The 144179-nt window shown below is 44.9% G+C and overlaps 1 protein-coding gene across 1 annotated transcript; it reads left to right on the top strand.

Moving 5' to 3' along the window:
- Positions 1 to 24321: 24321 nt before the first annotated feature.
- LOC147702453 (galectin-3-binding protein-like) lies at positions 24322 to 75058 on the top strand. Its single transcript, XM_086931075.1, has 4 exons — positions 24322 to 24455; positions 46565 to 46673; positions 66520 to 66787; positions 72978 to 75058. The coding sequence occupies exons 2-4, from the start codon at positions 46613 to 46615 to the stop codon at positions 73981 to 73983; spliced, it is 1335 nt and encodes a 444-aa protein (XP_086787201.1). The 5' UTR covers positions 24322 to 24455; positions 46565 to 46612; the 3' UTR covers positions 73984 to 75058.
- Positions 75059 to 144179: the final 69121 nt, after the last annotated feature.

A 144179-nucleotide genomic window follows, 5' to 3' on the forward strand; every position in this document is an offset into this window, starting at 1 on the left:
ACCACCTGCAAAAGCACAACCCGAATCTCCGACACCTTCTGTTCCGGCAAACGCGCTTGCCATGCCACCGAATCAAGTTCAATACCCAAAAAGGTCAGACAACAACTGGGCCCCGCCGTCTTTTCGGGTGCCAAAGGAACTCCAAAAACCTGAGCTGCTGCAATGTAACTCCACACTCCCCAGTCTGCCCTCTCCCTACAAACAGAAAATCATCCAAATAGTGTGACACCAGCCGGTGCCCACTCCTTTCCACAAAGGCCCACTGCAAAAAAGAACTAAAAGTCTTAAAAAGCGTGCAGGAAATCGCACAACCCATCGGCAAGACCTTGTCCACAAAAATGGCCCCCCAAACTGCATTCCTAGCAAAGAGAAATCTGCCAGGTGAATGGGAAGGAGGTGAAAGGCCGACTTGATGTAACACTTAGCCAATTCCGCCCCCTGACCACAAACCCGCACCAGACCAATGGCATCATCAACCGACACATACAACACCCTGGAGTAATCAGCCACGATGAAATCGTTCACTGAGCTCCCCTCTAGCCATGACAGAAGATGAATCAGCCTGAACTCCCCCTACTCTTTCTTAGGGACCACTCCCAAAGGTGAAATAATGAGGTCCGGCATCGGCCACGCGTCAAACGGGCCCACGATCCTGCCTTCCAACACTTCTTTCTGCAATTTAGCCGTCACCACACCCGGTAGTTCCTTTGCAGACAGCAAATTCTCTGCCCACCTTCTCTCCCGAGGACCCTGGTACCGTACCTGAAACCCCTCTGTGAACCCCCAATGCAGCTTCAAAGCTGCCTCTCTATCAGGGTAACGAGAGAGCCATGGACCCATGGCCGCCACATCAACCGGTGTAGGGGCCCTTTAGCCCACTCTGGCCGCGGCCTTTTGTAACTCCCCACTGTTCAGAAGGTGTGGCCAGTGTAAAGCATTGTGTAACCAGGTGTCGTCCCCCACATTTGGAACACTCATGCTTGAATTTACAAGGGTGTCGCGTGCAGAAGCCTTTATTAAAGTTCCAGCATGCCCCAATGGTGGTTTCCCCTGTAGGAAGGTGGTGGTGATGGACGGAGCATCTGAACCAATCAAACACTCACACCCAGTCAACAGATCTGGGTTTAATCCATCACCGTTCTTTAGCCCACTCGGCCACCCCAGTTCAGACATGGCCATATGCAAATCAGTCTGACCCTGTGTCTCAAGGGAAGAGTCCAGCCTGAACTGCCAAGCCATGCCTTCCCTGGTCCGGAAACAAGCTTCCTAGGACCGGTTTCTGGCTTTTCAGCCGTCTTAAGCCAGGCTTGCTTGAATCCAGTGGCAAAGTGAGCAAGGGACTCATGTCTGAGCATACCCTGCCAACTTATGGAGAACAAAGTGGTACAAAAGGGGGTGGTGATGGATGGAGCATCTGAACCAATCAAACACTCAAACCCAGTCAACAGATCTGGGTTTAATCCATCACCGTTCTTTAGCCCACTCTGCCACCCCAGTTCAGACATGGCTATATTCAAATCAGTCTGACCCTGTGCCTCATGGGAACAGTCCAGCCCGAACTGCCAAGCCATGCTTCCCTGGACCGGAAACAAGCTTCCTAGGACCAGTTTGTGGCATTTCAGCCGTCTTCAGCCAAGCTTGCTTGAATCCAGTGGCAAAGTGAGCAAGGGACTCACGTCTGAGCATACCCTGCCAATTTATGGCAAACAAAGCGCTACAAAAGGGGGTGGTGATGGACGGACCATCTGAACCAATCAAACACTCAAACCCAGTCAACAGATCTGGGTTTAATCCATCACCGTTCTTTAGCCCACTCTGCCACCCCAGTTCAGACATGGCTATATTCAAATCAGTCTGACCCTGTGCCTCATGGGAACAGTCCAGCCCGAACTGCCAAGCCATGCTTCCCTGGACCGGAAACAAGCTTCCTAGGACCAGTTTGTGGCATTTCAGCCGTCTTCAGCCAAGCTTGCTTGAATCCAGTGGCAAAGTGAGCAAGGGACTCACGTCTGAGCATGTCTGAGCTTGTCTGAGTCACAACCAAGGCAAGCGGAGACGCCTCAGTAAACCCGAACAACTCTTAACAGTACCTAACTTAGAGCAAATTATCATAGAAAGGAAACACGCCATACAAAAAGCGGTGGCGCTACACTTGGAGCAACAGAACTTAGACCTGGACAACGATGGGGAAAAATCCACCAGTGAAGACGATCCCACCATAGGACGCTCTTCGGAATCTGGCACACTGACACCCCCACAGGTAACGCTGTAAACAGCTGACCACATATTCTCAATAAGAGGTGTACAACTCTTGGTGAGGACCCCCAGGGCTTCATCTGCGCAGAATGTCTAATGTTACAGTGCCTACGAATCTGGACTTGTAATATGGGCCCCCATCTTAGCCCTCTCCTCCGTCTGTGACCAACATTAAGGCATGAGGTGCGCACATGGGGAAAGTCAGCACCAGGCATACATAATAGGGGAACCAAACTTCATGGTCACATGGGAACACTCTGGTAGAAAATAACCTACGAATATCAAATGGGCAAAGGGATATAGCGCTTTTCTCCCCCGACTTTCGCCTGTCATGCAAATTCACTCCAACACGAATGGGGCAATAAGTTCAGTATAACAAGTTGGTATACTAGTTTGGGCGGATCACTGTTGCACATCTGCCCCATCACAGTTAAAAAAGTTACACCTAATGAGTTATTATGTTAGTTATTTAGTTACTGAGCATAATTACCACACATGCTGCATTTCCCCCTTTACACGCAATCATGGCTGAAGGATCAGCACCTCGGTCGGGTTGGTGGGAATCAAGCACCACCACGGCGACAATGTCACATGCAAATATCATAATATGGAATGTGAAGGGTATGCACACACTAGCGTGCTGCTACGCAGTTTATTCCTACCACAAACGCAGAGCTACAAAAATCGCTTTCCTGCAGGAGTCTCACCTGGCCCGCCTGGAGGTGGAGTGCCTAAACCGCCGATGGCGCAGTCAGGTCTTTGCCACTGATTGCTCCTCATGTGCAAGGAGGAAGCTAATATGGGTGAGGCCGGGGACAACTTTCATGTTGGAAGAAATAAAAATAGACCCCCACTGGAGGTATGTTTTTATAAAAGCTCTTCTCAATGGCATCCAACTAGCGTGGGTGTGATATAAGCCCCTAATATAGACCAGGCACAGTTTACACGTCTCTCTTGACGGTCCTGGTGGGGTGGAGTGGCCTTCATGGCTTTTTGGGGGTGACTATAATGTAGTGCTTGACGCATCGCTGGACCGTTCTTTCTCTCCATTACCAGGTACACAGTTCCAGAGTAACGCATGGGCCTTGTGGGAATGGCTGCAACACTGGTCACTGGCAGACTTATGGTGAACTTGTCACCCTAGCGCAAGAATATACTCTTATTACTCAGCGCCACATGGCCTACATATCCGCATTGATAGGATAGTGGGCTCTCTGGCATTCCACCCCATGCTAGTGCATTCATAATACCTAGGCCGCACACACTCCCGCTGTTGATTCACCTGAAATGGGAAGCAACTCACCCAGCTATACCTATATGGCGCCTCCAACCATCAGCCCTGGAAGACGCACAATTTCAGGAAGCGATAGGTCGAGCCACCGATGAATACTTCGAACTTAACGGGGGTTCTGTCAGTAATGCATTAGCGGAATGGGAGGCATTTAAGATGACTATTAGAGGCAGCTGCCTTGGTGTCAATTGGAGCATTCGTAAACAACTGGAAAAAGAGGTGGGGTGGACAGAGAAAGAGCTGATACACCTAGAAACGGACTGGGCAGCCGGGTCAGGAAATATGGCAGCACTCAAGGCAAAAAGGGTAAGTTAGCAGAATTTTTGGAGCACTTGCATAATGTGAATTATGAGGCGCACTCAGCCAGAATGCATGCGCACTTGGATTAAGAGGGTCGCTTACTTGCGTGGCTTATACAAGAAGACCAAATTTCGCAGCCTATAACTGCCCTCCGTGATGCACAGGGTTGGCTGCTTTATACACAAGCTGAAATACATGTGGAACTGGCCCACTACTATACAACCCTTTATACAACTAGAAATACATTCAGTAGTACACAGTTTGACTCCATACTTTCCCAGCTGACCAACAGTGGATCATGCACAAATGCTAGAGTTGGAGGAGCCTAGTACCACCTTGGAGATTGGAGCACCAATACGGGCATTGGCCACGGGCAGGGCTCCAGGCACAGATGGTCTTCCCTCTAACTTTGTAAGGCTTACGCATCAGTAGTGACCCCGCACTTATAACAATTGTATAACACCGCATTGGATGTGGGACTCCTACCCCCCTTATGCGAGAAGCATTGCGTGTGTCTCTTTTCAAGCCTGATAAAGATCCTACTGAGCCAGGATCATATCGCCCGCTAGCTCTATTAAACACATATTACAAAATATTAGCTACGGTGCTTGTCGTTTGTCTGGCCCTGCTGGTGCCACTATTAGTAGGTGCAGATCAGAAAGGTTTCATCCCGGCCAGCAATGCATCACTTAATCTTCGCCTCTTCTTCATGGGTGCTGCCAACTCCTCCCAGGGCTGGCAACATTCAGGTTGCCTGGTGTGGGATCTGGAGGAGGCATTCACCTTGCTGGAGTGGAACTATCTCTTTGCAGTTCTTTAAAAGCTGGGCATGGCGGGTCGATTCCTCCATTTAGTCCAGCTACTATATGTGCCGCCGACGGCACAAGTAAAGACAGGCAATTAACTGCACTTCTCATAAAACAGGGCACGGAGTAGGGTATTTCCCTGGGAGATGGCACAAAAGTAGGTTCCTTATACGCTGATGATATCCTGAGATGTGTGTAATCTCCCACCTACGCTTAAACGCACACAGGCGACTTTTGCTGAACTTTTAGGGTTAAAAGTTAACTGGGGCAAATCATGCCTATATTCTTTCCGTCAGGAACACGCAGACCCTGCGCACCGGTATAACAATGTGTGTATACCCTGGCAGCCAGACATGTTCCGGTACTTAGGGGTCCGTATATATCATAAATGGGAGGATCTCCTAGAGGGCAACTTGGGGAGGACAATCACAGCATTGCAGTCACAGATGGCCTATTAGCGCACACTCCGGCTGTCAGTAGCTGGCCGCATTACACTGTTGAAAATGGTGGTACTGCTTAGGACCATTTTACCAATCTCCCGGTTTACGTGGAACCAGCTTGTTTCGGAACTTTGAAATTGCTTTGAGGGAATTTATCTGGAATAGCACCCACTGCCGCATAGCCCTCACAAACCTTTACCTCCCAATAGACGGGGTGGTCTAGCGGCCCACAACATGGAGCAATACTATCTGGCATCACAGCTCCAGTGGCTGGCGGGGTTACAGCTATCTGACACTGCCACAATAGATCCCCCCTGGTCGGTGGATGATATACTCAGCACATTTCATCCATATGCAAGATGCAGAGCACCGTAGCAAATTTTGCTTCAAGTTGCACATAAAGTGTATCGTAAAAGCCTATATATAATGCGCTCAACAGTCCCATATGCCCCAGCCTTGCCACTACAGGGTACACCTCACAGGGGCGGCTCAATATCTGCTACAAAATTGGTGTCCTGGTTGTCTGAGGGGATACAAATATTGGGAGATTTTTATCAAGACGGGTCACTCCTTCTATTTGCCGAATAGGCGGAGGTGCACAAGTTGCCTTCTGGCCGGTATCTACAATATTAATTAATTCTAGCCACACTCAGGGGCTACTGGGGCGACCTGATTGTGGAGCGACCCATACACCTTACTGTGCAATGCACACATGTCATGGGTGGGTGTAGGCATCATACCAGATGGTTTGCGGGATCACTTCGGCTCCACACAGCAACGCAAATGACCCCAGTTAGGCAGAAATGGGAGGTGGACAGAGGACGACATTCAGAGATAAGGAATGGTCAGAAGCGCTGCCAAGCCCTACACACATTCAGTGAGTAAGTAAGTAAGTATATATTTATTGTACAAGGTAATAAAAACCTTTTAAAAAAGGAGATTTGCTCAAGTCAAAACAAATTCATAAAAATAGTGCACTAAAAAGTTCATCATTTTTGCAAACAATAAAGATAAAAAAGAGCTATGGGAGGAATTGGCCTGGGACCGTTTTTCTTTTAAGTTTGGATGAGCCTTCCTCCGACAGAATGTCTTTATTAACAGATGTGCTTTAGTCAATTCTTAGTCCAAAAGTTGTGATATAAAAACATAGATTAAAAGAATTTAAGAATTGCATTTATATTTAAAAGTCACAGAATTAATAGTTGCATTTATCAGGGCTGTTTCAATTTTTATGATGTAGATGCTACTGGTCCTTCTTGACCTTGGTGTAGGAGAGTAGGATCTGCTACCTATGGTTACCCCCACTTTTCATCTCCTTCCCAGGAGTCTAACCATTCTGGTACATCTATAGGGTCCTCTGCTTCTTCCCATAGGAGGAAGACCTCCCTGGAGTAGAAGGAGCATGCTTCTAGGATGAAAGAAGCCCAGCTGAGAATGAGGAGACAAGAAGGAGCCTTAGAGAAGGAGACCCTAGCTCTTGGAAGAGTGAGAAAAAAGAGGGGGCTAGAGCCCCATGGTGGAAGCAATATCCCTAGTGGTAGGGATAGGTCTTATGACCATAGAAACTTAAACAAGATTGTCCCTCCCTATCAGAATGGGGATGCCATCCACAAATGGATTACTGCACTGGAGAGGGCCTGCAAAGTACAGACAGTACCCCAGGAGCAGTGGGCAGCAATCTTGTGGCTCTCTTTTGCAGACAAAGGGAGGGATAAGCTCCTCACTGTAAGAGAAGAGGATGCGGATGATTACAAGGTCCTGAAGAGTGCTCTAATAGATGGGTTTGGCTTAACCACTGAACAGTACAGGATACAGTTCAGAGACACCCAGAAGGCACAGACTCAGGACTATGTTGGCTTTGTAGATTGTGCTACTAAGGCTCTGAAGGGCTGGTTACTGGGCAGTAAAGTGTGTGACTATACAGGATTGTATAATCTGATCATGAGGGAACAAATTCTTAATAACTGTCAGACCCAGCTGTTGCATCAGCACCTGGTGGTCTCTGATCTGACCTCTCCCCAAGAATTGGGAAAGAAGGCAGACAAATGGGTCAGAACCAGGGTGAAGCAGAGGGTACAGAACCAAGGTAGTGACCAAAAGAAGCAAGATCAAAAGGGTGGGGAGAAAGGTAAAGACCAGAATTCTTCAAAAGGTCCCCAAAAAGCTTCTAATGGTGGGGGTCCACAATCTTCCAAAAAGAAAGAAGGCCCAAAGAAACCATGGTGCAAAGTTTGTAAAAAATAATAGTCACTGGACTAGTGATTGCACCAAAAAGGAGACAGCTCCAGCCACGATTGCCCTAAGGCAACTGTTCCCCCTAGTTCAGCTACAAGTGGTGATTCCCAGCAGAAGGGTGTAGTAGGGTTAACCCTGGGATCTGAGATGGACTCTGACCTAGTCAGAGTTCCAACGCAGGCCATATTGATCTGTGATGGAGGCATGGATATGACCTCCTCTGTGAGTCCCAGTAACTTGGGCAAGTACAAACAAAAGCCTTTGTTTAATGAGAAAAAGGCTGAGGCCTACAGGGACACAGTGGCAAGAGTCACAATTGTGACACCAGACTTTGTGAAACCTGGACAAGTCATACTTGGTGAGACTTACCAAGTGATCAACGCTAGCAATGTCAGGACTACTCATGCCATGGCAGTTGTTGATTTCTCCTGGGGAGGAGTAACTGGCCTTAAAAGGTTGTGATTAGTGCAGACCTCCCTGTAGAATGCTTGCTTGGCAATGACTTGGAGACTTCAGCCTGGTCTGAAGTGGAGTTGAGGACCCATGCAGCAATGCTTGAAATTCCTGCACATGTGTTTGCTGCTACTAGGTCACAGGTCAGAAAGTCTAACACTCGATAGGCACTGGATTCTGGAATAATGGACCAGTTGCCTACTAAGAAAAGGAGCAGTGGGGTTAAGGCAGTGCCTTCCCCCCTTGAGCTTGAACCTGATCAGGTTGAGTTCTTAGGGACAGGGGGCCCTTCCAGGGCAGACCTGAGTCAGGCGCAGTTGAACTGCCCTTCTCTAGAACCCCTCAGACAGCAAGCTGCTGCTGAGGCTGCTGGGAATGCTAGTGGCACCCATAAAATCTATTGGGATGATGGACTCCTGTATTCAGAGAGTAGAGACCCCAAGCCTGGTGCAGCCAGGAGGTTGGTCATACCTTTGGCTTTCAGGGGCTTCCTATTGACACTAGCCCATGATATTCCCTAAGCAGGACACCTGGGCCAGAACAAGACTTGGGACAGAATTGTCCCTCACTTTCACTGGCCCCACATGTCTGAAGACACCAAGTGGTTTTGTCGCTCCTGTGTAACCTGTCAAGCCAGTGGCATAGCAGGTGGCACTATAAAGGCCCCCCTTATACCACTACTGTGGTGGGGGTTCCCTTTGAAAGAGTGGGCATTGACATTGTTGGACCAATGGATCCTCAGACTGCATCTGGGCACAGGTTTATCCTAGTGGTAGTGGATCATGCCACTAGGTACCCAAAGGCAATTCCCCTTAGGATCACTACAGCACCTGTTGTGGCAAGAGCCCTCTTGGGAGTTTTCTCAAGAGTAGGTTTCAATAAGGAGATAATATCTGACAGAGGTGCAACTTTATGTCTAGCTACTTGACTGCAATGTGGAAGGAGTGTGGAGTGAACTATAAATTCTTTTTTAGAAAGGGAAAGTGCACACCGGGTTTCGTGTATTGTTAATCTGAGAGTAATTTAGACATGTGTTTTACAATAAATCATTCTTCACCCATGTAATTATGGTTGATGTTATTTATTTTTTTTGGTTTTAGAATATTATAAGTTTCTGTTTTTTTACCTTTTTTTTAACTTATTGTACTTTTGCTCATATATATACTTTTTTTGTTTACCAAAGACATTGTCATATACAAAACATTCAGAAATTATCACATAAATAGTTGCTTATTTTAAAATAACCACATAATCATTGTAAGAAACTTAATGTAAACGCAGAATTAATTCCTTCAACGCGTTTCGGCTGTCGCCTTCCTCAGGAAATCTGCCTTGTTCTGTACTATAGTTAGCCTGGCTAAAAAATGATGAAAAAATAATGCTTTAGTATCTCTCTTATATACAGATATATATTACACATGTCTAAATGCTTACTTCATTCTGTTTTGACTTTACACATTGTTGTGTTTTTATCTATTTCAGTTACGCAAACTCCCAAGTTCGCTGTGGGCCATCTAAAGCTAGATGCTGTCATATATACACTTATCTACATACTTATATTTACAAATTCTGTACAATGGTTTCCATCATATCCTATACAATATGTACATTGTATCTCTAATTCACATTTTCTAATTCATGAGATCTTTCACAGTATGGTATATTGCTTGCAGATGGTAGCTACTGTACTGAACTTCAAAATTCACATGGCTTCTAGGACCAAAGGATAGGACTGGCAAATAGTTGGACTTTAAGGATTGAGTGAAATGATATCCCATAGAGACTTTAGTTGTGACTTGCTTTAGGTGCATGTTATTACCTTAATAGTGGGAGCAAACGGCTTCTAATAGATATGTTTTGTATACTTCTGTGCGAAGGCCGAGGGTCCTGATCCGTGTGTCTAGACGGAACGGAGATTGTCTTTTAATTTACCATTCTAAGTGATAAGTTATAATTGTTTTTTTGCGATTAATAGATTACCTTGTGTAGTGCTTTTTTTATGATGAGTATCTCCGTCTATGAGTCTTGTTCGCATCGCAGCGGGGTTAATTCCTTTGTATTTGCTGGGTTTAGCGGGGGTGGTTAAAACGCCTACTGTGTAAGACACAAAGATATGGTTTTCATTTTAAGTCTTGCTCGTAGCCTCGTACTGTGTGTCTCACGAGCAAGATGTATGTAATTTACCTTCAGAGTGTCCGAGGACTCCACCATAAATGCTAACTGTTAGGGTGCTCTGGCTCTAACAGTTAATTATCTAAGCAGACCACGCGGCAGCGCACAGAAGAATTCCTAGACCAGCACTAGGTAAGCGCTACGCTGAATCATGAAGTAGCCTATTATCCCACCAACGATAGAAATAGATACTACTAGTGTCCCCTTGTCTCCCAATATAGGTCCAAAATTACCCATAGCCGGAACGCAAATCCTTGAAATAGAATGAGGCAGCATTTATGGTGGAGTCCTCGGACACTCTGAAGGTAAATTACATACATCTTGCTCGTGAGACACACAGTACGAGGCTACGAGCAAGACTTAAAATGAAAACCATATCTTTGTGTCTTACACAGTAGGCGTTTTTAACCACCCCCGCTAAACCCAGCAAATACAAAGGAATTAACCCCGCTGCGCTGCGAACAAGACTCATAGACGAGATACTCATCATAAAAAAAGCACTACACAAGGTAATCTATTAATCGCAAAAAAACAATTATAACTTATCACTTAGAATGGTAAATTAAAAGACAATCTCCGTTCCGTCTAGACACACGGATCAGGACCCTCTGCCTTCGCACAGAAGTATACAAAACATATCTATTAGAAGCCGTTTGCTCCCACTATTAAGGTAATAACATGCACCTAAAGCAAGTCACAACTAAAGTCTCTATGGGATATCATTTCACTCAATCCTTAAAGTCCAACTATTTGCCAGTCCTATCCTTTGGTCCTAGAAGCCATGTGAATTTTGAAGTTCAGTACAGTAGCTACCATCTGCAAGCAATATACCATACTGTGAAAGATCTCATGAATTAGAAAATGTGAATTAGAGATACAATGTACATATTGTATAGGATATGATGGAAACCATTGTACAGAATTTGTAAATATAAGTATGTAGATAAGTGTATATATGACAGCATCTAGCTTTAGATGGCCCACAGCGAACTTGGGAGTTTGCGTAACTGAAATAGATAAAAACACAACAATGTGTAAAGTCAAAACAGAATGAAGTAAGCATTTAGACATGTGTAATATATATCTGTATATAAGAGAGATACTAAAGCATTATTTTTTCATCATTTTTTAGCCAGGCTAACTATAGTACAGAACAAGGCAGATTTCCTGAGGAAGGCGACAGCCGAAACGCGTTGAAGGAATTAATTCTGCGTTTACATTAAGTTTCTTACAATGATTATGTGGTTATTTTAAAATAAGCAACTATTTATGTGATAATTTCTGAATGTTTTGTATATGACAATGTCTTTGGTAAACAAAAAAGTATATATATGAGCAAAAGTACAATAAGTTAAAAAAAGGTAAAAAAACAGAAACTTATAATATTCTAAAACCAAAAAAAATAAATAACTTCAACCATAATTACATGGGTGAAGAATGATTTATTGTAAAACACATGTCTAAATTACTCTCAGATTAACAATACACGAAACCCGGTGTGCACTTTCCCTTTCTAAAAAACAATTTTACCTTGCCAGGGTTTATCCTAATAGGCAGGGGCCCCATTTTTTCCAAAAAAAAAAAAAAAAAGTGAACTATAAATTCACCACACCCTATCATCCACAGTGCAATGGTCTAAGTTAGACCTGGCTTCATTGGCGTGAGTCTCCCTTCCATTTTTGATGGATTGCCTCCTCTGTTTTTATATGTTTTTGCTGGTGTTATGCTTTGGGCACTGTGCCACTGCTGACCAGTGCCACAGTGCAAGTGCTCCCTATGTTAAATTAATGTACTAATTGGTTATTCCATGATTGGGTTATTTGATTTATCTGTCAGCCCCTAGTACAGTGCACCATGTGTGCCCAGGGCTTGTAAATAAAATGCTGCCGGGGGGTTTGCAGCACTGGTTGTGCCACCCACAGAAGCAGCTTGTAAAGTGTGTCTCAGGCCTGCCATTGCAAGGCCTGTGTGCAGTCTAGCATTGCCATGTCGACTTGGCCAAGTGCACCCACTTGCCAGTCCCTAAACCTTCCCTTTGCTTCATATTAGACACCCCTATGGTAGGCCCAAGGGCAGGGCGCATTGTAAGTATAAGGTAGGACATCCTCTGATGTGTGTAGCATGTTCTAATTAGGGCTGGGCGTAGTGCCACTACACACACTACGCAGAATTTTGGAGAAAAAAAAGTGGAAAACGGGGGCACGTCCTGAGGGTCCGTGTGCCCGGGACAGGGGTCCCTCGTGCCTGGGCAGACCCCCTGATCTCCCCGGGCCAGTTGGAGCCCAGGAGCCCTGCAGCCCCGGAGCCCTGCAGCCCCGGAGCCTTGGAGCCCTACAGTCCCTGAGCCCTGGAGCCCCTGAGCCCTGCAGCCCCCAGAGCCCTGGAGCCCTGCAGCCCTGGAGCCCTGCAGTCCCCGAGCCCTGGAGCTCCCAGAGCCCTGCAGCCCCGGAGCCCTGCAGCCCCGGAGCCCCGGATCCCTGCAGCCCCGGAGCCCTGCAGCCCCGGAGCCCTGCAGTCCCCGAGCCCCGGAGCACTGCAGCCCGAAGCCCTGCAAGGGCAGGCGGGATCCCTCCCGCGGAGGCTCAGGGCAAGCAGATTGGCGTCATTTCGGTCCCCGCCATCTGGTCGCCCCTCTCGCCTCGGCCATCTGGTCGCGCCCAATGCTTTTCTATGGGGCGACCAGATGGCCGGGCTTCCCTGGAAGTCCAGATGAGGTGTCATTCACCTCCCGGATCCCAGGCAGGGCTCCAGGAGGTCGGGCACGTTGGCGCCCTGGGTCCCCTCTGTCACCTTGAGTGCACGGATTACAAGAAAGGGGGGTAATTTTCCTCCGGATTACTAGGGGCAAGGTTATGCCCGGACACCCTCCCGGGCGTGCCGTTCCCTGCCGGGGACCAGATGGGCTATGTTCCCAGGCAACACCTCCCAGGCATCCGGGGCTCCCTCCTCCGGCCTGCGGCATGGCAAAGTACCTCAGCATATAGGGTGGATAGTGATTGGAGGAAGTTGAGCCCAACATTAGTAGAGCCTCACTTCATTACTCCATCCCAGCACCAGCCTTTTACTTTGCCAAAACACACCACAGGTAGAGATTCCCTATGGTGGAGACCCTCAGATACCCTTAGGGTGAGGGATTGCTTAGTGGACCATGAGATAGGGGGAACCCATGCCAGCACATATGTCAGTAAGCTACCGCGTATGTATTTTGAACCACGCATGTGTCCATATTGAACAGCGTCCACTATTGTAAATACTTTCTTTACATTAATCAATCCTTAACCTTTACTTTAGGTTTCTAGGAGTGGCATATACAGGGCTGGTCCCTGTATGGTCCTGAAGAAACGCCAGGGGTAGCGTGAAACATGTTGACCATATACTGAACCTACCTTCATAGTTGGTCGGATCACAGTATAAACCCCATTTTTAATATACCAACCTAGGAGCAGAATAAATTATTGAGGCCCACTAGCACAGTATTTTTAAATTCAACTTTTTACCCACTCCACCTCACTACACTTTTTGCACCACACATAGTCCTTCACAACTAAGTGCTCCTACGTAGTTCGCAAGTCGTAGCACGCCCCTTTTCGTAGAGAACTGGGATGGCCCCAATGATGAAGCATGTCACCGTGAGGGAACTCCGGTGAGTGAGGGGACTCAAGAAAGATATTTTTTCTTTCTGATTTCGGCTACACTTAATATTTTTTTTGTGTTTAGCCAAAACACAAGACAGGTCCCTGAACCCAGATTTTGGGCTCACTTTTTTCATATCCTCTTGTCACCATCATGGTCACTGGCTAGTGAACCAGACTCTGTCCCCTCTGCTTTCAGGGATTTCAGATCTCCGATACACCTTTGGATCCATCTGGACACTTTTGCACTAGCATTTCTTTGCAGCTCTCCATTGGAAACGACGTCGAAACCAAACACGAAAAGACACCTATGCACCCGGCTTCCCTGGGTGAGGTAACACAAGTCCTTCTGTGCTCCTGTGGGTCTTGACTCTTGAAGCGCCCAGTACTGAAGGGGTTCCACCGTAGTCCACTCCGAAGTGTCCTTAATCTTTAACTTTGTAACAAACTTTCTCCATAGAAGTAAATGGTGATTTGCTGCTGTGTTTAGACACTGCATGCATTCCCCGTGGGTCTCCTGCGCCCCTACCTTGGGTGGTTCCTGGCTGCCCCAGCGGTTCTACAGGTTCTAGGCCTTGTCTCTGTGTTGATAGCAGTACATATACCACTTTCTTAGTAAATGGTTTGTGAGACCCCTAGGGCAAAACGTATACTGTGCTAATTTTCTGTGTGCTATTTAAGTTCTTGCATTGTACTTTTGCATCTAGCCTCATAAAGAAACTAGAGGGGTGGTGTTTATAATAAATACATATATTTTATATATATACCTGGTGTGGTGCTCTTTCATTTGATCATTCAAGAGATTATAGACTGGTAAAACAAGCTGCTTTACATTCCTTCAAGACTTAGCCTGAAGGCTGCTGTCCACAGCTACCACTAGGATAGCTTTCTATGAAGGTTGTCTTAAACCTACCATCAACAACGGTTGTTTGGACTGATGCAAGGTGCCCACTAGAATAGTAGACATCATACGCCAGGCCAACTTCTCACACTTGGCCTTTCCAAAGCCCCATAGTTTTCAAGGTGATGAAGGAAAGCTTTATTGTGTCAGGCGTTTCCCCAGTGTAAAAAGAAGAGGCCAATCTCGGGACCAGGCAAGGTAAGGCCCTACTTTAGAGCTGTTTTATGGTGTGCCAGATCTCTTCATTTTATCCTCTGCCGCCACCATAAATTGTACAAACCGGCATGCCAGCTGTATGTCTCCTCCATTTAAGCAAGCCTTCACTGCTTACCAGCAGGTTCTTATCCTCTTGGTGTTAAAGATAGATTTCAGAAACAAGCGTCGTTCTAGGTCCAGACCGTGGCAAATGCATAGTAGATGCATGATGCTCTCTTCTGCTTCCCCGCAGAGGCGGCACTGAGTTGTTTCTGAGGTTCTCTTCCATGGTGGTAAATGCGGGAGAACAGGAAGAATTCCCAATCGAAACCAGAGGTATTTCTCTTTTTGCCTCCTGCTGAAGCCCGCACGCAGGTATTCTAGAGGGCCCGGTGTTGTATAACTCTGCAGCACGCACCAACCGTGGGACCTTCTCCTGAGCGTTTCTTTGTCTTCAAGTACTGATAGCTTTCTTACTGTCTTATTTACCAAAGACTTAAAGCTGTTCTGTGTTCCCATAGTTGCCCAGAGTTCCTTCAGGCCTAGGCGGTTTATGGATGCGGTCAGGTAATCCTTTGGGGTGCAAGCTCTGCTTGAGTTTATCTCTTTCCACAGGTGGAAATTCAGAGAGCACTTATTGGAGCTTCTAATCCTAACCCAGCATTTCACATAAGCAGCGTTGCAAGCTATTTTTTGTGACTGTAGGCCAAGCTCCTGCCTGATTTGCCCGGAAGAGACATAATTTGGTAGGCTAAAGATTATTCTTGATGCTCTTAGCACAGGATGTTCCAAAGTCTCTTCATCTTTTTCCCTGAGGCATTTGCTTCCGTATGTAATAGTGGGAATTAACTTTGCTTGTAGTACTTGTAGTAAGGGGTAAAAGCTTGGCCTGGCAGTTTTATGTTTCAGAGATTTTAGAGCTTCCGCTATGGAATTCCGTCTCCGTTTCATGGCTTCTTTTTGTGGCTTGAAAGTACCTTTCTCATCAAGTATCACCCCTAGGTACTTTTATTCTGACCAGTGAAACCCTGTTGTGTTCTTTTTCGGGTTGAACCGCATGATTTTTGACTTATCTAGGTTGATGGTTAAACCATTAGATGCAGCATGATTGGCAGTTGTATTAAGCAAAAGTTGAAGCCCAATTGGAGTTCAGCTTATTAGGACGACGTCGTCAGCATACAGTAAGTTAGAGAGTGACAGCCCGCCTAGCCTCGGTGCATGAGAGGTGCAGTTGTTTAGTTCTGTAGAAAGTTCTGCCATGAACAGGTTAATAAGTGTGGGGGCCAGCACGCACCTCTGCTTCAATCCGCTAGATGTTGGTATTCTCCCTGACATATATTCTCCGGTTCTTAGTGTCATGGGTGGGGGTAGGCATCATATCAGATGGTTTGCGGGATCACTTTGGCTCCACACAGCAATGCAAATTACGCCAGTTAGACAGAAATGGGAGGTGGATGGAGGACGACATTCACAGATAAGGAATGGTCAGAAGCGCTGCTCAGCCCTACACACATTCAGTGCAGCTCACGCTTTAGATTAATACAACATAACCTACCCTAGAGGGCCTACCTCACACCGGAAAAAATTCATAAGTACTATGGCAGGGAGGATGGAGTGTGTCCTAGGTGCAACCACACAGGTGTCGACCCGATACATATACTGTGGGCCTGTCCTTCTTTGCATACGTACTGGAATCAAGTCTGTGAAACCCTAGCTGCAGCCACGGGTCGGCAGCTCGAACACACTTGGGAAGAATGCATACTGCCCCTTCATCCTAGAAGCAAGAGGCCAAAAGCCACCTCCCGTTTCTCAGATCTAGGCCTGTTAACTGCAAAACACCTGATAACCAAAAAGTGGAAGAAATCGGATCCCCCGTAAAAACAGCATGGAGTCACTCACTCTTAGTATGGGCCAGAGCATAGGGCAGAGCACTCCACCTAGAAGACATTTGTGGCCTTCGGAAAGTATCTATTGCTGCACCGTGGGAGACCATATTGCAGGAATTTCACAGGTCATTGGAGGGAGGGTGGGGAACTTCAGACACTGCCCCCCTAATGGGTTCCATCCCCGCTGATGGGCAGCAGCCCATGTCTTGCTTTTGTGGCACGGCAAACCTACATTGCTGCCTCATCCGTCCCTCCTTGGGCACTTTGTATTTTTGCGTCCTCCGGGGCTATGGGGCGTTGCGGCATGTGGGGGGAGGGCACAACTAGGATGAGCCTAGCGGGAAAAACGTATGCCATCATGCATACTGAAAACAAACACAAAACAAACATTTATCAGCAATACGTTCACCATACACCATAGCTGAGTTGAATCTCAGCCATCTCGATATTAACTCGCCTGTATGGGGAACATCAGTGGGGAGCTGCAGGGCAGTGTCGCACATAGTAGCACCATGGCAACAGGCCCCCCCACCCCACAACACAAGCATGCATCCCGCAAATAACACACTAGACACCAGTGTTAGTTTGGGAAAAGCTGCTGCAGGTTTATTTACATACAACGTTATGTAATCATAGTGGGTTAGCTTACGGGCGATCCAAGGGCAGGCCGCATTCTCACCACCTGCCCGCCTGATGAGCCAGGCAGAACTGTGGCGAACCACCTATGTGCTGCCCCTTATGGTAATGATTATACACGCGGCCCTTGCGGGGCGGAGCGGAGCTAGGCAAGCCCCCGGATGCACAGGCCCACAACCGCCCGAAGGACTACTGGGGCGCCGACACAGGTTCCAGGAACCTTCCCTGAGGCCCCTGGTATTAGGCTCTGGCACCCCTAAGTGCCCGCTGAGGTACCGTGCTGCACCTCTCTGCTTCCGGATCGCCCTGTAACTCCGCCTGCAACGAAAATTAACACATAAAAAAGTTCAAACTGTCCCCACCCAAACCAGACACACGGGTGAGCGGTCGGGAGGGAAAATGTGTGTCCCCAACAGTCCGAGGCCACCATGACGGGTCCGGTGCAGCAAAGAGGCAGGGAAAATGGCAAGGGGGACTTAAGTACCCCTCGCCCTGCCTGCTTCACCGGACGTGACATCACTGCCAGCCCCCTCCGAAGCTCCCTTCGGGACTCCTCCTGCCCGAGGGAGGAGTGGGTGAGCAAGAGGGAGGGCGGCGGGGGGGGAAGCCCTCTGTTACTAGGGCAGCCGTATAGTATGCACCCGGGTACTGGTGCGCTGTGTGGGCCTGAGGGGGAACAGCAGGCCATGGACAGCTTACCCCACGCAGTGTAGAGTACCACACTAGCATGCTCGGAAGTTTAGTTCTGTTTTTTTCATGTTTAAATCTGTTGCATAAATGTCTAATTGATGAAATACACAAATATCCGAACTATTTGCATTCACACATACTCCTTAGACAACCCTGATGCAATGTTTTAAAAAAAAAAATCAACCCTTGTGGTGAAATTACAGAAATCGCAAACAAACATTGTAATTGCACCCAAGACTCAGAAATTAAAAGAATCAAAGAGAGTTTATCGCAAGATGGTGCAACATATATTAAAACTTTCAATATCTAAGGAGCGCAATCTGATACTACAAGACTTAAAGAGAGAATTTAAGAACAGTTGTTGGACCCGGCCTCGTGGCGTGGTCCTCGCTGATCTCCGCAGCCCCGGATCTACGGGTGGAACTGGTTCCCGTCCACTCATAACTGTACATAATCCTCCTACACTGGACCTGAGACAACCCCCAGACCGCGTGCCTGCACCCGTGCACGTGACCATCGGACTCCATGTTTGGCCACCCCGGCCGGCCGCCTTCTTTCCTTTCGGCAGCCCTGGCCGCTCCTGACGGCCGCTGAACCTGCGCGTCCGGCGCGCCCAGATCCACCCGGGGGGTGAACGACTCATCAAGTACCCGAAACCAAGACTTCCATCACACCTCCGGCCCCCTTCCGAGGAACTGGTTTCCCTCACACCTCTGAACTATCCCTGGGGGCTGGTTTCGATTGCACCTTGGGCCTCCTAGTGAGCTGGCTCCAGGTCCTGATGGGCGTCTGGGATTCCATGGGCGCATGGTCCAAAGCATCAAAGAACTACCCGCCCAGACGATCGGGCGCCTGGCCCTCGGACCTCCGGCCTCCTGCCTATGAGGGTCCAGACATCAAAGAGCTGGACGACTATAAGACGGCCTGCCTTCCACCTAGTCGGCAGTTGTATCTTGGACAAGAAACCCCTGCTGATCTGATCGCGGCTGACTTCGAGGAGAACCGACTCTGACCCACCGAGCCCTGCTGACGACGTCGCGGCTCATCCTAGAACCTACGGAACTGAACCATCGGGGCCCTGCTGACACTGTTGCGGCTCCCTCTTGAAGTACAAAACCTGAACATCGGAGCCCTGCTGGCGCTGTCGCGGCTCCCTCTTGAAGCGCAAGACCTGAACATCGGAGCCCTGCTGACGCTGTCGCAGCCCCATCTACTTCCGAGTACGACGGAGTACTCCTGCCCAAGCCCTGCTGACGTCGTCGCGGCTTGACGAACTCTCTGGTCCGGCTGGACCATCGACGCTACCTTCACGAACAGCTTGAACCCGAAGTGAGTAGGACAGCAAGTCCCGTCGCCAGCCCCGTACCCCCCAGTTCGAGGATTGAGAACTGTGCGCCGGGTACGTGGCGTGCCAGCTGGCCCTCTCAGACTGTCCCGCTTCCCCGTTCCCCTGTTACGAGACTTTCGCGATCCCTCGATCGCTGTGTATTGCTCTTTAATTAATCTTGATAAAGTCTTTCTTGATAAAGAATCATGGTGTGGTGTCTGCTCATAAGTGTGGTGTGTCGACAGTGTGTACGATCAGCCCTCCCCGGTGGGGACTCCCCCCTCGATAAGACTCGGCAGTAATTGTGGGAGAGGAGGTCCCGGGTGGTTAGGAGAATCATCTTGACCCCTGGGGTCACCGCCTTCCAACAACAGTAATTTACAAATAAAGCGGGATGTTGATAACAATGCCTAAAGAAAACTATATCATGCTATATTAACCAGGAATGAGCGAGCATACTGGTGTCTGGTGGGTCATGGTACAATTTCATATAGGCAGCCAGACAATCTGTTTTTCCCCTGGTAATAAGTGAGAAACTCACATTAAAATTCTGTATAAGTCAACTATTAAATCGACAAAAGTTGATGGAAAGTTTCCAGCTAGAACAGAGGAAGAAATAGTAAAACTAATCAAAAAGTACATGCTCATCTAAGGCAACAGGACCAAATGGTATCCCTATAGATCTATAGATGTCTCTATTTCCTGTTGAATATGTGCAAGTCTTAAAACAATCACTCCAGTGAATGTATTTGTTGTTTGGTTAGCATGCCATGGCATGTGACATTTGGTTTACAAACTCAAATTAAAAACTTTTCTTTATGTGTTTTTATTGTTTTATAAAGTCACAGAGTGATTTTAGGACTGCAAGTCAAGAACTGGTTTGTTGTACTTTTTTTCTTATTTTTAGTCAGGTTATTTTTTGTTCAGTGCAACACTGCACATCAACAGAAATCATTTAAAATCACTGTCATTGTTATATTACATTAGTAGGTGCGTTTTTAACCATAATTGTAAGCTTATTCAGAAAAACTGATCGAACATCTCCCTTCTTCTCGTTTTTCTCCATCACGCACTATGTTGGGTATCTCGGACACTGGATTCACGCAATGTGCTTCAAAGCTGCAAAAACCGGGTTTGCCATAGGGCTTCATATTATCGCTTCACCGGTTCCTTGTGGACATACAGATGACAGAACACCAAATGGGAATTTGCTTCCGTCACACACAGTGCTGTTCTTGTCTGTGAGCCCTCTAAATATTGCCCAGCAGTTCCCAGGTTCCCCTTTCCATTATTGGGTTTAGTGAGCGCAAGCATTTGCCAAGCAGGTCGTACCACCTCCTCTGTGGAGGTAGTTTATACATTTATTACTCCTGCATCTAAATGTGGCAGTGGTTGGATTAAGAATAGTCTTGTACCCAGTGCCCTGTGTTCTTTATCACCTTGGCTGCTAGAGGTTTTCCCCTCCTGTGCTGCATATGCATGATACCCATTGTTCATGACGAGCTCAGCTCGTCATAAGCACACGATCAGTGTACTGCATTATGGCATGTTGGCACAAGGCCTGTGGGCTTCACCAGTGGCATTGGTTACTTTGCCTTGCTGTTTTTTTAATTGCGCATTCAAAGTATTCTGGGTCTTAGTGTTGCTGACTATCACCATTCAGGCCCCTGATGCAATTTTCCGTGGTGGCCAGCTGCAATTAACACAGGTGGGGCGACAGGCACACAAACGGGCACTAATAAAACCCAGCAGTGCCCGTAGGCCCAAAACCAAAGTTCTGAATCGTGGTCCGTATTAAACTGTGTTTATAATGGGCCACGATTTAGAGCTCTGGAGTTGAAACTGAAGGCACTGCGAGTTTCTGTGCCAGTGAATTAATGCAACTTATTAAAAATAAAAATGTACTTACCTGTTGCCTCATGCTGGGTGTTCCTCTTCATCTCAGCAGCATAGGATCCCAGACCTTCTTCCCTCTACCAATCCAGATGCTTCTCTCAGCAGCCAGAGAGAAGCACCAGGATTGGCTGGAGAGCACTGGCACAGTGCTCCTTAAAGCACTAGCGTTCTGTGCTTGCTCTCCACACAGCTGTCTGAGACAGCTTGGGTTCAAGTGTTTAAAGTGCACATATCAGGCTGGCAAGACAGCCAGCCAAAGTGACATGCGCACGTTAAACCTGAAGGGCACATTTTTCCTCACTGCTGCTGACCCGCCCTCAGACTCAGCTGCTGCCAGGATGAAAAATAAAATGCTGATAAATGTGTTTTATTACATTTTATTTTTCATATTTCCTACTCACAGGCGGAGTGGCGACGCTTCTCTGTTCTCACGAAGGCACTGCCGCTGGCAGTTTTGTATCAGACTATACTCTCACGTTCTTATTCCACATCATGTGGAAAAATAGAAAAATTGATGTACATAAGCAGCGTTCATTTCCCTTTTCCCACTCCTCTCCCTGTAAGCACCATGAATACCGTAAAATATTGACCGCATCACTCCGCCAGTAAAAGCCCGTACCCATATGTACATGACGGCCATTCTAGGCACCCTGGCCTTTTGCCCGCTCATTAGAATCACCGGCTTCCCTTCTGCGCGTATCTGAACCCCCCCCTCTCTCACATGCATAGACTATGAAACCCTCTTCCCTCTGCGCGACCCTGCCCTGAAAGGCAACCCTCCTGCTTGACTCACGCAAACCCCCCCATTCCCTCTTGAAGAGGCATCCTTCGCCTCGGCTGACATAGCCCTCCCCAGCTGCACCTGACTGCCCCCGCTCTCTCATGCATGAGTCATAAGACCTCTCTCTCTGTGCGACTCTGTCCCTGTGCACACCCTGGCTCCCCCTTCCCCTTCTCCCTCACACGGGCAAGTCATAAACCTTCTTCTTCTGCAAGACCCTGTCCTTGGGAGTCACGGCCGCGCCTGACCAGCACCTCCTTTCCTTTCATGAATAACCCCTCTGTTAGTAAACCCTCCCTCCGCGATTGACTGTCCACACATGTCTGAGGTCATCGCCTAAGCCAGGAGATACTGTTTACTGCTTATTGTATGGAATCTCTCCTCTTCAAAGGACCCACTATTGATCCTGGCCATCCCACCCCCTGGGCTATGATCAGGCGCACACATCCTAAAGATTGGCGGAACACTCAGCTGCGTGATTACCCTCCCCTCTTATCAGCAGGTCAAGGGACCCTAGTGTGAACATATGTGGGGTAGGATTGACACGAGGATTATGGGGATGTCTTTTCCGTGTTTCACAATGTCGTAATTGTAATGCTAAGTGTTTTGTAAGGTATAAAAGACGATGCTTCAGCTCACTTGTTAGAGCACCTCCCGATGACACCTTGTTTCGTGTCGGAAATGACAGGCTCTCCTCATGAGTAATAAATCCTGTTCTTGTGATTCCTGCTCCCAGCGCCCGTCTCTTTATTTGGTAACTATTCAGAATGGGAACTAAGAGGCGCACAGCGCCAGCAGCCTGGGCATCGATGGTAATATGGGCTCCTGTTCCACAATCATTAAATACGCCGCTGTACAGGTTAGTACGTGGTATATTGCACTACATGTTTTAAAACCCAGTTGTTCTAAGTACAGAAACATATATCTTTAAAAGATGCATCTGTCCATTCATCCTTCCATCCACTGCTGATACCTATAATTTCACCCCTTAAATTCTGTCACTCACTCATTCATTCTTTCATCTATCGTTCAGTCTTTCACCATTCCATCCATCCACCCATCCATATCTAAACCTAGGCATCCATCTCCATCCATCCATCTAGCCATTCCTTCCTTTCACTCATCCATCTCTCCATCCACCCTTTCCCTCATTCATCCATCCTTTCAGCCATTCATCTGTCCATCCACCCTTTCACTCCATCGATTGTTGCACTCCATACATCCATCCTCCCTTTTACTTATCCATCCATTCTTTCACTCAGACATCCATCCAGTTTTCCACTCATCCATTCATCCACCCACCCACTCATCCATCCGTCCACTCATTCATCCATGCTGTTACTCATCTGTCCATCCATCCACCCTCCCTTTCACTCCTCCATACAATATAGCGTGCACCACACAATTCCACTACAAACAACATACATCCACTCCACTACAGACAAAAAACATAAGTAAAACGCAATGACATTTACAAAGCCAATAACTTTCACAAATGCATGACCGATTGCATTTCAAATGCTTGTTTAATTAGCATGGACACAAAAATATAGGCCAGACTGGCAAAATGCCAACAAGGTTGTCTGAATCTAACCTAAGATGCACCGTTATTCAGCTCACTATGCAAGTTATGTTTGTCAATAACACCTTGTAACATATTCATAATACAAAAACCAAAACACTTTATTTCCCCGTTTTAGTATCTTCTTTTTCTCATTGCCTGTTTTTTTACCTTCATCCTTTAATCTTTCACCCGTTTTGATATTGGTTTTCCTCTTAGTTTAGCCGCTGCAGTTGTTTCTATTCAATTTCATTCTCTTCCCCTTCTGTGTATTTCCTTATGATTCCATATGCCCCATCAAATATTTTCCTTGCTTTCACTATATACATTAACTTAATTGCCCTTCACATCATGTTACATTGTTTGTATTTATCGCGCATTCTGTCTGTCTCTTTTTGTGCAGCGATGACCCACTGCAATATTAGACAAGTTCCAGGTGATTTATAGCCGGAGCTGAGTTTGGCATCCAGTTGCCGAGAATCCCCCTACCTCAACAAAATCAGTGATTGGTTGCTTCTGTATGTACCTGCCCTGACAGAGTTTCGTTTCCGAGAAGTGCCGTAGAGCAGGGGATACACAATACGATGTGGATACCATAACATTACAGAACACCGGCGCGCCTGTGATGACTATTTTCATGTTCAAAGGTGGCGTGCATCACAGCCCAGGATCCTGTCGCTCTTGGCAGTGCAGATTAGTGAGCTCCGCACATGCTGGCATGGAAACAGGGCGTAGTGCCCCAGAGGCCTCTCTAACTGACGCACAAATCGCAGAAACGAAACCTATTCGAACAAAAAGAATGCAGGCGCCGGGCGTCCCTTCTTTGAATTCTGGTAGTACCTACAGTTTTTGTTCGCCCTGTTTGTCCAGCTTTGGTGGAAGCCAGAGTATAAATAGCCAGAAGACTAGCGTGAGGTAAAGGACGGTGGGGAGAAGTTAGCCATTGGGAAGTGCTGAGCCATCTGAAAACGAAAGGTAGAATACAAGAGAACAAGCGGTGAGTAATCGGCAAGTGCAATTTGTCATTGGAGACAGGGAAGTATTTATTTGGACCACTGACAGAATATTGTGCAAAAAAATATCGGAATACAACAATATTGTGTCAAAAAAATTGTTCTTAAAAATATCCACCAAAAACGGACAAAAATAACTTTTTATCGATTTTTAGGTAGTATATTTTTTAAAAAAGAGCTCTATGAAAACCTAACATAAATTTTCAGGATTAAAAGTATATATTTTTAAATTTTATATATAATGTAAGCACACACACACACACACATATATATATATATTTATATGTATATAGATATAATTATATATATATATATATATATATATATATATATATATATATATATATATACACACACATTAAGTACAACTCGCCCCTTTTCCATGCACTACCTATACCAGCGGATATTATCTAATTTATATATAATTTATAGCATGTGAAATTATTGCAGTAAATAAATCACTAATGACATCAGACATGATAATATTAGCCAGAACTGGTGCATGGTACAGTGGCTAGTTATAGTTAATGTAGGGTGGCGAGTGAGGTGAGTAGACTGTATACGGATGTGCATCAGTGATAATAATTGAAAGGTGGTGCGTAAATATGAGTTGTAAGTATGATTTATAGCAATATGAAAGTGCTGCATAAATGATCATTTCAAAAGGTGACTATAAGTTGTGCATTTCTTATGCTTGTGTACTTTGAGGTGTGTTTGGCACAAATAAGATAGTAATGAGTGCATAACTGGTCGATAAATCATACAATTAATTGATTTGTACGAAAAAGCAGCAGCGGACCTTAAAAAATGCCGCACATAACCTCCAGTGCCAATGAGTCTAAGATCAAGTCAGTTTGATATTGTGCTGCCAACCCCGACACCAGCTGCTGTTTGGCGTCGCTGTGCTCTCCAGATCAGTTAAATAGTTTTTAGGTATTCATGGGGGCGCACCAAAATGAGAGTCCAAAAAGAATAAGTAGAGAAATGTTCTTTATTTATCTTTGTTCAGCAGAAAAAGGCACATTAATAAAATATATAGTGAGATCAGCCAACGCGTTTCACTCCCTACCAAGGAGTTTCTTCAGGGCGCTATGAATATTTTCGGTAAGTTGTCCTTTGTAGGATCCCTCTGTGATCACACTGATATTTTCTCGGTCGTTATTCCAGCCTATTTCTTTAAAAGACTTTTTGGAATTTCTATCTTCCCTTCTCTTTTCTTGTTGTAATGGACTTTGTAGGTCTTGTCCAAAAAGGTAGTTCTGGTACTTCAAAAAAGGAACCCGTCCCTGGTTATGTTTGTTCTAGGTGGGTGAAGTGCTGTAATGACCGTCGTCAGTTTCGGTGTCTCGGCATGGCTGGTTCCAGGCTGTAGAATTCTTTATGTTTGTAGAGTGTAATTTGAGTTTGTATACCAAACGTAAATAAGGTTTTCCTAATTACAACCTTTTGTTTTTTGTTTGAATTTCAATGGTTTTTACACTGTTTGCAACAATCTTTTAATATTCATCCAATTTAGAAGAGTGAACTGTTATTAAGTGAATGTGGTACAATATAGTGGTAGATAGTGTTGTAAAATGTACTGTGGGACAGTATATTGTGGTATAGTGAAGTAAAGTATGAGGTATAGTAGAGTAATGTATAGTGGAAAGCTATTCAGAGGAGTGGCATAGAGTGGAGCCGCATAGAGTGGAGTGACGTACAGCCAATTAGGATACAATAGAGTGGCATTTATTGGCGTGGCATAGAGTGTAATTGTGTACAGTGCTGTGGTATACAGTAGGATAGCAAACAGTGGAGCACGGTGAAGTGGATTGGTGTCCTGTAAATATTGTAGAGTGTATTTACATACACTAGTGGCATAGAGTGTAATGTATCATGTACTGAAATAGTGTACAGTGGAGTGTCATACAGTGAAGTGTGGTACAGTGGAGTGGCGTAAACATAAATAGTGTATACTGGAGTGGGGTATACTAGTGGAGTGCTAAAGAGTGAAGTGGCATTAACTTGAGTGCTGTACAGTAGGCTTACGTAAAGTGGAGTGTGGTACAGTGTAGGGTTGTAAAGTTAAATTGCATAAAATGGAGTGCTGTACAATGCAGTGGTGTCGAGTGAAATACTGTAGACCACATTGAGGTACAGTGTAATACAATACAGTGCTATAGCGTATAGTGGAGTAGCATAAACTATAGTGCTAGAGAGTGAAGTAGTGTTTAGTGTAATAAAGTTGAGTTGAGTGGCTGTTTCTTTGTAGTATGGAGTGCTATATAGTGGAGTAACAAACAGTACAGTTGCGTCCAACTCAATCTGGTTAATTATAGAAGCGTAGAGTGAAGTCATGTAGAGTGGCGCAGAATGTATTCTTGTAAAGCGAAATAAATACAGGCGTTTGTATTACAGTGCAGTGGCGTATAGTGCATTTCAGTACATTGCAGTGGCATAGAGTGTAGTAACGGAGACTGGAATAGGGTACACTCCAGTAGTGTACCATCAAGTGGGCCACAGTGGAATAGTATGTAGTGGAATGGAGTCAATTGGAGTAGGGTACAGTGGAATAGCGTCAAGTTGGGAGCAGTATAGCTTAGGGGCGTCCAGTAACTGGCATACACAAAAGTGTAATAGAATACAGTGGTGAACAGTATAATAGCGTAGAGTATAGTGGTGTATATTGCAATGGTCTTCAGTCCAGTTGGGTCAAATAGAGTGGAGTAACATACAGTGGATTAGCGTAGAATGTAGTGGCGTATAGTGTAGGGTCTTAAAGTGGAGTAGCATACTGTACATTTTGTACAGTAGACTGGCGTAAACTACACAGTTAGACAGTGGAGTGGCGTAAGGTGGAGGGTGTAAATGAAAAGAAATGTAGCGTTAAAGTGAGTCCAAAGATGGAAATGTTTTTTCACCAAAATATATGTTATAATATGTAAATGTCGTGGGGTTCCCAACAGGTGGTTACATTCAATGCGTATTGCTTAATTTATGCAAAATGTGTGTATTGAGAAATCCATCATTCGGATTTGCAGAAAACTTGGCTCGATTAGATATTATGTTGCACAGATGCTTATTTTGGGTAGTGCAGGTAGTAAGTAGTCTAACTGTTATAGAACTTTTAATTTATTTCAATTTTGGGAGATCAGTTTAATCAGTATGTTTCCAAAATATATGTGTATTTTGCTGTACTACCATAGTACATAGTGATGCCAAATCATTAGCTGTTGGCTATTGACTGCCTTTACAAAGGTTCAAGGCAGGCAGGTTGTTTTCAGGTACACTTTTCCCATGTTCTGCTTTACACCTTCGGATATGGATAAGTAATTGGTTTGATATTTTTGCCTTACCTATTAACAGTTTAATAAAATGGTAATAGGTTTTGCAAAATATTTATAATTTTCTTTATATTTTTTTGTATGAACAGGGTGTTGCACGATACGATCGTGGTAACACAAAATTATTTTGTAAGGGTACTATTTTTATTTCAAAATGTCTCTATATTTTTGTAGCACACAAACATTTTATTTTAAGTAGTGTAGTAATTTTTAGTAGTTAACGCGCTACTCTGTACCCTTTGTTCAGCATATTGAGATATGCTATAATTGGAAAATACACTTTAGCATACTATATTCATAAAATATAGAACCACATGTACGAAGCATTTTTTGTGGTGGAAAAAGCCGATTGGATTGTTTCTGACTGCAAAATGCTTTTACATATGGGCAAAAGACAAATTGTGATTCAGTAACACATTATCGTTCCGCAATTTGTGTTTGCAATTCGGTATTCGAAAGGGGCGTGTTTAGGGCGTTCCTTCCAAATACCGAGTCTGAATGTTGTGTATGAATGTTTTGTGACCGAATCACGGTCTCAAAAAACATTAATATTTTACCAACTCCTTGAAGGAGTTGCTAACCCATCCGCAAATGGGAAGGGGTCCCCAAGGGATCCCGGCCCTTTGAGAATCGAAAACAAATATTTTTTAAGAGCAGGCAATAGTCCCACGGACCACTGACTATTCTTAAAAAATTAAACTGCAAAGTTTCATTTTTTCTTTTTAAAAACATCCCATTTTCTTTTAAGGTAAATAGGCTGCAGTAAAGAAAAAATAGATTGCTTTATTAAAAAGCAATCACAGACATGGTGGTATGCATGAGGTAGGTCTATTTGCGACCCACGAGGAATCGCTAATGAATCTCAAAAGAGTTTCATACATTACAAATACCGATTGCCTACTTGCTATACTCTTTTAAAAAATTATATTTAAACTGATAAATAGTTCCCCTACCTATTACCACTGATTATATATATATATACTGACACTACGAGTACCAGAGGGCCAGAGGGCTGGCCACGCCCACTTGGGCAGGTACTTATGAACAATTAGTGCACAACTTGGAAACCGATGTCCAGCATGCAGTAAGTCACGCCACTGAGGAAGGGAACTCATGTTCCTGAAACGCGTCTGGTTTGGACTTTTAAAAGTGACGGAGATTCATTTCCTGTTTTTCTGCAAGCTGCTTTGAATAAAAGAATCACGGATTTCACGTACCTGTGGCTTTCTTCAAAAGGGCTTCTTTTTTTTTTTTTGTGTGAATATGAAGCGGCCGTTGTCCGGTCGCGAGGAGAGCCCACCGCGCTTTCAGCGGGCCCGAGATGGTGTTACAGAACGTCATCGTATGCACGGGAGGTGGTGTTGTGGACAATGCAGCTACGAGGCGCAGAGAACAGAGCAATGTGCCTCCTTCCACCCACGAGGGTAACACTATTGCAAATAGATGCACGTCGGACCAACTCACTGGAGTAAAATCTCTACTGACACTACGAGTACCAGAGGGCCAGAGGGCTGGCCACGCCCACTTGGGCAGGTACTTATGAACAATTAGTGCACAACTTGGAAACCGATGTCCAGCATGCAGTAAGTCACGCCACTGAGGAAGGGAACTCATGTTCCTGAAACGCGTCTGGTTTGGACTTTTAAAAGTGACGGAGATTCATTTCCTGTTTTTCTGCAAGCTGCTTTGAATAAAAGAATCACGGATTTCACGTACCTGTGGCTTTCTTCAAAAGGGCTTCTTTTTTTTTTGTGTGAATATATATATATATATATATATATATATATATATATATAGTATAATATATATAAAAAAGAAACCAAGATCTTCTTAATGAATAAATTCTTACCGTAAACATTACAGAGCATCCATACATGGCTCTCCAAAATACTCTCGCTCAAAGACACAAGAGGTTTAGAGCTAATGTTGTTTGTCTTTTACAGGGCTTCTGCCTCCCTTGGGGACATGGTCCCTCTAGTTTGACAGCATGCGAACAGTTATCAAAAGAAATAGAGATGTAAACTTTGAACTGGACTGGAATATATTACTGCTATACAGAACTCTGTACCGGAAAAGTTACCATGTCCTGAACTGTGAAGCGCTCTGATACCCTACGGGGTCAAGTTCGTGCTTTATAAAACACTGATTAATAATAATATATACTGTGTAGATATATAATATATATAAATATATTCACTAAAAAAACAAAAGTTAAAGTAACAATATATACTGTGCGCATATATATATATATATATATATATATATATATATATATATATATATTATACTAGCAGCCCGCCCCGACGTTGTCCGGGGGCAATGAGGCTTCAGGGCCAACCGCCCGCCTAGGCCCCCGCCTGCCCCGGCTGCCGCCCGCCCCGACATTGTCCGTGTCCCGGAGCCACCTCCCGCCCCGGTCCCCTCCCGCCCCGACATTTTACGTGTCCCTTTGCCTTACCTGAGCCGCCGCTCCTCCCCGTGCTCCTGATTTCACCGCCGCTCCTAACCGCTCTTCACCGCTCCTCCCCGCCTGTCCGCCGCTCCTCGCCGCCTGTCCGCCGCTCCTCCCCGCGCTCATGTCCGCCGCTCCTCCTCGTCATCACGCGCGGCGAGTGCTACGTCACAGCCAGCGCTACGTCGCGGCCGGCGCTACTTCCAGGGGACTACTTTTTCTTTTTAAGTTAAATTTTTAAATTTACGTTTAATTTTTATTTTATATAGCCTATATCCATCTGCACACCCTGACATTTTCAATGATGTATCGGGTGTGTGGATTGGCGCTGTGGTTCCCGAGTTTACCTGGCTCAAAGGTTTGTGTTCTCTCTTTATAATAGTAGTATAAATATAGATATAGATATAGATAGATGGCTGGTAGTGTCAGAGGTTCCAAATAGAAAAATGTGACCTGTTTAATAAATGTATTTATTTTTTGAAGGCTCTTGAAGTGTGTTTCCTCGTTTTAATAATGTGTCTGTTTATTTTTTTCAATTTTCTGGCCAATCCATTGCACTGTTAAATTGATTAATTTGAGGCGCTTCAAGGGTTTTTCCTTGTTGTATGTTTTGTATGCCTTCAAGAAATTGTCTGTTTCGTTTTGTTAATTGTCTCTGCAAGCCCTTGCACTGTTGAATTGATTTTGTTCTGGCTCTGTAAGGCTGTTTCGTTGGTCTTCGTTTTAATAAACTGTCTGTGTTTTTTTTGTGAATTGTGTGCAAGCCCTTTGTGTTGTCTAAACTTTCCTAATCCTTTTTTTTTATTCTGTGTGTGAGAAGTTGGCCCGATATGCAACGTTCGCTATTCTAGCGACCGCTATGTATCGTTCCAACGACCCTTATGGTGTTTGGTTGTAAGTCAACCTATAGACCAGCTATCCTAGTAGCGTGGATACGAGCAGTCTAAGGCTAAAGACTCGAGAGGGCGTGTTAAGCCAGCTGTTTACCACACATGTACCCCTTGAACACCCAGTGAAAGGACACCACACAAGTGTTATGAAAATAAACAGTATATTTATTAAGAATCACAACAGCCCTGTACTCTTTATGAGGACAGGGTACTAAGCACAAACCAAATCTCTTAGGAAAATACTTCAAGTGCACAATTAAAACAAGTGTCCGAGGACACGGAAAGTTTAAGGTCTCGGGCGGACCCGATAAGGCAAGTCGGAAGCGAGAGACTCGGGACCCTAGAGTAAAGAGGCTATGCAGGCACCGAAATGCCGAGTTACCTAGCCACGAGGGCTGCGGCTGCACAAGTCTTACAGGCGTCGGGGTCTTCGCTGACGAGCCAGGAGCCGGAAGAAAAAGGAGTTGTTGGCCGGCGACCAGTGATGAATAGTTCGTAGGGATCCAAGCCTGGATCAGAGATCGTTGATACCTGAAAGCAGAGGGGACCAAGTTCGTACTACTAGCCAGTAGTCAGAGGGTACCAGGAGGGCACCGGTTGGCCGTCACCTCGACTAGGTGAGTGGGCGACGCTAGGCTCTGCAGTCTCACGGACCAGGAGGCGTTGTCGGCGACCACGGTGGAGGTGCGAGCTGTCCCACGAAGGATGATGCTGTCGGCGTCGCTGGGCCCAGGATGGGGCAACAAGCCTTGGCAAATCTCAGGGCCACGTGGTGGGCCTAAGATGGCGTCTTGAGTGGACCAGGAGGGTCCGGGGTGCTTCTCGCAAGGATGGAAGCAAGGGCCAGTCTGGAGCAACCAGACCCGCAGTGTTGGTTGTCGGATGTCGTCACAGAAGGACACAAGCCAGCGGCGAGTGACCAGACAACGTGCTGAGCAGCGAGCAGAAGGGCCCAACGCAGATCGTGGAGATGCTGGGAGACTGCACTTCGGTGCTAAAGCGGCTCAGGGTCGGGGCTTCTCGGACCCCAGAGCACTCACCAGGGAATCGCTTCGATGGTCGTGCTGGTTTAAGAGCGTGCAGGTTCTGATGATGGCCGGTCCCTCGAGGTCTCGTCGCACCCACAGATCACAGCTGAGCTGATGACGTGGGTAGAGGTCAGAGGTGCCAGGGAAGCCGGTTCTCGTCGAGCTGGGCCGTCGGATCCTTGAGGAAGGACTTGCAGCAAACCGCAGAGTTCTTAGATGGTGCCCGCTGATGCAGGGTGACTACTCCTTAGTCACAAGGGAGAAATCTTGAGAAGAGTCTTGAGTGTCCTTTCGTAGAAAGTAGTTCTTGATTCAAAGATGATCTGATTTGGAAGGGTCCCCGCTCCGGCCTTTATTCTAAAGAAAGGGGTGGGTACATGACTAGGTCCGGCCCTAAGGGTGGGACCAGGAAGGGGGGTAGTTACACCCCTCTCCCCTGCCGGACTTTCCCCAGGCCAGGGCTGGCGCCCCTGGAACTGGTTCTGACCGGCAGATGCGTAGTGAGCACCGGGGTGCCACTCCGCAGTCACCTTCTCGCAAAAGCCCTACCTACCCAGAATACACAAACCCTGTCTGGGACGGTGCGAACACCGCCTTCGACAGGAAACCCTTTGTCCATGCTCCCCTCACTGGAAGGACTCCCAGCAGCAGGAGGTCAGACTCGTGTCTGTGGTGGCAGCATCCATTTTGTGGAGCTGAGGCTTTAGTTAACTTTAACCGGGGTTCACAGTTACGTACATGTCGTGTCCCTCTAGGAGGGCGGAATGCTAACCTCGTCGCCAGAATTGGTGAGGGGGCAGCATCCCGATTCGTATGACACCTTACTCGACATGCCTTGATAACGCGACACCGGAGTTACCGATATGGTACGCGTTATCATGGAACAGCCATTGGGTCTTGGTTCCGCAAGCTGCAACCGGGCTCGGCTCGGGCCAGAACACAGTTCACACGAGCCCATGCACTCTGCCTTCAGGATTGTCAAGGCCTGCCATAGGAGTGACTGATAGGAACTCGGGTGTCCATTGTATGGTTAGATATAGGGCTACTACATCTATAGCAAAGTGTGATTACACGACTTTGCCCCAGCTGTCATGCAGCCAGTTGTGTCAAATTTAGGAGGCTAGCCAGGGGTGGCATAATACATGCTGCAGCCCCTGGCGGCCCTGGGTACACCTATGCCCTGCGTTACGGGGTCTGATAAGGGGGCCCAGTACCAATTGGTAAATGCACCTAGGGTACATATCGTAATTTAGAAAGAGAACAGCCAGGCTGTGGGTCTGATTGGCAGGCCCACAGCCAGAGAAAGTCGTAAAACCAGTGAAACAAAAGCGAAAAATCTGGGTGATCATAGGATTGCAGACCCTACTCTCCTACATGACCCCCCCCCAAACGTCGGAACAATAAGCTAACCTTGACCAGGTGAGTCTTCTTGTTCTAAGTGGAAATATCTGGAGAGCCCATCGGCATTGCCATGATCAGTACCAGGTCTATGTTCCACTGTAAAGTCCATCCCCTGTAGGGAAATGGACCACCTAAGCAGTTTGGGGTTTTCACCCTTCATCTGATTGAGCCACAAGAGGGGCTTATGGTCGGTCTGAATCTTGAAGTGAGTGCCAAACAAGTATGGCCTCAGCTTCTTCAGGGCCCAAACCACAGCAAAGGCCTCCCTCTCAATAGCTGACCAATTCTTCTCTCTAGGGGTCAGCCTTCTGCTTATAAAAGCAATGGGCTGGTCCTGACCATCGAAATTCAGTTGAGAAAGAACAGCTCCCACACCCAACTCAGAAGCATCTGTTTGGACAATGAATGGCTTGGAGTAGTCCGGACTCTTGAGGATAGGCGCCGTGCACATGGCCTGCTTTAGGTCATCGAATGCTTTTTGACAGCTCGCTGTCCACTGAACCTTTTTTGGCATTTTCTTGCTTGTCAGCTCGTTTAATGGTGTCACGATGGAACCATAGTTCCTGACAAACTTCCGGTAGTATCCAGTCAGGCCCAAGAAAGCTCGAACCTGAGTCTGGGTGGTTGGAGGAGCCCAGTCCCTGATTGACTGTATTTTGCTCTCCAGTGGCTGAACCTGGCCTCCACCTACAAGGTGGCCCAGGTATACAACCTGTGTCTGCCCTATCTGGCACTTGGTGGCCTTGATAGTGAGGCCTGCGGCTTGCAGAGCCTCTAACGCTTTCCGCAGGTGGACCAGGTGATCCTCCCAGGTGGAGCTAAAGACAGCGATATCGTCAAGATACGCCACACAGAAGTCATCCAGCCCAGTAAGGACTTGATTCACCAACCTTTGGAAGGTGGCAGGTGCATTTTTCAGACCAAAGGGCATTACCACGAACTGATAATGCCCACCAGGGGTTGAAAATGCGGTTTTAGGCTTGGCGTCCTCAGCTAACCTGATTTGCCAATACCCAGCTGTCAGGTCAAACGTACTTAAGTAGTTGGCCGAAGCCAATCTATCGATAAGCTCGTCTGCCCTTGGTATTGGGTGGGCGTCAGTCTTAGTGACTGCATTGAGACCCCTGTAGTCTACGCAAAACCTCATCTCTCTCTTACCACCCGGGGTGTGAGGTTTCGGCACTAGAACTACGGGACTAGCCCAAGGGCTATCCGAGGGTTCAATGACTCCCAGCTCCAACATTTTCTGCACTTCACTCTTGATGCAGTCTCTAACGTGATCAGGCTGCCGGTAGATTTTACTCTTAACGGGCAAGCTGACACCAGTGTCAACCTCATGGGTGCACCACTCGGTCTGGCTGGGTGTTAGAGAAAACATATGTCTGAAAGACTGAAGAACCTGTTTACAGTCTCTCTGTTGATGTTCGGAGAGGCTGCCACAAAAGACAACACCATCTACCGATCCATCGTCCGGATTCTGAGTGAGCAGGTCGGGGAGAGGGTCACTCTCTTCTTCCTGTCCCTCATCTAGGGCCATGAGCAAACTCATGTCCTTCCTGTCGACATATGCTTTTAGCCTGTTAACATGAAGCACCCTGTGGGGGCTCCGGGGAGTTCCCAGGTCGACCAGGTAGGTGACCTCTCCCTTTTTCTCCAGGATGGTGTAGGGCCCGGACCATTTGTCCTTGAGTGCTGCTGGGGCCACTGGCTCCAACACCCACACCTTCTGTCCGGGCTGGTAAACAGTCAAGACAGCCTTTTGGGCATGCCAAGCTTTCTGGAGTTCTTGGCTGGCCTTAAGGTTTTCAGATGCCTTCTCCATGTATTCAGCCATCCGCGAGCGGAGGCCAAGCACATAGTCCACTATGTTGGCTGCAGGCTTTTTGAGAGGTCTCTCCCATCCTTCCTTCACCAAACACAGGGGTCCTCTTACAGGATGCCCGTACAAAAGTTCAAAAGGGCTGTAGCCAACCCCCTTCTGTGGGACTTCTCTGTAGGCGAACAAGAGGCAGGGGATCAGGACGTCCCATCTACGCCGAAGCTTTTCAGGTAGTCCATGAATCATCCCTTTAAGGGTCCTGTTGAATCTCTCAACAAGCCCATTGCATTGTGGATGATAGGGTGTAGTGAACTTGTAGTTGACACCACATTCCTTCCACATAGCAGTTAAGTAGCTCGACATAAAGTTTGCACCTCTGTCGGAGACGACCTCCTTAGGGAAGCCCACTCTGGAGAATACTCCAACTAGGGCTCTTGCCACAACAGGTGCTGTAGTGGTCCTAAGGGGAATAGCTTCAGGATACCTGGTGGCATGATCCACTACCACCAGTATAAACTTGTGCCCTGAGGCTGTTGGTGGTTCCATGGGACCGACGATGTCGATCCCCACCCGTTCAAAGGGCACCCCCACCACAGGCATTGGTATAAGGGGGGCCTTTGTCGTGCCACCTGACTTACCACTGGCTTGGCAAGTGACACAGGAGCGGCAAAACTCCTTGGTATCTTCGTTCATATGAGGCCAGTGAAAGTGTGAGATAAGCCTGTCCCACGTTTTCGTCTGGCCTAAGTGACCTGCTAAGGGAATCTCGTGGGCCAAGGTAAGTAGGAAACCACGCTGAGACAAGGGTACAACCAGCCTCCTGGTCATGCCAGGCTTGGGGTCTCTTGACTCAGTGTACAGGAGTCCATCTTCCCAGTATACCTTGTGGGTACCTGTGGCGTTCCCAGCAGCCTCAGCAGCAGCCTGCTGTCTGAGGGGTTCAAGAGAAGGGCAGTCTAACTGGTCCTTCCCCAGGTCCTCCCTTGAGGGTCCCCCTGAACCCAAGAATTCAACTTGATCAAGTTCGAACTCCCTAGGCTCAGTTTCCCTCAATTCTTGTAGGTCAGCCTCCTCTGAGACTTGATCCACGACCTGGGGTAAGGGGGAAGGCGCAGCCTTAACCCTACTGCTCTTTTTCTTGGGAGGTGTCTGGTCCATTGTTCCAGGATCCAGCACCTGTTCAGTGGGGCATTTCCTGACCTGTGACCTAGTCACAGCGAACACATGTGCTGGCAAACCTAACATTTCCATGTGAGTCCGGTGCTCCACTTCTGACCATTGTGATGACTCCAAATCATTGCCCAACAAACAATCCACTGGGAGGTCTGGACTAACTACAACCTTCTTTTGGCCAGTTACCCCTCCCCAGGAGAAAGCTACAATTGCCATACTGTGATTGGTAGTGACATTGCTTGCATTGGTCACCAGGAATTCTGTACCTGGCATGATCTGTCCAGGGTCCACAAAGTTAGGCGTCACCATGGTGACGCTGGCACAAGTGTCCCTATAGGCCTGAGCCATCTTTCCATTGATGAAAGGCGTCTGTCTGTATTTGCCCAGGGTATTGGGACTTACGTCAGGGGACACGTCCGCGTCCCCTGTACTGACAAGGACAGCCTGAGTGAGTGTGCCAACTAAGTTGTCACGCCCCTCAGAACCCAGGGTTAACCCTACTAAACCCTTGGGAGGCGCACTACCACTGCTGACTGTACTAGGGGGCACAGGTGCCTTAGGGGCTGCAGTGGCAGGAGTCTGCCCTACTCCTTTCTTGGTGCACTCACTAAACCAGTGAGATTTACTTTTACAGTACTGGCACCATCTTTTGGATTGGCCTTCTTTCTTCTTTTGGGGAGCCTGACCCCCACCCTCTTTGGGTTGTTGGGGACCTGTCGAAGACTTCTGGTCATTTTGTTCCCCCTTAGAATCTTTACCCTTCTGGTCTGCTTTCTTCTGACCACCTTGATTCTGGCCCTGGTTCTGTTTAACTCTCGTACGAACCCATCTGTCTGCCTTCTTTCCCAATTCTTGGGGAGAGGTCAGATCCGAGTCGACAAGATGCTGATGCAACAACTGGTTCTGACAATTGTTTAAAATTTGTTCTCTCATCATCAAATTATACAATCCTTTGTAATCAGTAACCTTACTGCCCAGCAACCAGCCCTCAAAAGCCTTAGTGGCACAATCGACAAAGTCAGACCAGTCTTGAGACTGCGTTTTCTGGGTATCCCTGAACAGCACCCTGTACTGCTCAGTGGTTAGGCCGAACCCTTCAACGAGTGTATTCTTCAAGACTTGGTAATCGTTCGCATCCTCCACCCTTGTGGTGAGGAGCTTGTCTCTTCCTTTACCTTCAAAGGAGAGCCACAAGATAGCTGCCCACTGACTCTGGGGAACACCTTGCACAGTGCAGGCCCTCTCCAAAGCAGTAATCCATTTGTGGATGTCGTCCCCTTGTTTAAAGGGGGGGACTATCTTACCAAGGTGTTTCGTATCGAAACTCTTTTCCCTATTGCTAGGTACATTGCTGCCACCAGTGGGGACTACCCCACTTAACTGTTGCTCTCTCGCAAAGGCAAGCCTTTCTTTGGCCAGGGCAAGTTCTTCCCTTTCGATCCTCAGATTAGCTGCCCTTTCCTTAGCTTCGTACACTCTCCGCTGAGGGGACGTCATCCCTCTCTGAGAAGAGTTGCGAGAGCCATTGGTTTGAAGGGATCTGCCAGAGTCTCTTGACAGAGATCGGGCTCGTCCATTCCCAATGTTAAGCTGACCTGATAGTGGCCCCAGGGGTCCCCCAGTACCGCTATCATGTTTGCTTAAGTTGGACCTGCTTAGTCTGACGACTTCTACCTGTCCCTTATCTGCCTCATCCCCAGAGGGATCCTCATCCTCATCCTCCTCCTCATTCTCATTCTCGGTTGAGAGGAGGATTAGGTCAGGGTCACCTCTGGTTCCCTCGAGGGGAGGCATGTCTCCTTCTGGATTAGAATGGCTAAGAAGCTTCTCAGCCTTTCTGGCATCATAAGTCTCGAGGAGACCAATCAGAAAGGAGGTGGTGGGGTTAGCCCCTTGCTTAATCTTCCTAGAGGTACATACTTGTCGTAACTCATGGAAGTTAAGCGCAGTATATCTTGAAGGGATGACCTGTGGAGGGTCAACTGACACAAGGGGAGACTCAGAGTTTCCTCCTTTGTCCGACATACTGCTTCTAGTGTGGTGTAAGTGATGCACCTACCTACACTATGTGTTTACCTACTGTTCCCTTGCTAAGAGTTGCAGCCAAGGTGTGCTAGGCCTTGAGGAGCTGCAACAGCTGGTTCAGTAGAACTCAGAGTATTCTAAGCTTTAGTTATATGTACTAACAGTACTTATGCGATCTTTCAACAAGATATTCTTAGGATACGTGTGGTAAAACAACAGCAAGCTCAAATCCCAACCGCTGCTCACCAATGTGAGAAGTTGGCCCGATATGCAACGTTCGCTATTCTAGCGACCGCTATGTATCGTTCCAACGACCCTTATGGTGTTTGGTTGTAAGTCAACCTATAGACCAGCTATCCTAGTAGCGTGGATACGAGCAGTCTAAGGCTAAAGACTCGAGAGGGCGTGTTAAGCCAGCTGTTTACCACACATGTACCCCTTGAACACCCAGTGAAAGGACACCACACAAGTGTTATGAAAATAAACAGTATATTTATTAAGAATCACAACAGCCCTGTACTCTTTATGAGGACAGGGTACTAAGCACAAACCAAATCTCTTAGGAAAATACTTCAAGTGCACAATTAAAACAAGTGTCCGAGGACACGGAAAGTTTAAGGTCTCGGGCGGACCCGATAAGGCAAGTCGGAAGCGAGAGACTCGGGACCCTAGAGTAAAGAGGCTATGCAGGCACCGAAATGCCGAGTTACCTAGCCACGAGGGCTGCGGCTGCACAAGTCTTACAGGCGTCGGGGTCTTCGCTGACGAGCCAGGAGCCGGAAGAAAAAGGAGTTGTTGGCCGGCGACCAGTGATGAATAGTTCGTAGAGATCCAAGCCTGGATCAGAGATCGTTGATACCTGAAAGCAGAGGGGACCAAGTTCGTACTACTAGCCAGTAGTCAGAGGGTACCAGGAGGGCACCGGTTGGCCGTCACCTCGACTAGGTGAGTGGGCGACGCTAGGCTCTGCAGTCTCACGGACCAGGAGGCGTTGTCGGCGACCACGGTGGAGGTGCGAGCTGTCCCACGAAGGATGATGCTGTCGGCGTCGCTGGGCCCAGGATGGGGCAACAAGCCTTGGCAAATCTCAGGGCCACGTGGTGGGCCTAAGATGGCGTCTTGAGTGGACCAGGAGGGTCTGGGGTGCTTCTCGCAAGGATGGAAGCAAGGGCCAGTCTGGAGCAACCAGACCCGCAGTGTTGATTGTCGGATGTCGTCACAGAAGGACACAAGCCAGCGGCGAGTGACCAGACAACGTGCTGAGCAGCGAGCAGAAGGGCCCCACGCAGATCGTGGAGATGCTGGGAGACTGCACTTCGGTGCTAAAGCGGCTCAGGGTCGGGGCTTCTCGGACCCCAGAGCACTCACCAGGGAATCGCTTCGATGGTCGTGCTGGTTTAAGAGCGTGCAGGTTCTGATGATGGCCGGTCCCTCGAGGTCTCGTCGCACCCACAGATCACAGCTGAGCTGATGACGTGGGTAGAGGTCAGAGGTGCCAGGGAAGCCGGTTCTCGTCGAGCTGGGCCGTCGGATCCTTGAGGAAGGACTTGCAGCAAACCGCAGAGTTCTTAGATGGTGCCCGCTGATGCAGGGTGACTACTCCTTAGTCACAAGGGAGAAATCTTGAGAAGAGTCTTGAGTGTCCTTTCGTAGAAAGTAGTTCTTGATTCAAAGATGATCTGATTTGGAAGGGTCCCCGCTCCGGCCTTTATTCTAAAGAAAGGGGTGGGTACATGACTAGGTCCGGCCCTAAGGGTGGGACCAGGAAGGGGGGTAGTTACACCCCTCTCCCCTGCAGGACTTTCCCCAGGCCAGGGCTGGCGCCCCTGGAACTGGTTCTGACCGGCAGATGCGTAGTGAGCACCGGGGTGCCACTCCGCAGTCACCTTCTCGCAAAAGCCCTACCTACCCAGAATACACAAACCCTGTCTGGGACGGTGCGAACACCGCCTTCGACAGGAAACCCTTTGTCCATGCTCCCCTCACTGGAAGGACTCCCAGCAGCAGGAGGTCAGACTCGTGTCTGTGGTGGCAGCATCCATTTTGTGGAGCTGAGGCTTTAGTTAACTTTAACCGGGGTTCACAGTTACGTACATGTCATGTCCCTCTAGGAGGGCGGAATGCTAACCTCGTCGCCAGAATTGGTGAGGGGGCAGCATCCCGATTCGTATGACACCTTACTCGACATGCCTTGATAACGCGACACCGGAGTTACCGATATGGTACGCGTTATCATGGAACAGCCATTGGGTCTTGGTTCCGCAAGCTGCAACCGGGCTCGGCTCGGGCCAGAACACAGTCTCACGAGCCCATGCACTCTGCCTTCAGGATTGTCAAGGCCTGCCATAGGAGTGACTGATAGGAACTCGGGTGTCCATTGTATGGTTAGATATAGGGCTACTACATCTATAGCAAAGTGTGATTACACGACTTTGCCCCAGCTGTCATGCAGCCAGTTGTGTCAAATTTAGGAGGCCAGCCAGGGGTGGCATAATACATGCTGCAGCCCCTGGCGGCCCTGGGTACACCTATGCCCTGCGTTACGGGGTCTGATAAGGGGGCCCAGTACCAATTGGTAAATGCACCTAGGGTACATATCGTAATTTAGAAAGAGAACAGCCAGGCTGTGGGTCTGATTGGCAGGCCCACAGCCAGAGAAAGTCGTAAAACCAGTGAAACAAAAGCGAAAAATCTGGGTGATCATAGGATTGCAGACCCTACTCTCCTACACTGTGCAAGTCTTGGCCCTGCTCGTGTGAATATGCCTAGTTGTGTTTTTATTTTAATTGCTAAGTATTCTTTTCAGCGTGGTGGTTCGTCAGGTTATTTTTCACCCAATCGCGTTTCACTTTCCGAATCGTTTCCTCCCTTCTGTGTGCAAGTCCTGGCCCTGCTCGTGTGAATTTTCCCAGTTGTTTGTTTATATTTATTTCGTAAGTATTATTTTCTTCGTTGAGGATAGTCTGCAGATTTCGCCCCAAATAAAATGCGCCTTCGTTTGTTCCTGTTTACCCCCCTGTGACGTCGTTGTCCAATGGTTGAAGACTTGTGATGTGTTTTTGCAGAAGTCGTGTGTTTATTTCTTAATTAGCGTTGCCATTGGTGTTCTGTCCGTTTAACCCTGCCCCATGTGTGACGTCTTTTGCGTGTCAATGGAAGACAGTCATCGTAGATGCAAGTCACGCCCGCTGTTGAATGTTGTCTGGGTAACTCCCTGCAATTTGTGTATATTTCTTATTCTTATAGCGCGCACGTAGGGAGTTTTCGCGCACCTCGTGAGTTTTAAGGCCATTTCCGCTGTATGTTTTTTGTTTAGAAATGTGCGTCCTAAATTCTATTTCCGCTTTTTTTTTTTTTTTAAATGTGCGTCCTAAATTACGTTTCCGCTCTATGTCTGCATATTAAGGGCCTTTCCGCTATATCTGGGCATATGTATCTGTGTTGTTCTTTACCTTGGACGCTGTTTGATATTAGCATTTCGATTTACAAAAGGGGGTGGTGATGAACAGAGTGTCTGAATTGAGCAGACCACTCTTACCCAGTCCAAAGATCAGGGCTTGATCCATCACCGTTATTTATCTCACTGCCCCATCCCAGCTCAGAACCTGGCTATATGCAAATCAGTCTGTCCCTGGCCCAGTGCATCATGGGAACAGGGCAGACTAAACTACCAAGCCAATTCTTTACCAGAAAGGAGACAAGCTACCGGGGACCGGTTTCTGGCATTTCAGCCGTCTTCGGCCCGGCTTGCTTGAATCCTGATGGAGCTGTGAGAAAGGGACTCATGTCTGAGTATACCCTGCCACACCTATAGTGGCCAAAATCGATTTACAAAAGGGGGTGGTGATGAACAGAGTGTCTGAATTGAGCAGACCACTCTTACCCAGTCCAAAGATCAGGGCTTGATCCATCACCGTTATTTATCTCACTGCCCCATCCCAGCTCAGAACCTGGCTATATGCAAATCAGTCTGTCCCTGGCCCAATGCATCATGGGAACAGGGCAGACTAAACTACCAAGCCAATTCTTTACCAGAAAGGAGACAAGCTACCGGGGACCGGTTTCTGGCATTTCAGCCGTCTTCGGCCCGGCTTGCTTGAATCCTGATGGAGCAGTGAGAAAGGGACTCATGTCTGAGTATACCCTGCCACACCTATAGTGGCCAAAATCGATTTACAAAAGGGGGTGGTGATGAACAGAGTGTCTGAATTGAGCAGACCACTCTTACCCAGTCCAAAGATCAGGGCTTGATCCATCACCGTTATTTATCTCACTGCCCCATCCCAGCTCAGAACCTGGCTATATGCAAATCAGTCTGTCCCTGGCCCAGTGCATCATGGGAACAGGGCAGACTAAACTACCAAGCCAATTCTTTACCAGAAAGGAGACAAGCTACCGGGGACCGGTTTCTGGCATTTCAGCCGTCTTCGGCCCGGCTTGCTTGAATCCTGATGGAGCAGTGAGAAAGGGACTCATGTCTGAGTATACCCTGCCACACCTATAGTGGCCAAAATCGATTTACAAAAGGGGGTGGTGATGAACAGAGTGTCTGAATTGAGCAGACCACTCTTACCCAGTCCAAAGATCAGGGCTTGATCCATCACCGTTATTTATCTCACTGCCCCATCCCAGCTCAGAACCTGGCTATATGCAAATCAGTCTGTACCTGGCCCAGTGCATCATGGGAACAGGGCAGACTAAACTACCAAGCCAATTCTTTACCAGAAAGGAGACAAGCTACCGGGGACCGGTTTCTGGCATTTCAGCCGTCTTCGGCCCGGCTTGCTTGAATCCTGATGGAGCAGTGAGAAAGGGACTCATGTCTGAGTATACCCTGCCACACCTATAGTGGCCAAAATCGATTTACAAAAGGGGGTGGTCGTTTGTTCCTGTTTACCCCCCTGTGACGTCGTTGTCCAATGGTTGAAGACTTGTGATGTGTTTTTGCAGAAGTCGTGTGTTTATTTCTTAATTAGCGTTGCCATTGGTGTTCTGTCCGTTTAACCCTGCCCCATGTGTGACGTCTTTTGCGTGTCAATGGAAGACAGTCATCGTAGATGCAAGTCACGCCCGCTGTTGAATGTTGTCTGGGTAACTCCCTGCAATTTGTGTATATTTCTTATTCTTATAGCGCGCACGTAGGGAGTTTTCGCGCACCTCGTGAGTTTTAAGGCCATTTCCGCTGTATGTTTTTTGTTTAGAAATGTGCGTCCTAAATTCTATTTCCGCTTTTTTTTTTTTTTTAAATGTGCGTCCTAAATTACGTTTCCGCTCTATGTCTGCATATTAAGGGCCTTTCCGCTATATCTGGGCATATGTATCTGTGTTGTTCTTTACCTTGGACGCTGTTTGATATTAGCATTTGGCATTTCTTTGTAAACGGCCACATTTGTTCTTTGACACGCCCACGGCCACGTTCTCACACTTGACCACGCCCCCAGCGGGCTACTTTTCCACTTTTAGCGTTTTTGCTTTTTTAAATGTATATTGTTTTTCATCTATAGCCTATGTCCTTCTGCTACATCTCCCCTTTCAAATGGTGTATTGTGTGTAGTGATTGGTGCATTACTTTTGTAGTTTACCTGGCTCAAAGGTTTGTGTTCTCTCTTTATAATAGTAGTATAGATATTTACATATGTATATTTATATATATATATATATATTTATATATTCACAGAAAAAAACAATGGTTAAAGTAACATTATAGTTAGGTGAAATTTTCAGTAACAACGTAAGGTTTTAAACTCTAAAAACCACTGACATTCACCAGTTGTAGCCACAGTTATCTCAAGTAACTATAAATCATGCTCTAAGGGAACTATAACTCGCGCCCTGTCATGCACAGTTTTCTCATCAATAATTTCATTGCAAATGTTGAAGTGATAATTATCAATGATGTCATAGAAGATATCATGAGTGATGTAATATGTGGGTTAAATAGCAGTGCATGGTGAGGGTGCGAGTTATAGTTACCTTGAGATAACTGTAACTACAACTGGTGAATTACAGTAGTTTTTAAAGTTTAAAACGATATGTTGTTAGTGAACCTTTCACCTAACTATGACGTTAAAAATAAAACCAGAAGGCCCCTGTATACCAAATCGGGGGAGCGTAACCAGAGGGACAGTAAACTTACCAACACAAAACTAAATTCCGCTTACCCTACAAGGCTTTTTCAATTACTCATAGGTCTCTAATTAAATATATCTAAATGCATTCATGTCGAGCCAAAAATGTAGTATACAATCTTGTTTATGATATATACCTGTTTTTTATTGCTTGTCGCAAAAATATTTTATGTCTTTTTTATCTTTCAAATAACTATTTACTTTGAGACAATATTTTTATATTATACTAAATATCTTTTGAAACATTCTCCCATTGAACATAAACCCCCTCCTTCACCTACTTACTCACAAACCATTAAGACTACACCGCTGCACTCTCCGCCCCTGCACTCTCTGCCGATCCACTCCATGCTACTGCACTCTATGCCACTCTACTCTTCACCACTACACTCTACACTAATCCACTCTACACTCTGTAACCTCTGTACTTCACTCTATGCCACTCCAATCTACAACACTCTACTACACAACACTCTACTCCACTCTTTAACGCTTTATTTCACTCTATGCCAGGCTACGCCATACCACTTTAAGACAGTCCACTCCACTCTAAACAACGTCCACTGTGCCGCTTTACCCCATTCTACGCCACCCCACTCCCCTCTACACCACTTTACTCAACGTCACTCTGTGCCACTCCACACTTTGCTACTGTATGCCTCCACATTTTACAACACAGAACGAAACTCCACTCCACGAGACTCTGCTCCACTCTTCGCCATTCCACTCTATGACACTCCCCTCCATTCCACCTTCCTCTATACCACTGACTTTTAGCCATTCTGAATAGCAGCCAAACTGAGGTACAACATGGCTCAAACACATTGACAAAGCCCATAGCTCTTGCACACGTGAGAAATAATGCCTTTGCCTGTGCTTGTTTATCTTTTACATGGGCTTGAAGTCAAACTGACATCTCTGAGACTTCTTTCACAGTGTCACAGTATCGTGGAGGGGTATTAGGCACCTGACCTGACCTACAACCTAAGGCCATGCTCTGTGCTTCCTGAGCATGTTAGCAGGCTGTGCCCTGTGCCTACAGGGGCACAGTCACTTCCTGTGATTATCGCGTAAAGGGCACAACTGAATTGCGTGAACATTGTATTAGAGGTATGCATAGCAAATCAAAAATGGTAAAATGTGCTTTCATGTTTTGGTTCACAGGAATTTTGCAACACTTGAACTATTTACTTTCTATAGCTACATGATTGACAGAATTCAACCAATGAGGAGGCTAGAAATGAATATAGTATACTAAGATACAACTGCATTATGTAGTAAGGCTTTCGTTACACACTTTCTTATTTAAAATATGTAATATAGCAAAATACATCACATGTTAGATTTTATGAGTATCGTAACAGAATATAATGAACAAAATATAGTATGACAATATTGTATTCCATATGTAATTGTCAAAAATATCCCCCTATTGTAGTTAATGAGAGTAAACCTACATCCAAATTGACAATACTTTTGCAAATTATATATGGTACACAATGTTTGTCAAGATATTTTTGTCAGCGATGTTCTGGCATAAAACTAATGGCACTAGAGAAACAGTGACCCATTATTCATCTGATATACCATGCTAATCAGGTCATTCATCTTCGAATTGAGGCTCAACCAATGTAGCTCTATACTGGAGGCCACTCTGGTCAAATACTGTTTTTTACTGAACCAAAGACTGTCAGCACAGCTCCGGGAATGGACGAAGAGCCTCATACCAGAACTTCGGATGATGACACCAGACAGTCTTACGTTTGCATGAGCGTGCACTAGTGTGTACATCTGTGGTGCTTCGGTGCATTGGTGCATAGAAACCTTCTTCTGACTTTCCTCTTCCTGTTGCAGGTGTTGTCAGGTTTACAGAGCCGTCCCGCAGGAGGCTGCCTAATAACAATGATAATGGGAATCTACGCATTGCTTGGCCTACTTTTTCTTGCATCAGGATTGGCAGCAGGTAAGGGTCACCATCTCATCATCCTCTTCTCAGACTTGAAGGTAAACCGTATGATTTCCTATAGAGGACCTTGCAAGGCAGGCTTGGGCAGAACCCTTTATATGTTGCGCCTTAAAGATGACTTTAGGTCCCCAACCTTGAAAAGGAATTCTGATTTGTTGTTGGGCGGGATAGCTGTGTGTCCCAAAGCACCAGAAGTGCTGACATTTCTCAACTAAAAAAATGCAGTACAAATGGTCATCATCATCATCATCAAACAGAGCTTTATTCGGTTGATAGAAAACAATCAAAGCATTCATATTTAAATATACATTCATAAAAGCATTACCTCATGGATTATAAAAAATGAAATTTGTTTCGATGGATCATGTAAATATGTTCAACAATTCAATAAACCATTATACATGATGCATCATGCTACCATTTACTGGCATGGGAAAACAATCCAAATTAATTTAAGAAACAAAGTTAAAACAATAGAACAAGAAAAGTTTCCCTTAGAAACAATTCATAAAAACAGTTGAAAACTCTGCAGTTTCCTGGGGTGCAGTAAAGTAACCGTACATCAAATGTATCAATCTCTTTTTTTATTATTCTTTATTTTTAATGTAGCATATAAAATATTTCAATTCAGGTATTTACATAAAGTGCGTATAGAGATCGAAATATTTACAGTTAGAGAATACATAAATATAAATCCTTCCAAAGTTAGTCATAAATAGTAAAATACTGACATTCATTTTATCTAAATCTACCTTGTCAAGTGTCCTGATCTCCCACTAAGATTAATTACTTCCACTCCTTCCATATTCTATTCAATTTGACTACTGAGCCCACCCTTTTTTCCGTGTATAGTTTCCCCTCTAAAAATTCTTTACATTTTGATTAACCATTGGGAAATTGTCGGTATAGTTACTGATTTCCAGTTGGCAAGAATTAATGATCTTGCAACTATAGTGGCAAAAAAATAAATTGGCTTTGCGCCAAAGTAAGTTCATCTCAATACTCTGAGTGCCCTAAAAGGGCAGCAGAGGCCTCGGGAGGAAGATCAACTGCCAGCCTTCTTCTAATTTCTGAAAAAACACTTTCCCAAAAATTCATTAAATGGGTGCATGTAAATACTACATGTAGCCAATCCACATTTGCATGCTAACACCTAAAAAATGAAGGGTCTACTGCTGGATACATTTTATGGAGTTTGGCCAGAGTAAAGTAAATCATACATTTGCAAAAAAATGCCACCCTCCTTAAATTAGCAGGTCGTACCGCCTTACAACACATTTTATCAAAACCTTTCTATTGTTAAAAATGAAGACGACAGCGAATGGACTCCAAAATTCTTTCTAGGTTTTTTGGCACCATTCACTTATTCTGGGTAGACTTAAGCGATTTAAACCAATTTTCAATTCCTCTAAATCTAAGTATAAAATGAACTTTAGTCAGTAAAGAGTCTTCTCAGATATCTGAGTTTATTAACCCCGAACAGAATTTGCTTATCTGAAAATAATTAAAGAAAACAGGCAACTTTATACTAATGTTCTGCTCTCTATTTCCTGCCATATTAGCAAACTTTCATTTTTAAAGAAATCTTGTAGCTCAAGAAACCCGAGTTTTGCCCATGGTCCACAGGTCCAAACTGGCATCCGGAGTCCCAAGGGGATGCATTCTGCTAATCTCAGTTGAGAATGTAACCAGGGGATTCCAAAGGCATCCCAGATCTTTTGGATATAATCCTGGGAATTTTATATTGTGATTTGTTCGGGAGTTTGGGGATTCGTAAAAAAGGGGCAAGGGCACTCTTGGGTTCCCTAAGCGTTGGAGTCAAGAAAAAATGAGCGGAATGCATCTCTTCTGAATCATTATAATTCAGCCAGTTGATAAGTGAAGCTTGGTAATATAATAGAAAATTAGGTAACGCAAGGCCTCCATCTTCCACATCTAGTTGTAAGGTTTCTAATTTCAGTCTAGGTTTTTTTCCCTGCCATATAGAGCGTCTTATTTCAGAATTGATCTGGTCAAAGAAGGACTGAGGAACCTTTACCATTAAATTAGAAAATAAAAATACGGAAAGAAGGAGTATATTCATTTTAATAAGCGCCACCTGTCCCATAATTGTTAGGGTGAGGTCCTTCGATTGTACAAGTAGATTACGCATCTTATTAAGTGTAGGAATGAAATTGAGCAAAAATAAGTCCTCCAAGCAAGAGGTGACAAATATCCATAGATACCTTATGGCTTGAGTCATTAGGTACTGATGTCCTTGCATTGAAAAGGTAATATATCGGAAGAGCAATTAAAGAGCAGGGCCTCTGACTTTGTGTGATTTATTTTATATCCCCCAATAGCCGTAAATTAGCTTAATTTAGTAAGAGTTTGCAAGATATTATCTTCCTCTGCAGTCAAGTATAAAGCCATATCAGCCGCAAATAGCTCACGTTTTGCAGAGCCAGGGACAGGGGGTAAGTTGGCATGTTCTTTCCTTATTGAACAGGCTAGCAGTTCGATAAATAAAGAGTTGGAGCGAGGGGATAGCCTTGACACGTCCCCTGACTGATAGAGATGTTAGTGCCCCTATTCCCATTTATTATGATGGACGCCTAGGCACCACAGTATACATGTCTCACTGCTTGACATAATTCAGCTGGTACCACAAATATATTCAAAATAGGAAACAATACAACTACTGCTTTAATCTTATTAGTATTAAAATACTCGATTGATTGAAGTAGGTAATGGGTATTAGTTGCTAGAAATGTGCCTGGGATGAAGCCATTCAGGTCCCGATGTATAAGAGATAGGGTCGCCTGTGCTAATCGACTGGCGAGGATTTTTGAGAAGATCTTATAGTCGTTGTTAAGTAAACTTATCGGATGATAAGAATTGACCTACTCCTCTGCTTTCCCTTTCTTGACAAAGCTGACTACCGCAACTTGAGTGATAATAGCGTGGACCATATCCCCTTTAAGAATCCCATTAAAGAATCATCTAAAAAAAGTATTAAGCTGAGGTAAAAAAAAAACTTGTGAACCCCGATTGGGACTCCGTCAAGCCTGTTTACTTTTGCCAATGGTGATAACACCACTGCGAGACTAACTTCATCTAATGTAATGTCCACAGAGAGTCTCTTTGCTCTATAGAAACTGAGGGGCAGTTAATCTCATTTAATCAATTAACAGCTTCTTCTGGTGAAGTATTATAGGAGTCAGAATAAAGCTCCCTATAATTCTTAAGGAAAGCAGGTAGAATTTCCTGGGGATGAGATGTAGATCTCCCAGTAACTGGGTATTTTATTTTTTTAATACTATTCATATTGGCCCTGCGTTTTCCAATGTGATAGTTTTCTTCATATCTTTTTTGCAGTACTGCATCATGTGCTACGATCTCCTTAGAGGTATAAAAGTCTTGTACATTATACTTTGCTTGGTCGAGCTTGTTTTTACTTTCTAAAGAGGGTACTGCTAAATAATTTACTGTAGTTATGGAGAGTTGTTTTTCTAATTTAGACCTTTCGTCATACTCTTTTTTTCCTTTTTTAAGCTTTATAAGATTACTTCCCCTCGAAAAAATGCCTTAGGGTCCCCCCATACTTCAAATAGAGAAGCTGTATCCACATTACATTTCAAGAACTCTTCTAATGCCACGAGCATATTGACCACCTATTGCTCATTGACTAAAAGAGACTTATCAAATGCCATCTGAACTTGGTTTGCGCTTGAGATGGAATTCAAAATTGTACTGAAATTAGCACATGGTCAGAGAAGTGGTTTTCAATAAGCTCGGATTCAGTATTTAAAAGGGCATGGAAAACAAGAAAAAAGTGAATTCGAGACGAAGAGTGAAATCTCCTTGAATGACATGTAAACTTCTTCTCACAAGGAAATTCGTCTCTCCAACATTCCACTCGTCCCAAAGTCCCGTATTAAATCCTGACATTCCTTGATCGATTTAGGTTTTGTCTGCATTTTCTGAGCTCGTGAAGTATCGATAGCGGGATCAATTAATAAATTTAAATTCCTCCCAAGCACCACAGACATTGTTTTGGCTGTTGCAAAATCATAATAAAGAGACTGTAGCGTCTCGGGGGAGTCTTCAATAGGGCCATAGAAGCTCACAAATTTAAAAAGTTGATTAGAGATCCTTAACTGTATCCAGAGCCACCTAGCACTATTGTTCCTTTGAACCATTATACTATTGCCCTGCACTTTTTTACTTACTATTATGGCTACCCCCCCTAATGGAAGCATAAAATTCATGTTGGACAAAGAAGGGAGTTTTGTCCCTTAATGACCCTTCCTTATAATGAGTCTCCTGGAGGAAAATTATATTGGCTTGTAATCTTAAACCAAGCCAGCATTGATCGTCGTTTCAATCTGTTATTGAAACCATTTAGGTTGCATGAAATAACCTTTGAAAACCTAGCTGACATTGAAATACAAAATAAAAATTTTACTATTTCCATCTTTTGCATTACTATACTTCTGCTACATTTTACTTTTCCACCCCCTACCCCCATGAACCCTGCCCCTCTTCCTACGATCACTACACCCCCCGCTCCTGTGATCCCTCACCCCTCCATCCCATGGACCCCTTAGCTCTGGAAACCCCGCCCATATAGGGTTCACTAGTTGGCCCCCTGGTAGTGATTTCCCTCTCCCCTCCCCCCCCTTCTGTGCCCATGCCAACCCTCCTCCTTAGGCGGTGAGCGGGCAAATGGCGGCGAAAGATAGCAGCAAAGCGACAAAGAGAGCAGGAAGCAAAGAAAGAAGATAAGAAAGAGAGAATGAAAAATACTGCAGACCCATATCCTCTGTCATTCTTGCCTAGGAGTTTAGAAGCAAAGCTATCCCTTATTTCCACCCCCTGGATGCTGTAGGGACTATAGAAACACCTGCCCCATCTCAACAGAGTGGAAGATACAGGCTATCCCTTTATGCAACACTTTCAATTTGGATTGCTGGATAATGCCTACCTGGGCCCCAAGTTGCTAAAAAGAGTTAATCATACCTCTGAACTCCTTCCTACGCCGTGCAGAAAAGGTGGAAATGTCTGAAAATACTTTAAATGAATAATTATCAGAAGTCTTATATACTTTATCCGGATGGCATATGCCAAAATCTTATCCTTAATACTGAAGTCGCAAAAGTTCCCAATGATAGTTCAGATATTTGGCTTTGGGATACTGAACTGCAGGGACACGATGGGCCAGAGTAATGGTAAGGTCAGTCTTCTGTGTTGCGACTTACGGGCATACATGTTTAGATATAAGGTCTGAGACGACTTCTACTACTGATCTGCCATTTTTGCTGCCGTTCGGAACCCCTGTTATACTGAGATTGCATCTTCGTTCTCGATTTTTTGCATCATCCACCTTGATTTGTAGGTTAACAAGCTCAGATTGTAGTTTGGAGACTTGTTCAGTTTGCAGAAGTATCTTATCTTTGAGGTCTGATACGCGCTGTTCCTCATCAGTGATGTGTGATGAAAGTTGCTGGATTCCAGCTGCCTGCCCAAGCAAAAAAAAAACTTTATTCAGTACTTATTTTTCTCTTTTTTTTCTCTCTCTTTCCTTTTTTCTATTTCAAACCATCAAAGTGTTTCATAATCCATACATTTGGGTAATCTTGTTCTTAATTAAAATATGAATTAAAAAATTTCAGTATAGATAATGTCGTAAATATATATCAGCTTTAAAATGGCGAATAAAGCGATAAAAGTGCAAACATTTAATTTGGGTAAATTCATAGTCCGGTAAAATTTTAAGTGCTAAAAGATTGACAATTTTTCCTAAACAGAGCTTCCCATACTATACTTTAACTCCAAAGTCATATTAACAATCACTTGCTAATTCACCAAAACATGTAGACCTTCTGGTCAGCCTGAGTCAAAAACTTCTGGTGCCTAGTCCAGAAATTTAATAATAAGAAGTGGCTTACCCCAAAAACTATTGGATCAGACGTATCAGTCTTCAAGATTCTGTAAGCAACCCGATATTGCCTGATCCATAAATGTAACCATATTGGTCGTATCCACCTTCTGCGGATTAGATGATATTTAGTGTAGAATAACAAAATATGTTCCTTGGAGTCTTGTACTAAACCACATGCAAGGCATATTACCAATGCTAAATCAATGGCCTGGTGTCTATAAGTCCTTAAGAATAGGCAAACCAGCCGAAACCTGATAAACAGACTTTTTGATAAGGGTGGTGAGATCCGGTCCAAAAAAGGTTCAGGCTTGGGACAAAGCTTAAAACAAAAAAACTGAGTTGTTAAGGAGCCAGCAGGAATGGTTCACAGCCACAGCCAGAACATTATAGGTTTAATCAAAGCCACATCCCTAATTCTGTTGATCCCTAGATCAAAAAACAATGGGGTCAGAGAAGTGGTAACTGGTACAGAGACAATGGATCTCAAAAAAATGTGACACACACCTTCAATTTGTGGGTATTGATGTAGCCCCAAATCTCAGTGCCATAAAGTGTGGCGCTTTGGGCTTTGGCACAGTAGACCTCCAATGCAGGGGTCAGCAGCCGTATCTGTGAATGTTTATAAATCTCAATATTGACTTGGACTTGTGCAATGAAGTAAGGTAGCTTTTGTCGAGTTGCCGCTCCCATCCGATCAAGTCGGTTAGCCTTATCCCCAAATAGTCACTTGCCACACAATCTTTCCTCAAAATTCTTTCAAACTCTTGAAAAGCTACGAATGTAACCTAGCCTCTTTTTAAGCTTATACCTTGTAAATATTTAACTGTTCAACTTCCTGTGCTAAAACTAACATAGGAACTTCACTCAAATAGATTTCTAGTTTTAACTTTCAACATCCTTACCTGTGACGCCTTTCATTTACAAATATATTATGTCACATATTGCGATCACTTTGTTAACAGGGATGTGTGCAGGACAGTAAATTATAGAGGCAATCATGATTGATGTCTGAGAGCTTTGAACCACAATTTAGAATCCCCCACATTCGATCATGGGCGCCACAATTTTGGCTGCACATCACAAATTTGAACCATAGCTGGCAAGTTTTCAAATTGAGTATGTGCCACATTTCTATGGATACATTGTGCATATAAGTGACATTCAAAAGCCAAATGTGACACTTCGAGTGACTCGATCTTATTAGTGAATCAAAGCAGTGAACATCAGAAATTAACAAATTGTCCAGCTAACTGATAGCTGAGCGCGCACTTGTAAAGTACACATTGTTGACATTTAAAAATATCCACAAAATGCCAGAGCTGACAATTCTTAACAAAACGTTCTATCCTGTCTGTGCATCATTTCAAGAAAGATATGAAGAAAGCTATCTTTCTGAGACTGGAACAAAATACCTAGAGGTTACATAAATATCAACTAAGATATGGGGCACTTCTGTTCCCTCCTTGTGCTCGTGCACTTGAGCCTGCCTGCCTAGCGCCAACGTAGGCTCCCTTGCGCCATTCTGCAAGGGTGCCTGCATTACGAGCAGGATTGTTTTTGTGCAGGAAGGGCTACGTGCAAAAAAACAATCCTTGAAAGGCATTTTAGTTTGTCAATGTTTAACGAAGAATGCATCACACATAGAAAAAGGAAATAACAAGAAGAAATAAATAGATTTCTCCTCGTTAAGCCTAGGTCTGGGATGTTGGTGCAATCTCACGTTTATTGGTTTTAGTTCACCAGGGATTGCATCAAAATCCATGGAGGGATGCATGCGAATCCCTATGTTCCAACAATAGAACACCTCCCTGATGCAAAGTAACGCAAGACAGCGCTATGTGCTGCCTTGCATTACTTTGTGTTTACTAAACTACACACAGTCACATAAAGTGGCTTTGTGTGGGTTAGTAAATTCCAGATAATGACTGTTGTGTTGTGACGACTTGCGTCATGCATGGACAACGTAAGTCCTTAGTAAATCATTGAGCACTTTGTATGAGTAAACCAACATTACTGTTTGTATATTATTAAAGCTACATTGCTGTATTTGCTCTCATGAAAGGAACCAATCGGTACCAACTTTACTACAGCCATAAAAAGTGTCCCACGGACAGCTTATTGTTTTTATATTACTAAGGTCTGTTGAAAAGGTAGCGATCTTTGGAGTGTCTCGATCACCCCCATGCTCCTCTTCTCCCCTTCATACGACTTTCCTCTGCAGTCACCCACTATGTTAGACACTTGTGCTATTTTTCCCCATACGTCTTTCTGAAACTCTTCATATGCATATTTCACCTATAACTCTTTCCTCTACATCACTCTCTTTCAATCTGTCTTTCTGCATGTACTTCCTTGTGTCACCTGCTTCAACATGTTTATTTCACACATATACTCTCTCTCTCTCTCTCTCTCTCTCTCTCTCCATCTTGCTCTCTAATTACCTGTTAACACACAATTTACTTTGGTGTTGTCAATATTGGGATAGCTGTGTCACTTTTTCACATACTTTCAAAGATTTGATAATTCAGTGTGGCACATATGTGACCATTAATCGTTGTGATCTGCAGAGAGCAGATCAGGACTGGATGCCAACGCAAACTTCACCAACAGCATGAGCAACATTGCTGCTTGGACGAAAAACAACTGCCTCCAGCTCAACAAAGATAAAACCGAAGTCCTAATCTTCGGCAACAACCACTTCCCTTGGGACGCCTCTTGATGGCCCTCCAAACTTGGCCCCCCACCCACCCCTGCAGACCATGCCTAGTACCTCAAGATGATCCTGGACACCAAACTCTACATGAACAGATAGATCAATACCGTCTCTTCATCCTACTTCCACATCCTGTAAATGCTTTGCAAGATTTTCATTTGGATCCCACTGAACATCAAGGCTCTTATTACAAGTAGACTTGATTACGGAAACGCTCTCTATGTGGGAATCCCAGCCCATGTCCTACGCTGACTCCAAACCATCCATAACGCCACCACCTGAATCATCCTGAACATCCTTGCAAAATAACCTCATCAATCTCCACTGGTTCCCAGTCCAGGAAATATGTAACTTCAAAGTTCTCACCCACGCTTACAAAGCTCTCCCCAACTGCAGTCCAGCTTAGCTCAACCATTGCATCACCTTCTAGCAACCCACCAGATACCCTTGATCTGTGTCCCAAGCAAGAGCACACCTCCCTTGCATCAAGAAGACCAGAAGGGGATGACGTACCTTCTCATACCGTGCATCCAAGACCTGGAACGACCTCCTGATACAGCTCAGAGTTTCCTCCTCCCTCATGGAATTCCGAAGGAATCTCAAGACATGGCTCTTCTAGACGAAATACACATGATCTACTCCTCCCCTCTCAGGTCTGCCCTACGAAGTGCCTGGATACTCTCACCGGTGATTGACCACAAATTCACATAACATAACAACGTAACATAGTCATAACACCTTTATGACCCATGGACACGCACTGTGAGAAACTGTCACTGAGTTCAACGTCAAATCCAGAGCTCAATCATGCCCACCACCCTGTTTTTGAAGTTGACACAGTATGACAGGTATAGCCAGATGTGAGTCCCATGCTCACTGTCACATAGGACTCAAGCTATACCTCACTGAGGCGACTTACGTAAGTTGAAAACGATCTGGGGTTGCTTGTGTTCCTATCTGGAGCAGAACTGGGCTGGCAGTTTGGGATGGACAGTTACTTTTGGAGCACAGCTGTTACTATTGGAGCAGGACTGAGACTGATATGCATAAAGCAGGTCTCTATCTAGAACGGCACAGTGTACAAAAAACAATGGTCTGGAATGTGGCCCCTAACGATTGCCAGTGGCTGAGATTAATTTTAGCATTCCTTCCATCACCTTATTGTTGTAGTTGACACCCTAAGTGTGACGCATATGCCCAGACATGGGCCCCAGGCTCACTGTGCAATAGGACTCAAGCTATACCTCACTGACAAGACCTAAGTAGAAACTGGTCTAGGGTTGCTTGTGTTTCTATTGGGAAGGTACCTTGCCTGGCAGTTTGAGCTGGACTGTACCTATTGGATTAGGACCAGGACTCATTTCCATAAGGTGAGTCTATGTCTAGAAAAGCCCAATGGGCACAAAATGATGGTCTAGAATGTGGCTCAAGTGATCACTGGAGGTGGAGTTTAATTCAAGCATTCCTTTAATCACTGTTTTGTATTTGATCTTGTATACGTTGCAGCAGCCTGGGTGTGGATGTAAGGCAAACTGCTGGGGTTTTTCAGGGTTGGTAAGGTGCCAGGACCCTGTCTGGGCAGGAAAGAGATGCTCATGGTGGTCATATGTGCTGAAATATATGACAAACCATGCTGTACAGGGGGTTTTGACGCGGGGAAGCCAGACTGTTAAACTGTAATTAACAAGCTGGGCCCAGAGGCGGTGCCCATGTCAACTATAGTCACCTCTTCTCTGAGCCCAGCTCAGCTTAGCTCAGACTATCTTGTGCACACTTAAGAGATCAATCAGTACTGGCTGTATACACTTGCAGCACATGTGTATACAACAAAATGCCTCAAGCAATGCACCAGGAGAGCTAAATACAATGTGTGGCAATGCAGTTTGGTGTGGTGATCCAGGAACACACATTATCATGTTTTAGTCTAACCTGGGATGCTTGTCACTTGGCAGGGCTGGTAAACCTTTAGCTGCTTGCAGACTGAGACTATCTTCAATCAATCAATCAATCAATCAAACCTTTGTAGAGCGCGCTACTCACCCATGAGGGTCTCAAGGCGCTGAGGAGAATGAGGGGGGCTGCTACAGTTCGAACAACCAGATCTTGAGAAGTCTCCTGAAGGTTAGCTGGTTCTGGGTCTGTCACAGGTGGATGGGGATGGTGTTCCATGTTTTGGCGGCGAGGTGGGAGAAGGATCTGCCGCCAGTGGTCGTTTGGTGGATGCGTGGAACGGTGGTGAGGGCGAGGTCAGCGGAGCGAAGCTGGCCGTTGAGAGTGTAGAAGGTGAGTAGTTTTTTTAGGTATGCTGGTCCGGTGTTGTGGAGTGCATTGTGAGCGTGGGTGAGGAGCTTGAAGGTGATCCTCTTGTTGAAGGGGAACCAGTGCAGGTCCCTCAGTTGGGCAATGATGTGGCTATGGTGGGGGATGTTGAGGATGAGGCGTGCGTAGGCGTTCTGTATGCGTTTAAGTCTCTTCTGGAGCCTAGCCGTGGTTCTCGCGTAGAGGGCGGTGCCGTAGCCCAGCCTGCTGGTGACGAGAACCTGGGTGACTGTCCTTCTGGTTCTGATGGAGATCCATCTTTAGATCATGCGAAGCATGAGGAGGAGGCGGTGTTGACTTGCTGGGTCATTGACAGAGATGAGTTCAGGATAAACCACAGGTTGTGTGTGTGGTTGGTGGGTGTCGGCGCAGCTCCCGGTGAGGCCGGCCACCAGGAGCCGTCCCAGGCAGAGGGGGTGGAGCCAAGGATGAGGACCTCCGTCTTGTCCGAGTTCAGTTTTAGGTGACTGCTCTTCATCCATTCAGCGACGGCCTTCATTCCTTCTTTGGTGAGGGAGAGGATCAGCTGGGTGTCGGAGTATGAGATGATGTTGAAGTTTTGCTATCGGACAATGTCGGCGAGCGGTGTCATGTAGATGTTGAAGAGGGTCGGGCTGAGGGATGATCCTTGGGGTACGCTGCAGGTGATCTTGGTGGCTTCGGATCGGAATGGAGGGAGGCGGACTCTCTGGGTTCTGTCGGTGAGGAAGGAGGTGATCCATTCCAGGGCTTTATCGCAGATCCCTGCATCGTGGAGGGGTGTGCGTAGGGTGTGGTGGCAGATGGTGTCGAAGGCGGGCAAGAGGTCTAGGAGGATGAGGGCTTCGGTTTCGCTGTTGTCCAGCAGGGTCCTGATGTCGTCGGTGGCGGCGATGAGGGCGGTTTCGGTGCTGTGGTTGCTGCGGAATCCGGATTGGGACGAGTCCAAGGTGTTGTTCTCTTCGAGGAAGCGGGTCAGTTGTCTGTTGACGATCTTCTCAATGACCTTTGCCGGGAACAGGAGGAGGGAGATGGGCTGGAAGTTCTTGAGGTCCTTTGGTTCTGCCTTGGGTCTTTCACTATGGAGCAAGCCTCTACTGGAATCCCTTTCCCCTCAATCTAAAAATTGCGACAAACCTGAGAGACATCAAAATTGCCTTCAAACACCATCTCCTTCAATTTGAAAAATCCCCCAGAGTGCATCAAGTTCACCCACTGCCCATGCCCTCTGGTGCAACATTACCAGTGTAGCTCCTATAATAATCTTGACATCATTCCATATATTCTTTCCCAAATTGTGCTTTTCTGTAACCAGACGTCACTAGTTACTTTGTATTGTTTAACAAATTATCTGTTAGATATACCAAGAAGCTTTGTGTCTTGTTTGCCACATGCAATCTTTGAGATCTTAACTCAACCTTCAAACAGGAAAAGTGAAAGTGAGATATTTGGAAATGTTTCTTTAAAAGATTGGATTTGCTCAACCAAAAAACGGCTTTAGGTGGGGTATGTCCAGCCAGTACTCATCAATAGCAATAATAAACACAAGCATTGACAAAGCCAATTGACCTCGGCTTTACAAGGCAGAGCTATCCATTTGGTCATTCGTTTGTTCTAAAGCTTTATTCGATTAGTAAAAACGAGCCATAAAAGTTCATATAAACATTCAATTTCATATTAAAAAATACATTTTTTAAAGCACTAAACAAATTTTATAAACCAATAAATGTATACATAAAATCATTTTTCGACATGATTAAAGACTAGGTAGATATCCAAAAGTTAAAATCATCACCCCGATTAATTTATTATGTTTCCTGTAACATTCAAAGCGTCTCTAAGGTGGTTAACAGAAGAGAGGAAGGAACATGGCTACCCTAAAACAAATTGGTCAGATCACACAGGTACTTAAAAGCCTGCCGATGATAATTATTCTCCTGTTTTTGCAGGGGACCATTGTCCTCCATTCTTCAGATCCTTGCCCCGTAAGACACTGTGGCAATACTGTTTACGTTGTAAAGTTTCAACATCTCCGCAATGGGCTTAATGCCTAACTTGGAAGCAAACCTGCCCAGGGCTTCATTGTTCCCGAACACGTTCGGGCACTGATTGCTTTGTGGCATTTACAATCTAGATCAAAGGAGAACTGGATCCCCAGATAACTAAAAACATAAGTGTTTTGTAGTTTCTTAACCTTGATGTAAAAAGAGCTTGGTTTGACACGTGGTCAACTACAATTCATGGTGACATTTACTTTCATCCCCTTTCCTGTCATATATTCCGTGAAACAATTAGTTATATATAGCCTGCAGGCTATTGAGAGAGAGCGCCAATACAGCCGCAACATTGGTATACAGCAGGATTGGGATTTGATGTCTCCCAGTGCTAAGGGTATCTACACCTAGGGCCTGCAGTGATTTTTCAAACCCGTTGATATAGTGGGAGAAGAGGTAGGGTGGAAGCACGCTCACCTGCCTCACCCACCTCCCAATCTCAAAGTGTGGAGTTAATTCCCCTTTGACTCTGAACCGCATCCTGGCTGTTATGTTTCTATATAGGTGGGCCAACAATGCAACAATCTCTTTAGGCCCCTCTAACTTATTCATGCACTCCCATAATCCTCCATGGTTCACCAAATTGAAGGCGCAAGTATGGTCTAGAAAGCATATATATAATGCTCCCTCCTTGGCCTAGCAAGACTTACTCATTAGGAGGCTCAGGTTAAGCGCCTGCTCCAGCGTCCCCAAACCTTTCTTTAACCTTTGTTGGGCTTTCGAAAGGACTTCGTTGTCATCTGCCCACACTTTTAATTTTTCCAACAAGTTTCTCCCCAATTGTTTGGCTGAAGAGTCGAGTAGAGAGATCGGGCAATAGCATTTGGTGTTGTCCCTTGATCCCTTTTTGAGAATCAGTTAGGTAAACCAAGAGGGGGAAACGTACCCAGCTCCCATTGCATTGACTACGTTCATTAAATGTGGGGTCCACAGATTAAGAAAAGGCCTGTAGGTATCCATTGGTACCCCATCCGGGCTGGGGGCCTTATTACTGGGGATGTTAGATATGACCATCAGCACTTCTTCATGGGTAAATTCCAAAACTGATAATACTTCCCCATCCTCCCAATCTAGGGTCCCTCTTCTGGGTTAGGGTATTAAAATATTGCACCAAAATGATCAGTCTATTGAGTTGGAGTTATCCGTTTGGTCAATTATTGTTTGCATTGGTTTAAGTTAATGGCAAAATGTTCACCAGTGCATGTGGCCATCTTGGGATGGGTTTTAATGAAAGAATTGCGATTCAAAGATGGCCACTAATGCACATGGATTCATCATGACGTCCCATGACCCATTTTGTCATTTTTATTTTACCCTTCCAACATGACCAAAAGCCATTTTAAAATACTAAATTAAAAGAAAAGAAAGTGTGTGGGAGCACACAAAGACAGCAAGCTGCTCAGCAGCACTTTAAGGACCCTCATTAAAAAAACATAAAAAGAGAAAATGTTGAAAACAGATTGAATTTTTTTTTAAATTAAATTACACAGATGTAATACATGTAAATATTTTTTTTAAATGCAAAAACATTAAAAAGAATACTTTTTAAAGTCGCAGCAGGATGGAGATGGGACCAGTGACCACCATACAGTCATGGATGAGCAGGGAAGGGTAAGTAATAGAGACTCTGTGTGGGTGCTAGATCATTAAAACAGTAATGAGGTAGCGACACGGGGTTGGGTGAGAGTTAAAATGCATAAACAGACAACGGAGCAGGGACACAGAAGGAACAAAGAGACACATATACTCCCACGAAGTACTGATGGAAATAAAAATAAACAAGCATTTTCAATGCAATGGTCTCGGCATTATTAAAGGTAGAGCTATTGGCATTGCTCATGAAATTTTTTTAAAAATCATAAATAAATGGCATTGTCATTTACAATGCCAATAGCTTAATCGCTCGCAAATGCATGACCTATTGCATTTACACCCACACAGAGCCACCCACACAAAGCCACCCACACACACATACAGAGCCACCCACACAGAGCCGCCCACAGTCATTCACATAGAGCCACCTACACAGAGCCACCCTCACACAGACAGAGCCACCCACACATAGAGCCACCTGCAAAAAAAGCTATCCACACACAGAGCCACACACAAAAAGTGCTATCCGCACAGAGCGACACACACACACAGAGCCACACACAAACACATACACAGAGCCCCCCCCACACACACACACACACAGAGCCCCACACACACAGAGCCCCCCACACACACACACACAGAGTCCCCCCCCACACACACAGAGCCCCACACACACACAGAGCCCCCCCACACACACACAGAGCCCCACACACACAAAGAGCCCCACACACACACAGAGCTCCACACACACACACACACAGAGCTCCACACACAGAGCCCCCCACACACACACAGAGCCCCCCCCCCCACACACAGAGCCCTACACACACACAGAGCCCCACACCGAACAGAGCCCCACACACACACCCAGAGCCACATACACACCCAGAGCCACATACACACCCAGAGCCACATACAAACCCAGAGCCACACACACAGGAGAGCAAGCACAGCGAGGGGGCAGGAGAGCAAGCACAGCGAGGGGGCAGGAGAGCAAGCATAGCTAGGGGGCAGGAGAATAAGCACAGCGAGGGGGCAGGAGAATAAGCACAGCCTGTCTTAACACCACCACTGCAGTGTTTCAATTGTGTTCACGGAATGGCAGCAGACATGCTTTCCAAGACACCAACACTCAATACAGGGAGCACATTAACAATGTGTGTCAAGGCTGATTGTTTAGTAATGTGGCTCAATAGACATTTTCTCCAAGGTAAGGAGACCATCAACTGATGCCTGGCTTGTCATCCTTCCTCCATCCTGCATGCAGCACATGAATGGGCTGATGCTAAGAATACATGTCTGGACATCTCGGCCCCACTGCATGCAGCACGCCATCAGATGGGTATGCTTGTGTAGATGGTGCTTCTAAACAATCTAGCATCAAAAGTGCAGAGCTCAACATCTGCATTACACCTAAACAGCCCAATAACACAGGCAGCTGGCTCCACACGCCTGTTCCAATGGATGGGCAGGTATGACACATATCTGATCAAATGTACGGAGCCCAGTGTGGTTACTTTTAGAAATATGAGTTTTAATACTAGGGATCGTGAGAACATCTCTGGGGTCCAGTGTGCTTCGCCAGACGCCCCATGTCAAATGCATGGCGCATGTTAGACTGGTTGGTGTGAGTGATGCTCGGTTAGGCACACTTCCCTCACACTAACCAGTAAAACCTGGCTCAAATGCAGAACACAAGTCAACACAACAGTTTGAAGGGTGAGCGACCGCAAACAGCACAGCTCCGACCCAGTGAGCATATTCACGGGCCGATAAGAGGAATGCATTGCTCTGGATGGGATTTATAAGGTAGATCGTTGCATCCCATTGCACAAGTCATGTTATCCGGGTTACTGGCTGAAACCGGCCTAGCTTCCTGGGAGAAGAAAGCTTAGCATAGTTGCCTATGCGTGCAACCAAACCCCTGCCTAATGCATGCAACTGTTAGTGCTAAGAAGCCCAAGCAAGCAGCAGCTGGAACTGCTGGTATTCAAAACATACGGGCAATCAACGCGGCCCTATGGCTTGAAGGAGACGCGGACGTATGCATTCTTCCGAGCTAGGAATGCGGCGCTGCATGGCAGCCTCAGCGCAGGATGTACCAGCACATGCATGCCGTCTTCAAAGCCCGGAATGCAGCCGCTGCACGTCTCCTACAGTTCACCATGTTAGCAACACATGCATGCAGACTTCTGGAATGAACGTTAACCCCTTCCATGCCCTAGTGCATGCTCCCCTCCGGGCAGGACGTACCCCACACATGCGGCGCTGTCACAAAACAAACCCACCACTATTGATGCTTCTTTAAAACAACGGTCTGGCAATGAAATGCTTCCCGGGGCAGGAGGAAGCATCGTACTACAACCACACCCCACATGTACCGCCGCTCCCACCTGAACCCCCGCACCCCCAAAACACCCTGCTGAATGTGGCACTCACTCGTTGGTAGAAGCCACCGTCTCGTCGCCCGTTTTTCTCTCACTGAGATCCGGCTGGGGCAGAGCGTGGGAGGGTCCACCCGCCCGAAAACCTATCGTGGGGCAAAGAAAAATAATGCTTTAAAAAACACAGCAGGCCAAGCCCCCCTCCAGGGGAAACGGCAATCCCAATCCACAGGCTGCACGGCAGGCGGCGGCAGGGCCCCTCCTGCACTCTCGGCCGGCACCCCCTGCAGCCCGAGCCCGGCTCTCTAGGTCGAGGAGGGGGCAAGGCTCGGACTGCCTCCGCCTGCTGCACGGGGCTTCCAGCGCCGCATCTCTCCAGGCTCTGGGGAGGAGGCACGCTCGGAGCGGAGATCCCGACAGAGCAAGGAGAGGCCCAAACCCCAAGCCGAGCACACTGAGCCGGAGCAGGAGGAGGGACAGAGCAGGCAGAGCCAGCCAGGCTGAAGGGGCGCGTCACCACTGGAGCGGGAAGGGAGGGAGGCAGAGAGAGCGAGGGAGAGAGAGGAAGAGGGGAGGGGGAGAGGAAAGGGGAAGCGGGAGGAACGGATGTGGGGCCGGCGGAGGAAAGAGCGCAGGGAGAGGAGGAGGCTGAGAGAGGAAAGGCGGAAGGAAGGAAGCAGAGGCAGGATGACAAGAGGAGATGCTGAGATTACTAATGATAGGAAAATACAGCAGCGGGACAACGGAGGGAGAGAGCCGGGGCAGGGAAACGGTCTGTCGCGTCAGGCGGTCGGTCAGAAATGGTGCCGCAAACATCTAAAAAATTTCGGATTCGGGGGCGTGTTCTTGGCTTCTGAGTGACGGATGACGTCACAGGTGGAAAGGACGCCAAAACACGCCCCCGAATCCGAACGAGACGGGGCTTGATTGGAGTGACGCCCCTCTCCTCCAATGGCTGGCCACCGTTTAGGAAGCTAGCCAATGGAGGGAGAGATAGAGGAGTGAGGCGGGTTCAAGCCTCATACTCAAAAACATTAAATCTCCGACCAAAGACTGCGCAAGCGCAGCCTTTAGATCCTCGACCTACAAATGACCCCTCGAGCAGCGGAAGAATGCAGTTTATTCAGTCAGAACATATTGACCCCGAAAGGCTCCTGAGTGGGACAAACATAATTGGAAGCAAAGCCATCCAATCATTAGCAAGGGACTCACCTAAATCCCACTCTAAGTATATGTAATGTATTAGAAACAATAGATCTCCAACAGACAGCTCAAGCTAGCCAAAATCTAACAATGCATTCCAATGGTAACCTAACATGATGTCCTCTCATGTATAAGCAAAAGAGCATTAAGGACCGTTAAGACAATCCTAGTCAAAGGCGCAGTAACTGTTCACCTTTCACATGCATTAGTTAATGTTGTATGGTATATCTATCCCTAGTCCCTAAGAGTATTTCATTTCCCCAGATGTTGCATGTGCCAAATGTTGCTTTTCATGCAAAATTTGAATCTTGTCTACCACATACTGTCAATTGAGTAGCCTCCAAATGCCTATGTGAGTTCAGGCCATCAATGGGTATTCATGACAATGCACAATTGAATTGGAGTCGAAGCTGCATTCACTGTGAGTTTTCTAACGCTGCCTGGCAGTGGGTCATAAAGCTGTTCACCCTACCTGCTCATGCCTGGCAATGGGTCATAAAGCTGTTCACCCTACCTACTCATGGGAGCAAACAGAGCGATGGCCACATACATATATGCCAACTGTTTACCATTTTTAAGGGAAATGTGTCAAGAAGGAAGAAAGCTGTTAAAAAATTGACAGTGACATAGGAAAATAAAATGCAGTGTTCAAGTGTGTGTGTGTGTGTATTTGTGTGTGCGTGCGTGTGCGCATGTGTACGTGTGCATCTGTGTAAGCTGAAGATAAAGCGTGAGACATGCAGATGGAGAGATTTCAAAAGGAGAAAAGTGGGTAGAAAAAGAGTTTAAGTGAGGGAGAGTTGGCAGTGGGAGGTGATATTTGTGGTAATCAGAATCACAGCCCTCAACCACAGACCTTTGTAGTGTTTAATTGACAATCTCATATTTTAAGAATCCTGTCTTTTCAGAATCGAAACCTTATCAATTCTAATTATTCACAACAATATTATTGTTTTTATTCATTTGTCTGAAATTGAATAAAATAAAAATATGTGCTACCTCGCAATGTTGCAAAAGGTTTTACTTATTTTAGATGTATATGTTTGATGCGTTAGGTCAGGTGGCACACTGTTTTAAGTAATGTAGTCCACATGTTTTATTAGACCGCACACTTAATTACAGAGACTATGCGTCTTGAAAAGCATTCCTAGGTATTTTTCTTTGGCCACGTTCCTTTCCTTTCAGAGGCCCACTCCCTACATTTTTCATCCCACTTCACGCACTGCTCAAGTGTAACAGATGGCTTGGGGACACTTGGCACTAAGTTCTGTACGGCATATACCTAGAATGCTAAATTTAATGAATACATCTAAGAAGACATAATAACTGACCCAAAGCTTTCAGTCTGATATACGTATAATTGTATTGTATTGTAACTGCATTTATATAGCTCTTACTAGACCTGATGAGGCATAAAAACGCTTTTTTCGGCGAGTAGCACGCTGCTCCGTAACCCATAAAGGATTAGTGGTAAATTAGTATAGTGAAATATGAAAGTAATTTAAGTGGTGGATATGTTAGGCAGTTATTTGGATTGAGAAGGATAGTAAAGGGATAGAAGAGGAGAAAAGGCTTGCATATATAATGTGGCAACAACTGAATATTTCCAAATCAAACTGCAATGTTCTATGTCTACCTATAGTTTAATCTGTGTTCTCCCCCCTCTCTACAGAGTCATCCGCTAATGAGTCGGTGCACCTGTTTGACTGGTCTCCAGATCTTGCCTCGTCCCTTAGCCAGTTATACGAGAGTCGCCGGGGCTGTGACTTCCGCATCAGTGTGGTGGGGAAAGATAGCGCTTCACAGTCCGAGGAGCTGTGTGCCCACAGCCTCATCCTGTCGCTGAACAGCGAGGCAGCGTCCCTCCTCAGGCATGAAGGAAACACTTCGACGGTCCTAGTGGATGAGGAGTGCTTGCCCTACGTGGACTCGTTCATCAGGTAAGAACCGTTCCTGTCCTTCAGGATGAAACGCCTCCTTCCACATGCCCTCTTTTCATGTTAGCCTTTCCACAGTTAAACACAATTTGGCGAAGTTTGTGTTAAACCAAACACTTTATGGGACCAAGAGGTAGGGCATAGACATATTTGATATGTAGAGCACCACAGCATGGGGACTACAAAGAGACAACAAATGCTTTTTGTACGTAAACTAAAGAGAAAGGCCTGGAAGAGTTGATGTGTAGAATCAGACTCCAGTATAAACAAATAGAAGCATCTTATAATTGGCCATTTAGTGAGTTACAAAGTTAGTGAAGAAAAGGCCACCTCCTCATCCACTGTAAAAAGGTCATCCAAGGACACAATCAACGCTGTCACATGAGGGCAATGATGATCAAATATGTTCCCGCCCCATTATACACATTAAACAATCTATCATTTTAGGGCGCTTCTTGATGATTTCGAATTTTGTGAGACAAGAAAAAAGAGGTAGATAGAAAAATTGCAGCTAAGACTTCTTTACTTCTGGGATCATAGTAGTATCCATTCCTGTCATTGTTTATTACCTGCCTGCTGCTACAGAGCCATCACATGCAAAGGAGCTGTCCTACTTGAATTGCAATGTTCCTCTTACATGGGGAGAGAAGCAATCCTTCAAATGTATGTTTGTTTGTATGTAGATATGTTTTAGAATTTCAAAAACACAAACCTAACTGGTTACCAACAGAGCGCTGCATAGGGCATAAGCCTCAGTGGGGATACGTTGGCGAGAGGGGACAGACACAAAGAGAGGTAGAGCCAGTGGAAGGGTTGAGAAGTCAGCCCATCTGAGATAAAGTTCCTTGAAGAATTGAGCTTTCAGTTTTTCCTGGATTGTAGGAGGGATGGACCTACTCTGATGTCAGAGGGAATGTTGTCACAGATCCTGAGGGCAGAAACTGAGAAGGTTTGTTTTCCTGATTTCTCCATCCAGCAATGTTTAGTCTCTAATCGGGTAATGTCAAAGACACTAGGGCCAGATGTAAAAAGCTTTTTTGAGGACGCAAATGGCCCGATTCCAAAAATAGGGCAGTTTGCAACCACAAAAAAACATTTTAATGTACAAAGGTCCAATCTGCGATTCGATAACCTATTACCAAATCACAAATTGGGTTTGCGATTCAGTATTAAGAAGGGGCATGCTTAGGGAGTCCCTTCCTAATACCGAATCACAATGGCATGTGTGAATGTTTTGCAACTAAAATGCGGTTGCAAATCATTCGTATTTTACCACCTACTTCAAGTAGGTGGTAATCCACACGCAAATTGGAAAGTTTGTAAAAACATTTTTTAATGTTCTGCTCTTAAAAAATGAAAAGAACACTTTTCATTTTTCTTTTCGCGCATTCCTTTTTCCTTTAAGGAAAACCGGCTGCATTTAAAAAAACAAAAAACATTGCTTTATTGAAAAGCAATAACAGACATGGTGTTCTGCCAACTCCAGCAGGCCACCATCCATGTGATTTTTGTGATTCCCAATGGGTCGCACACCAAGACCTACCTAATGAATATTTATAAGGTAGGTCTATTTGCGACCCACGAGGAATCGTAGGCACATTTGTACAAGGGTGTTTGCAATTACCAAATAGGGAATCACAAAAAGTCTCTATTTGGTACCCTAAATAGCAAACATTTGTCCCAAAGCCTGGTGTTGACTTTCTTATATTATTAAAAAGGTAGACAGAGGTCATGGTTTAGAGGGCCTTTTAATCTTGACATTTACCTAAGCTTGCAGGGGGAGCCAGTGTAGATTCTTTAGTGATCTGGTTAGATTTCTCAAAGAGCAATGCTGCTGCAGAAAGTTTACCTTTCAGAGGAGTGAGGATGGTCTCGGCGATGCTTTAGCGCAAAGCTTTGCATCTGTTAAGGTAGGAAAGAACTTGGGCATGAAATGTCATTCTGAATTCTTCTGCTAGGAGAAAATATTTTTTTGTTTCAGGAGAGAGAGCTGGGGCCAGGCTGTTTTGTTTTTCTCAAGAATGTGTTCTTTGAGTGAGGGGTTCGAGTAGAGGTTGAATCACAGAGATCTGGCCTGTTTTGTCAGATGTGGTGTGGAGCTGGTTTAGTGTGAAGAGCCATGATTGAATACGTGATTTTTGGTATTGGTAAAGTGGAGGAATTCAGTCATGGTGGGGTTTAGCAACACATAGTTTGTTGGCATCCAGGTTTGGATGTGTTAGAGGCAGACTTTTATGTCTCTGTATGTCGTTCGTTGAGGATATTTTGAGATAGAGTTGATTGTCATTAGCATATCAGTGGATCTTGATGTTGCTGTCTGCGAGGATGACTAATAAATACAAGTGACGATGATTGGTTACAGGGCGGCAAACAGGGGGACTCTGCAGATGACGCTGGAGACTCCAGGATCTGAAAGTTTCTATCTGATAAAGTTTTGTTTTTATATGAATGTCTTTATTGGTATTCTGGAGAGCATGAGTTGTAGTACATTCTGTCTTTGCCTATGAATATCTTAGCTCCTCACAACCCTCACAGCCAGAACTGCAGACTACTTATAACAAAGGAAGTCTCAGTCCACAGTGTTCATAAATGCTGACATATTTTCACGGTGCCGTTGGGATAAGATGTCAGAGGCATGGCTAGTCTCTAGGTATCATTCCTGAGGTAGAAAATTGTAAGATTGTGCCAGTAAAGCACAGCCTACTTTGCAGGATATAGATCAATGCAGGATGGTTGGCAATGTTGACATAGTTCAACAAAACACCTGTAGCTTTTTACGGCAGTGCAAAATTGTCCCCACTGTGGTTAGGGTCAGCCATTGAGCTGGCTCTGCTTGAAAGCAATCCCTAATCCTATCCTACATGCAAGTCCCATTCCCCCGCACCCTGTCTGTGCATGGTGCCCTGCCACATTACCCCTTCAGCATTCCCCACAAAGCCACCCGTCTACATTCCAACAGCTAAGCATTCGGACCTCGCACTCATCACAATTTCCTACAACACTATTTCCTCCACACAACACTCAGTTCCCACTCCTTCCTTGTTCCCTATGCAGTCTTCCAGGCAAATTATGTCTCCACGCTTTACCTGCAGGACATCCTGCTGCTTGAAAATAACCTATTTGTGAAGGCCAGGAAACTTTGTTTTGTGATTTAGGACAACTTCGCCTGACTGTTCAAACGCATTTTCCATAAATTCAGCCAACTTCACTAGCTAAATTACAATCTTCACCTCCTATATCCACACCATCAAACGGCAGCATTGCAGCCAATCTCACAAAATTGCGTTTTTCAGCAAAGAATCTGCATCTTTGAAATTTGATTTGATTTGATTTTGAAATTTATATAGCGCACAATTGCCCTGGAGCGTCTAGGCGCTTTGCAGAGGAGGAAGCCGGAAGTGGTGCATTAGTTTGAAAACAGCCATGTCTTTAATAGTTTTCTGTAACCGAACAGTGTTGGGCAGCTTTTGATATTTAGTGGGAGCAAGTTCATAACCTCACAGTGCCCAGTACAAAGCTTCTTCCTCCCCAGCTGGCTTTCTTAAATTTAGGTGTCTGGAGGAGTTTGCTCTGCGCTGAACTTAGTTGCCTTGATGGATGGCACCATGGTTTCAGGAAAGTTGGGCCATTTCCGTGTACAGCTTTATATGCTAAGCATAGAGCCTTGAAGTCTATCCTTTTCTTGATAGGAAGCCAGTGGAGTTTTTCTAAGCCTTCGGAGATAGATTGAAATTTGTGAATGACTAGCAGTAATCTAGCAGCAGCGATTTGTGCTTGCTGAAGTTTAATCATGTGTTGTTTCTGAAGGCCTAGATATAGTGCATTACAGTAGTCCATTTTTGCCAAGGCTAGGACGATCACTAGCTTCGAGGGGGGGGGGGATGAAGGAGCGCACTTTACAAATTGATTTTAGAGTAAGAAACACTGATGAGACGACTTTGTTGACCTGTTGTTGGAAGGTCAGTCTGTTATCAAAGATAACACCCAGGTTCCTCACTTTCTGGACTGGAGATGGGACAGCACCCATACCGGGGGGCCACCAATTTTGTGCCCAAAAGGATGTGTCAGAGCCTAATAGGAGTACCTCAGTTTTTGAACCATTAAGCTTCAGACAGTGAGTTCCCATCCAGTTATTGATGTGAAACATACACTGGTTAAAACGCTCGGTTGTTTCCTCTAGATTGCTAGAGCTAGATACCACAATTTGGGTGTCATCAGCGTAGTATAGAATTGTGAAGCCGAATTGCCTGATAATCTTGGCCAGAGGGGTCACATAAAGGTTAAACAGGGTGGGGCTTAAGGAGGAGCCCTGTGGCACCCCGCAAGGCAAGGTAAACTCTTCTGAGCAAAAGTCCCCTATCTGAACATATTGATATCTGTTGTTCAGAAAGGATTTGAGCAGTGTTTGGGCAGAGTTCTTCATCTCTTGAACCCTTCTAATTAAGATCTCATGGTTTACGGTGTCAAAGGCCGCTGACAGGTCGAACAGGATCAAGGCGGCCTTGGCACCTGTGTCCAGTATGGCCCCTGATCTCCTCTGCTGCCATGATCAGGGCAGTTTCAGTGCCATGACCTTGTCGGAAACCATACTGAGAGGAGTCCAGTAGATTTGCAGATGCGGTAAAGGTTGTTGTTTGGGAGTTTAGGATTTTCTCCAGGATCTTGGATGGGAAGGGGATCCTTGCTATTGGTCTGTAGCTGTTATTGTCATTGCGATCTAGATTGGTTTTTTTTTTTAGCAATGGACGAATGGATATTAGTTTCCATGCGTTTGGGAAGACACCTGACCTAATAATCTCTTATCTCTGAGTTGTTCGCTTATTATGTTAGGTGCCATGTGGAATACGTTGGGAGGACAGGGGTCAGATGGTGCTCCGGATTTGATTGATTTAATTACCTTCTCTACTTGCTCTATGTTTGGTGGTTCAAACGAGTCTAAGACAGTGGAGGGGGTTGAGGAGATTGTGGCTGGCATTTCTACCATGCTAAATTCCCTGTCTAGGAGTGACTTGAAGATAATTTCTACCTTGTTCTTAAAAAACCCTGCTAGTTGGTTACAGAAGTCTGCGTCAATGTCTTTTATGTGGTTCAGGAAGCTTGACTAGCTTTTTTAATGTTGAGAATAGTGCTTTGCTGGAATTGCCTGCTTGTTGAATCTTATTTGAAAAGTAGTTACTTTTCATTTCTAGAATGAACTTTTTATAGGTGCTCAAAGACTGAGAGTATAGCGTTTTATGAGTTGTTGAGTAGTTGCTTCTCCAGCGCCTCTCTGCCTGTCTGCAGAGTTGTTTCTGTTTGCGCAAGGCATCACAGAACCAGGGCTCAGATTTTTTTACGCGTTTGCTAGTTACGCTTTTTTCTGGTGCCAGTAAGGTCACTGCGGATTTAATCCAATTGGAAAAATTATCTGTTGATCTATTTGTATCGTGTTTCAGGTCAGGTATAGAGGAAGACAGAGTGTATTGCATCTGCTGGGGGCCAATGTTCCTCCAGTTGCGTCCTCTGGTTATCATGAGGGGTTTGTGCGCCTTGGGGATATGATGTGTGGTAGTTATCGTGAACAAGATGGCTCTATGGTCTGACCATGGGATTGGCAGAATTTCTTGAATTTGAAGATGTGGGTTGGAAGTGAAAATTCCATCCAAAGTGTGACCAGCTTCATGTGTGGGGTGCAATACTTTCTGTTCCAGGGAAGCATTGGACATCATCTCTATTAGTGATGTTGAGTTATTATCATTTGGATTTTCAAGGTGGTAGTTGAAATCGCCTAATATACAGTACTTGATTCTATCACTTGACTAATAATTTCCTCGAATTTGCTTTTGCTTTTTGAACTGGGAGGTCTGTATAGTAAAGTGCCATTAAAGGTGTAATTGGCACTCAGATTGATTCTGAGGGAGAGTAATTCACAGTCGGGGTTACTTCCTGCTGGGGAACCTTTAAGTTCCAATGAATTATTGACTATGATTGCTAGTCCGCCTCCACATTTATCTTGTCTATCGTTATTAATGATAGAGAATCCTTGAGGTATAGCCAAGGCCAGATCGCAATCTGTGGTTCTATTTGTCCATGTTTCGGACACAAAGGCCATGTCAATTGTATGCGAGGACAATAGTTCTGCAAATTCTATGTAATGTTTTATGAGGGAACGAGTGAAATTTAACCTGCCTATACTTCTCCATTGTCCCTATAGGTATCTCTACACCAGAAGCATTGAAATCACGCTGTCTTCAGTCAAGTGTTTCCACAAAATAGCCTCTAACTACAGAGCGACCAAACTGCAGCAGTTCTGTGCCCAGCTCTTCTCTCTTGTCATTCCAGAAGACCCCACGTTCCATGCCCAGCTGGATCTATACAACTATGCCCTCGCTAGTCAAGACCCCCAGCTAGCAGAGCTCTGCCTGCAGTTCCTTGCCTGGAACTGTGAAGCGTTCACTGAATCCGAGGCCTGGTTGGATCTCAGCAGTGAGCAGCTCAGAGCATTGCTTGTGAGGTCCGATGTAGTGGTGCGGGATGAGCTCTCCCTGCTTAGAGCCCTGGAAAGGTGGAAGGCATTACACCGCCTCGATCAACATCTGATTGAAGAGATTCGCTTCCCCATGATACAACCTGAGGACCTTTTTCAGCTTCAGTTCAACTTGTCATTTTACAGTGATTTTGAGACCCTCTTACAGGGCCGGGTACTAGAGGCTCTAAAGTTCCATACGGTCTCATTCCAAACCATGGCCCAACACGTGAACCTGACCGAGGCCCCTTTTACCCCCAGGATCTATACCACTCCTGGTTGGATGTTCCAGATGAACAGCAAAGACTACAACTATTACTATGGGGTGTATCAATCATTCCAGACCCCAACTCACCCCAGCTTCCTCTTTAGGTCACAGCTTATGTCTTGGAATGCTGGCTTTCACCCTTCCAGTCAGAGCTGCAGAAACTATGGCTTTAACTGCCCTGAGGGCTCGTTTCCTCTTCTGAGTCTCATCAATGCCTATCCCACAGACCCCTCCATAAGATATGAGAATAAAGCTATCATGCGTTGCCAGGGTGATGTCATTACTGAAGTCCAGGACTTCAAGGACAGACTGGTTGTGGTGCCCAATGCGGAAAATGGCTCCCTCTTCCCCTGTCCCTCTGGCTATTCCCACTTCATACTGGTTATCCGTCCTATGTACACAGCCCTACCAGACCCCATTGTATAGGGGCACCCACTGGGCAGCCTTAAGTTGAACTCCTACTGCTGAAGAGATAGAGCCATAATGATGAGTCCCGTTAGTCAATGCGTAATAAAGTGGAGGTATGAAAAGTCATGCTCCTGATATCAGCCATATATAGGATTAAGGAAATAATGAGTCCTTCTTTAAAAATTATATAAGTCTCAGGGATAAATTAATTATTTTTTTCTCAGGGAGAGAGATGGAATGATGAGGCTTATGTTTAGTGTGAATAGAGGTGTGCGTGAATAAAGAGTTTCACAGTAAGTTTAATATAGAGGCATGAGCTATAGGGTATAACATTTCCCCAGGGACCACAAAATATGGTCTGTTGTGTGCCCGAGGGCTTCACTGATGTTACCGAGGTAGGGGGTATGGTGGGCGTTGGGGAAACGAAGCATGATCATGGTGTGGTCAGTGAGTCATGGAGTTATTCTAAGGGTTTTATTCCATACTGCCTTCTAAATAATGTCCTAGTCTCTATAAGAGTCATAGAGTTAGCAATACTCTGTTATGCTGTATCTGTATCGCTATCTCTCTACCAGCCTTCTTTACTTGGTATCATTACATCGGGCAAGTCAAGTTTAAAAAAAGAAGTAACTTCATTATTGAATTTGAATGAAATAGAAATGCATGATGTGAAAGCAAAAAACCTACGATCAAATCAGGCTTCCTGACTTGACCAAATTGTGGGATCCTAGACAATCGTTTTATTTCACATTGCCTCCTTTTTCTTCATTTCACATGTAAGAGCAACTTGAAATATGTGTTTCGGAGATATACACTGTACAAAACCTTTCTATTGGAATTGATTTTATAAACTATAATGTTCCCAAATCTTAATAAAAATCCAGGCCACTCAAAGGGTTAGACGTGACAACTGACTTGCCTCTTAGTTCACTATTGGCATTGTTGTCAGGGTGGGAGGAGGCATGAATGTTTCTACGTTCTTTTTGTTAAACTATCACTTTAAAAAATGTACTCCTCAATGCACTGATATAGCCTGATGTACTAAAGGTGAAACACTTCTGCATGTTAATGAATAAACATTTTGAATTTTGAAGAGTCTTTGTCATTTTTATACATGTTTGTTGCAACTTCAGTTATGTTGTAAATAAACGCTTGCCCATTTACTTAACATCTTTCTGAAAGTTTGTGCTTTCTTCATCAGGGGGCACATGTGAAGGTCAAGAAGGCCATATGCGCCCCCCAGCCGTACTTTGAGTATCACTGCTATAGATAAAGACCTAAGAGGAGTATTAATGTTAGTGTGACCAGATTTTGATTAGGAAAAACTGGGACAGACCAGGCATAAAAGTAGGACTAAAACCTATAGCTTTACCTTTATGTCTGACCTGTCCAGATTTTGTATAGCCTTGTATATGTGTACACACACACACTCACACACATGTGCATGTATATATATATATATATATATATATATATATATATATATATATATATATATATATATATATAGTACTTTAAGCTTATAAATAAAATACGCCTGGACAACAATGTCATAGTACAGCAGGCAGACAAGGGCGGGAATATCGTGCTATGGCCACGTGCCATGTATATGACAGAAGCCCTGTCGCAGCTCAACGACAAGAACAGTTACAAGCGGAGTGATATGGCCACAGTGAAATTGTCATGGGATTCCTTTTATTCTAGCTTGTTAGCATGGAAGAGCACGGGCCTATTAACATTGGATGAATTTCGCTTTTTGAAAAATGATCACCCGGTTATGCCAGTGATATACTTTATACCAAAAGTACATAAAGATATTGCTAACCACCTGGCAGACCTATTATATCTGCTTGCAATTCCATCATGGAAAACGCCAGTAAATATGTGGACTTCTTTCTGCAGGAACATGGGAGATCACTATCCTCATTCATTTTGGATACAGGCGACCTTTTACGTAAATTACAGGAAGTGACTTGGCAACAAGATTATATGCTCATCTCATTGGATGTATCATCACTGTACACCTCTATTTTTCATCGAGATGGGCTTAAAGCCATTCAACACTTCCTTCAAAGGAGACCTATTTGTTTTGCTGAACACAACAAAATGCTGATGTCAGTTGTATCTATGTGTCTGGAAAAATAACTTTCTTTCTATTTCAGAAATGTGTGTACCAACAAGTTAGGGGTGTAGCGATGGGAGCCTGTTTCTCCCCCAGTTACGCTTGTTTGCACATGGGACTGTGGGAGGAACAGGTCCTTGCATCGACCTATGGGAACATCCTGGAGAATAATGTTATACGTTGGTATAGATACATAGACAATCTGCTGATCATATGGAAGGGGTCTGAGCAGGAGGCTGTCCTGTTTATTGAGCAGATCAATGATAACAGCATGAACTTGAGGTTCACTAGCCAGATCAGCAAAAATTCTATATGTTTTTTGGATGTTGAAATTTTTATTGATGATAACTGTTTGCACACTAGACTACACCGCAAGACCACGGCCGAGATTTTGGTATTGCATGCGGACAGTCATCATCCAGCACATTTGATCCGCAGCATCCCTTTCGGTGAAGTGCTGCGGATTAGACGGATTTGCAGTGCGGATGATGACTGTCGGAGTGTTGTAAGCAAACCTCAGCTAGGCCTACTTAGTGCAAGGGTTTGCCCTTCTCTGCACAGAGTCCTCAGACCTTAGGAAGAAGTTGGCAATGAAACTGGAAAATACAAAGCAAAGTTTATTAAACCTTTAAAGGTGGTATTACAGTCCACACAACACCCTTCGGTATTGTATCGAGTAGCACACCGAACTAAAGCACATGGCCCCTTTCTATACACAATGAAGGGGCTCAAGAGGAGGCGGTACAAAAGACAAGAGCAGTTTCATGACCATACAAGGACATATTGGAAGGCACAATCGATGAGTGGGCGGAGTTAACAGTCTTGAGCAACTGGTAAACACATTCCTATCTGGAACCAATTAGTAACGGTCGTTGATCCTACTGCGCATGTCTGGACATGCTGGAAGCGGGGAATACTAAAAATAGCCTGTTGCCGGGCAGACTTCAGGCGCGGTGAACAAGAAGGTAGGACTAAGCACATGAAGAGCACATGGCAATGTTTGGCATACAAAATCGCAGCTGAAAATTCTAAAATGGAGTCAGCACATTTGTTACGATAATGGTCAAAACGAAGCATGACTTCTGCTAATGCTTAACCTAATCGCCGTTGATTTACAACGGACGACCCTTTCAGCATTAGCTGAAGACTTGAACTTCCTGGGAAAAGCCAGATACTCATCTCTTACATCAATGGCCATCATACTTTCCCTTCTCCCTGCCCCTGCTAAACTTTTGGAGGCCCATCTTAATCTCCATCTGAGTGCTTTCCTCGACAGTACCAACTCCCTCGACCCCTCACAGCACGGTTTCCGTAGGACTCACAGCACTGAGTCGGCGCTTACAGTGGTTGTCGATAGCATCCGTTCCAAGGTCGACACCGGTCAGACCACCCTACTGGTGTTACTTGACCTTATGGCGGCTTTCGACACCCTGTCCCCTACCATTCTGGCCAGCCGACTCAGTGAGCTGGGAGTCAAGGGTTCTGCACTCAGCCTCCTCACATCCTTCCTTGGCCAACGGAAGCAAAGGGTTAAGCTAGGAGAGTACATGTCACCTATTAAGGCCGTGAAGTGTGGGGTCCCCCAGGGCTCCTCACTGAGCCCGACGCTTTTTAACGTCTACGTCGCTCCTCTCCCCAGGCTTATAAGATCCTTTGGGCTAGAAGTTCTTTCCTACGCCGACGACACGCAGATTATGGCCTCCATTTCTCAATCTGCAAGCATAACTGCTCTTAATTTTAAAAACTGCATGGAGGCGATCGCCGGATGGATGGTTAAGAACTTCCTCAAGCTGAATGGGGAGAAAACGGAGGTCCTCATTTTTGGGGGCAAAAGCAAGACCTGGTCCATGGACTGGTGGCCTTCTATCCTTGGCGCCTGCCCCTTGCCGTCCCTTTTTGCCCGCAACCTTGGGGTCATTCTGGACACCTCCCTCTCCCTAGACAAGCAGGTCAGCAGGGCTGTGTCCACCTGTTGCTATGCTCTGAGGATTTTAAGAAAAACCACTCATTATCTTTCCCCTGAGGCACGCAAACAGGTATCAATGGCATTCATTGCCTCCAGACTGGACTATTGCAATGCCCTATACTTTGGCATTAGCAATGGTCTGGTCCAACGCCTCCAGACTGTGCAGAATGCGGCTGCCCGGTTTGTTGTGGACGCCCCTAAACGCTCCTCGGGCACCGCCATCAGAAAAGACCTGCACTGGCTTCCCATGCAGGCGAGGATTAATTTCAAGGCTTTATGCCTTACACACCGTGCCCTCATTAGTCTGGACCGGAGGCTATTCGCGCTCTGGTGGCCTACTACACCCCTGGTAGAGCACTCCGCTCTTCCAGTAAAAGCTTGCTTGCTGTCCCCCGTATAGCCTAGGCCAGATGGGGCGGAAGGTCCTTTCGCTTCCTTGCACCCAGACTTTGGAATACGCTCCCTAATGACCTCAAGGTGATTTCTTCACACACTTAGTTCCGCAAAGCACTCAAGACATGGTTATTCCAAGAAGCCTATCTCTAATCCGTCCTTAGGCGATCTTTGAGCTCCCTGTTTACCATCTTCAGCGCCTTGATGCCTACTGGTTTAGTTGCGCTATTTATAAATTTCCATTAATAATAATAATAATAATAATAATACTAGCTATCTCCTTTTTCAAATCATTCTGCATTTTGACTTCTGCAATATTGCTTTTAGTTGGTATACAAGCAGTGACACACATAGAACAAATCATAGGGCTGCATTGAATACATACACAGCAGGTGAAAATTATTGCATTTATTATACATAGGGCTGTTAATACTTTCCATCCCCAGGCAGAAATCAGAGTCCAAAGCCACCCTGTAAAAGTCCACGTACCATTTTCTGTGTGAAGGTCTGCAGCGATTTAATGAAGTTTATTAATCGCTTTATATACTGATGGGGTGTGGTCAGGTATAAACATACAGCAGCTACTACCTATAACGTGACAGGCACCACCTCTATCTGCTAGCATGACATCTAACACCATTCTATTCTGCAAAGCCACAATTCTAGCAATTTGCAATTCTTTAGTGATATTTCCTAAGGCTACAGCTGTTTGATCGGTAACAGCTTCTACTACTCTAGTCAATCGTCGCACCTTTCTGCTGTTTAAGGCAGCACCTACAAAAAAGAACAATCCTAAATTAAAATCTATATATTGTTGTAGGCTAGTGTCAGTTTGGTCAACTTTATCAGTAGTCCATGTTCTTTTATATCTATTTACAGTAATATTGTTGAACAATTTAAGATTTCGGTGATACAATGGAGGTGCCAGAAACACAGGGGGCAACAAAAATGATACATAACAAATGCCAGTCCAACCGGCTGGCAGTCTATAATATCCACGATTTCCGCATACAAAATAAGTGTTGTGTGAAGCTAAGAAGGTACTGTTATTTAAACCATCTATATTCAATACAGTGATACAATCACTGACCCCCACAGGGATATGTCCATTGCTCTGTACACATCGTTCTGCTTGCGTTTGAGTGACAGAAATGACAAAATGTTCGGCATTAGATGAGTCCCTCGTGTTGGTGAAGATATATGGCGTTGAAATATTGTCTGGTCGGTATTCCTCCCACTCCCATTTAGTTCCATTTGCTTGGGGATACCCATCTTTGTCTTGCTGGCACTCTTTATTTAACCAGAAAAGCAGTCTGCCCACTGTAGGCTTCCTAGTCGCAAAGAGCAAAGTATACCAGGCTCGACAAGAGCCATTATGCGAAAAAGGGAGAGGTATAAAAGGTGTACCTCCTTTCTTTTGATGTGCAGGCATCATCCCACAAATCCAACAGTTTGTAGCGTTTGTAGCGATGTGGGTGTGATGCAACATTTGAATGAAGGTATTATTAAGATAAGATTGTTGATGTTTCAATTCTTGATATGGGAGCGTAAAGAAATAATGCTCCTCTGGTGTAGGTGTAGTAACAACAAACAACTCATGAGCAGGAGTTGACTTCTCAACAGACCATGTTATTGTTGCCACAATCACCAAGGCAACAACAAACCCTACAGCACAAAAAATCTTCTTCTTCTTTTCCATTTTAGTCACAACACAAAACAAATCTTCCTGAAACTAAAGTAGTTGTCAGAGCTCTTACCCCTGGGTAGCCGTTGATTTCTTCACTACGGGCCAAGACGGGTCTACTCTAATGCAGGGCTAATCCCCCCCCCTTGCCACATCGGCTCTCCGTTTCACTGACCCAGGGAATGCTCAGACAACTTTCATAATGCTGCAGATTTCTCTCTCGGTCTCAAATTATATCTTGTTGCTCCAGAGACTGTTTGGTCCGGGAAGAACTCCTCAGATCCATCAGGCGTCACAGCACAACCTCTCTCTGCAGTCAGAACCTCTTGGTGGTCGGTCAACACAGCAGGATCCACCAAAGTCGGGAGTACTCGCCGACAATGGATACCATGGACCCAATTCTTCCGATTCGTGACTCGAACTGCTGTTCTTGTAGCAAGTAGCACTTGCTCTGGCCCCCGCCACCTTGGCTCCAAACTGCTCGACCTCTCGAAGGACTTTAGAAGGACGAAGTCGCCAGGCCGGAGGTTGTGGCCCTCGCCTGTGGATCTGTCAGGAAGTGCTTCTCGAACCTGTTGATGAATAGAAACCAAGTTATCAGTTAATTGTGCCAAATAGTCATTCATTAAGACACAAGGTACATCATACACAGAACTCGGTTTAGGAATTCCCCAGATATTCATTGGCCTGCCGAACAGAATCTCATAAGGTGTGAGACCTGTACGAGAATGAGGCACTGATCTTATTGACAACAATGCCAGTGGCAATGCATCAGGCCAATTCAGAGAAGTAGAAGCCTGTATCTTAGCTAATTTCAGTTTCAGAGTAGCATTGTATCTTTCCACCAAACCTGCTGATTGTGGGTGGAATACTGCATGAAATTTCTGTTTAATCCCTAATCCTTTCAGGACATACTTTATAACGTCCCCTACAAAATGAGGTCCGTTATCGCTCCACAAAAATATGAAAACACCATAGCGAGGAAAGAATTCCTTCAAAAGCACCTTTGCCGTAGTAATTGCAGTATTGTCTTTGGTGGGGTACACCTCAATCCATTTACTGAAGGCACATACCACCACCAAGACATACTCCAAATTATTACAGCGTTCAAGCTGAATATAATCCATCTGCAAAACTTCAAAAGATGCAGTCGGTGTAGCACATCCTCCTGCTGGAGTTCGTGTCCCTTTTCCAGGATTAAATTGTAGGCAAATCATACAGGACTGTACTACTCTCTTAGCTGTGCTAGCAATTTCTGGATGCTCCCAAACTTGTGTAAGTAATTTCACTATGTGCTAGCCCATGTGCCATCTGAACCATAGGTTGTACAAAAGCTACAGGCAACTTCCATCTATCCATCTGCTTGTTTCGCCAACAACCTTCATCATCCAACTCTCCATCTATGGACCATTGCTCTCGTTCTTTGTCAAAAGCGGTCCTCTGTATCTCTAGTACCTTCCTGGCATCGTGCCACCGCTCAGCTTGTGATTTCACTACATACATAGAAGTAGTATCAGGCTGCATCGCAGTCTCAAGTGCCACTCGATCTACAAAAGCATTTCCTTGTCCCACCTTATCAATCACCTTTTTATGCGCACTATATTTCACTATAGCTATTTTCTTTGGATATGTTAAGGCAGTCAAAAGATTATGTACTAGTTCTCCGTGCAATATGTGCATCCCGTGTGATGTCAGAAAACCTCATTCCTTCCAGAGCAGGCCAAAATCATGCGCCACTCCAAAAGCATAGCGGCTATCTGTATAAATATTCACACACAAACCTGTTCTAAGCTCACACGCTCGTGTCAAAGCTATCAGTTCTGCTGCTTGAGCTGATTTCTGTGGTGTGCGAGCTGTCTCTACTATCGTGTGAAGCGTAGTAATTGCATATGCGGCTGAAGTTGTACCATCCGGTAACTTCAGACAAGGCCCATCGACCCACAGTTCTCCATCCACATCTGGAAGGGGCGTATCTTGTGAATCAATACAACCCTTTGTCTGTTCCTCAGTCAGAAAAATACAATCGTGTGTTTCCTGCGCCTCAGGCTGCATCGCCGGAAATGTCAACAACGTGGCTGGGTTTAGTGTTGCACATCTCTTCAATGTAATATGAGGAGCTAACAGCGTCAGCTCATATCCTGTCAGACGAGCACTAGTTAAATGCTGCGTCTTTGTTTGATTCAAAAGAGCATCAACAGCATGGGGTACCAGCACCAGCAACTTATGTGACAAGACTATCCCTTCACTCTGGCGTATTGACACAGCTGTTGCTGCTACTAAGCGAAAACAACCAGGCAACGCTCGAGCAACAGGATCAAGCACTGCTGAAAAATATGCACAAGGGCGTTGCTTATCACCATTTGTCTGTATTAAAACTAACAATGCACATCCATCCCTCTCGTGTACGTACAATGTAAAGAGCTTCGTGTAATTTGGAGTACCTAACACTGATGCTGAACAAAGAGCTTGTCGTAACTGTCGAAAAGGATTCTCACATTCATCTGTCCAAGGGAGGGGTATTGGAGTATCTTTTGTCAAAAGTGCTAACAAAGGTTTAGCGATATATGAAAATCCTAATATCCATTGCCTACAAAAAGAAGTAAGACCTAAAAATGCTCAAACCTCTTTCTGTGTGGAAGGTACTGGTGTGTCTAGAATTGCTTGAATGCGATCTGATGTGAGTGCACGCCCCTCCTTAGACAAAAGGTGACCTAAGTAGGTTACCTTTGGTCTACAATACTGCAGTTTCTTTCTTGATACCTTATGGTGATGTGAGGCAAGGAAAGAAAGCAAAGACAGCGTGCATTTCTCACATTGTTCAGGGGTATCGGCTGTTAACAAAAGATCATCAACATACTGAATGAGCGCCACACCCTCGGGTAGAACAAAGGAATCAAGCTGTCTTTTCAATGCTTGGCTGTAAATACTAGGACTCTCAGTATAGCCTTGAGGAACTCTGCAAAATCTTTATGATCGATTATTCAAAGTGAAACCGAACAAATATCGGCTATCAGGATGAACAGGGATCGAAAAGAAAGCGTTCTTCAAGTCTATAACAGAGAACGTGGTTGCAGTAGGTGGAACTAGGGTAAGAAGTGTCGTGATATCTGAAACCACTGGATATTGCGGTACCACTATCTTATTGACCTCCCGTAAATCAATAATAAATCTGTAGATCCTAGTATCAGTGTCTTTCTTCAAAATTGGGAGGATCGGACTGTTACAAATGTTAAAGGGAACTTCCTCAACAACTCCAACCTCAATAGGATCTTGTACAATTCGCATGAGTGCTTCCTCACCCTCCTGTGAAATTCGATATCGAGGTAGGCGTGGCAACACAGCTCCCTCCTTTACACTAAAATGCACTGGTGGAATAACCATCTGACCCACATCGGTATCTGAAGTAGCCCACAGAGTGTTAGGTAGGGAAGCTAATGCAATATCCTCTTGAACAATACAAACTCTGTCTGTTATTGGATAATTGTCATTCAAAATCACACGCACTCCTTCAGGGGAACATCTTATTGTGGCTCTGAAATACTTTAGCATATCAAGACCCACAATATTATCTGGAGTGTTTGGGGAAAGCAAAAACTGGCATGGAGCAGCAAACTTGTCAACATGAAATGCAAGTGGTTGTGACAATGGGCTAAGGGAAGGTGTTCCATCGAACCCTATCGATGTAATCGTTAAGCCAGACAGGGGAGCCCTCGGAACCAATTGTTTAGACAAAGCGCTACAAGTAGCTCCTGTATCAACCAGAAACTGATCAGTAGAACCCAAAACATGTGCTGTAACATAAGGACCCCTCTGATCTACTGGAACTTCAACTGATTTCTTACCCCATCCTACGCAATCCTATGCATAAGCAAAATCATGCGACTCAGGCTGCACATAATCAGACATCTGGTATTGGTTGCGCCTATCAAAAGTATTGAACCCATTTTGTACCCGCACATTGGAATCAAACCTAGCACGATCATTCATAGCACCTCTGGGTCCTGAGTTCCCCGAGCGGTTCTGCATGGATCCTCGGCCACGGACTTAGCGCTGTGAGCGCAACAATGGACACTCTTCTGCCCAATGACCAGATTTCCTACAATACGCACATTGATCAATGGCCAAAGAGGAACGAGTATAAGAGGAATTAGAAAATCCTTGTCTGCCTCTATCGCTACCTCGAAGAGGTGGACCATAAACCTGAGATAACATGAATTTTGTTTTTAATTCTTTAGACTTCTGCCCTTATCGATGTAATCGTTAAGCCAGACAGGGGAGCCCTCAGAACCAATTGTTTAGACACAGCGCTACGAGTAGCTCCTGTATCAACCAGAAACTGATCAGTAGAACCTAAAACATGTGCTGTAACATAAGGACCCCTCTGATCTACTGGAACTTCAACTGATTCCTTACCCCATCCTACGCAATCCTATGCATAAGCAGAATCATGCGACTCAGGCTGCACATAATCAGACATCTGGTATTGGTTGCGCCTATCAAAAGCATTGAACCCATTTTGTACCCGCACATTAGAATCAAACCTAGCACGATCATTCATAGCACCTCTGGGTCCTGAGTTCCCCGAGTGGTTCCGCATGGATCCTCGGCCACGGACTTAGTGCTGTGAGCGCAACAATGGACACTCTTCTGCCCAATGACCAAATTTCCTACAATACGCACATTGATCAATGGCCAAAGAAGAACGAGTATAAGAGGAATTAGAAAATCCTCATCCGCCTCTATCGCTACCTCGAAGAGGTGGACCATAAACCTGAGATAACATACATTTTGTTTTTAATTCTTTAGACTTTTTATCCTCATTGCCCTTCGCTTCTAGTTCCTGACGCTCGTAATATTGAGCCATCGTCAGGACGGATGCCAGAGAAGAGGTGGTCCAAGAGCTTTCGCTAGCTTTCAAGCGGCTAGCCACTCCTGGTAATAGATTCATAACATACTTATCTACAAACAAGTGACGGCCCGTATCGTCCGTTAGCGACTGACCACTGAAATCATGAAAAGCTTCCTCAAAACGTGTGAAGAAATCTGAAACCGGTTCATCTGTCTTTTGTTTACAAGATGCTAAAATAGTCCAATCAATCTTTTTAGGGGGAATAATCGTTTTCAATTTAGCTAATATTGCACCGGGAAGATCTAAAATCAATTGACATGGCTTTTTCGCTGGTTCCCTGTCCATATCTTCCCTCTCTATCTCCTTCCATAATGCCCCATACGCTGTGCTATCATCTATTTTACGTACGGATCTCCACATATCGGGCGGCAATATGAGCCCGAAAAATAAATCAATCTCAGCCAGTGTCATGGTACAAGAATTTAAGGCTCACTCGACTTCCTCATAAAAAGCGGCAGGATTTTTACGCTGATCAGGCAATGCAGCTTTAAGCGCAATAACATCTGCTCTATTCCAGGGAGTATATACCCAATTATAAATAAAATACCCTTTTGCATCTACAGAATATTTATCGTCACTGGTACCCGCCCCTTTAGGAGGAACATATAAAGGCGTGGCCTCTCGCATAGGCTTTGCATGCACTATTGCGGTCTTATCTGTTTCGAAAATAGATGATTGTTTCCCGTCGACCAATCTCGCTTGTTCATCTGTTTTAGCGTTCCGTTTCTCCTCTCGAGGCCGAAGCACCTCATTTCTAAGTTTAACTAGCCGCCTGATCGTATCAGCCACCCCGGAAAGAGTAAAAGGGCCTTTACGTAATTTTTTACAATCGATTGCCACATCATCAGGTTCGAGAACATCAGATACTTTTCGAAACATATCAACAACTTCTTCTGGTAAAAAATGTCCAGTAAAATATATCTGCTCTCTATCTTGCCATCCCTTAAAAGTCTCTAAAATATCCGAAACAGCAACAGTATCCTTAAGTGACTGTCGAGCAATCTTTCTAAGTTCAGCCGCACGATCGACCGGTATCATGGAGCGGGTATCAGGTTTCGTTGAATCTGCCCCGGAATCCTCATCTTCGCCAGATGGAGCGGACGGAACGACATACGGAGGCGGAGGATGATCTAACAAAGAAAAATCATCTTGCGGTTTATTAAGGACAGGATAAAGAGGTTGTCGAACAGCATATTGGCCAGATATCTGTAATCTGCGCTCCTTCTCCTGTCTCTCTTCCAACTCTTTTGCCTCCTTCTTTCTTAGTTCTTGCGCTTTTTCATATACATTCTTCCGTTGCTCTTTCTCAATCAGCGCTTGCTCACGTTTCTTACGCTCACGCACTTCTTTCACCCACATTTGCACACTCTCAAACATATCTTGTCTAGATTTTCGCTTAAACATACACTGTTCCACATACTCAATTTTTCGCATATCAAACGACCCATACTTCGGCCAAAATAACTCAGGATCCTTTCGCGTGTATTTCCTCCACAACGTGCTGTACATTATAGAAGAAAGACCATATTTCAGGTACATCTCTCTATGAGGCGTCCCCTCTGGGGGAGCCGGCTCTGATTCCTCAAGACTTAACCGGTTATTTCCACAAAAGCAGCACAACCTACGAAGTGCGCTAAAAACAGGCATGCCAAAAATAGTGCAGAATATGCAGTATTATAATCAAAGTAGCAGTTAAGGTATCTATAATACTTTGTGCCGTTCAAATCAAAATCGCATTATGGAGAAAAATCTCCTCATTACCTGCCTATATGTGTTGCAACACATATATTCCACATACACATCATTCACTAGTCATTCCAAAATTGCCACAGCAAGCGTATCCTAAAACTGCCTTGCCACTCCCAGGCTTCCAAAACCCACAGCAAGTACCATACAACGGTTCTTACCACTCACAGGGTGTCCAGATTCTTACTGCCAAGTTCTAAATTCGACCAAACGGCCACTGCACGGCAAGCCAACAGAAGAGATCTCAGTCGAGGACCGGCACCACCTGGATGGTCAGATCAGAAAGAAAGGAAAAAACGCCTTGGATGCCAAGACTCGGGTCTCTTCTGGCATGCGATCGCGTCCGCAGTGAGATTCCAATCCTTCATCACGACCACTCCTTCGGGCATCCAGGTCGCCGATGAGCCCCACATTGGGCGCCAATTTGTTGTAAGCAAATCTCAGCTAGTCCTACTTAGTGCAAGGGTTCGCCCTTCTCCGCACGGAGTCCTCAGACCTTAGGAAGAAGTTGGCAATAAAACTGGAAAATACAAAAGCAAAGTTTATTAAACCTTTAAAGGTGGTACTACAGTCCACACAACACCCTTCGGTATTGTATCGAGTAGCACACCGAACTAAAGCACATGGCCCCTTTTATACACAATGAAGGGGCTCAAGAGAAGGCGGTACAAAAGACAAGAGCAGTTTCATGACCATACAAGGACATATTGGAAGACACAATCGATGAGTGGGCGGAGTTAACAGTCTTCAGTAACTGGTAAACACATTCCTATCTGAAACCAATTAGTAAGGGAAGGGATCGAGCTTTGAGGGGTCAGATAGTTCCAACTACCACAGTTAGGAATGAACAGCCTATGAGACTAATTCTAGCATATAGCAACCAACATCATGCTATTAGAAAGATAGTCAATAGGAACTGGAATTTAATCAGCAATGACCCAATTTTGGGAGACAAACTAACTAGATCTCCCAATCTCACATTTCGCAGGGCTAGTTCCATGAATGATATGCTGGTTAGCAGTAGCCCGAGGTTATCCATAAAATACCTTGGATTCAGAATACGAAAGGCGTTATCAAATGTGTGGCATGCAAGGCATGTAAACATGGTGTCAATAAGACTGAGTATACAACACCATTCCGCCAGAAACCAACAAAAGTTGGTAAGAAATTAACCTGCAAAACTGAGTTTGTTGTGTATGTGCTGGAGTGTCCTTGTGGCCTGTGTTATGTGGGTAGTACCCGTTTGCAGGCGCACAAGAGGATACTGCAGCACATACGTGCAATAAACAATGGGGATATCACATATCCTGTTGCCCGTCATTTTGGTGACAAGCATGCAAAGAACTCTGGTGAACTGAAGTACTACTTAATTGATTCTATTCCCCCATTAAGAAGAGGTGGCAACCGTGACAGTAAGCTGAGAAAACTGGAAACTAAGTATATTTTAGAGATGGATACAAAGACCCCAAACGGTCTCAATTCTAGCGAAGATATATACACATTCTTATAGATATTTCTGTAGAACGTTTATATAATCAAATGGTATCCATTCTAATACTATGAGGATTACCTGCTGCTGCTGTATATATATAAATTTATTTTGAACAAGTTTGTATTATTTTAGATATTTTTTTTGTTGGCAATTTTCTATGAAGAATAAGGGTGATGGCACTTTTTATTATTCACTAAGTACTTTATATTATGACATGGTGACATATGTGATTGCCCACTTGGGCTATATATTTTTGTGCAATATAGGGGTGCCAAAATGCTGTCAATCATATGGAATGCTGCTAAATTGATACCAATGAATTATCAAACTTTTTATTGGTTTTAATTTTTACATCTGATCGATTTGTTTTAAAAACTGATTTTTTTTAACTTCTGATTTATGTCACGTTTAACCATATTTATATGATTATTTATAATGTTGGATATTTTACCTGGTGAGTCCTTACAGCAAATTTATGCTGAGAACGAGATGTTAAGTAGATAGGGATAGTAAGTTTTAGAATGTTTAAAACTGATCCCTGGAACTGACAATGGCAACTAATATTAATCGAAGTATCAACTTGTATCATGTGTTTATCAGTATGAAATGATGGCTTCTTTTGCACACTTACTTTGCATTTATGCACTTTACTCTATTTACTCGTTGTGTATAATGAACATTTATGGAGTATGTCTTCCATGTCTATTTATAGCAAGGTTGCACGGTCACTTTAAAAAGGAAGAAAATGCCAAGCAGCGTGTCATGTGATCAAGGTCCTTTGAGGACCGAAACGCGTAATGGCGGCAGTGCTGGGATACAATAAAATACAATATAAGCACTGGAATATTGGGTACGCTTCGTCTATTTTCCCGAAAGGTGGAGTGCATGCTTGGATGATTCAGGGTGTATGTGACTAACTGTATAAGTGAGTGATTAGGTGTCTCAGTGAATGTATCGGTGAGTGGTTGTATGAATGTCTGTTTCTGTCTATCAGTAGGTGTCTAAGGGGCATATGTAGGTAATATAGATTCTGCGAATCGGAAATTGCGATTTTTTGCGAATCGCAAAATCGAATGTAGGTAAAAATTTGCGATTTTTTTGCGATTCCCTAAAATTCGCAGAATTATTTGCGATTCCTGGATTTGCGATTCCTTATTAGCGAATTCGGTAATAAGGAATCGCAAAAACGGGAAAGAGCAATTCAGGTGCAGGATGATGACATCACAACCAGGAAGTGTGAGTCTCCATGCTGCACCTAATTGCCTGCACCTGTCCCAGAGTCAGTTGCTGGCTGAGAGACAGAGTGGAGGGTGTGTGCTTTTGGCACTGAGCTCAAACTTTGCAAAATGGATTCAAATGCTGCAAAAAAGGAAGGTGGAGAGAAGCAGGCAGAAGAACAATCCAGAAAAAGGAAGCAGAAATTTTCTGAAAGGGAGTTAGAGGTTTTAACTGAGGAGGTGGTGAGGCACCATGATCTTCTTTTTGGAAAAGCATTACTCCGTGTGCCTGAAGCAAGAAAGAGGAAAATTTGGGGAGAAATTCAGGAAAAAGTAAATGCCATTGGTGTCACCCATCGAACACCGACGTCCTCCGGAAGCGGTGGTATGACATGAGGCAAAGGTCGAAGGAGAGGGTTGCCACGAGATTGGCAGAAGCCCAAACAACTGGAGGTGGGAGCTCCAATACACCAGAGCCGACGCCCATGGAGGAGTTGGTGGAGACAACCCTAAGGCCAGAGGCAGTGACAGGCGTGGCTGGCCTGGACAGCTCTGAAGCCAGAAACACAACAGAAGGTAAGATGCATGCCAAAAACACACAATGCATTGCCATCCCACCCAGTCTGCAAAACTTGCATGCATGAATAGGAATCCGGTCCATGATTTCAGTAATACCCGGTGAAGCATTTTGAGAAATTTAGTCAAATGTCATGTACATAGGGGCAGATACACATACAAAGGTCATGTAGGCAACAGGTACAAATACAAAATGTAAAGTACCCAAAAAAGACAAACAGGCATGTAAATAGTGTCATTTCAAATTTAATAAATTGAAAAATAAAAACTAAATAAAAAAACACACAACTCATGTGTGATTTTTTTTTTTACAGATGGACTAACAACCCAAGACACTATTGCACCAGTGGAAGAGTCTGCTTCAGCAGAAGAGCAGCCAGGGCAGGAGACACACCTACAGTTCCAACAAAAAGGCGCAAAACTGTCCCTGCATTAATCCAAATGCAATCAGGATCCACAGATGCGGAAGATGAGCCACAGGATGATGTATCACCTAGGGCTTCTCAGGTCACATCACAAACCACCATTATAAACATGACTGGCAGTGGAGCCAGACAGAGGGCACGGAAGAACACCAGCAATGCCACCACAATTTCTGAGACTGTTTTTGCTGGGCTGAAGGGACAAATGCTACAAGTGCAGCGCCTGCAAAGTAAAGGCATAGCGTCAATTAAACTTCAACTGGCACAGCACAATAGGCACCTGTCTGAGGTGAGAGTCGGCATCATACAAATTGCAACATCAACAGAGGCACATTTAAATGAAGCTAGAGCTGCTAGCCAGGCCCAGGGCAGGGAGCAACAACGCCTAACAACACGGCTAGGCCAATTTGCCCGGGCTGTAAGCCGCAATCTACATTCATAGCCATGCTTTGCAGAAGAACAGTGAGCATGCAAAATGCAATGACAGACTGCTGTCAGGATGTTGCCAGGAACCTAGTGCAGGTGACCCATTCACTTGACCAGCTCCGTGCAGCTGTAACTGGGGGCATTGTTACGCCAGGTAGCATTGATACATGTGGGCAATCAAGCCGTAGCACACCTACTCCACCAATACCAGCTGAAAGGCATAGGAGTGGCCGTCAGGGAAGAGGTGTGGAGCACTACACCGAAAACACAGACCAGGCTGACGGTGCTGCATCAGGGCGTTCACGCCGTAGATGAAGCAACAGAATGCACAATGGTATGTTGTGAAGCAACACATCCCATGAGGACTTTAGTTAATGACATATTGGCACTGTGTGGGCGGATGTATGTCACTACCACGCGCGCGGTACAACGAAGTACCATTACAACGCGGTTGTAACAACGCAAGTCGTTACAACGACTTGCGTTGGGGGCGCGCAAATTTAAAAAATATAATTTACTATTCCAACACCAGTCCCCGTGGATAGTAGGGAAGGTGTTGGGATAGTAAATTAAAGGATTTATTATCCTTGAGCGCCACCCAGCGCAATTCGTTGTAACAATTTTCGTTGTTATAACTGCGTGGTAATGGTACTTCGTTGTACCGCGCGCATTGTAAACGTTGTATACCGTGTGGACATGAACACGCGCAAGTTTGTGACTTACACTCACATTGTGTGCCATTACTACTCCTGCATTTAAGGAAATACATTTTGTTTCTGATAAACAACATTAAGCATTTTGGTGTATTCTCTTACCTAGAAGTAATTTTGTGTGATGTCATCACGTCGCATGCGCCCAGCACCTGCCCAAGCTCCTCCTTCTACGCCTCCGTTGGGGGGCTGGTTCCTCCTCATTGGATGTGTCGGAGTCAGTCCGATCCACTGGGGTGCCCTTCTTGATGGCAATGTTGTGGAGCATAGCGGAGGCCATCACTATTTTGCAGCAGGTTTCCGGACTGTACTGAAGAGTGCCTCCACTCTTGTGGATGCAGCGAAAACGGCTCTTGAGTATCCCAAATGTTCTCTCAATAGTGGCTCTTGTGGATCTGTGGGCAGTGTTGTATCTCCGCTCTGTCGCTGTGGTAGGATTTAGGTAGGGAGTGAGAATGAAGTCACGCACAGCATATGCACTGGAAGAAAGAAAAATATGTTTAGTGAGATGCTGCAAGTTTAAACAATTCCTACTAATGTTTGTGTGTGCCATAAAATTACCTAGCAGGTATCCCTCTCCAAAATCTCCATTAGCAAGTCTGCGATGTAAAGCCAGTGTCTAAAGATGAAGGAATCATGAGTGCTTCCTGGGAATTTTGAAACAATATCAGTAATGCGATTTTTTGCATTGCAGACTACCTGGATGTTAATAGAATGGTATGATTTTTTGTTTCTGAACACATACTCATTGTGTGATGGGGGAAGAGTGCGAAATGTCCCGTCTACACAGCCAATCACGTGGGGGAATTGGGAATTTGTAAAAATCCAGTTTTGTTTGGTCAAGTTCCTGCTGTGTGTTTGGAATTTTGATGTGGACATGCATCCTCTGCATCATGGCCTTGAGGAAAGCATGGAAGAAATGCGAAAGTGCGCTCTGTGACACCCCTCCTGCTGTGGCAATTACCCCCTGGAAACGCCCTGACTATAGGAGGTGCAGTGAGCATGTGTGAATGTGTGGGGGAATGGTGTGGGCCCTGTGTGTGGGGTGCTCAAGCATGGGTGTCAGCTCCTCTATCAGCTCCAGAATACTGTCTGGATGCAGCCTGTGGTCCACATGGATGTCCTCCACAGTGCGTTGGAAGAGGGTGATGCTTGCCCTGTAAATCCTCTCCTGGTGTCTCCCTCTCTCTTCATCCTCACGAATACGCAGCCTCCTGGCTATAACATAGAGCCCAGCCATTGTGAGAAACCACAGATGCATCATGGGCCACTTGATATAGGTTGCACCTGGTTACCACCTGGCCAGAGTTGGTGGTAATTGTGAAGTGCAAAATTGCGTATTTTGTAAATTTGCTAAATTTTGCTACATATGATTTTGCGAAATCGCATTTAGCGTAACGTATTTGCGAATTTTGTAAATACAGATACGCAGGTTTGCGAATTTGCATATTTATTCGCAGAAAACATTTATCGCAAAATTTGCGATTAGCAATTTTGCATGGAACTTTTATTACCTACATAGCATTTCACCCTTTTGCGTTCGCAAACGCTGAAATTCGCAGAATTTCAGCGTTTGCGATTCGCAAACGGCTACCTACATATGCCCCTAAGTGGCTGTATGGGTGTGTAAGTGGGTACATGAGTTTCTGTATGGGTGAGTGATTAGTTGTCTGAGTACCTCTTGTGGTGTCTGAGTGTCTGTGTGGGTGGGTGAGTCATGGGCTGTGTGGGTGGGTCAGTCAGTGGCTGTATGGGTTAGTGAGTGTGAGGCTGTATGAGTGAGTGTGTATGGGCGTGTGGGTGAGTGCATGTGTCAGTGGTATATGGGTGAGTAACTCGATATGCGAAAGGCAGTATAGGTGAGTGATGGGGTATATGAGTGAATGTGAGAATGGCTGTATGGATGAGTGTGTGTTTGTGTCAGTGACTGTATAGTTGAGTGAGTATGGGTTAATATCTGTATGAGTGAATGAGTGAGTGTGTGTGTAACTGTATGAGTAAGTAAGTGGCTGTGTGATTGGGTGAGTGAGTAGGTGTGTGAGTAACTATGGGTGACTGACTCAGTGTGTGAGTGGCTGTATGGGTGTATGAGTGGATATGTTAGTGGCTGTATTAGTGAATGAGTAGGTGTATAAGTGGCTGTATGATTGAGTTAGCGGATGTGTGTCTTGATCCATAAATCAGTGAGTGGCTGTTTAAGTACTGGTATGTGTTTGTGAATGGGTTTGAGAATGGTGGTGTAGTTGGACTGGGTGTATGAAAGGTTATATGGGGGTGTGAGTGGCAGCGTCAAAGATTCTGAGGATGATGTCATCAGTGATGTCATTTGAGATGTCATCAGTGAGGTCACTGACCATGTCATGAGTGTTGTAATATGTGAGGTCATAAGCAGTCATAAGCAGTGCATTGCAGGGGCGCAAGTAATAGTTAGCTCACTAACTATAAAGACTGAATTCCTCATGTTTTATACGAGTGACGCTTGAGCCTAACTATAAGGTCTCTGTAACCTTCATTTTTTTCAGGGAATTTCTACGTTTTTTTAAATTCCATTTCCTAACTACAACGTCCCTGTAACCTTTGTTTTTTTTGAGTGAATTTCTAAGGTTTTTAAATGCTAATTCCTAACTATAACATCCATTTAGCCTTTGCTTTTCCTCAATGAATTTCTATGGTTTTTTAACTAGCAGAGTGATGGAGAAAGGGGGCTGGGCCCCTGACCAGCTCTCTGGAATCTCGCTGTGTAGGACTTACAGGAGGTACCAGGAGGGCTTCTTGGCCCCAAAGGTCCCTCAGGAGTAAAGTGGACTTCATCTCCCAACCAGTAGTGCACCTTGATCCATGTTTGCAGAGGGGTGGAGAAAGGGGGCATGGCCTCAGAAGACCTCTTAGCAATCCCACTGTGTCCTTGGGGGCCAACTACCCCTCCTGTTACCTCCAGTAAGTCCCCCACACTATAGGATTGCTAAAACCTGGTAGGAGGCCACGCCCCCTTTCTCTACCACACTTAAAACACATCTTCTGGCGCACTACTTGTAGGGGGATGAAGTATCCTTGGCTCCTGAAGGTCCTTGGGGGCCAACTACTCCTCTTGTTACCTCCAGTAAGACTCACACAGCTGGATTGCTGAGAGCTCGCCAGAGGTCACGCCCCCTTTCTCCACCACTCTGCAAAAGCGCCTCCTGGCACACTGCTGCTCAGGGGATTAAGTCAACTTTTTTCCTGAGGCCCTCAGGAGGCATGGGGACCTTATTCCCCCAGTGCGCTGAGAGGCCCGTTTGCAGATTGGTGGAGAAAGGGGGCGTGGCCTCAGCCATCTTTCAGCAATCCCTCTGCAGCCAAGGGGACTTCATCTCCTAACCAGCAGCGTACCTGAAGGCGGGTTTGCAGAGTGCTGTAGAAAGGAGGCGGGCTTCCAGCAAGTTGCCGGCTTTTATCCCCCCTATTTCTTATGAAGGGGGGCCTCGTGGCCCTGGGTTGTTTTGGGTCCCAGGTACCCCATCTCCCCTTGCCTGTTTTAATACTTCATCATTTTCATAAAAGGAGTGGGGCAGTGGCCCCCCTCCCAGGCCGATTGCAGCCGTGTGGCCCACTTCCTTGGGCCAACTTCGGCCCACGGGACCCCATCCTCGGGCCTGGCCTCTCCATTGGGAACCCCGGGGGAGGCCGGAGGCCCCAGCAGTCCCTGCGGGCTCCCCACCTCCTGCAGGAGCCAGCATTGCTTTGAGACCCAGGAAGCTGCTAACATGCAGCTCCCTGGATCCCAATGCAATGTCTATTTCCCTGCTTGCTTCACAGCTGGCAGGAATCAGATACTGATCTGCATTCAACAGACAAGAGCATTGTTGCTTTCGCTTGCTGAAAGCAAAGCAGGTTTGCTATGGTTTAGCGGGAGTGGTGCTCTGGCCAAGCCTTAGCAAACTGCAATGTCCCGGTGGGCACACCGGGACATTTCTGGATTGGGTCCTGGGGGTGGCAGTCCCCAGGCCCATTTATGGATCCAGGAGGGGGGCAGTGCGGCCCCCTTCCAATGTAATTAATCCCCGGGATGGTGGTGGTCCCCGGGGAAGCCCCCCCACCCATTAATATTTAATTATAGCCCCGGGGAGGTGGCAGTTCCCGGGCTGCGGGGGGCCATTTGTTACATTTGGCCCTGGGGAGGTGGCGGTCCCTGTGGCTGGGGAGGCCATGCAGGCCCGCATCACTTTGCATATCTTTGCCCCGTGGAGGTGGCGCCCCCCAGGGCAGCAGGGAAGGCCGTAGGTCTGCCCCTGCATTTAGATAAAATAACTGTGGGCCCCAGTGTGGTGGCAGTCCCCGAGGTAGCAGGGGAGCTGAGCAAGCCCCCTGCATTTTGAGTATTCATTGACCCGGGGAAATGCTGTTCTCCTGGGCTACAAAAGAACACCACAACTGCCAATACTGGACGTCACTAACTCATATTTGTACTGACCTTTATGAATAAAACATACCGGTCCGTTTTTTAGTTCCGTCACTAGTTTATTATTTCATTTCTTCACTAGTGGGACATTATTATTTTATCAACAGATCAAAGTTTTTTGTTTTTTTTTGCATGTACAAACAACTATAAATATAAAGCATTACAGTTTACCACAACAGAATATCAATATACAATACAGTTACAGATTTCCAACACATCCAACTTGCATTCTGGCCAATACATTCATCCTTCTCTCACAAAACACACACTTTTGGTCCTATTGTCAACAATCGACTGTCTGTCCATATAGATGGTTTTGAATTTATCAATTCACAGTTTTGTTTGGTCAGAAAAAATCCTTTGGAAACAGAACCAAGTTCTCAAATATAAAAGTCCCTCTGTATTCCAATTAAGAATAGACAATAGGCACCAAACCAGGTCGACGCGTTTCGAACCCCCAATTGCTGGGTTCTCTTCAGGACCAACAGTTTCTTATTCGTATGGAACACAGTCCCTTAATGTAGGGGATGCTGAGTGGACACAGGTCACGAGACACTCTCTTTAGTTGTGTGGGTGCATTTTCGCATCTGGGTGTGGCAGAAGTCAAAGCCCAGTAATGAATAATTTGTAGCGACGCGGAATGTCTTAATTCACGCCCTATGCTTCTATCTGTCACTCCTCTCACAATGTTGGGGGAGTGTTCTCCGGGGCTGGCAATGGTGATGTGGCGGGCGCTGGGGCTTTGCATAAGCCCAAGAGGGGGGCTCATGAGCCCCCCTTCTTCATGCCCCTGGAATTTGGCCGACCGGGGGCCTGAAAAAAAGAAGCATGGGAGCCCACATAGCTTTTATTTTTTAATTTTGCTGCGGATCCGCAGATTTACCTGTGAGTCTGCAACAAAAAATGTTTTTTAATCCTTTTAAAAAGTGGCAGGGTCTCTGTGGAACCTCAACTCCCCTCCCCCCCTCCCCCCCCCCCCCCCCACCATATCAGAGTATTCCTAATCTGCCCCTTTTATTTCTTTTTTTATTTATTTTCTGAGACTGTGCTTCAAGCCGAGACCCAAAATGGCTGCCAACACTTCCTGGTTGTAGGGTTGGCAACCAATCAAATTTTAGTCGGATCCACAAGTCCACTGCAAGGACTCACGTCGCCAGATATCTATATTTTTTCAACTTTAATTTCTCAGAAACTACTGAATGGGTTTACACCAAATCACAAACGCACACTTTCTGGACCAACATCTAGCTTTCTGCCAAATTTGGTGTAATTCCGTTCAGCAGTTCTGCCTGTAGTTGTGTTCAAAAAATGAAAAATCCCCATAGACTTAAAATGGGGAAAACGTGTTTTGGGGCCCCCCCATTTTTCTCGGTCTGCTTGACTAATCACCCATAAACTTTCAACACAACAGCTTAACCAAAAAGGGGAAGTATTGTGAAAGTTTCTTGGAGATTCGTCAGGCGGGGCCAAAGGTATTGGCAAAACAAATAACGCTTTTCCTGTGGAAACTTTGGTCCTAACTATAACTACATACTGGCGACTGCCAGTAGGAAATATATATCAAAACCTTTGTCCCCGCCGATGAGGAATCACCAGGACAATTCCCAAACGCGTTCAGTCGTAGCCTTCTACCTTTTAACATGGCTATGGCTGAAACAAATTGATGAGGCAGCACTGCTTGAATAAATAATACAAGCATACCGGTTTTATCCTGGTGTTTCGTTATCGGGGGAACAAAGGTGTTGACATTTTAGGCCTCCGAAGCCCGACCAGGAAGGACCGCTGCATCACACTGCCCGGGTCACCAGACTTCTTTGTTGTGATAATTAAAACTTTAGTTGGAACCATGTCTGATCGGCGAGTGGTTGAACTACCCTTCATTGTGTATTGACAGAAGCCAGATGTGGTGTTTGCAAAAAACTGTTTGCTTAAGTCCTGTAGCTCTGGATTGTATGTGAAGACTTAATTGCGCATGTGTGTTTCGCTCTGCATTTTTTCTTCCTTTTAGAATCTGGGAGGTGACACAAGCAGAAGAATGAAAACTAGACACTGCAAAGGTCGAGAGACAGGACACAAGTTTATTTTAAAAGAAAGTAGACCACAGGTGATGTTTTTAAAAGATGCAAGCACATCTACAACACTGTTATATGTGAACATTGCGGGTTTGTTAAGTGCATGCTGCTAATAACACTGAAGTACAGCGGCCGCACATCCATGCAAATTTAATTACAAATAATTTACTAAAATAGAACGGAGAGTGACTAAAAGAAAAAAGCTGAGGGGATATGCAGTTTGCCTTTGTTAATTCCAGGCATCCCTTGATGTTTTCAGTTGCTGTATTTGTGTTGTTGGGTGGGCAGAAGCTGTGACGGACGTGGTGTCTGTTTAAGTTAAACGCTGTATTTGTGTGGGAGGGCGAAAGCAGCAAAGGGCGCAGAGCCACCATTTTAAAATAAAGTTACCACACTCTGCTCCGTAGTTCAGCCACTGCTCACCTCTCACAAGTTTCTGCAGAGCTCGGACAATCCTATAATTTTGTTTGCTGGAGAGCACAGAATGCGGGCAGTGTACCCTATGATAAGGGAACATCGCATGTGAAGCGCGGCCACACACGTAAATATAATGAAAAAAATGCCTTTGATAAATACGGGTGTAAATTGATGCTCGTACTGATTGAAGGGTGGGTGGAAGCAATGATGGGCGCAAACCAACCATTAAAAAAAGTCACCAACTCCGAAGTGCAGCTCACCTATCACAAACATTTGTTGCTTGTCTCTCATCTCACAAGTTTGATAAGCGGAAGAGTTTGTTTTCTGGAGAGCGTGAAATGCTGGCAGTCCTCACACAAACAAATATAATTAAAAAGAAATACAAAGCCTTTTAGAAGGATGGATGGAAATAGCGACAGTTGATGTAAAAAACATTAAAGCAGGCACCCTGCACAAAGAAAGCACAGCTCCCGTCCACATAAAAGTTAATAAAAAAACATGAATGCACTACATTAATGATAAAGTCCCTAAACTAAACACATAAAAGCCTACAGTGTAAGTAAACTGTAGTTGGCCAGTGCTCCTTGCCATAAAACAGAAGTGATGCTTCGCAGCACCAACCAATAAGAAGCCAGGACAGAAAAGCAACACAGAAGTGAACCAATGTCAAGCAGCAGGCAGGATTACCCTTGTCAGAGTTCACTCTATGAAATCCGGTTGTAGTATACAATGGTCCACCCCCAAACGTCACAAACACTTTGAAATCAATACACAAAGTATTTGAGCCATTAGGTGAGGGAAAATAAGAGAAAAGAAAAAAGGAAGGGAAGGGAAGGGTCAGCAGGGAAAGGGAGAAAAAACCTGAAATGACAAAAAATATCTTCATAAAACATCAGACAACTGGTAATAGGCTACTCTCGTAATTTCTCGCTAAAGGAAACCTATATACCTGCATAGAGTAAACCAACAACATCAGACGGACTGCCGTTAGTCACGCTCCACTCCCCACCTTGGATACCTGATTGGAATACAAACAAGATTCAATAAACAGCCATGTTGCAAATTAATAAGAGGGTCATATGTATATGCCTAACCCAAACCCGGACACATACCAACACTAGGAGTGGAGGAAAATAGATAATGAGGAATCTGGAAGGCAATGCCGGAAAGAAAACAGCTTAAAAATATCAGTTCCCTTCTTTCCAATGGACCAAGTATATCCTTTGTAGTAATCCGTAGATACGGCAGTGCGTAGGAAGAAAGAACCACAACACTCCGATCTAGATAGAATGGTAGAACAGGATACTTTAGTATAATTATACTTTTGAAATGAACAGTTACAGAATACGGTAGCGCGTAGTTGTGTCCACCACAGCACTCCGCTTCCTTCCCTTTATCCTCAATTTCTTTGATAATAGAAGAAAAGAAACAATTACAGAATACGGTAGCGGGTAGTTGTGTCCACCACAGCGCTCCACTTCCTTCCCTTTATCTCCAAACAGAAACAAACAATAAGGTAATTACAGTAGTGTGCAGTAAACCTCACCGCTACACTCCGCAATCTCAGAACCAGCACCGGGTCAAATAGTATTCTGAAAAATGTTTTAAGAGAAAACACAAACCAGGAGCACGCTCATTCGCAATGCTCCCGGACCATGAAAGGTATACCGGCAACACGTAGCACTAACTACCGTGTTCCGGTAAAAACAGTCTTTGAAACGGCAGCGTGGCTTGCGACAAGCGCTCCGTGGTCAATGGACAAGCGGCGAGAATCCTACCGTAACTTGAGGAAACGCCAACAGCAGGAACTCTCCAGCACGGGAAACACCAAGGAAGAACAGCAGGGGCAACCAGTATACCAACAGGAATAACACGCAACGAGAGGCGTGTACGGACGGTAGAAATACTTCCTGGATGCGCCTCAAAGATCATGGGTATTGTAGTTCAATGTTCGGCAGGCGCGATCAAGGCTGAAACCTGACAACCCTCCTCAATACTGACATCCAAAGAAAAGGCTAGTATAGCACACCCTTAATGCATTTATATTAGGTCCTGAAGGTAACACAAATATAGTCCAAAATTATTCCAAGTTCCGTAAGCAGTCACAAAAGATTAGTAAAGACATAAAATGATCCAAAGTTCCGCCAGTACAAGATGGACAGGTCACGATGCTTGATTATACAGTGTTCTTTATTGTTTGTTATTTTGCAAGCTCATATCCAAATGTGAAAAGCAGCCAACACGTGTTTCGTCTGTACACAATTAGTACTCAGACTTTCTCAAGGCTTTTAACCGATTCTTAGATGATGGCAGAATCCAATCAAGAGTCAGAAAACAAAAGTATCCCACTGGGAAGGAATCTCCACAGCGAGATCTAGTACGTCTCGGGGTAAACTAGTCTGTTGTGCGTAGATACGGTATATCAGACTCCTAAAATCAATATAACTTTGTGTATAAATAGATCCCCTCTTGATTGTAAAATAGAATTACCCGTAGTGATCCTCCTAATAAGGGTGGGTAGACACGTTGTAGTAAGACAAAGTAGCCGCAAAGTAGGACCGACCGAATTCCGTCGTATCCTCAAATGAAAAAAAAGCGACATCAGCATTCAAGGACCGACCCTGTTACGTCGTGTCCTAAAATAGCAGCAAAAAAAGTCAGTGTTTTCCGCGCATGATAACGCTGCTCGGACTCCTCCTGAATACTGATTACAGCAGGTATTGCAGACAGCGCATGCTCACTGATGCTCAACCTAAAAAATTATGTTGTCTCTCTCCAATCACCCTCAGTGGAGCACAGAAGGCAGCATTGTGGTAGGAGGTGACAGGCTCTGTTAATGCACTAGGGAAGAGAATGAATGTTAAATGTTGCAAAAGTCGCTTGTAGCATGATGTACTTACCAATGAAAGAGTTAGGTTATGACAGAATCAGTGTGGACGAGAAGTGGAAGTGTTATTAACTTAGCTTAATAACCGGATCACTGCATATTTGATTGAAACATTATGGTGTTGAAACAGTGTTGTCTCAGGATAATATATTTAGATGGTGTAATAGTTCACCATTCAACATTGACTAGGCACAATGCAACCACATAAAAGCAGCAAACAATTTAACAGATCAAGTGAAAAATGAATTGACTAGTTAATCCTGCACCTGCCTACCCTAACCTTTATTTTGTGCCCCACCTTGAGAACACCAGGATGTGGCCATAGATCATGGATGTTATCTATAAGTAAGCCTCCTCGCTTGGCAATGTTGTGCAACATGCAACAGGTTACTACTATCTTGCACAGAACTTCTGGTTAGTACAGAAACACACCTCTCCCCTACATATGATCAAGACATCTGAAGTGCGACTTAATGCAAAAGCGTATTAAATGTTATCTTGTGTACTTGTCTGACCTTTTCTAACTCTGTTAAGTTTGGACTTGGTAGGGTGGAAGGAGATGGGGAAAGAGCATACCGAGCATCACCTGAAACAAAGACATATACAATTTCTTAACATGTGCTTCTATTACTAATTTACTGCATCATGTCTGCAATGTAAGGGTTATGTTTGTCTACTGTGTTGAAGTAAGTAATTAGTAGGTATGTTTGAGAGACTATCCCCCAGATGCACATGGGTGCCCCTGTGATAGATATTATAACTTTTGTATGAGCCACGTCACAAAAAACTCCAGCAACCAAACACCATGCAATAGGTGTCTTTTCAAAGTTGTAGTTGGAATGTGTTTCTAGGAGAGGCAGCATAAATATCAGTAAAACAGCCCTTAGCATTGCAGACAGCGTTCACATTGATTTGAAAGCTAGAGATGCATGTTGCAGAAAAGGCTTTCCCCGCGGTGAGAGGTTTGAAGTGCCACATGGGTGCAACAAAAGTGCCTAAAACACCAGGGACTTGGGAAAAGGCTTAGAATTCGAATACCACTATCCACAGGTGCCTGGCATGGCAATAAACTGGTACACTCTTCTGTTGATGCATCTCAGTACCTGCTACAAGCACCAAGACTGGTTAGGTTTTAGCCTGCCTACACTGTCTGAACTGAACCTCTTGAGAGATCAAGTGGATATGAAATAGAGCGCATTCAGCATTTTGATATCAGCATGGAGAGTCTGGGAGTGGGCTGTAGGTGATGCAAGCACCTTCTTTCAGTCTGCAACCATCATAAGGATCACTTTAGGCGAGAAGCAGCATCTGGCAATTACTGTATCTCCGGCATGTTAAAGATGTTAATCATTTGCTTGTAAACCCTCTTTCTCCTCAAAAAATTGTTCCTCAAAACAAGAGACAAAGATTCTAAGACAATTGCAGACATAGTGAAGGCAAAGAAGTTATTTGGTGTGTGAGTTAATTTCTTTTGTGGTCAGCCTGCACATGATTGGTTGGTGTTGTAATGAGTTTCACCTGGAGATGAATGCTGGACTCCTGAGCCATCACTACCTCCCTCTTCAAATTAGTAAGTGTGGTCCATTTCTTGCAAGCCTTCTTATAATGCGTTTTAAATATAATCTTTAAAAAAGTTGAAAATCATCTACAAATAAAAAAAACTATTAAAGCCATACACAATATTTCCCCATTATTTTCCTTTTATAATGTTATTTAGTGCTTCCATTGATTTTTATGAACATGTGCTATAGCACCTATCAGTGGCCATCTGTAGTATTTGGCTTACCTACAGGTGCATATGTGTCAGAGATTCCGGCACAGAAAAGATAACAGAGGCCGACGTCTCCAGCCAAGACTGTGCACTGCATTTTGTAGTCATTGAGTAATACTACTGCAGTACTACTTTATGTACTATAAAATGCGGTTTGTGAATCAGCCTCCTATCGTACAGCTGAATCCTACCAAAACTGGTAGTAGACTTGTAACTTGATGATCAACGTGAACAGGTGACATTTTGTCAGGCTCTCCCCCCACTTTTGCCCTACCGTTGCTGGATTTCATACTAGTGTAAAGACTGTGTGGTGCATTGGGCCCTGCTGACCAGGCCTTAGTACATTTGCTATAACCCATGAAAGATATATGTTTAATTGGCTTATCCCCAATTGGCATATACTCATTTACTTATAATTCCATAGTACATGGTACCAGGGGAACCAATGGCCTGTAAGTTGAGTGTCCCTCATGTACTACAGCACTGGTTGTGCCACCATGACTGTAACAAATTATAATATGACACACAGATAGCTACTGCCAGCTGGAAGAGCAGTTTTTAACCTGCTTATGCGACTTTGTCATTTAAACTTATGGCAAAGCCCAAACGTTCCTTTTTAATATACATACTTCACCCTTAAGGTAGGCCTAACAAGCTCTAAGGCAAGGTGTGGTATATTAAACAGAAAGACCTGCTGTACATGTCCGGACAGTAAAAACCCTGCATTGTCGTTTTTACTGTGGAAATGGTAGTAGCTCCATTGGTGAAAAAAGATGCACACATTGACAACTCAGAAGTGCTAACTTCTAAATGGGACTACTAAAGTTAGTACTTCAAAGTATCAAAAGAATCAGAGCATTAGAGTCGACTTGTTGCTCAAATCAAATGTAATGTAAAGTAAAACTCTAAACCATGAGTTGTAGTAGATTTCAATGCTTTATTTCATTTGAGTGAAAAGCAATGATATATTATTTACAAAAAAATTAATACCTCCGGAAACTCCAGTGTATTTTTGTCACTGAGGTGTCTATTTAAAAAGAAAAATACAACCTGTTGTTATAAACTGGTGTCAGATTGTTATGGTGTTGGGTTGTCTTTGTATTCAACTGTCTTGGCTCTTCCTAATCCTTTGCACTTGTTTCTTTGATAAAGTCTGACTGCTCTCAGTCATGGCTACCCAGGACTAAGTTACAGTCTTACAAATAAACCTGACTGGACCTGATATAGAAATGCATCATTACACAGTGAGTTCACACAACCACATCATATAATAATCCACATTCTCATATTGGTGCCTAGCGGTGGGATCCAGAACTCGTGTTTCACAATATTTATTTGTTCCACAAAATTTCACATTCAAAAAAACCTTTAACAGTGCCTGAGACTAACATTTTTGCAAGGAATCTTAATCATCTGCTTCGGTCAGAGAAGCTTTCCTCCCTTTTAAAGAGACACTCTGAATACATACAGAAACCCTTTCCAGATTGGTTAAATGACTCAAAACTAATTCTGAAGTGTGTTTTTCAGTTCTGTAGAAACAGTGACATGAGCAATGGGCATGGCTGTCACATTGCACAACATGCCTGGATGCCTTCTAGTGGCTTTTCGGGAGAGCTCCGTGTCACTCTGATGGACAATGGGGGTGCTGTACTATAATTCTGAAGTGTGTTTTTCAGTTCTGTAGAAACAGTGACATGAGCAATGGGCATGGCTGTCACATTGCACAACATGCCTGGATGCCTTCTAGTGGCTTTTCGGGAGAGCTCCGTGTCACTCTGATGGACAATGGGGGTGCTGTACTACTTCCCATGGATCTCTCAGCTGCCTTCGACACAGTTGATCATGACACTCTAATCCAAAGGCTCTACAAACCAGGCATGGAGGGGAATGCCCTCAACTGGATCACATCCTACCTTCAACACAGAACAAATGTCATCCATTCTCCACCTTTTTCCATCCAAACTGTACTTCACAAAAGCAGGGTCCCTAAAGGTTCTATCATTGCACCCATGCTTTTCAACATCTACATGAAGTAATTGATTACCGGCAATCATCAACGAATTTCAGCTCACATGATATAACTATGCAGATGATATACAAAAACTTCCAAAACTGGAAAGCCCCAAAGACATTGGAAACTCACAAATCTTCAGTTGCCTCAGAGCCATTGATCCGTAGATGACATGGACCCATCTCAAATTTAATGCTGCCAAAACTTAAATACTCAGATGTGGCGATTCGAAAAATTATGACCCACTTTGTGCCTGGCCTGATGATGTGGGACCACCTCTTAAAATATCTAAGGAGTAAGCTGACAATTACCATGGACTCCAAGTTATCAGTGAATGCCAAATTGGACAAATTAGCAAGATTACATTTCATTTCTATGAACACTCTGTGACGCATCTTTCCCCAACTGAGATTACCACACATGGTCCAAGCCAATATCTCCCTTGTACTGTCTAAACTTGATTATACCAACTGCCTCTACCACAGATCATCTTAATCAACTATGAAAAGATTACAATGGATTAAGAACTCTGCTGCCTGACTACTCCTACATGTAAAGCCACAAGCCCACATCTCCCCTACCTTGAGGGCCCTACATTGAAGATCCACATTCAAGCTGGCTTGTATCACCCACAAAGCAATACATGTAACAGGAGTGCTTTTCATCAGGAATAAAATCACCAAATGCATTCAACAAAGGAACCTCCACTTTAGATTGTCCCCTCGCCTCAAAATCCTACCATACAAGAAAAAAACATAGGTTGCACGTCTATCTTTCTCTGTTCAAGCAGCCAAACTATAGAATTTATTACCCCCAAACATAAGATCCACAGATAATTATCTTATCTTCAGAAGACTAATCAAGAGTTGGCTCTTCCTGCATACAGCCTACAGAAAGCTCCTGAGGCGGAAGCCGGGAGACTAGCCCTGATTTTTTAAAAACTTACTGTATTTGTATTGCTGATTTTGTCTGCTGCCTTCACTCGGCACTGAGCACTTTCCCCCCCCTCCTCAGTTTCGCCGACATCACCGCGCAGCCGACATAAACGCTGCCGCGGATTTGCCAAAAACTTACTTTGGCCGCCATCACCGAGGCCACATAGGCCACGCCCACCTGACGGAGGCCACGCCCCCACCCGCTATTTAAGCCGCGCCAGCCCACGTGCGCATTAGCCTACAGAAATGTAAATGTAAATGTAAATGTAAATGTATAGGCATTTATATAGCGCACTACTTACCCGTAGGGTCCCAAGGCGCTTCGACCGCTGCGAAACCCTTCCTGGCTTCCCTGAGAGATGGTCCCTTAATGGGTATCTCCAGGGTGAGACCAGGCATCCCCGGCGGTCTGGTGGGGCAGTTAGTGAAGATGAGGCAAGCTAATGCCCAGAGTTGCCGAGTGTGATCGCTGATCAGAGTGGGCACCGAGGCGAGAGAATTATCGAGTCCGCTGACCCTGGTCCTGAAACCTGCCGCGCCGGGAATCGAACCCTGGTCCCGGGCCGTCCTCTGCTCTCGGGTCTGCCGCCTCTAACCAGTGAGCCACACTACTTCACAGAAAGCTCCTGAGGCGGAAGCCGGGAGACTAGCCCTGATTTTTTTTTTAAACTTACTGTATTTGTATTGCTGATTTTATCTGCTGCCTTCACTCGGCACTGAGCACTTCCCCCCTCCTCAGTTTCGCCAACATCACCGCGCAGCCGACATAAACGCTGCCGTGGATTTGACAAAAACTTACTTTGACCGCCATCACCGAGGCCACATAGGCCACGCCCACCTGATGGAGGCCACACACCCCCGCCCGCTATTTAAGCCGCGCCAGCCCACGCACGCATTAGCCTACAGAAAGCTCCTGAGGCGGAAGCCGGGAGACTAGCTCTGATTTTTTTAAAAAACTTACTGTATTTGTATTGCTGATTTTATCTGCTGCCTTCACTCGGCACTGAGTACTTCCCCCCCATCTCAGTTTCGCCGACATCACCGCGCAGCCGACATAAACGCTGCCGCGGATTTGACAAAAACTTACTTTGGCCGCCATCACAGAGGCCACGTCCACCTGACAGAGGCCACGCCCCCCACCCTCCCCCCCTATCAAAATGTGTGTTGGCCGGACGCGCACAGCGGACGCGCGCAGCGGGCGCGCCGAAGGCAAGCCCGTCTGCACCCGTCATCGCCAAGACATCGCCTCTCGCCTGTCCCCCTGGCCAAACTCCAAGGGAATCCCACTATTACGATAGGGAGTTTCTCCTCACCCTGAACCCTGGCCAGAGTTGTGACGAGACATCAGGCGGCCCTGGACAGACATGCCTACAATGTAAGTCATGTAACTTCGCAACACCCAGCCCCTGTCTATCTGGCCACAGTGTTAACTCGCCTATATATACCCCTCTTACTGTTCTCCAACTGAACGTTAGGTCGCTCGTGAAACACCATCTAGAGGTAAATACCCTCCTAACTGACGAGAGCCCTGATATTCTATTTCTATGTGAAACCTGGCTCCGTGACGATATGACCAGTCTTCCGAACCTCACGTTGCCAGACGGCTTCTTAATGAAGATTCTGAACCGAGATGCTAGAGGTGGCGGCATAGCCAAAGCAATATATTTGCTCCTTTACCAAGGAAGATATCTGGGGTTGCGAAAGTGCCCGCTTCAAGATCACGACGGGCCCCCACTTTACCCTGTCAGGGCTCTACATCTATCGACCCCCTGGACCTGCTTCCAAGTTCATCAAAGCACTCCTAGAAGTGGCAAACGCCTTGGTGGTGAGCTCGGCAAACTTCACCATACTAGGAGATCTTAATCTCCACTTCGACTCGACACTAGACCCTACCATTAAAAATCTCTTGGCGGACTTTGCTGCCTTACAACTAAACTCTCTAATTCACACTGCCACTCACTCAGCTGGAAATATATTAGACCCCGTCTTTACTAACATCCCGGAGGTCAGGGCTGACCTGCCCAAGCCTATGGGTTGGACAGATCACTATCTCATCAAAATCACTATGATGGTTAGGGAACTGCCCAACAAAGAGGAGCCAACTCGTCATCTAAAAAGACCTTGGCATAAACTCTTAACCAGCGATCTCCAGTCTACCCTAGGAGAATTTCACTACGAGGCAAATATGGATATTAACATGACATATGCTGCCTTCCATGACTGGATCACTAGAGGATTAGATGCCCTCATTCCAGCCAAATGGACTAAGGGGCGTTGCTCCCCCACTAACCCATGGTACAACGACACTCTGAAATCCATGCGGAAAGAATGCAAAAAAGCCGAGCGAACCTGGAGAAGGGAGTACAATAATAGGGACAAAGTATCCTATCTGTCTAAATTAAAACTCTACCACAAAGCTATTCGCTCTGCGCGCTCCTCCTTCTACGCTGAAGAAATCAATTCCAGCCTGAATCCCACCAAAGTCATTTTTAAATTGGTGCAAGAACTGCAAAGTAGTAGAACCCCTGCCTCCTGTATCACCTCCACGCAACAGTGTGAGGACCTTGCCACTTACTTTATAGAAAAAAGTGCAAAAAATGTACAGTTCATTCCCGCAGCACTTCCCTGCTCCACCTAACTCCATTAATGCAAGCACCAATGGCACTATACTGACACTGATACCTGAAATCTCATACGATGACCTAAATAAACTTTGCAAGAAAGTCAAGTCTGGTTCTCCAGCAGACCCCATGAGGCCATCCCAATTTCTTGAATCTTTGGATTTCTTCATACCTTCCCTAGCCTCGATACTCAATCGTTCCTTTTCCTCGGCTGAGGTCCCAGCTGTCTGGAAACAAGCATGGGTTTCCCCCATCATTAAGAAGCTCACTCTTGACCACACCAAACCAGAAAACTACAGACCCATCTCGCTGCTCCCATGGGTGTCAAAAATTGCAGAGGCCTATGTAAACAATGTGCTGTCCCACCATATGGCTCAAAACAACGTCTTGGACCCATCTCAAAATGGGTTCAGGCCGGGACATAGTACTGAGTCGGCCCTCCTGTCCACTACCGAACATCTCCGGACTATCCTCGATGCCGGTCAGAGTGCTGCACTGATATTGCTCGATCTCAGCGCAGCCTTTGATACGGTTTCCCATAACATCTTGTTAACTCGTCTGGAGACAATAGGGATAACCGGTCTTGCCCTGGAGTGGTTCCGCTCATTTCTGAAGGACAGATCCTTCCGGGTATCAGCTTCCCCGTTTCTCTCCCAGCCCCATTCCATCGGCCAGGGAGTTCCCCAGGGCTCTGCACTCAGTCCATCCCTTTTTAATCTCTATGTGAAGCCACTTGCGGCAGTGGCTAAGGAGTGGGACCTAACGCTGGTGTCATACGCAGACGACACGCAGCTGGTCACCACTCTCACCGAAGGCCCTTCGATCTTGGCCTCGAGATTTAGGGATGGCCTGGCTGCAGTAGCCCAGTGGATGACGGACAACTGCCTGCAGCTTAATGCAGGCAAGACGGAAGTGCTGCTCCTCGGGAGGAATACCAGTTATTGGAATGAGCACTGGTGGCCCTCTTCACTGGGCGCCATCCCGCCACCCAAATCCTTGGTCAAAAATCTGGGCGTCTGGATGGACTCCTCGCTTAGTTTCCAGACCCACACGAAAAAAGTGGCTGCTACTTGTGTGGGCCTGCTGAGGAGCCTCAACCCTTTACTCGTTTTTTTTTACTCAAAAATCCGCCAGCTCATTGTTCAATCCATCATCCTTTCACGACTGGACTATGCTAGTGTTCTACTTCTGGGCGCCAATAAAGCGGAGTTAGCTCGATTCCAACGCGTACAGAACTCACCGGCGAGAGCCTTGGTGGGTCTCCTGCGCAGGTGCTCAGTCAGAGCTACCATTCGGAAATTACATTGGCTGCCCATTGAATCTCGGATTCAATTCAAAACCCTGACTATGGCCTTCAAGATTCTCAAATCCGGATGCCCAGAACTCTTGCGCCCGCTCTTAACACCTTATGCGCCACAGCGCAACTTGCGCTCATTAGGCCAGCACCTAGTAACTGTATCCCGTACTAGGCTCTGCCGTATTGGTGGCCGCTCCTTTAGGGTTCTGGGAGCTAAGCTCTGGAACTCCTTGCCGCTAAACATTCGTTCCTTGGAAAATCTGTCTGCCTTCCGGAAGGCTATTAAGACCCATCTGTTCCCCCCTCCTAGGACTCCCTCCCCCTCCCTTTCCCTCCTTAGGATAGCTTCTGTGGTTATTCAGCACCGGGACGCCTCGTTGCTGGGGCAGCTGTTTTGCGCTTAACCAAATAGATAACATAACATAACCACCATACTCAAATACAAATGTACAGCATATCCTTGTGTATATAAACATTTAATTTGGTTATATGCATGTATCTAGATATATGTATTTCTTGATATAAATATATATCATATGTATTCATGGGGAGACATCCCTTACAACGCAGTCATTAGACCGCAATACGTTTACAACGTGGTCATTACAACGCAAGTCGTTACAACAACCCGTGCTAGATGGCGCTCTACACTAAGGAATAGTTTGATTTACTATTCCAACACCTTCCCTACTGTTGGCCACACTGGAGTTGAAATAGTAAATCATACTATTCCTAAGTCCAGCGCCTCACTCTAACGACTTGCATTTTAATGACCACATTGTAAACATATCGCGGTGTAAAGACCGCGTTGTAACGTCATACATTCGTATTCATGTATACATATTTTTAATAATTTTTTCCTACTAAAAAAAACAAACTGACTCTCCAATGCTCTACCTTATATTTCACACTATACCTCTCGCAATATATCCTCTATCTCCACTCTCTTACTTATCCCAAACTGCATTCTACTACTGTGGTCTTCAAAGTAACCCTTTCTGGACTCTTTGCTCCTCTATCCCTTCTTGGATCACCTCAAACCTCGTTTTAATACTATGACCTCCCAAACAACCCTTCTAAATTCTTCACTCACCTATCCCTCCTTTGACTCATCCCAAAACTCATTTTTTCTACTCTGACCCCGATAATCCATTTCTAGAGATTCTTCCCTCTTCCATCTCTTATAAATTCTTCACTTACCTATCCCTCCTTTGACTCATCCATTATCTCATCTGACTACTATGATCTTCCAATAAACACTTTCTAGACTCTTTCTTCTTTTATCCCCCATTATCCTTTTCAATCCAACTTACAGACTCATGTCCACTGCTCTCTACTAATCCACTACTAATCTTTGGGTTCCGGAGTAGTGTGCTACTCGCCGTAAAGCGCTTCAACGCCTTGTCAGGGGTAGTAAGCGCTATATGAATACAATTATAATACAATACAATACAATATCACACAGTTAATAAGTTTGAAAACTTAAAAACCTGTCAAATTGACACCTAAACAGAAGTATTTATAATTGCCAATTAAAATTGCTTAGTAGGATCAGGGTTTGAAGGCTCGAAAATTCTGTTTTCAAAAGTTACTGAGCTTTTAAAAAAGTTTTCAAACGTTTACGAAAAGGTTTAAAACATTTAGCAAAGTTTCTAAGAGTGGTTACAAAAGCCATGAGTCATGGAAATCAGTTTGAATACTCTGTCCATACTCAGGATCAATGAGTTGAGACGGTTGTGCAAGGACAGAAAGATTAATCTGGGCTCTTCAGCCAGTAAAGAAGATCCTGAGAAGCCCCTCGGGCCTAGGAAGAAGCTCTCAAAGTCCTAGAACTCCTGAGAAGTGAAATTACCCCACACAGTGGGAAGGAAAATGTTGACAGGTGAGTCACAGAAGAAGAGGATTAGAAGGATGATAACACTCTGATTCATACCACTCTGCCCAGCCTGCCCTCAATATCTGGCAGTGAGGGGAGCTCAACTTCAGAGAGGGGGGGCCAAGAGACCTTGATGCCCAAGTAAGCCTCCTAGACTTGGAGAAGAAGAGATTGGCCCTCAAGGAGAGAAGGAGCATGACATCTAATGATAATGACAGCAGCAACAGGGACCTGCAGGGGGTGCCATGACTCAAGATTGCCTAAATGTAGTAAACCTAAATTTGTTGAGAGGGATGATATCGATGAGTGGTCGGCATCCTATGAGAGAGCTCTTAGGATGTGGAGGGTGGCTGAACAACACTGGGGGTCCTTGTGGGAGCTGATACCAGTGGTGGGGAGGGATAGGCTTCTGGAGGATGAGGTGGCAGCGTCCTACACCCACATGAAGGCAGCACTTATAGAGTTGTTTGGTCTGAACGCAGAGAAGTATCGACAGAAATTCAGGAACATACACAAGGGAGCAACAAGGACATAGGGAGACTTTGTGGATGCTTCATTCAAGGCACTGGATGCCTGAATAAAGGGTAAAAAGGTAAAGACATGTGAAGGGCTCTCTAATCTGTTGGTTAAAGAGCACATGGTAACTAATTCCAACAGATAAGTTACACCCGCATCTGATCAATTCCAAGCTATCCAGCCTCAGAGAGTTGGGTAAGGTAGAAGATGAATGGGTACGGACAAGGATGTCTTAGAGGAATGATCCCAAGAATAGGGGGCTAGGCCAACAGAAGGGAAAGGAGGAGAGTAGTAAGTTTACAAGTGAGAGTCTCTCAAAACACCAGAACCCAAAGGAGGGGGCCAAGGCCCAATGCATATCAAGTAGTGGTTGTGGTTTGAAAAGAAGTTGTGGTTTGAATGTCAGCATCCAGAACACCACAGATGGGATGCTTCTTGCCCCAAGAGAAAGGTTACCACTTGAGTATGTAGTGTAGACTTTCGAGAGGAGACCTCAGATGCTGGATCCTAAAGACATTTAACTGCAAAAAGGGACCAGATGGGTGAAGGTGTTATCCCACACTCCCAACAGATCAAGCGTAATGGGTTTCCAACCACTGCTGTAAGGGATACAGGTGTCAGTCACACCCTGGCGGACAGTCTGGATTCCCCAGAGCAGTACTTGCCACAAGAGGTAATCATCTGGGCCTCCTTACACCAAGGAGCTCACAGTTACAGCCACCAGAACTAGGTGTATGTGTTCGATGGTGCAAAACCAGTGATGTAAAGCAAAAATTTGAGCTATCGAATGATGTGTGCTGACTGAATTGCAGTGCATCAAATGATGTGAAGAGAAGTGATGTGAATAAAATTTGGAGAAATGCGAGGAATTAAAGTTTAATGGTGCCCCTCAATTTTCTATTAGTTAAAATCAGTGCAAAAAGTAGCTGTTTGAACAAATATCTGCTACAGAGAATGGATGGTCAACATGTTTCAGCAGAAAAAAATGGACACGATTGTCCTCTGCCTTCATCAAAACCTATTCAAAATCAATTGTGGAGGGAGAAGGAAAGTGTGATCCATTCAGCTTCCTTGTATACAGTATCTAGCAATCAATTGAGAAAGGATCACTTGTCCTGCTTTAACTTGGGTTTGCAGGTAGCGTACTTCTGTCCCAATAAAAAACCCTCATGCACGTGTCTGTTGTTAAGCGAAAGCGGTATATCTTGATTCTCCGCCCCTTTAGATGCGTGAGTGCATAATCATTGGGTTTGTGGTTATCCAACCTCCACCAGGAGAAAAACCCTTTGGTTACAGCAGTAGTGATTAGTGATAGGGAAGTGCAGTGCGTGAAATGGTAAAAAGGCTCGTCTGCCCTGTGTTCCAAAAGTTTAATCAAACAGGGTGCGAGACTATATTAAAATTAAGGTGTGTGTATTGAGACAGTTGAGGTATCTCACACACTAGTATTCATTGTTTTAAAAAGGTCGACATGTTTCAGCCCTAATTCGCCAACATGGGTCGAGTGGGCTTCCTTCAGGACCAAAGTGAAGTGCAGAAAAAGAGACCAATGGCGTCTCTGTGATAGTGATAACACTAGAACATGATAATATGTTCAAATGTAGTGGTTGGAGGGATCTGTTAATCCTTCTCTGTTAATGGTCCCTTAGGTACCTTATGTAAATCCGTGGCGTGCTGTCCACGGTGCACTCGATGGTCTTAGGAGCCTCCTACGGTCCTGTCAGTACTGTGCTGACTCTGCCATCGGGCGCCCGGTTCACAATCAGGACCTAGTCATGAATTCGCTACTGTAAAGGGTGAGAATAAATATATATAAAATATATATAAAAAGACACTAATCATAAACCATGTCACCTGGTAACCCTAGGTATATCTGGAAAGAGAAAGAAAAAGACAAAGAACAAAAATTGTTGCGCCATTGCTATTTAACATCCAAACATAGCACCAATTGCTAGTAAGTCAGTGTCAACCACTAGTACAACAACTAACCCAATGTCTACATATCTGTATATCTGTATCTGTATATCTGTATATCCCTGCTTACCTAATAGGTAGGAGGGTATGGCTTCACCTCACATAGCTGATGCTCAGGCAAATGGAGCACCGCTCTGATAAAAACAAAAAGGAGGTATGGATAATGAATTTGAATTTGAATTTGAATTTGAAGGGGATTTATAGAGCGCATGGCTGCCCGAAAGCGTCCCAGCGCTAACTGAATCAAGAGGTAAGGTCAGGCGGGGTGACGAAGAGGTCAGGGGAACAGCCATGTCTTCAAGGATTTGCGGAATGACAGGAGATTAGGTTGGGCCCGAAGGTCCGGTGGGAGAGAGTTCCACATCTTGGACGCCTGAAATGAGAACTGCCGACCTCCAAAGCGTGTTCTCTTGATCCTGGGTATTTGAGTCAGATGGGCGTTGGTTGAGCGTAAGGTTCTGTTTGTCATATAGGGTGCCACGAGATCTTTCAGGACCGGCGGGGCTTTTCCATGCAAGATTTTGTGAGTTAGGCACATGGCCTTTAATTGCACCCTTTGCATACTCCAACTGAAAGACTTGGAACCATCATTGGTCATATGATAGAAGAGGCCCTTTCTGAAGGATGGATTACACCACAAGAAGCGAGTTTTCTTCGCACCACCCACCCTACTATGTCGTACTTCTATGTCCTGCCTAAGGTTCATAAGAAGCAGCGACCTCCCCCTGGACATCCCATAATATCAGGGATCGGTTCTATTTTCGAACCTTTGTCTACTTTCGTAGACTATTTTTTATGTCCAATGGTGAAGGAAATGCCTACGTTCCTACATGATACTAAAGACATTCTTGACTCCATTACCCCTGCTCATTTCATCATGAACTGCACATGCCTTGCGATGAAGGAGAACTTTTACCTTTTCGAGGAAACAATTTATTTGCAGACATCAGGGACCATCATGGGAAGCGTTTTTGCTCCAAGTTTAGCAAATCTTTATGTTCACCACTTCGAACAGGAGCACATTTTGACACCTACTAATCCATACCGCAATGCGTTGCGGGTATGGAAACGTTATATTGACAATATTTTTGTCATTTGGCGTGGTACCACAGAAGAACTTCTCCTTTTTCTTCAGTGGATGAACAACAGGAGCAACTTTCTGCGCTTCACAGTGGAGTATGATAAACATCTACTGGCTGTCCTGGATCTTCTCATAACAGCTACATCCACAGGACTTGTGTCTGAACTGTATAAAAAACCTATGGCACACTACTCATTGCTGTGTTATGACAGCTGTCACCCTAGAGCTCTTAAGAACAACTTGCCGTATGGCCAATTTCTACAGATTCAAAGGGATTGTTCGACTAAAGAAGCTTTTCAAGAGCATGCTCATGCTCTGGAGAAACAGTTGAGTACGAGGAAGTATCCCAAGAAATTACTACACCAGTCATTGAAACGTGCGGCTAACAATAATCGGGAGGCACTCCTTGAACTTGCCACACCTAAAGAAAACACTCAACGGTTGACACTTGTCACTACTTACAGTACGATGTCCAATCAGATAAAAAAATTGGCAGAATACACTGGTCGATTCTGAATACTGGTTCTGAGGTTTCACCACCCCCTCTGTTTGTATTTAAGGGTGGTCCTAATCTAAAAGACAAGCTTGTACATACTAGACCTAAAAGTAAGATCCCACGGACAGTCGGTTCCCTCTGGGATTTACCAGCCGTTGAGGGTCACCATCCTTGCGGCACATGTGCTGCCTGTCCTCAAACATGCAGATCAGTCACAAATGATATCGGCACAAGTCGTCCATGGCAGCAAAGAAAATTCACTACTTGTAATAGTGTTAAATTGATTCATATGATAACCTGCCCATGCCAACTTAGATATATAGGCATGACGACAAGGAAGATTAAACTCCGTATCTCAGAGCACAAGAGCACAATACGGTGTAGGAAACAGGCCACAAGACTTACGGGTAATTTCCTTGATGCAGGGCATGGGCCAACAGAATTTACATGGACCGTAGTAGAACAACCTTTCATTCCTGACCACATAGTTAACATCAGTAAATACCTATTCTCGAAAGAACAGAAGTGGGTATACAGATTAGGTACAGACAAAGAGGCTCTGAACAAGGACATTCCCTGGATGTCACTGTAAATCCAGTTTTGATATCATAATGGGTTATGTCACTTGCTTGTATCTGGATCATTGATGGTACTTTTGTATTTTTCTTTGATTGCCACTGATATACATAATAGCCAGGGAACCAGGGCTCTGTTTCCTGTTAGAGAGTACATCACAACATAAAAAGGTTTGTCTATCTTATTATGAGTGCTGAAGATGGTAGAGACATGGCTCTTTACTCAATGATGCATCGGTCAGTACCTGGTTGGTCATTTTACTCAGCACCAAGACGCCTCGGCATTAGTGGGCTTTAGAAATACCATCAGTCAGTCAGTCATATATATTTTTTCTCACCCTTTGCAGTAGCGAATTCATGACTAGGTCCTGATGAAGGCAGAAGACAACTGTGTCCATTTTTTTCTGCTGAAACATGTTGACCATACATTCTCTGTAGCAGATATTTGTTCAAACTGCTGCTTTTTGCACTGACTTTAACTATTGGAAAATTGAGGGGCACCATTAAACTTTAATTCATCACATTTCTCCAATTTTATTAACATCACTTCTCTTCACATCATTTGTCGCACTGCAATTCAGTCAGCACACATCATTTAATACCTTAAATTTTTGCTTTACGTCACTTGTTTTCAACCATCGAACAAATACACCTAGTTCTGATGACTGTAACTGTGAGCTCCTTGGTGTAAGGAGGCCCAGATGATGACAAGGGCGGTATCGGACAGCGACTGATGGGTCTCTTCCTGCACTTTGAGTAATCCTGGTTTGCCTCAGATACACTTCTAATATTTTGTTATTACATTTAGTTTTGTTGGTTCTTGCCATTGTTAGGTTGATGTTTCTTTTCACATGAGACCCATGGTCACTGTATGTTTTCTATATTGGCTAGGTTTAGCTCTAGCTAAGGGAGGGGTAGATGTGGTTAGTACCCCACAATCCCTAGTAGTGAGTAAAGGAGGTGTAGTACTGTCCAAAATGTAATTCGGGTTGAGACCTGTCAGTTTTGAGGTAGACCAGATCAAGGATTGGTTAGACAAAAGTATGTTAGACTAGGTTTACCCTGCATATGCAATGGTCTCTCCACAACCTTTCTGCTGAAAACTCAAAGGGATCTACTAAGTTTATGGCTGCTGCCTTTTGAACTTGAGCTGGGAGGGTTTGTGTGAGGAAATGCCTTATTGCAGGATTTCCCCCACTTATTGCCCTACTGATGCTGGATTTTAGGCTGCTGTGATGACTCTCTGATGTATAGATCCCTGCTGACCAGGCCTCAGTGCATGTGCTCTAACCCATAAAATGTGTATATTTAATTGGCTTATCCCCAGTTTTCATAAATTAACTTAGTTATAACTCCCTAGTAAATGGTACTAAGACTAGCTAGGGCTTGTGGTTCACTGATAGAATATCCACACACAAAATATACCCACAGAAAAATATTCAGTTATAAATATCGATGTCAAAAATATCGAAATCTTATATTTATAATGGTAAGTACAAAAATATTGAGAACAAATATCAATGTAAAGATTATAGTACAAAATATCAATTTTAATATATATATATATATATATATATATTATATATATATATATATAAATATTAAATATATTAAATAATGCAATTAACTTAAAAAATTAATTAGATTTAATATACATTGTACCAAATATAATAAATAAATGTAATTACATTTTTTTAAACATAAGTATATAAAATGTAATATATATTTACTTTAAAACAATTAATAAAGTATTAATTTTGATTTATTTTATCATTTTATGAATATATAAAAATGTACAAATAAAAAAATATATATTCATACACCAATAACATAAAATCTAGTAAAAAACATTATATTATAAATTAGAACATTAAACTATGTTAAAGTCTTTAAACCTAAATGTTTCACTCCAATGAGTGCAACAGTAGGGAAAGTGTTGGATAGCTGAGGGGTAAACATTACTATTCCCCACTCCATTTAGGGCAACAGTTGGGTAAGTGTTGGATAGCGGAGGAATAAAAATGACTATTCCCACTCCAGTGAGTGCAACAGTAGGATAAGTGTTGGTTAGCGGTAGAGTAAAAATTACTATTCCCACTCCAGTGAGTGCAACAGTAGGGAAAGTGTTGGATAGCGGAGGGGTAAAAATTATTATTCCCACTCCAGTTAGTGCAACAGTAGGGAAAATGTTGGCTAGCGGAGGGGTAAATATGATTATTCCCACTCCAGTGAGTGCAACAACAGGGAAAGTGTTGGATAGCGGAGAGGTAAAAAGTACTATTCCCACTCCAGTTAGTGCAACAATAGGGAAAGTTTGGGATAGTGGAGGGCCTAGGTGAACTTTGGGAATGCCTGAGAGGAAGGAAATCCCTTGATCGAGCCTAGAGAGCAGTTGTGACAGCACCTCTATTTTGAGGTCTTGTTCCAGAATAAGTTGTCTGATGCCCCAGAGCTGCCTAAGTTGGAGTTGTGCGCTGTTGCCATGGCTGTGATGTGTCTGTGAAGGTTGAAATGATTATCAAGGGTGATGCAGAGAGATCTGGCACTCAGGATAATGGCAGGCCAGCAATCCAGGCAGGAAGCTTGGCCAGCCATTCTTGTACTGGCGTTTTTGCTTTTGGATGAGATTAAAAGAAATTCAGTTTTAGTTGGGTTGAGTTTTAAAAGGTGGTTGGACATCCAGTTTTAAATCTTTAAGAGAGTTTTTGAAAGCGGGGCAACGTCTTCATTGGAAGAGATTTTCAAGTATATTTGGGTGTCGCTTTGCGTATAGGTGGAAGAGAATCCCAGAGTTTCTGAGAATCAGACAAAGGTTTTTAGGTAACAGTTAAAGGTGGCTATGGAGAGGATCGAACCTTGGGGAACCCCTTGGTTAACGCTGTCCGGTCTAGAGAGTGAGTTGCCTATTTTCACAATTTGGGTACGGTTGGATAGGTAGGGGGGGAACAGTTGACGGCAATGCCTCCACATCCCATGTGAAGTTCAAAAGTATAAAGGAGATCCAGATGGTTGACAATGTCAAATGCAGCAGTTGAATCCAGGAGGCAGAAGTTGCTTAGGTGAGGATTCTGAGGTAGTCATTGACTATTTGGCTGGTCACAGTTTCTGTACTGTGACCCTGTTGGCTACCTGATTGGAGAGTGTCATGGAGGTTGTTTGTTTGAATGTGTGCAGCTAGGTGGGATGCTATGCAACTTTCAATTACTTTGCCTAATAATGGGAGTGTGGAGACTGGGGGTAGTTGTGCAGGTTCTCAAGATCTAGAGATTGTTGTTTCGACAGAGAGGTGTTTGACCCATTGTAAGTTGTTCTGGCAAGAGGCCCTGTGTGAGAAAGGAGTTCACCATGGTGGTCCAAATAGGGAGAACGTGTGGCAAGAGTTTTGCTGATAGAACCTGGGATGGCATTCTAGTGGCGGTTTGGAGGGTTTTCTTTGGATATTGTTCATTGTGGGTCCTGTTTAGAAATTGGAGAGAAGGATGGCCAAGACTGTAGTGCCCAGCATGGTAGATTCTCAACTGTTTCAAGGGTGTCATTGATGGGCAGCAAGATATGGATGCCTCTAACTTTATTATCAAAGAGATCCTTGAAGTTCATGCAACAGGTTATGGATGACTTAGTAACAGAAGTGGTGGAGGGGTTATTAGTCTGTGCAATGACCTTAAATAGGCACTGCAGTTTGTTCTTTGCCAAATTCACGAGGGCTCTGATATTGGAGGATTTGGCTATAAAGTTTCGGTCTTTTTAATGTTTTCTCGCTATGCAAAGCTTAGTCCAACTCTGGTGACATGATGCTTGTCTCCATTCTTTCTTGCATGTTCTGACAATCTATCTTTCTTCATACAGCTCTTTAGAGTACCAGGGCCCAGAGTGTTTAGGTCTTTATAATTTGCATTTCAGAGGAGCACATTTGTCGATAAGGGATTCCATGCAGGAATTGTACTTGTCAGTAGCCTTGTTAATGTCCAAAGGAGGTGTCATCAAAATTAGGGTAGGAAGGGCCATGGTGGCTTTGGTTTCTGTTTCCAAGTTGGATGTGTTCCTGAACCATATTGGGATGGGGTCATATGTCTTTAGGTTGGGTAAATTGGAGATTATCAGATCCATAATGGCACCTTTAAGGTGTGTGGGTTCATGGCAGTGTTGTCGGAGATCAATGGCATTGAGAAAGGAAGCAAAAGTGTCCATATAGCTGTTGCCCACGTCTCCCCACTGGAATATGAAGTCACCAAGGAAGATATTGTTGTCAGAGCTGATGAGGTGAGAAGTGAAGAAGTCCATTAATTCCTCAATGTATGTGTTGATCTGACCAGGAGGGTGATAAATCGTATTCAATCTGAGGTTGGAGGTAATGGATGTGGACAGTTCCACTGACATGCTTTTGAATGACTGAAAATGAGTCATTGGAAGGGTTCGGCTTCTCAGAGAGTTTTGGTGAAAGAATGCAAGACCTCCACCATGTCTATCTTCCCAGACGTAGTGCAAAATTGAGTTTTTTTAAATTGTTTTTTATTTTACAGATTTTTATATAGCGCAAACTTGACCCGAATCGGTATCCGAGCGCTACTTAGCACCCGTTGCATTACATGAGGACACATTCATTTTTGTTAGGCATGGAGAGATCAAGTGATTTGCCCAGAATCACAGGATGTTCAGCGTCATTGCCAAGACTTGAACCCAGTTTCCTAGACTCGAGGTCCGCCTCCCTACCTTTTAGGCTTACTCCTCCCCCCAAGTAGCTGGGAAGAAGAAGAAGGTCTAGAGTGTGGTTAGATGAGACATTGAACCACGATTCTGTGAGGCTCAGGATGTCAAGATTATAAGTCTGGATTGAGTCTGAAATCTCTAGACGGTAGTGGACGACAGACCAACAATTTTGTAGAATGCAGTTAAGGGAGAAGCTGTTGACTTTCTGACTTGGCCGCTCCGGTGGGGTAGTTGGGATATGTATCAAGTTAAGAGGGGATGAGCATGCCCTGGGATGTTGTGTGTCTCTTTGAGTGCGGTCAAAGATGAGATTGGGCAGCCCCCCTGCTGCCAGATAGGAGAAGGGGGAGCAGACTTTGAAGCTGAAGAACTCGTAGGAAGATAGAGTAAGTCTGGGTTATCTAGGGGTGATTGAGTCCATTTGGAACTGGGTAGGCGGCTGTCTCTCGATAAGCTGTGTGTGGGGGAGTCCGCATGGGTGATGAGGGTAGCAGGACAAGACGACAGAGTCACTTAGATGGTGTAGAGCTGATGAAAGGATGTCCATTCTTTGAGAGGTGTCAGAAGGAGGAAAGAAGCTTGTTGGACAGCGGACACTTATGTTCAATTGTCCAACAAGCTCCTTTGCTCTTTTCAGCTGTCTGAGGGGTTGAGATGCAGGTAGAGGAATGCACTGGTTGTTGGTATCTGGTGTTGGGCAGGTGGTAGGGAAAGTAGCGAGGAAAGGGGAGAAATATGGGCAGACGGAGGGGATGAAACGGGGGAGGCGGTGGCAACCCAGTTGGGAGATAATGGTTTGTGGGAGGTTAGAGCAGAATTGTGAGCGGATGGTCTGGGGCGGGGGGTCCTGGTCTCGTATTAACGATGAGCTATGGGATGTGGGAAGCCTATCGGATTATAGGAGAGTCCAGGGTGAGAGGTGCTGTCTGGGTGGCCCAGCAGTGGAGGAGAAAGGGTAAGGGGTGTTATGGATGGACAAAGAGGGGGAGCATGGAGGATTGTCAGTAGCCTTGTTAATGTCCAAAGGAGGTGTCATCAAAATTAGGGTAGGAAGGGCCATGGTGGCTATGGTTTCTGTTTCCAGGTTGGATGTGTTCCTGAACCATATTGGGATGGGGTCATATGTCTTTAGGTTGGGGAAATTGGAGATTATCAGATCCATAATGGCACCTTTAAGGTGTGTGGGTCCATGGCAGTGTTGTCGGAGATCAATGGCATTGAGAAAGGAAGCAAAAGTGTCCATATAGCTGTTGCCCACGTCTCCCCACTGGAATATGAAGTCACCAAGGAAGATATTGTTGTCAGAGCTGATGTGGTGAGAAGTGAAGAAGTCCATTAATTCCTCAATGTATGTGTTGATCTGACCAGGAGGGTGATAAATCGTATTCAATCTGAGGTTGGAGGTAATGGATGTGGACAGTTCCACTGACATGCTTTTGAATGACTGAAAATGAGTCATTGGAAGGGTTCGGCTTCTCAGAGAGTTTTGGTGAAAGAATGCAAGACCTCCACCATGTCTATCTTCCCAGACGCAGTGCAAAATTGAGTTTTTTTTAATTGTTTTTTATTTTACAGATTTTTATATAGCGCAAACTTGACCCGAATCGGTATCCGAGCGCTACTTAGCACCAGTTGCATTACATGAGGACACATTCATTTTTGTTAGGCATGGAGAGATCAAGTGATTTGCCCAGAATCACAGGATGTTCAGCGTCATTGCCAAGACTTGAACCCAGTTTCCTAGACTCGAGGTCCGCCTCCCTACCTTTTAGGCTTACTCCTCCCCCCAAGTAGCTGGGAAGAAGAAGAAGGTCTAGAGTGTGGTTAGATGAGACATTGAACCACGATTCTGTGAGGCTCAGGATGTCAAGATTATAAGTCTGGATTGAGTCTGAAATCTCTAGACGGTAGTGGACGACAGACCAACAATTTTGTAGAATGCAGTTAATGGAGAAGCTGTTGACTTTCTGACTTGGCCGTTCCGGTGGGGTAGTTGGGATATGTATCAAGTTAAGAGGGGATGAGCATGCCCTGGGATGTTGTGTGTCTCTTTGAGTGCGGTCAAAGATGAGATTGGGCAGCCCCCCTGCTGCCAGATAGGAGAAGGGGGAGCAGACTTTGAAGCTGAAGAACTCGTAGGAAGATAGAGTAAGTCTGGGTTATCTATGGGTGATTGAGTCCATTTGGAACTGGGTAGGCGGCTGTCTCTCGATAAGCTGTGTGTGGGGGAGTCCGCATGGGTGATGAGGGTAGCAGGACAAGACGACAGAGTCACTTAGATGGTGTAGAGCTGATGAAAGGATGTCCATTCTTTGAGAGGTGTCAGAAGGAGGAAAGAAGCTTGTTGGACAGCGGACACTTATGTTCAATTGTCCAACAAGCTCCTTTGCTCTTTTCAGCTGTCTGAGGGGTTGAGATGCAGGTAGAGGAATGCACTGGTTGTTGGTATCTGGTGTTGGGCAGGTGGTAGGGAAAGTAGCGAGGAAAGGGGAGAAATATGGGCAGACGGAGGGGATGAAACGGGGGAGGCGGTGGCAACCCAGTTGGGAGATAATGGTTTGTGGGAGGTTAGAGCAGAATTGTGAGCGGATGGTCTGGGGCGGGGGGTCCTGGTCTCGTATTAACGATGAGCTATGGGATGTGGGAAGCCTATCGGATTATAGGAGAGTCCAGGGTGAGAGGTGCTGTCTGGGTGGCCCAGCAGTGGAGGAGAAAGGGTAAGGGGTGTTATGGATGGACAGAGAGGGGGAGCATGGAGGATTGTCGGAGGGTCTGAGGTTGAGAAAAATTAAGTCGATTATGTCCAGGATTGTGTTGTTGGCTTGGAACATGATTTTCCCATTGTTGTAAATGGTTATAGAAAGGTTAGCTGAGAGGTCACAGGGGGAAGAGCATTTGAGTTTGCGCCCAAAGGGAGCAAGATGGCGGCTGCGTAGCGGCTGCAGAGCAGTAGCAGTGGAACGGGCAAGGTCTGTTTGAGCCCCAGCACTGGCGATATGAACGATATCAAGTTTTGAAAAGGAAAAGAAAAAGAACTGTAATGCCGTGGATTACTTATTGGGCAAGTGGAACAGCATTCGCTAAGACAGCACGCTCGGCGGGTACCGGGCTCAGGCTGCTGCGGGTGGTGAGCAGCGTCCTTTTGCTTTGGATCCGGCATCAGCGTGTGGGCGTGGCAGAGGACTCAGACAAACCGACAGAGGCTTGCAGAGCTTGCAGAGCAACGGGAGTGAGCAGAACTCGGGCGAGATTGCCCCCAAGGCTGTGGCTGGAGTATCGAGAGCAGTAGCGGCGGCGGCGGCCAGGAGGAAAGCCAAGCTAGTGGAGCAGCCGGAGCAGTAGTCAAGAAGGGCCGAATCTCCAAGTAAATTGCACACACCCCCGGGGGAGCCACTAAGAAAGGGAAAACATACTGTGGTGAGAACACGGCAGATGACCGCATCAATGCCAGAAATGTTTTCACGAAGCGGCAAGGGGCAGAACCACAAGGACGGAAGCATGGAGGAGGCAGTCATCCCCGCGTTCGAACCACAGGAGACTGTGGTTTCAGGTATGGATGCAGGTATTCCCCTGACAGAGGACACTGCTAGCCAAAATGCCGGTCTGGGTGGCAATGTTACGACGGAGGGTGAAAAAGGTGAGAAGTCAATTGGGGCTGAGGGGCCGACCCTGGACAATGACACTGGTATTCCACAGGAAAAACAATGGGGCACAGGGTGGCCAGGGAGTACTGTCATCTGAGCAAGGGTGTGTTGGTGGCACGTCAGGGGAAGAAGGGGCGGGAGGTCTTTGCCCCCCCGGTCCTAATGGACGGTAAAGAGAAAGAAAGCAGTGAATGTTTTTACTCAGTCTCAGAGGAGGCGGAGTGGTCAGAAGAGGACCGGAGTTCATCTCAGGGGCAGAGTAACTTTGAGTCTGATAGTGATCTTGAGCAGAACCCCCTAGCACAGCTAAAAGACCAAATGTCCAACTGAATGCTCAGGAGCAGCCCATGCGGGACTCAATATGGGACCACTCATCTGCCAAGCCACTTCAGGGGAGCCCGAACGTAGAAACCCCAGTAACCCCAGCAACCCACCCTCCACTCCTAGACGTCATCTATCAGACAATCCTTACCCATCCAAAGGAAGCACGCCAGGACTGACGAAAATCACAAGCAGTAATGAGGAAGATGCAAGGCGTGCTTAGAAAGATGTCTAAAGCACATGTCAATGTAGGAGACAGGGTGACAAATTTGGAAGAAAGGATCATCGCAACAGAATCGGAGGCCGCCGGAGCCACCACCAAAGTAGAGTCTCAAAGCAGCCAGGTCATCGATATCCAGTGGAAACTGGAGGATATGGAAAATAGGCTTAGACGGAACAACTTACGGGTGCTTGGCATACCAGAAGGGGCTGAGGGGTCAGATGTCAGGGTCTACGTGATAAATCTATTTATGCTGGCATTCCCAGAACTCTCCGAATGGAACTGGTTGGCGGAAATCCAGAGGGCACACCGTACTCCGTTCAAAATTCGGTCTGGCACAGGGAGCGGCGATAAACCAAGGGCAATCCTAATCTTTCTTGGTAATTTCATTCTTCGTCATGCCATAGCCGAGAAGGCCAGATCGGAGGCAAGAAGATCCAGCAAGGGAGTTTCATTTTTCGTCAGGCCAGATTACTGCCACGCAATGGTGGAGAGGTGCTGGAGGCTGAGACAATTGATCAAACCCTTTCAGGACAAACATATACAAGTATATCTCATTAACCCAGCGCAGCTCAAAGTAATAAAAGAAGGTCGGACCCAGTATTTTTCATCTGAAGTAAAAGCACAGGAGTTCCTGGACTCCCTTGGTAGCTAGTGAAGCCAGCAGCGAGATGACGAGATGACGATACTGGCCGACTTTGGACAGGGGATAGCTGGGATGGTGTGGTGGTGGTAAATTTGGTAAATCTGGATTTTTTTTTTCAGCTTGGATATGTATTATCATATATGGTAATAACTACCTTTTTATCCATTTTCTCTCTACTACATTTTTCTTTTCTTTGGCTTTTTTGTTTTTCCTGCTGGGGGAAGTATTAGGGCACGAAGTGCTTCACAGTAATTGTTGTAACTGCCCAATCACTGTTACTGTATTCGAGCATCACAAGCACAGACCTAGGTCTGAGCGCTTCTCAGGGGAGTGAGGGGGGGAGGGTAGGGAGGGGAGAGTGGGGGGGCAAGGGGGCACAGGGGGCTAGTCGGGGGCAGCAAATGGGGAAAAAATCAAAAAAAGAGAATTTATGGCACAAATTTGTTTTCATTTCTGAGAGTGAGGTATGGTATTTTTAAAAGAAAGGTTGTTTCTATCCAGAGGCTGGTATTAAAAATGAAGGAAATGTCTAAATTCATTAATGGCGAGCCTTAGTATATATTCGATCAATATAGGAGGGCTGAACGACTGGAGAAAGAGGTCTAGATTGGTCGAGTTTGTCAAATCAGAACCTGTCGATATCTTGTGTTTACAAGAAACACACCTACCTGGGGCAAAAAAACAGCTACTTAGGCTGGGAGGCTTTGATATTCTCTCATGTTCATCACAGACCTCAATGGTAAGGGGGGTGGCCATCTTAGGTAAAACTGGTCTTGGGGGGGGCTAAATGATCCAAGGCTGATGCGTTAGGCAGATGGGCTCTGGGAAAAATGTGTTGTGGGGTAACAATTTGTGGGGTATATGGCTCTAACCAAGATGACCCTGAAGTGTTCGAAGTATTGGAGAAGGAATTGTCAAGTTGGCCTACCCCCATTCTGTTATGTGGAGATTTAAATATATCAGCTGACTTGGTTAATAAAAATCCTTATCTAGGCCGGAAGCCAATGGTGTTTAGGGCATTGTGCTCCTTGTTACATTCGCATGGTCTGGTAGATGTATGGGGAACAGAGGAGCCCGCCAATCCCGGGTTCACCTATTTTTCATGTCCATACCAAAAGTATACTAAACTGGACTATTTTTTAATTGCATCCACAGAAATAAGTAAAGTCAGCATTAGGAAATTACCTAAGGTCCTATCGGACCATAGCCCGTTATCGTTAAGGTATGATTGCTTAAGATCAGCTAGGAAACAAAGGGCCTGGACATTTAATAGGAAATTGCTGGCAGACAGCCTATATGTTGAACATCTGAGGAAATGGGCCCGGGAATCTTTTGAAGCCAATCGGTTTAGTGCAGCTAGAAATAGTGTCTGGGATGTGTTCAAAGCAGCATTAAGGGGTGAGACAATTAGTTATGCCGCCTGAGCCAGGAAAAAATCGCAGGTGGATAAGGATAGGCTTTTAGCCGAATTGATAAAAGCGGAAGAGAAACATGGCCAAGATATAACACAAGGGAAAGAAGGAAAAGAAAGCCAGCTGAGTATTAGCTCTGTTAAAGCAGAGGTACATAAACAGATGGCCGAAAAGGCTGCGATAGAATATCGAGCATATAAAGGGAAGATGTACGAAACAGAGGAGCAGGCGGGTAAGGCATTGGCACTTAGGATTAGGCAGGACTCCACAAAAAATATAATAACTAGTATCCAGGAGAACGGGCGAGAGTTTGTAGAACCACAGGAGATACTCAAGGTATTTGCAAACTTCTATCAAACTTTATACAAAGACGAGGTAGAGGGCGAGGAGCCACAGGAAGGCTATCCGAATGGAGGACCCAAACTGTGTTAGTCAGAAAGGGAAGGATTGGAGAGCGATGTGACGGCCAATGAAGTGCTTGAGGCATTACGAGATCTAGCAGCTGGCAAGGCAGCGGGGCCAGACAGCATTCCATTGGAGGTGTATAAATGTATTTCTAGGGAGGTGGCGCCAATGCTACTAGATCTATTCAATGGTATAATGTGCACGGGACAAATACCGGAGACATGGAGGGACAAACCCCGGGTCCTATAGGCCGATATCGCTCATAAATGCAGACAATAAAATCTATGCTAAAATCTTGGCAACGCGTCTGGGGAGGTTCATTGGCGGTCTGGTTTCCCCTTGGCAGCATGCCTTCATTCCGGGTCGAGGAACAATCGATCATATAAGAAGAGAAATCTCTCTGTTTGAAGCACATGCTGTCAAGGGGAGTGGGATGGCCATGATCCTCCTCGACGCTGAAAAAGCATTTGACCGCGTTAGGTGGCATTATTTGTGGAGGGTCCTGGTAGGGAGAGGTTTCGGTCAAAGAATCTTGACGGCCATTAAAGCCATGTATTCCGATCCAGTGGCTAGGGTACAGTTGATGGGTGAGAGCTCGGGTATAGTTAATATAACAAGGGGAACCCGTCAGGGGTGTCCCTGCTCGCCCATCTTATTCGCGTTGTACATTGATCCATTAATCAGACAGATTCTGGGCAACCATGAGATCAAGCCGGTCATAATAAATGGATTTGAGACTAAAATATTAGCCTACGCGGATGATTTGGTGGTGACTACATCAAAACCTGCTGTGGCTATGCGGGTACTGGTGGAAATCACCAAGGAATTTGGTCGACACTCAGGATACCGGTTGAATGAGGGGAAAACCAGTTGATTTGCACAAAAAATATTATTAAAGTAGACAGCAGATATGGTAGATTCCGCAATGTATCTTGGAGTGACAATTAATGCAGCAACAGAATTAATTATAAATGATAATCTTGTCCCAATGTTAAAAACGATCGAGCGCGATCTGAAAAGAATGGGTACTGAAGTACCGGGTATTTATGGACCAGGCGGTGCCAGGGAACACACCTGAAAACTCCGAGTCCTTCCTGTTTCAGACTACAGAAACGCAGAGTCTTCTAGGTGAAGTCAAAGATCATATTTATTGCCTGCAGCCAGTAACAGGTATCCTAGAAGTACAGCACTCTGTATATTCCCAGGAGACTGCTCCCTTTACAAAATCAGACTTCTCCTTATATACAAAATAATATGCTTTAGGCAAACATTCCTTATTTTTACAGTTTGACCATTCACATATTTTCACTACAAAGAAAAAGCAGAGTCATGATGACAAGTCCACATTTCAGTTCATCCAGCCCGTAATTGATTACCCGGCAAGGCCCAGTATTTTCATCAGATATCGACGGACCCCCAATAAAATCGGGCACCTCCTCCTCGTAAAGCAAGTCATAAAGCAAGAAACAGGGACAGGTGTGTGTAAGATTAGGCATGGTTTGTGTGCGATGAAAGGTTTATGATATGCTGTGCTTTGATACGAATCTAGCTCGGCCACTGGGAAGGGACCTGGCCGAACAGGTTTGGCTTCCGGCAGTGGAGTCAGCTTGCCCAGGTCACAGAGGAGTCAGCTAAGGTGTACGTGTCCTTCAAACCAGGTTTTGGCTTTCAGTCATTTGGCTATGTGAGGGAAATCACAAAATGGATGCCGTTCACAAAATGGAACCCGAGGGTTCGGAACGGAAATGCTGATTTCAAGGTGATTTCGTCACTCGATCATGACGGAAATGCTTGTGTACGATGCTCAAATCATTACCGGTCCGCTGATACCAAAATCGTCATGATGCGACGATGTTTATAACATAGGTCCAGAATTTTCAGTACCACAGACCTCCTTTTGCCCTAACATAAGCAAAACAACCTATACTCACGCTAATCTGAGTCCAGGTCTATACTCATGAAGTCATTGAGATGTTGCTGTAACATCATCCTATTACTTAGCTCGTTTCTTGATACAGGTTTCCTTACACACGATGTAGCACAGAGGCCACATATTGCAGGGTCACACTGTACACACAGACAGAACAGGAAAAGAATGGCTAAGACCATCCCAATGACTATCAGAATCTTCCATCCCCAGGCCGATATCAGTTCCCAGAACTACCCCATCAGTGACCAGTCTCCTTTATCCACGTGAATAGATTCAGAGATTTTGTGCAGTTTGGAGATGACCTGGTATACTGTCGGAGCGTTATCTGGGATAAAAATGCAGCAACTTGATTGGATCACTTTACATACCCCACCTCGGTCTGCAAGTATGACGTCTAAGGCGACCCTGTTCTGAAGAGTCATAAGGCGGTCTGACTGGAGCTCCGCAGTCAAGTTACTAAGGGCACCGGCAGTTTTAACTATGGTAGATTCAACTACCCTCGTCAATTGGCGAATGTTCCTGCTGTTCACCATAGGCCCCCAAAACGGCAAAAAACCTTTTACGAAGTCTCCAAATTCTTGTCCCGTAGTGTCGTCTTTACTCACGACACCTCTAACTGTCCTTGTCCTATGGTAATCTGCCGCGGCCGTGTAGGTGGGAGGCAACAGGAATAAAATGAAACATGTGCCCGAGAAGTCAGGGGGCAACCATGTATATGCTCTATCGTGGCAGATGAAGTAGGTACCCTTAGTTGCCAGGAATGGAGGAGAGGTCTGAGACGAAAAGACATAAGTTTCAGTACAGACACTCTTCCCTAACTGAGCTCTGGGGTTCTTGCCATTTCCCTGCAGACATAGGTGACCCTGATGGGGTACGATCCAGATTGGGGAGGATCTCTTTGCTAGCATGTTTTCACTCAAGGTAACTCCATACTCCGTTGTGTTCCATCTACTGTAAGCCTTCAGCTCATCTCGGGGAATCGTTCAATACGTGTCAATATCTCTGCTCATATTTGTGATTCCCACCACTAATGCCTTGTTGCTTGAGTTACTTCTCGTGGAACGTGGGGGATATGGTCCGATGGCAAATAGGAACATCGTTTGAAATGCCCATAAAGAACCATAGTAGCTAAATGGCAAGACAAAATATGGGATCCCTTTATCTGTTGTATGTGGCATAAGTCCACACACCCAACAATTAGTCGTGTTCATTACTAACTGGTGTTGGTGTAAAAGCTGAACGAATGAATTATTTACAAACTCCAATCTTCTGGCAGACTCGTGTTCAGGCAGAGGGTGAAAAGAATGCGAGGAAACAGGAGAAGGAGGTGTGGGCTGTGTAGTGTGTGCAAATGTCACTTGAAAAGTGAATAAAACATAACCTATTAAAAACGTCATTACACTAAACAACATGAAAATGCATATTATCAAAAATCGTGTTCTTGTCATCACTGTGCACATTCTGGTTTTAAAGTTCATCGATTTGGCAGGTCTCTCCATCTTGAAAAACTCCATCCTCTAGAATTGCTGCCCGCGGCGGTAGGGTGTTCTATGCTAAGGAATGCTTCTGTCAGTCCAGGGCAACTCCCTTAGACCAACCAGAACCGTCGACCTAACGTCTTCGGCTGCACCCCAAAGACTTGGGCAACCACGACCCTAGCAGCAGAACCCGGATGGCGGTTCGAAAAACAAAAATAAGCAAGTTTCTCAGAGGAGAGAGAGAGCTGCACTTTCAAAAATAGAAGAAAAAGCAATTGTTTTATTTGTCCATAGTCATAGTTCTCGGCCTCAAATTGTAACGTGTTCTTCCAGGTGTTGTCTGGTCCTGGAACAAAAGTTCAGGCTCTGTAGTGTTCAATCGCATTGATGGTGGCACAGATCCTTGCAGGATGTTGTCACTCTCGCGTACAGAGTTTGTTCCTTTTACCTGTGCATCACTAAAGAGCAGGAAGCAAGGCAAAGTTTCAGTCTCAGAGTCAGCAATCCCCTCCTGGACCCACCGGTCGTGAGGCAGAGGTAAAGGGACCCTCTTGCAATGGGTCCCGTGGATCCAGTGTTTCTTTCCTTCCACTTGAACAACTGATCTTGTGGAGAGAAGTACTAGATGGGGACCGGTCCAGCGGGGCTCATCATTCTTTGTCCGCTGAAAATTCTTTACGAGCACGTAGGTTCCAGGATCGATAGGGTGTCCTGGAGCTTCAGTAGCTTGAGGTAGAGTATCTTGTACCTGTTGGTGTAAAACACGCAATTTAGCCGTCAATTCGTACAAATAATCAAGCAGTACAGGGTGCTCTAACTCACTGAATTTTGTTGGCCTTGGCACTCCCCAGATGTTGGCCGGACGGTCGAACACTATTTCGTAGGGGCTAAGTCCCACTCTTGATTGTACAGTCATTCTTGTTGATAGGAGTGCCAAGGGCAGAGCATCAGGCCATTTAAGACCAGTGCTCGCTTGGATTTTGGCCAGTTTCAGTTTCAGGGTGCCGTTATAGCATTCTACTAATCCAGCTGATTGGGGGTGATTTGCAGCGTGGAATTTTTGATGAATGCCTAGCCCTTCACATACTTTCTTCATAACTCGTCCCACAAATTCACTCCCATTATCACTCCAGACCATTCTCGGCATTCCAAATCTGGGGAAAAATTCTTTGACAAGGGCTTTAGCTGTCGATAAGGTACTATTGTCTTTCAGGGGGTATGCTTCTATCCATCTTGAAAAGGCACAAACAACAACGAGTACGTATTTCAGATTGTTGCTCCTTTCCATGTGGATGAAATCTAGCTGCAAGACATCGAACGGGTACGTAGGAGGAGCAAAATGACCAGCTGGAGTTGGGGTTCCCCTACCAGGATTGTACTTCAGACACACCATACAGTTCCTGACTATATTCTCTGCATACTTAGGGATTCTAGTGTTCTGTCATACTGGAGCCAGTAAATTGCAAATCCGTTTTACACTGATGTATGCCATTCCATGCGCCATTGTAACCACTGCAGGCACATACGCATCGGGTAGCAACCAACGCTGATGCTCCGACAATTCAACCCAACAACCATTCGCATCCAATTTACCCGTGCTTTCTCTCCACACCTTCAGTTCTTTCTCTGTAGCTTCAGCTTGGATGGACTTCACACTCTCAATCGTATCTTCACACATACCAACGTCACCAACCCATCGTGCAGGGCCTGCAACATACATTCGACTCATTACATTCCTTGCAGTTTCTTTCGCAACTTCATCCGCAAACGAATTTCCACGACCAACATCATCTGTAATCTTTTTCTGTGCACTGCATTTCACAATCGCCACTTGCAACGGCAAGGTCAGTGACTCAAGAAGCTCATTTACCAACTGGCCATGCTGGATCTTAGCACCATGTGAAGTCAGGAAACCACGTTCACGCCACAAACGTCCAAAACTATGGGCAACACCAAAGGCATACATGCTGTCAGTATATATGGTCACTTTCATTCCTTTCGATAGAACACATGCTCTTGTAAGTGCAATCAACTCTGCTGCTTGCGCTGAGTTATGTGGGATGCGTGCAGCTTCGACAATCGTATGCAAAGTTGTAACGGCATATGCTGCAGTCGTATCACCATTCGGAAGTTTGAAACACAAACCATCAACCCACAAAGTACCATCGCACTCAGTAAGAGGAGTGTCCCTAAGATCTACTCTCCCTTTCGTTTCTTCTTCTGTCCTAAAGAAACAGTTGTGCTGCTTTTCAGCATCCTCTGTCTCAACTGGAATCGGCAATAACGTGGCTGGGTTTAATGCGTTGCATCTTTTAATGTGGACATGACTTGCTAACAAGGTCAACTCATAACCTGACAATCGAGCACTGGTTAAGTGCTGTGTCTTGGTTCTATTTGACAAAGTGTCTACCGCATGCGGGCCCATTACAATTAACATATTATTCATCACTAACCCAGCAGACTGTCGGATAGAAACGGCTGCTGCCGCTGTGGCTCTTAAACAACTCTGTAATGCCCTAGCTACCGGATTCAAAGTCGACGAGAAATACGCGCATGGACGTTGCTTGTCCCCAAAAAACTGTGTCAACACTGATAATGCACAACCTTCCTTCTCATGGACATATAGTGTAAAGGGCTTACTGTAGTCGGGGGTACCCAAAACAGGAGCCGAACACAATGCATTGCGCAATTCGGAAAAACTTTTCTGACACTCTTCAGACCACGGAATGGGATTTGGTGTATCTTTACAAGTTAATGCCACCAAAGGTTTGGCCAACAATGAGAAATTCGGTATCCATTGCCTACAATATGATGTAATGCCCAAGAACGCACGCACTTCTCTCTGTGTCCTTGGCACACTCAATTTTGCAATTGCCTGAATTCTTTCTGGGGTCAGTTTCCTTCCCTCCTTCGATAAGAGGTGACCTAAGTAGGTCACTTCTTGTCGACAATATTGCAACTTCGAGAGAGACACTTTGTAATGCAGATCACACAACTGACGCAACAACGACAAGGTAGCTTCTTTACAAATCTCCTCAGTGTCTGCGGCGATTAACAAATCATCGACATACTGAATAAGGGTAGCGCCACTAGGTACGACAATTGCATCAAGCTGAGTTTTTAAAGCCTGGCTATATATTGATGGACTTTCACAGTAGCCTTGAGGAGCGCGCTTGAAGCGGAAGCTTCGGCCTCCTAAACTGAAGCCAAAAATATCTCTGCTCTCCTCGGCAATTGGGATGCTGAAGAAAGCGTTCTTTAAGTCGATCACTGAGAACCAAACTGCTGAAGCTGGAATCATTGTCAATAGGGTAGTGATATCAGGGACAACTGGAAACTGTTGCACAACGATCTTATTCACCTCCCTAAGATCAATCTCGAACCTATAAACAGGTGGCTGGGAAGGACCAGTACGCTTCAAAACAGGCAGAACAGGACTATTACAAACGTTGCCTCTTGTCTCTTCAATCACATCCTTATCAATCAGGTCATAGATGATCGCTAACAATACCTTTCCACCTTCGCTAGAGATTTTGTACTGGTGAATGCGCGGCATTCTAACATTGGCTTTCAATGTCACAACATATGGTGATATTTCCAAAAGACCCACATCATTAGGACCAGTAGCCCAAAGAGTATCCGGAAGAGAAGACAATTCTGTCGGGAATTTATCCTTTGATAGATACATTGGAGAAACGACTCTTTTACCTAGTGTGAGTTGTACTCCCGAAGGAGAACAGTACAAGGTCGCATACAATCTTTTCAACAGATCCAATCCTAACAAGTTTTCACCACAACCTGTTGTCAGAATAAGGGATGCTTCCAATTCACAAGGTCCAACAGAAAGAGGCATAGGACTAGAGATCGGGTTCCTAACCGAGGCGCCAGAAAAACCTACTGAAACATTCATTTCGTCAGACAAAGGTGCGCCAGGGAGTTTTGAGTGCATAATAGAACTCTTTGTAGCACCAGTATCCAACAGAAAAGGCTTTGACACACCTGATGTAATCACCTCGACATAAGGTCCATTCTGATCTACTGGAACGGAAACAACTCCCTTTCTTTGTCCATGGCTGTCCTAGCAATCATTGCCTACCATATTTTCATCCTCTGTATAGTAGTCATCAGCATAGTACTGAGTTGTCTTACCAGACGCGTTATTCTGTTGGTCAAAACTGTTCATTGAATTCTGTGGTGGAAACGGACGTGCGTTTTGTGGGAACGCACCGCGTCCCCTACCTCTAGGCGCTTGTTGAACACCGCGGCCTCGCACACTGGTAGCACCATTCGTACATTGTAACAAAACCGGGCAACTATTCTTAAAATGGCCTTCCTCTTTACAATACGCACACTGATTGGGACCATACGGTAAACGCGGTTGAGAAGACTTGTTTCTTTGCGAGTTTCTCGAATATTGCTGAGGCTGCTGATAATCGCGCTGATTATTAGTGCGGAGTGGATACGCTTGCTGCAGCAGAACTTTAGTTTTTAATTCTTTGGTCTTTTTATCCGCTTTCTCTAACTCATCTTTGCGCCTATTTTCATAGTGCTGGGCTGTAGCTAAAATCTGGGCTGACGTGGAAACAGCCCAAGCACTCTCAGAATCCTTCAACTTAGCACACAAATCGTGAAGTAGATTATGCACAAATTTGTCGACGAACAATCTCTGGCCACCTTCAGTAGCCATATCCTGACCACTATGATCTATAAAAGTCTCTTCGAACCGTGTGAAAAAATCGGACACCATTTCATCTTTCTTCTGCGTACACGCAGACAACTTATCCCAATTTACGCGTAATTCAGGCATTAATGTCTTCATATAAGTAATTATTCTACCAGGGAGTTCCGCAATTAAAGGCTCGGGTTTAGCACCACCAACTTGTCTGTTATCTATAGCAGCAATATTAACCCATGTATCACCTAACTCCTGATCGTGATCGGTGTGGCGAATCTTTCCCCATAAAGGCTGTGGAACCACGTTCCCAAACAACATGTCTATATCGGCTAAGTTCATAATGCATGAGCTTACAGTCTGTGACAATTCCTTATAATACCCTGCAGGATTTTTACGGGGGTCAGGTAATGTCTGTTTGAGAGCCAAAACTTCGGATCTCTTCCAAGGAACATGTGCCCATACACGCTGAAAATGCGGCGGAATGGCTGGATTAGCATTCGTGTCCCCTTCCCTCCAAACCGGTGGAATCTCTCTCATGGGGTACTGTCGCGCCTTTTTCCTACCGGATGCGTCACGCTCAGATAGTGATCGAGAAGTGCCCCCTTTACTCCGATACGACAACAATGTCGCAACCGCTCTTTCAACATCGGTGCCTACGATCATGCCCTCCGAGAACTTGAACCGCACACGGCACAATTCAGACAGGTCGTGTTCCGGGTCATTTCCCTCCAGATCTTCACGGAGAAGTACACACATTTGCTCAAAAACATATCTCTGCTTCGATGCTTCCCATTGACGGAAGACTTCCATGATAGACTCTACATCATATCTTACAGTATCGAGAACTCATTTACGCGCTAAATCATTCAGTAATTCTCTCTCCCGATAGTCAGGCAGTTGACTCCGCAACTGTCTTCGTTCTGTGCTAGGGGTCGTATTAGGCGACCCAAAGAAAGGTGAGAAAAGACCAGTAACAGTGTTGGCCATTCTCTGTCGAACAGAAGGAGAAACTGAGGGAAGGACAGGAGGAAAGACAGGGTGAGGTAATGCAGAAGCGGAGGCAGAAACAGAGAGAGTATTAGGATAAACAGTCGGGACAGTAGGCGAAGTCGTAGGGAACACAGATGGAGTAGGTAGCAAAAGCGGCGGCCCTTGAGGGGGCTGCGCCGGAGGAGTAGGAACCAGCTGAAGAGGAGCTGGTGGTTGTAGTAGAACCTGTGGTCCAACAACGGGACGTTGCACAACCAAAGGTTGCTGAGGTGCTGTAGCACTCTGCGCATAAGGAGGTGGTGAACTCAGTAGATTCAGACATTAAGGGATCTTTATCAAGTTTTTCCTTTGATTCTTGTCCTTTACGTGGCAAAACTGGGTAGCACTTATCTACCGCTAGCTTCCTACTTCTAAGCATTTGTTCACTCTCCCGCTCTTCCTCATTATCCCTGAACGCAACGGCAGCTTGCACCATTGACATACCTCGTTTATTTTTCTTCGCTAATTTCATTTCTTTCTGTTTGGCTTCTTTGCGCCATAGGCGAAAAGAGTCAAACATTGCCGGCCGGGCTTTCTTCTTAAAAAGTTTAACCTCTAGATTATCTAAAATCTCTGTGTCAAAACTACCATATTGGGGCCATTTTAAAACACCATCCTTTCCGGTGTATCGGATCCATACTTCATTATATGTGATGGGGCCTACGCCGTGTTTCACATAGAGCTCATATGTTGGAGTTCCAATCGGAGGAACCGGACACGAGTCCTCCAATCGGGAATCCTTATTACAACCAAGACAAAACAAATTTCCAAGTCTGCTAAGACCAGGCATCTTTGCTCTCTAGTCTAACTTCAAACTTCGAAGGATTATCGAATACGATAGTCTCGTGAATACACGAGTCCTTCGGTTTTGGCACTTGCAAGTTCCAATACAAAATAAACCCGAAGGATACCAAGAACTAAGAATCAAACTAAGGACTGGAAGATGCTCCACTTATACTTAACTGAGGTGTCGATGACTTCACCAGAAGACTGGTCTATCGTCTATCGATTCAAGACAACCTAGAAAAAAACGAAGTCGCCTGGGTAATAAAGCTGCAAGATCCAGACGCGGATCTGGATAAAGAGCTACATTTAGATAGAGAGATTTTGCGTTCGTCTAATTAAAAGGCACAACATTTTAAAACACTTTTTAATCTCTATTTTACACCCTCTAAATTATTCGATTGGGGTAAAAGGGAAGATAATAGCTGCCCTAGATGTCACAAGGGGCCGGCGGATCTTTTGCACATGTTCTACCACTGTGAGAAACTTAGTGTCATCAAAGGGGAGATTGAGACATTTTGGGAGGGGCTGCTAGGCTTAAAGATCAGCTTATCCCCGACCTTAATGATCTTGGGAAGTGAAAGTAAGTTGGGTGTAAACAGGGAGATGGAAGCATTCATCTTTCTGTCCGTGGCAGTATTGCGTATCCTTATTTCAGCAGCATGGAAGGACGCTATTGCTCCATCTTTTCAGATGTGGCTGACCAGGCTCCTTGGTATTCACAATATTGAGTCCACACTCTATGTACATAAGGGTAGGAAAACACAGGAGTTTGGTTTAAAAATCTGGGCACCCTTGAAAGAGTGGAGGGATTTACAATTACAAACATAGTTGAATATATATATATATCGATATAACATATCCTGCGTATCGAGGGCTTATCATTTCCTTGTAAATAGTGAAGTTTCTGTGAATGCATTTATGTCTATTTATTGTATGATATTTATTGTATTTATGGTATTTTCTCTTCTTTCTCGCAGGCTTAAATAATGTATGAAATGAAATTTTGATTATGGATATTTTTGTACCAATATTAAATTCTCAATAAAAATAAAAAAAAGTTACCTGAGAGGTCACAGGGGGAAGAGCATTTGAGTTTGCGCCCAAAGGGGATGCTAGAGAGATATAAGGATAGGAGAAAATTGCATAAGGACCTGAGCCATAAGCCAGTGTTGTGAGTGAAGAGAAGGTGGTCATTTTTGAGGGAGCCTTTGCATTGGCAATGGTATCGGTCTGAAAAGAGGGTTTACGGGAAGTCCTTCAGAATCCTGTGTTTCAGGTTTTTCATTGCATGTTTGGAAAGATTTGGGGGGGTATTTGATCTTGAAAGCTTTGGAGCCAGATTTGTAAAGAGGCGATGGGGGAAGATGGTGGAAAAGGGTGTCGTCGTCATGTTGGAGGCTAATGCCAGTTGGGGGGTAGGAGGAATGACCTAGGTAACCAATGCTAGGCTAAAGATATTCTTCACGTGGTCATCCACAACCGTGCGAGGCTCACTGTATTCTCTGGGACTCGAAGGAGGCCTCAATAAATAGATGTAGGTCACTAGGTAGATAAACTTGGATTAGTAACCCGAAGTCATCGATATGATGAGCTGGTGGGATTGGACTGGTCTCTAAGGTTGGAAGGCTTGTTTTGTTGGAGATTTCGTTCTAGACCTTTTGTAACATTGCAGGAGCCCAAACGAAGAGAGGCAGGCTTTAATAAGGTTGTTGTGAGCAGTGTTCTTCCAAGGGTTCCAGCCTGAGAACCGACATCTTTTGAGTTGGCCTTCTGCGGTTTGAGGCTCGCTAGAGGCTGGTCCTGCCAAAGCTGCGTAAAAGTCCTGGTCCTTTCAAATGGTGCCTATCAGCACTGTAATAACTGAGCACCCTCCCCTTGGCAGCAGCTGAAACCTACCCCATGGCAGCAATCACACCTTGGCATGCCGCGGCACTTCCAGCCCAGGCCAACAGGGTGGGTAGCCAGGTAGATGGCTCATTACATCAACCGATAATTGATTTTGAGGACACTGTGTTGCTGGAGTGGGCGTAGCAGGCTGGAAGCCTAGTGGCCAGGTAGAGCAATTAGAGGAGTAGTAGCGCCGTGCTAAAGTCAGGCATGTCGCTGCTCATTATATCCATCACAATGTACGACTGTTTGATGCTGACAAGGCTGGAGGGGCTGACAAAGCACAGAAGGTGCCCCCTCAGAAGAGATGCGAGCGACCACGGTAGTATGTAGTAGAAGCATGCAGAGGAGACCACAGATCATGCAGAAAGCTCCTGTTAAAGGTACCCTCGTATGAGTAGGGTGCTATCTGTGTTGAACCCACTAGAGGGAGCCAGAGTCTTGCAGTCCGGAAACCTATGTTTTATTTAGTTGATGAAGGGTAGAACAGTATAATCCTTTCTTTATTGCTGTTAGAGGAGATAAGATAAATCCATTTATTGTTATGATGAAGGGGAGTATTTTCTTATGCGTTTTTATATAGCGCGGACTTTACCCGAAGGTGTCAGAGCGCTTCACAATAGGAACATAAATGATACATAAGGAGAAAATTACAAGTGAGCATGTTACAAAAGCAAACGTTACGTTACATGAGGCAATAGTGACAAATAAGAGCAAACAAAATACAATAGATGGCAAACGATACGTTACATGAGGGGGGAAAAAAGTGACGTGTGTGCATGTTACAAAAGCGTACAAAGTAAAAGTAGTGGTATAGAACTGAAATAAAAGCAGATACTCAAAACACAAGAAGAAACGTGGCGTTACATGAGGCAATGGTGGCAATTGTGCATGTATCAGAGGCAAACAAAATACAAGAGGTAGCAAACGATACATTGCACAAGGAAAAGTGACGTGTGCATGTTACAAAAAAGTACACAGTACAAGTAGAAGTATAATACTGCAATAAATGGCAGGCACTCAGACTACAAGAACACACTGTGTTATGTCTACACATGCCCCTTCTCTCGCGCGCCTTGTGTATTCTCTTTATCACGCGCCTTGTGTTTGCTTTCAAATGTATGTGTCTCATGCCACGGCACGATCTGCCATCGTGCCGTTCTACCATGCATTTACAGTTAAGTCAGTTGATGTACGCTGACCGGTGCCACCGGATGTGTTGCTGGTGGTGCTTCCTATTTCCGTGAATAAACCCATCTTCTGACCAATTTATGAGTAATTATTGATCCTACAATTTGGCGACGAGGGACGGATCGTCTTCAAGGAAGCACTTACTGGCTTTAAAAAACAAAAAAAACTTGTTTCCGTAACGAGCACCGAAGATTTCATTTTCCCTGACTTACAGTCTTGGAGATTTACTCAAGATCCACAAAGTTAAGTCTTAACTATTTGACTCTGCGGAAATCATTAAGCTTACCAATTATTCTTTCCGATACGTCCTTCCTGCTTCAAGTCTCTATCCTGTGTAAAGACCGTGAAACTTATCAGCGTTTCCTTTTCCGCACGTAACTTTCTGTGTTTGCGTGTGAAGAGCTCTGATTGGATCGCTATGCCCCGCTCGTTGAGACTGAAGAGGTGACTGGATCGTTTTGTTTTTGGACGCTATTCTCCCGCATTCGTCTTTGAAAGCAAAGAGGTGACTTCATTTTTGCTGATTGGTCATTTGTTTCCTCTTTATTTTTTTTGGAGCACGAATAACATTCGTCGGTGAAACTGAAAAAGGTGATTACACTTGTAACATGAATAAGGATTGAGTGTCTGCTATTTTCAACGCTGATTGGCCACATCTTTTGTTTTCAACTACTCCTATTCGTCTTTCCTTGACCGGAATTCATCTCCTCATCGACTGAACTTATTAGGGAGTTCGTGACTGTTTATGACACATCTTATATATTTACTTGAGGTTAATTAAGAACGTTTATTTAATATTCTGTCATAATTTAGTAGTTAACTTTTCTCTAACTAAAGAACATCATTACAAGGTGTGTATATTATTTTTTAAAGAATATAGGTTGCACATTTCACCATTATGTTTGCACAAGGTTACACTCTTTCTCCACCTCAAAGCTATTGGGCAGCAGGTAGTTCTCCATGCATGCCTTGGATTGAATGGAAAGCTTATTTCTTAAATTATATTGAGACTTTAGATGCAAATGGCAAAATGAAACCTCCAGAAAAAAAGGTATTTTTTTACATTGTTTAGGACCGGAGGGTTTAAAAGCTTTTAATCAATTGCCTGTATCACAAGCTATTGGGGATGTGAATGTATTTGAAAAAGCATTATATGATTTTGATAAATATTGTTCTCCTAAAGTGTGCATAGGAATTTCAAGGTATAAGTTCTTTCAAAGGAAACAATTAAGTGAAGAATCTGTAGACAATTTTGTTTCTTCTCTTAAAACTCTGGCTTTGGCCTGTAATTTTCGAAATTTACAAGAAGATCTGATTAGAGATCAGTTGGTTATGCATTCGAGTAATGAAACTATCCAGGAAAGATTGTGGATAAAAGGTGATGAGAAGTTAGACTTTGTGATAGCTATTGTGAGAAAAGCAGAACTTTCTTGTAGGAGTGCACAACAAGTCAAGGGTAAAGATGTGTCTGTCAGTAAGGATATTGTATTTAAAATTAATTCAAAATCTGACAATAAGAGTAAGGATTTCTCAAAAAAGAAAAAAATCTTTAACTCAAAAAGTAATTCTGAAGAACTTAAAGGTAATTTGAAGTGTTACAGATGCAATAGCAAATCACATTTAGCCAATAACAAAAGCTGTCCTGGTTTAAAACAAAAGTGTTCTAATTGCGGCTTAATAGGTCATTTTACCTCTGCATGTAAAAGAGGTAAAACCAACCAAAAAGTGAAATGCATTGAGCAAAGTGATAACAGTGAGGATGACGCTTTCTCTAATGATTCAAATAATTGTTCATTTGTTTTAAATGTTAAAGAATCTGTTGTTCTGAATATTAACAGCACCATGATTAAGAAAAAAACATTATGTGATATGGTTATTGGGGGTGTTAAAGTTAACATGTATGCTGATTCTGGTTCACCATATTCTATTATAAGTGAATCTGTATGGAAAAAATTGTTTGTGGATAGATTAGGTAGTTTTTTAGAAAAGGGTGATATTAGTCCTAAAGGGTACTCAGGAGGAAGAATAGACTTCTTAGGATTCAGAACGTTAGTTTTCAGGTTCAAGAATAGAAAATGCATTGCAAAGCTTTATATCTCAAAAAAAGGTCCTTCACTTCTTAGCTGGTTTGATCAGGGAAAAATTGATATCATTTTGAACCCTAATAGTCCTAATCCTGTAATGTTAGTGGATGAACAAAATGGTATTTCTTTTATGATGTTAAACAAATTTCCGAATGTTTTTCAGAAAAACATTGGGAAGTTAACTAGTTTTAAACATGAAATTCGTTTGAAAGAAAATGCGTACCCTAAAGTACACAAAGCACGGAATATTCCTTTCGCTGTTCGAGAGGAAGTAAAAAATGAACTGGATGCATTAGTCAAGGAGGGTATAATAGAAAGAATTGAGTCATCAGAATGGGTTTCTCCCATTGTGGTTGCTAGACGGGCTAATGGCAAGGTCAGACTTTGCATTGACCTTCGCCATCTTAACAACAATATTGTTGTAGATCAATTTCCCCTTCCCCGTATTTCTGAATTGTTATCGTCTGTTGGTGGGTCAACATTTTTCTCAACTATAGACTTATCAGCTGCCTACCACCAGATAGAGCGTAATGAAAAAAGCAAAGATCTCACGGCATTTATCACCCCATTTGGGTGTTTCAGATTTAACAGGATGCCTTTTGGTTTGGCGTCAGCAGCTGCCATTTTTCAGAGAGTAATGCAAGATATTTTGAAGGATTGCAAAGATGCTGTCTGTTTTCAAGATGACATTTTAGTTTTCAGTGACAACAAAGAGAAACATGTTTCTGCGTTAGAAAGTGTTTTGGGTGCACTTAATCTTCATGGTCTTACCATAAAGCATGAAAAATGTAAGTTTGGTGTTCATTCTGTAAATTATTTAGGCCATGAATTATGTGAAGAAGGAATCAAACCTAAATCTGATCTTTTGGAAGCTATTAAGTCTGCTCCACATCCACTGGTCTAAAGATGATGTAAGGTCATTTTTAGGGTTAGTTGAGTTCTATGCTAAATATATACCTAATTTTTCTTGTAGGACATTTAACATCAGACAGCTGATCAAGAACAGAGTTACTTTTGAGTGGTCAGGGGAGTGTGAGAAAGAATTTAGTGATGTGAAGGATGCTATTTGTTCTGCTACTGCACTTTCTTGTTTTGATCCTTCTTTGCAAAATATCATCACTACAGATGCTAGCTCAAAAGGATTAGGTGCTGTTATTACACAAAGAACC

The sequence above is a fragment of the Lissotriton vulgaris genome, chromosome 7 (genome assembly GCF_964263255.1).
Source record: "Lissotriton vulgaris chromosome 7, aLisVul1.2, whole genome shotgun sequence".
Taxonomy (NCBI): Eukaryota; Metazoa; Chordata; class Amphibia; order Caudata; family Salamandridae; genus Lissotriton; species Lissotriton vulgaris.

Excerpts from the sequence above, each read along its gene's own strand:
- LOC147702453 (XM_086931075.1), top strand. The coding sequence starts at position 46,613 with ATGATAATGGGAATCTACGCATTGCTTGGCCTACTTTTTCTTGCATCA. Across the intron at positions 46,674-66,519 it reads TGCATCAGGATTGGCAGCAG|AGTCATCCGCTAATGAGTCG; the intron begins GTAAGGGTCACC and ends CCCTCTCTACAG. Across the intron at positions 66,788-72,977 it reads TACGTGGACTCGTTCATCAG|GTATCTCTACACCAGAAGCA; the intron begins GTAAGAACCGTT and ends TTGTCCCTATAG.